Raw genomic sequence first — 144,179 nt, forward strand, 5'->3', positions numbered from 1 at the left:
GGCAAATGCTCCCAAAAAATCAAAATCATGAGTAAAAAATAGGAAACAGACATGTAGAACCGTGTGCCACTGATTTCACCCACACAACTCCACCATGGCAGTGCACGCAGTACCACAGGAATGAACTACTATTACTACGGCCTGATCTTTTAATGTGCATGAATAACCAGGTGCAAAGAAATAATTATTAAAAACACATTTGTTTCTCAGTTAAAATATTGGTAATCGCTTATAAAGGATTCTTTTAAGGATTAGACTTACATTTTTACTCTCTAAAAAATAATTTTGCTCCCAACTTTCAAAAATAGGGTGTAAAATACTTCCTCTTCCAAATATGTTCTGCAGCACTGAGTTCTGCATCGGATAACATGAAATATTCAAGATCTTCAGTGCACATGTGCATTTCACTGCATGCATGCATGGAGCCATCAGGAAGCTGTGCACCCTATAGAAACCATGATACGCTTTCCAACACACACACATACATTTCATGCACACCTGATACAGTTGTCACTGCCAAATGTCAATTGCTTAATTACATGCCATTAGAAATGACAGCAGTTTAAATGATTAAGGGCTCGCGAAAGCTGCAACTCAGGCTGCAGCTTTAATTTTATTTTGTGATGTAGGTTTAGGGTTTGACATTTTCTTGCACGGTAACCTTGTTTTGCACTTTTTTGAAGCACTGATATGCATAGTGACGTTGAGCTATATGCCTGAAGAATTGAGAGCTGGTACTCTGATAATAAATGTAGATTCAGCTTTGTTCCAGATATTGAAGAGGTTTCAGGCATGGCTTCTGGGTAAGAGTGTGTCAAAGGGATGCATTTGTGTGTATCTTTCTGAGGCCTGAATAATTGCATTCTTTGCTAGTAAATGGTGCCACCATCATGAAGGCGCGCTGCAAAAGAAATATGATCCGGATTTTTCTACAAAGAAAAGATCTGTTTACTGAGAAGGTAGCTGTTTATTTCCATGTTTACCTGGCTTTAAAGGGGAAGTTCACTTTTATTGGCTCAAAAGATGGGCCATGATCAAAAACATATATAAAAAATATTTTTAAACAAAGTTCCTATGTTCAATTTTGAGCAAATGAGGATCAAACTAAAAAATGTCAAGCACTAGGAGGCATCCATTTTGTGAAATAGATGAGCCTCCTGTGCTTGTGTCTGTAATAATGAAGCAAAAGCTGGCTGTAATAAACAAAAGCTACCAGCAGATGGCTTTTGCTTCATTATTGCCTGAGAGCAGAGAATGCAGTCAGGATCCTTCCTGCCGTCTGCTGCTGGTAAGTGCTTATTAAAAAACTTTTACTTAAGAAAGAAAACCACAGCAATTATAAATACACCTGTTGTTGTATTTATGATTGCAGTGGCTTTCGCTTTGAGTCTCCCGTGCTCCCCCGAACCGGGGGAGCCAGGGAGACTCAAACCAAAAGCACTGGCATTTGTAAATACAACGTTGTTGTATCTCTGATGTCCGTGGTTGTCTTTTTAAGCACGGGAAACTAGAAAAGAAAGTTGCAGCAATTATGAAAACTCTGCCGGCAGCCGAAGAAGCATTTATAATTGCTCTGCCTTTCAATTTAGGTTTTCTGTGCTTCCCTGGACTTGGGGAGCACATAAAACGTAAAATGAAAGTGAAGGTAGCCTCCTCTCCATGTTAAGCTCTGCTCTGGCTGCAGTAAGCAAAAGCTCCCAGTCGGGGGCTTTTGCTGCTTGATTATTGCCGTCAGAGCAGAGCTGAACATGAACAGAGGAAGCTGCTTCAAATCACAAAATGGATGCCCCCATGTAAAAACATTCTACATAGGAGCTTTCTTTAAAAATATGTATTATATATATTTTTTAGTATTGCCCATCTTTTGGAACGATAACATTTTTGACTGAACTTCCCTTTTAATTTCCCAATCTGTTAGGCTGCTCTGTTTCTAGCACAGTAGAGCTTGCTACCCCAAATACCGAGCACCAGTGTTAATGAAACAGAATCATCTGCAGCTGAGGAGCCTTGCTTTTAATTTCCTCTGTCAGACCACATTCCTCTGCAATACACACTGTATGTGGAGGCCCTGAGGAAGGGGCTCCAGGGCTGGATTCAGCCCGCAGGCCTTGACCTCGCTGACATAGAGGTTCCAATTTTTCGCACGATGACAACATGTCTAAAAACGTGTATCTTCCAAAGCACAAAGAACTTCGTCCTTAGAAATCCACGAAAACCTACAAGCAGGGCCGCCCAGGCGGCAGACCTGCCATTAGCCCCCAGCCACTTCAGCTTTGGGGGAGTCTTTCAAGGGCCCCCCCCCCCCGAGCTGGCACAGTGGGAGAAGGCACAGCAGGCGCCCTATTGAAAGCTGAGTGCATTTAATATGAACAGGGCGCCTGCAGTGCCTATTGAAAAATGTGCTGCTCCCCTACACCCTCCTGCATGACCAGGGGTGTCCGGCGGGGGGGTTTCTGGGGCGGGTTGCCTCATTTTTGTTTTGCTGCCTGGGGCGCTGCGGCTTCTTATAGCCCTACCTATAAGCACCCTAGCAGAGCGGCTCCACCATTCTGCTGGCTCAGAAAGCAGCCAATATTTACCAGTGTTGCGCTCACATCCAGAGTCTGCTGATTTATGACGCGTCGCCTGCTGCCATTTGCCACACACCTGCTCATGTCACGCCCTCCTTCTCCATCCCAGGTCATCCTCGCTTGCTCCACCCCTCTCCTCTCCTTACTAGCACTGCCAAAAGTGAGGAAGGGCTCCCACATGAGCACATGCAAACCTCTCCTCTCAATGTGCCAGCATGTTCTTTTGATAGTTCACCATACTTCCTCCTTGCTGGCACTGCAGACACTGCACTAAATGTGTGGCTCATGCATTTTATCTGCATTGTTTCTTCTTTAGCCATGTTTACTTTCCTCTATTAGGTAACACTCAAACAACATGCACGGGCCGAAACTACTGCATTGGAGTACAGCAAGGAATGAGACAACATATCTATTTATTTAGAGTGAACAATGCTCTTTTGATCACAAAATAATGTACAATAGATATGAAATCAGATTTGACAGGAAGTGGTGAGCTTCTTACAATGGGGTGAGTTTGAGAGACATTCTGACCAGTTTGTGGAGGGGAGTAAATGGAACAGTCACCGGGGACAATACATAAGTGGACATCCATAAATTAAGGACAACCAACACTGGACATTTTTAAGTGCAGGAAGTTGGTACGGCCTGCTGTGCTCAGGATGTGACGATGATGAGGTGGAGTGTTAGAGTGCAGGCAGAGGAAGCGAGGGACAGAGGCAGGTGAGAGGCGAGGGAAAAATGCTAGCTAGCAGGCAGATGAGAGGTAGGTTAAAAGGGCAACAAGGAGGCGAGGAGATAGGCGTTTAGTTTGGTTTTGAACAAATCCATGTGGACTGTTTCTCAGATGTCCCGGGGCAGAGAATTCTATGCAAGTGGAGCAAGAAGAGAGAAAGAACGGAAGCGAAAGCAAGAACATGTGAGGAGTGACACATGTTGTGGGTGTCGCTCGGTTATTTACCCGTCTTTTGATTGCCTGTGGCCATGCCATTCCCTATAGACATTCCCTCCCACTGCCTGCCTCTCCCTGCCCAAAATACACCCTTTTGTGATCTCTTGAGCTGGCTTTACCAAGCAGTAGCATTGAATTGCTGTCTGCCATTGTTTTTTATTTTTTATTTTTTTGGTTTATTTAAACCTTTACAAAAACATTTCATCAAAAGAAAAAATGTACAAACATTAATAAAACATCGAATATAAGAAAAACATAATCATAACATTCTAAAAATCCAAAATAAGAATATGAGAACATATCAGTAAATATTTGATTAGAGAAGCATATTGATTTAAAGTAAAATTAGAACATCAAAACCAAATCCCAACTTTACATACCTCTTCATTAGAAAGTGTATATCACTAATAAAGCTCACACCAAAATTAGAAGACATAGGTAAAAAAAAGTCAATTCAATAAATTCGTACAGTGTTCCCAAAATGTTTGTTAACATAGATCGCAAAAGTTTTTTAAAAAGGCAATAACACGTAGCCTTAGCGCAATCGAGTTACCATGCCTCATTTGATGTCACAATAACTCGCTATTCACACAGTATAAATGCTCAAAAGACTGACCAAAATATAAAATGCGTTGATTAACCAAGGCCGGGCAAATAAGTAGAATGTGCTGCAGAGTTTCCTCAGTTCCCTCATTTTTGCAGAATCTGCACCATCTCCATGTATCAAATTCCAATTTTTGAGTATAAAATTTGTCCTCAGCACATTTGTCCTAAATCTCATAAATACATTGCATACATTTCGACAGGGGTATTTATCCAAGTAAACCTCAATAACTGGAACAAATTTCCAAAATGAGCATGTCTGTTTGAAAATTTTTAACTGCATTACTGTTCTTATATTTTGTTGCCAGTCATCGCTTTTCAAAATCTTTTTTACTTTCAGAGGATTAGTCAATAACACATCCATAGAAACACCCAAATTAGCAAGAATCGCTTCTATATTGACCTTCAATTGATTTCAAAAAATATTAGTGTGGTCCATTCCCGCTACTGCATATAGATCATCTGCCGACTTTATTAAACATTTTCTCCATAACGATATTTTTTTTCACATGATGATTAAATTCAAGAATTGGAGGCCTAACTCGTATCTAATGACCTCTATCGGTACACATTTTGGTAGGAAATACAAAATTCCTTTCCACATTAGACTTTCCAGTGATTTTAAAAAAAGCTGTAGATTCCAGCCCATGAAACTCCATACCATACAATAACCTTGGAATTCCTTTCATAATATAGAAAGTTCTCAAGGGTACCAATGTGTATTTACAATATTTAATCTCCAATTTACGAATTTGTCGGAGGGCCATTTCGGCCTGTTCTCAAATGATTTTTATTGTAGTCGGTGAGCCAGATCGTATGACGTAATACCCCAAATATGTGAATGCATTCTGACATTTGATGCGTTTTCCCTCACAGTTCCATGTGTATCCAAGCCGGTTTTGTTTTGGGTTTACCCAAGCATACAATAGTTGTTTTTGATGCATTGATTTTTAAGTGTAGTTCTGTCACACATTTAACAAACGCATTTATCATTCTTTGCAGGCCGACTTTGGTGCAGTCCAGCAACAGGAATTCATCAGCGTGCGCCAACCATTCCAATGATTTGTTACCAGGTGTGGCCGCAACCAATCCTTTGTTCATTAATGCTTTATTGGCCCTACAAACATATAGATTGAACAAAGTAGGCGCTAACATGCACCCTTGTCGGAGCCCATTTGGGATATCTGCCATTGTTATTTCTAAGCAGTCTCGTGAGAGTTAATGGCTTAAATGAACCTGTGTATATGGTATCGTAGTTATAGAAATCAGGTAAAGTGGGCCTTCAGCCACTTGATTTATTTCAGTTCTTTTCACTGAAGTCCTGTTTAAAACAACCATTAGCAAAGTCAACTGTTCCGTTTTTGTATAAATGTAAGGCCTTTGCCAGGCACTGCTGTCATATGCCCAGGTATTCACACCATGTTCCACCTGTTGCCATCTTACAGCCAGGTAGCACCTTTTTGACAGTGCCTGGCAAAAGCCTATCCCATGCCTACACAAAAGCCAAACGGGTTGGCTTTGCCAATGCATGTTCATACTCTTTTTGCACCGACACTGTGTGATAATAGTGACAGATTGATATTTGGCAAAGGAGTGAAAGCCTTGGCTTTTTAAATTTGTATTCAATAATAAACTGCTACGGGTCATTATGTCACAGGAAGGGCATCTGATAATCAGATCTCGCTTTCTTAAAGCTCCATGCCAAAAGCATAGTGCATACATGTGCCCTGCTGAAGACGTCTCCTGACATCTCCAGCAACTACTTTTCAGTGGCAGAGGGCAGGTTCAATGGTCATCTGTGCATTCCTCACTGCTGCTGTGACCCAACATCACTGCAGAGGCTGCATTTAACTTCTGCACCTCAGATCCAAATTATCATAACTGTTGCCCTATCATTCTGTTGGCAGTGTAAACTCTAAGAAAAAGCAAACACCTGGATTTGGTATAGTGATAAGTGTGATCCCACAATTATTAAAGCCACATTAAATTGATTTCATACAATTAACAACCCTGTGAGCTCAGGTCAGCTATGTCAAGACTATGTGATTTATGGCTTCACAGGTAAGCCAATAGGCAAGATGTTGCTCTGCTTTGATTCTCTGGAAGGTAGTGTATACTTCTAAGTCAAAGCGCTCTAACCAGAATATCTCCTGTGAACCATACTTCAGAGGGGCACTCACATAACAAAGATCAGCCTCACACCAGGGTGTTACACACCAAAGGGCCTTTGACGCTGTGGGCTTGAGAAGGAGTCGAGTGAGAGTAGCCAGAGAGGAAAAAGTAGAACTGAGAAGGGTTTGGCCATCTTGCTGGTCTGTGTCTTTCCTTCCTGCCCCTTCTATTTGTACTGGAACAGGGTACTCTAGGCGTGATGCAAGAACGCAAACATCACATTTTACAACAACAGCAATTGGACCCCTTACAGCAGGCTTGCTTTTGTCCAAGCTCATATGATATTTCCCCATTATAAGGAAGGGGTTTCCCACTCCTTCCTTGATTCTTTCATTGACACCAAGAAGAAAACCTCTCTGGAGCCCTGTCAGGAGTGCGGTCCATTCCGAAGTCCTCTGCCATAGAGGTAAAAACAAGTTCATCTAAGGCAGAGGAGAGCTTGGTCCCCTAGCTATCCCCTTTGAACATTGGGGGTGACCTGCCATTAGCCAATGTCTGTCATTCTGCCGGATGCACTGGAACCAGGATCCTCACTGGAGGTGCAGAAACCCCTGCAGGTGCAAGTCTATTTCCCTGGATTTAGCAAACAGACTAAGAAGGACTCACCTTTCCTGGAGCACCAAGATTTGCCTCCCATCAACCCTTAAGTCAAGGAACCCCTGTAGGCACTGATTCCTCCATTAACCCACTTATAAACTGCACTTACCCACCCATCGTCTGTCTGTCTTAAGCTTCTTCATGACACGTGCCATTGCTGCTTGGGTTGCACCACCATGTGGACATAGTCAGCCAGCTTACTAACCCAACGCTGAATCACTGACTAAGGAAACCCCTAGAAGCCTGGCTCAACACTGTTGAGCCCCAAAAGGCAAGAATACGGTACTGTGACGAGACCATGACCCTCGGCTCCACAGTTGCCACTATTGTGACTTTTGAGCCCCAATCTCTGCACTTTCCTTGAAAGACAGATCTTTTGAACAGTGACATTGCTGCAATTTCATGCGTGATCACCCCTGCTCAGGTGTCCAGAATGCTAGTCTACAACGGTTATGCATGTTCTGTGTTCTTTCCAACAGAGGGGCAGGTTTATGTTAATGATTTTAGTTGTTTAATTACACCATCAGAAATGCAAAGTTTATATATTTTAGAGAACCTTGGTTGGACATTCTTTTATTTTGGCGTCTTTGCACTATTTCTGTTTGGGTTGCTACTGATTTCACTTCAAACCCCTCCTGAGAGTAAAACAAGGCATCGGGCCACATTAACATAAAAGGCGAAGGAGGTACACCAGTCCGGATGTGTCTGTTTTACCTTTAACATTGGGATCACTGCTGATTTAGTAGTAGTGTGGCACTGAGTAGGCGGTTTACACACGCCTCATCCCAGAACTCCTGCAGAGCAGTCATCGTTTTGTCCCACTGGTGGGCTGCAGTTGGTATTTGATATGGACTGTGCCTACAGCTTAGTCTTCCAAAATAAAAGCGTTCTGTTAACGCTAGAAATACTAATAGGCATTTTTGATTGCTACAATGGAAATAGATATGAGCTCTGTGCCGAGCTTTTTAACCAATGCCCTCTGTGAGCTCTATAAATAAAGGGGACTCCCCTTTGGCAGATAGGTTACCAAGGTCACACTGCTTAAGTGCTGCCAAGCTTTTGAGAAAGCTAGGGGTGGAGGAGGAGGCCCAGGGGGCCAGTAGTGATCTGGATCCCCAAACACAGATACCCATTCCATTGGGGGCATGGAAATGGATGTGGACAGCAATAGTGATAGCCGTTCTCACCTCTCCTCCCAAAGGGTTGGGAGTGTAGCATGACAAATCATAGGTCTTTGTCACTTCTCCCCAGTGGGGAGCCTTTCCTTGTGAGGCTATAGAGGGGAGCCAGCTACTCAACATTCCCCCTAGGGATGGCGGTAAGTGGGACCTCCAAGGGAGGGACTCCATTCTTGGGCATAAGGACTCCCATTCCGTTAAGCAACTCCCTGAAATCCTCTCGGTTGAGCCATCAATAACATCTATGTTCCTTAGACGTCCATCAGGACAAGCTACTGTTTGTTATTGTGATGTTAGTCCTAACATTCATCTGGAGGAAATGTCTGACAAAACCAATGAGACAAAGAAGAAATATGGGCGTGTAATACAGATTGCTCCATGGTCTAAAGTTAAACTGTGGCAAAGGAGCCCAGACGAGTATGAGAGAATACTTCTCAAAGAGAAAGAAAAGACTTTGATGTTTCGCTGGGGAGGACCTAGAACTTAAATAAAAAAATAGAAGAGGGACTGAAGATGGAGAGTGAAGCCTGTGAAGAGCTGGGAGTTGCTGAGAACCGAGAGAGCCTCGGTCGTGAGTACCTGGCCAGTGAGCTTACTGAAGAAGAACAGGGAAAACAGACGTCTGTGTCATGCAGGGGAACAGAAACCCATGGAAAGGAGAACTGGGTGAGCGGTGGCATGACCTGGGAAAGGTAGACTGTTCAGTCCAGAAACAGTGCAGAAGCTGTTGGAGCCGTAGCTACGCAGAGCCACACTGAAGAACCAAGAAAGGTCAGCGTGACGTCTGAAGTCGTTCTGATGCTGACAGTTATTCCGATCCCGAAGACAGCTCATGAGCAAAAGGGCAATGTAACAGGATGGAGACCCGAAGAGGGATACCGGGAGCAGCGACACAATCAGCCTACTCATCCCAGTAGCACAACTAACTACGGGACTCAGCATACTCGTCCCAGTGACCCAACCAGTGTTTATAAGAGTGAGAAAAACTGTGAGACGCAGCCTACTAGTCCCAGTGACACAGCCAGTGTTTATAAAGACCAAGAGAAGATCTGTGTAAAGCGCATTGTTTTGGGGGAAGAAGGAAGCAAAGGAGTACAGAGAGTCAAGATCAAGGGAAGGGACATTTGGGTTGCATTAAAATGTTGGGGAAAGGGAACCTTACAGAGACACTTTAAGGAGACATAGCCCAAAGGGGTGAACATGCAAATATTGCAAGCAGAAAAGGGTCATCTATAAAAGGAAAGGGATGCCAGAGGGGTGGAAAATTCCCAAAGGTTATTAAAAATAATGAATCCAAGAGATAGCCAAGAACTATTTAAAAATAATCTCTTTGAGCCAAACAGTCTACCCAGGAGAAGGGAGTCAGTCTCCTAGACTTTTGATGTTTATTTATTTAGTGCTAGGGCCAGAATAGATTCCTTTTGAGATGGAGGACAGACTGTTTACTTTTTGGCCCTCACTACTGACGATGAGCACACTAGTAGGGTTTTTTAAGGTGGGGAAACCCATAGAATGGGGATAGATCGGTCACCTTCTTATCATTTCAATAGATCACGTGTTGAATATGACAAAAAAGAGTCTGTCTCCTTCTTCTGACCTACCACCATAGTTTCTCACAGATCCTGGGGTTCAGCTTTGTCCTAGGTTTCTGGCAGGTCCTGAATCTCAGCCAGGTCCCAGAGTGGTCTCTCTGAGGTCAAAACTGTCTGAACGGAAGCTCCTTTTAGAGGAGAGGAGGGTGGCCGTAGAAAAGCAGAAACAGGGGGACTGGGAAATGCTGGAGCTGCGCAAGATAGAGCTGTGCGAGAAAAGCGGGGACACACACAAACAAACCTCTAGTGGGAAGGGGAGTATTTCCAGTGGGAGTCACAGGAAAAGCCTAGACACCACGCCCCAAGGACTTAGTCTAACCATATGAAGCGGGGAAGGATATCTTTGACTGGTTGATGCACTGGAGTTAGCTTTCCCAATCCAGAGGGTGGAAGAGGAATTATGGTGAGCCGCCATTTTGAGCTGCCTACTGACGGGTGGAACTGATGTGGTTATTCGGTTGGCCCATGAGGAGGGCCCCTTTACAGAGGTTGGAATACCATGTTACCAAGACGAACAAAGCAGATTGTTTCACTTTAAACAAAATAACGCAGATTTTTCAGAGTAGATATTTGTATACAATTACGTATAACAGTTATTCATTTTGTAACTCCGAAGATCCTGTGATCAGATATAAGTTATAACGTAAAACAATTTTCTGACACTGTAAACCACCAGTTGATTAGTGTAACCTTCTGTATATTTGGTGTTTGTTAGGAATGCACGTCACTCACTATTTAGGCCATGAGTAGCACTTAAGCCACGCCCCTTGTTAGAGTCTCTGCTCAACTTGTCCCACTTAAATCACTGCCCTTGCCCATTCGCCCCTATATACGGGGGTAGGTAGAGAACGCTGCACGCAGCATTTATGCCATTGTGACTGAAGACCATGCGGATCAGAACTACAACACAAAATACATCGGGCCTCAATACACGGTAGGCGGTAAGGGTTTACCGGTACCGGTAAGGGCACCGGTACCGGTAAACCCTTACCGCCTTACTACGAGTTCCCTTTGCGGGACCCGACCTTAACGGCTGGTAGTAGGGTGCCGCAAAGGGACCTTGAAGCTAATTACGGTACAGCAATTTGCGGTACCGTAATTAGCGCTTTCCCCATTCCCATTGAGCCCTATGGGGGCAAAAATGGGAATGGGGAAGTGCCTTGGTGAATGGGGAATTACCGCCCCCGCTCACCTTGGAGTAGGGCGGTAATTCCGCCATCCACCAAGGCGGACACGGTAAAATAGCGCCATGGTTACCGCCTACCGTTTAATGAGGCCCATCATCTTTGAGTAGGGATGAAAATAAAACAGAGACACATGGAAACGCAGTGCCCTGGCGCAGCCTCAGGGCCCCCCTTGCCCACAATATTTGTAGAGGTTTCCCTCTGGGTGTTCTGGGGATCTCGTGCAGGGGGGGGACTTTGACCGGAGAGCACCATGTACCTTAGTAGGGCCTGGGACCCCATGTTCAGAGTCCCAGCAGAAGCAGGCCACATCTCACTGCACCCCCAGGTTCAGTGGATGGGTTGGGGTGGGAGATGCTGTTGGAGGGGGCATTTGGAACCAACCAATTTGTTGACAGCCCAGAAAAACCTTATATCTGTTAGGCTTGGCGAGTAGAGACCTACTTTAAAACATTCTTAACTTTAGGTTTTGTCCAATATATACGCATTGTGCACTGTTTATGAACTTTCTTAATTTGGCACTAGAAAGTATTTTTACAAAATATTCTTTCTTTTCAGGTTGACCTAGTATGGGGAACACCTTGAACCCTCTGGAACAATGTGCATCTGCCATAGACACCTTCAAGCTCCTTTTATCGGTTATATGTGATTTTACTGACAGACATTACAAAGTGGTACATTTCATTGCAGGCAAAACACAGAAAAACACCAATTTCTTATTTAATTTTGGTGGTCCCCCTCAAGCCTTCTGATTTTCTACCCTTATAACGCCACCACAACCCCTCCTGACCCATTTGAACCCCTTACCCCAGTACCCTTTTATATCAAACCTTGTCTCTAACACCCCCTGTGTCCTCATCTTGCTTGATCTCTCTTCTGCCTTTGACACTGTCAACCATTCCATCCTGCTAAAGTGTCTCCGTGATAACCTAGGTATCACCGGTCAGGCCCTGGCGTGGCTGACTTCCTTCCTCTCTGACCAACTCTCCCAGGTCCAACTTGGGTCCTTCCTCTCTGCTATCTTTTTCTCTACCTGTGGTGTCCCCCAGGGGTCTAACCTCTTTCCCTGGCTGTTCAACCAATACCTGGCACTTCTTGGCCACCGCATTGCTGCCTTCTGCCCCAACTTTCAGTGCTACGCGGATGACACTGAGCTCTTTTTCAGGCTAGTTTCGGCCACCTCTTCCCCGTCCCTCATCCCTGACTGTCTGTCTGCTATCCAGGAGTAGTGTGCCGCCAATGACCTCTGCCGTAATGCCAGTAAGACTGAGATTCTCCTCATCGGCACACCCACTCCCTCCTTTCCTTTAGCTCTCTGTCTGCCCTCTCTTGGCCCTCTTCCTGCTCTCACCTGCAAGGCTGAGAACCTGGGGGTCATCTTCGACTCCATACTATCTTTCTCCCCTCACATCTCTGACGTCTCTAAGAAGTCACACTACCAGCTGCACCTCCTCAGAGGTATTCTTCCTTTCCTCTCCTTCCCCCAGAAGCTCACCATCTCCAGAGCTCTGGTTCTCTCCAGGCTGGACTATTGCAACAGCCTCTTTCTAAATCTGTCTGCTTCTACTCTACGCCCTCTGCAACTCATCTAGAACAGGACTGCGAGACTTGTCCTTGGCCTCAAGCCCAGGGATCGTATCTCTCTAGGACTAAAATCTCTGCACTGGCTCCCAGTGGCTGCAAGGATTTATTCAAAACCCTCTGCATCGTCCACAAGGCCGTCTGGGGACTGGGGCCTAAATACCTTCAACTCTCTTTTCCTAAATAACTTCCCTCTAGAGCTCTTCGCTCATCCGCCCCCAACTCCCTCAGGGTGAGTCGCTTCTCCAAGCAACGAGTTGGCTGTAGATCTCTCCCCTCGGCTAGGGCCTCCCTCTGGAACAGCCTCCCCGCCTCCCTGAAACTTGAGGAGAACCATCTTCGGTTCCAGAAGCACCTAAAAACCTTCCTCTTTGCTTCCGCTTTCTCTCCCCTGCTGAAGTCCTGGCTGATACTGAGACTGCACGGGTTACCTGTCCACCCATCTGATTTCGGGCCCAAGAGCTGCCAGTTGCACGCTTGCGCTGCCTTCCTGGCAACCCCTGCACCTGGGGACTGTTTTCTGTATCACTTCAGTCCCCAAACCAGCACTTATGTCTGCACTCACCCTGCACTTGCCACCAGCTTTCCGTTCTTTATTTATTTTATGTTATTATTTATTATACCATGTACTGCACTTTCCCCTCCCCCCACACTTTTCTTTTCCCCCTTCCCTTGCACTTGCGCGATTTGAATGACACCTGGCCTAGTAAGATCGTTGTCTGTCTTCCCTCTGTTCCACCTCCCTTGCCTTGTCACGCCTTGAAACACTTGTGTAGAGGCGCGTTATAAATGTCATATCATATAATATTTATTTAATCTTTTCAGTGTTTTTCAGTGTTATCGTCCGCTCTGTTATGTACCATTCTGTAATGTTTGCGATAAAATGACTGGGTACTCCTTTTATCCATATTTGCAGCATACATTCCATGATGGATCTATTGAGAATAACCTCATTGAAGCTCTCCAGGGTCTCGAAAGGTGGCAGGTAGCCAGGCTCCTCTCAACCCTTTGCCGAGCAGTGTTGGAGCGGGTAAGAACAAGGCACCAGAACTGGTGTGATATATACCTTCAACAGCACACAGAGCTGGCATATTTATCAAATGGCACCCAGCATTCACTTGAGCACACTGGTCAGGCTGAAGAGATCCCAGTCCCATGGCTGGTAGCTGGAGTTACTGGCACTTAGTAGTCTCCGCTCTGCCCTTCTTTCTATCTTATTCGGTGATCCTCAGGAGAGGAAAGTGGTTGGACACGGTGTGGTCTTTGGCCCAGTGGAAGAATCTAGAGGGGTAGGAGGTTCAGAAAACAAGCTCCCACCTTCAGAACACTTGGAATGATCGAAGCCAAAGCATGAGCAAGATAGTGGTACGGAGAATCCGGCAGGGCTGGCGCAACAGAGGCTGAAGCACAGAACCGCGCAGCACCGAGTTAATACTGTGAGTACATAGATTTCACAGAAGACTGAACAACGTCATTTGATAGCGATTTAGTAGTAGCTGATTAGTTGAAGGGAAGCAAGGGCACCCTTGAGTGGCACCGCGTAGCCGGGCACGGTGGCATTGGAGGAAGAGGTGAAAGTCCCACTAGCCAATTAGGAAAAAATGGGGTGACCATACCAGCTGATACTGAAGAAGCTACACACTTGCATGTATTCTATTTGGGGTATTTATGAAGTGAGGGCCGAGGTCTAGGAAAGAGTAGGGTGGTGTAAGCAGGGTAAGATAAGACATAAGCAATGCAGTGAGATCGGAGGGGAAACGATTCACATATTTTAAATGGCATTTCCTACATAACAATGGCCTTAGGAACTATACAAATGGCATATAGCATAACATAACATGTGGTGGGGTATACATTTGGAAGGGAGGACGTACTAGAGATCCTAGATGTGTGTATCCATAGTTGTATCCATATGGTAAGTCAAGAGTTTCTCGGTAGACACTTGAGTTCCGGGTCCAATGAGAGAGAGGTTATGCGTCTCTTTGGCCAATGGAAGAGCAGTGCCTTTTAGTTGGCTAGAATCACTCACAGAAAGTACATATAGAGACAGGTGCCATGTGCCGTTTACATGTGATGGCAGGGGCGGGATATCTTAAAAGATCCATCCGCCAAAGCAGCTGTGGCAGTTTGCGAGATATCACTGAAGGCAGCATTTCACTGTCCCCTCTGTGCTCAAGGGGAACTGGCAATCATCTGTGTCCATTGGGACTAGAACTCATGGGCTTACCATTGTTAAAGTGCGCTGGACAGCATATACCACTAAGATGGCAGCTCTCTCTGTGCCATGCTGTGATTGGAGCTCGATTCTAGTACCGCAAATGGTTGCGATGGTCTGTATGTGTCAATAGAAGGAAGTTAACTATCCTCTCAATAGTTTTACCAAGAAGGGGATGCGAGCAATGAGGCGATAGCCACTGACACCATCAGGTTAAAGATGTTGTAGTGATACCGCCTTCATGGTGGTATCACTAGAACTTTCCATGCAACTAGTTAAGCCCGATACATACCACAAGTTGTGACGAATCTAGAACACAATTCACGTCCTGATGAAGGCCGTCATATTGAAGCTATTCAAAATGCAATAGGCCGAAACACCATTGTGTCGACTCCTTTGTTTGTTGTAGTTCCCCAAGGTGGGAAAATAACCAGTTGTATCATTCTTCACTGTTGTTACTGTAACCGTTTCAGAATACAAGACCGTACAATCAATCACTAGACGTTTGAAAAATGTATCAAATGTGATAACTGTTTGTTTTTTGTTATGCATGTGTGAGGTTCAATATATGCTTTATGGTATGTTATGCTATCCATTTTGTATAAATACACAAGAATGACTTTCTGTATATAAAAATGACTTCTGAATTATCATTGTGTTTTTCATAGGGGTTCTGTTCGGGATCGCCCTGACCATTTGTGTTTATATATATCTTAAGATTGCCTGGAACGGTGATGGAAAAGCCAGGTCCCCTCTTTTTCTTACAAATGATCTGGGACCTTGCCTCCAAATCCTTTTTTGGGACATTTATTGTAAGACATAAACACAGTTTAAGCTTAAACCTATATTAGCACCTGGCTGGGTGCGGCAGCCAAACAGGTGGCTCGGAACATGTGCGGAACCTCATGGTATAAGCCTGCACTCTGAGAAAGCTCACAGCTGCCCGTGCTCACCCGCTATCTTCCCACTTCCTTCCATTCCTCTCCCCAGCATCCACCCAATTTCTGATCACCCGCAACCCCCTTCCCACTTACCTGTAAGACTTGCAGTGCTGCCCACCGCTCCTTTCATGCCCACCAGGCCACCATGGAAACGGAAGAGGGTCATCTCTCGAAGCCTCGCTCCCATTTCCAGAGCGGCCATGATGGTAGAGAATTTGTCTCAAACAACGGTTTGTGCGCTAGATGCGACCCATTGTTTGAAACAAATACATTGCTATCAGCTCCCTGAGACATTAACCAGTGGTTCCATGTTGTAATGTCCCGGGGACCCCACACACCCCAGGCCATTATTAATGGGGACAGCATTGGAAGCCGGCTATTATTGTGGCAATAAGCCCTGAGACAGCGGGCGAATACTGCCCCAGGCAATGCCCCCGGGGCCCCTAGTTACAGGCCTGAGCGTAGCGAGGGACTTAACAAGGCCCCAGGGCCATTACCGCGGGCGGTATTGGCCCGCTGTTGAGGGGCTTATAGCCTTTAGTACCCCGGCCCATTAGACCGCTAGACCGGGGTACTAATGGCATTTAGTAAACAAACAAAAAAATAAGTCTAATAAAATGGCCTCCGGGAAAGGGAAAACGTAGTCCGTTTTCCCTTTCCACGGCAGCCATCGGGAGCAGACGCACTGGGAACAGAAGTGTTCCCAGCGCGTTCACTCCCGTGTAAAGAAGAAAAAAGAATGTAAGTGGGGTTGGGAGGGAGAGGAGGGGATAGTTTGCAGGGGAGGGAGGTGGAGGAAAAAAAACGTACCTGAGTTCCCAGCGGGGGACAAAGGCAGCCTCCAGCCATGGGGAGGCTCGGAGCGGGGATTGCCCCGTTTCGAGCCTCCTCATTATCTAGGGGGCTGCCAGGCCCCCCGCTGGGAACTAACCCAGGCACGTACGTGCGTCCACGGGATTACACCGTGGTATGGCTCGAAAACGAGCCAAGCACGTCCGCCAGGTACTAATGTTGAATTCCATACACACTATCATTTTCAGAATATCCAAGGGAGAGACAATACCTGAAAGTTATCAGGAAGAGTTAAGATGGTCATCCCTTGCCACATCCATTGAATTTCAAGGGTTTTGTTTCATTAAAGATGATCACCTTAACTCTCTCTTAAATAAAAAAAAAAATCACAGAATAGATAGATTGATACAGTCATGGTTTGTGTTGAGGATTAAGGAATATGGTGGAGTCCCAACGTAGGGGTTCCATCAATAGATAAGAGCTGTGATATAAGGGCACTCTGAATCCCATCTTTGTGCGGGTGGACTCAAGGTCACATGGTAAGACATTCCAGCGGTAAAAAGGTGCGTGAAAGTGCAAAAGGAGGAGGCAACGAATGGTAAGTTTGAGGATGGGCGGGTATTCATACATGACAAGGGCTATACTTGTAGATAAGAATCTGCATGATAGGGAGTGGCTGCGACAGGCTAGCTGTTGAATAGACTTTGGGACCAGAAGACGACATTTGAAAAGGGAGGTAGTTTGCACAGAGAGCCAATCAGCGGCGTGGACATAGTGTGTGTGGTGGCAGATGACGATCATTTATCTTCCTTGATCTCCGTTCTCAGCGCCCCCACATTTCTCCTTTCAGGCTCCTTCCTACACTAGCCTCTCCCTGCCCGCAGAATCACCACTAATGCGCACCCCGAAAAAGCCAAACGCTAAATGCTGCGTAGAGTGGGGCAAAATATTTAAAACTTCAATGTTTAAAATAATAGCCAAATACAGACTACAAATGCTGATCATGCAGACTAAAAGGACAAAACTACCGGACAAATGAAAATAACTGTAATAACAAGGGCTACATGTGGAGGGTGCGACCCACGTTTCAACCTTATATTGGAATCACAAAATCCCTGATGTTTCCGCTGTAAGCGGGAAAGCTTAAATTTTGCGTCAATTCAGTCTCCGGTTTCATCTGAGAATCCGTATCAGTGGATTCCGTGCAATGTCTTCTTCTTCGTCAATGTCTTCCTTGCACGCGGCCATTTTTATATCTCGCTTTTTGCTTTTCCATTTTTATTTTCTTCTTCATCACATCCTGTTATACCTTTCATTGAGACTCTCAATTTTCTGCAAAATAAAAAGAAAATATTAGAGTTGGTATCCTGGCCAGTTAGCCCACAAGTCTCCCCGACACATCCCTTCTTGTGACATATGTTTCACAGAGGCTTTCTAGTTCTTCTCTGTAACTCTGCAACTCTGGGTGTCAATCCATCTGAAATGACATCTAAGCAACTAGGACAGGTGCTTGCCATCTGTAGCTCTCCAGAGGTTCTGTACTATGACCGCCATGCTCACTCATTATTGGCTATGCTGGCAGGGGCTGATGGCAGCGGTAGTCCAAAACATCTGCAGAACCAAAGGCTGCAGACCTCTGAACGAGGGGTTTCCGCGAGGCAAATGTGCAAGGGGCAAAGGTGTGAAGGGATAAAATAAGCAACTGCTCGCCTTCAACAGGAGATACCAATGCACTCTACTCCCTGAATGGCTTTAATATTATATAGAATACCAACTCCAAATCAAGTCACTTTGTGGCGCCAAGTTCATTGAATGCTTCAGTTAAGCGTCCTAAACTAGGGGCCAGGAAGCCAAAGACCCACACAGCTTGCACTTTGTTTAAAGTGCGACCTCCAGGTGCTGGGTCTCCTCTCTGATGAACTTTCTTCCCTCAATCACCTGTCCGAGGGGCTTCTTGTATACTTTGGGCCTAGATTCTGCTCTGCTTTGTGTTGTCCTCTCGCACTCGATGGCCTACCTAACTACTGTCCTCGTGTGTTGGAGAAATCAGCTGAGCACAGCCTACTGCGTCTTCTCTGCTACAAGGCTCACCTGGCCTAAATCTGGGTCCCCCTGCCCTGCCTCCATCAACCAACTGGAGCTGCTGGTCCATGGTCTCCCCTGCCCATCCCCTTTCGGCGCTCAAAATGGCCGCCACATTTTGTTTATTGTAGGTTGCTAGGCAACCAGTTACGAGTGTGCCCATAAGTCAGGAGGGAAGCCGGAAGGCATAAGCCAACCCCTTGCCTAAGGCCCCAAGCACAAGGTCATCCCTGTCTGTGCCTGTCTGGGCCTAAGGGCATCGGGCCACGTCCCCCTGTCCCACCACCTCCACCCGCCTGATCACGGCACCCTGCAGCATTACTGCGTCAGAACTTTGCAGATCTCCCTCAAGTGGACTTACTCTGCACTAAACTGCCTCCATTTACTTAGCAATGGTAAGCGCACATCGACTATGTATGTGTTCACTCGACCTGCAGAAACCTATTGTGCACTCATCTATCTGTCTGCCATAATACCACAATTTGCTGCATCCGCTGCTATTTTTTCCTTCGCTATGATGCCTGCCCACGATAAGCGTGCTCAGATAACTCGTCCTCTGCACGGCCTTCAATAGAGACACATTTGAACTTCACTGCACCTCCCACGGCTTCTTCCGCTGTATAGCCACCTACCCCCATATTGTTTAATGCCCATAAACGCAACCAAACTGTGCCCTTATGTTACTTTCTTGCCTGCCCCTGCTGCACACTTGTAGATTGCCACTCACTAGTTCTTGACCAAGTGGCTGCTTGTGTAAAGTATTGTCACGTGCGCCTCTTGTGCACACTGCAACCTATAGCAGATGGAATGATGCTGGAAGAGCAGGAAAAATTACAATTACAATGATACTTGTGTAGTAGATGGGATAATGCTGGGAAAGCAAGCAAAATTACAATTACAATGACACTTGTATAGTAGATGGGATAATGCTGGAAGAGCAAGCACAATTACAATTACAATGACACTTGTATAGCAGATGGAATGATGCTGGAAGAGCAGGAAAAATTACAATTACAATGATACTTGTATAGCAGATGGAACGATGCTGGAAGAGCAGGAAAAATTACAATTACAATGATACTTGTGTAGTAGATGGGATAATGCTGGAAAAGCAAGCAAAATTACAATTACAATGACACTTGTATAGTAGATGTGATAATGCTGGAAGAGCAAGCAAAATTACAATTACAATGACACTTGTATAGCAGATGGAATGATGCTGGAAGAGCAGGAAAAATTACAATTACAATGATACTTGTATAGCAGATGGAACGATGCTGGAAGAGCAGGAAAAATTACAATTACAATGATACTTGTGTAGTAGATGGGATAATGCTGGAAAAGCAAGCAAAATTACAATTACAATGACACTTGTATAGTAGATGTGATAATGCTGGAAGAGCAAGCAAAATTACAATTACAATGACACTTGTATAGCAGATGGAATGATGCTGGAAGAGCAGGAAAAATTACAATTACAATGATACTTGAATAGGCACAAGGTGATATACTGCAGAGGGGGGGGGGTGAATACAGAGGTTGTTTTATGAGGAGCAAATCGTAATATATTTTTCAGTTTTTCAGGGGTGGGATGCAGGGGCCACAGCTCTTCCATTGTTTAGAATCATACTTGGACTAATGGAATCTCCTGCAGCACTTTAGATTACATCTTTGTCTGCCCAAGATTGTATGAGACGGTGGATGACATACAAGTGATCCCTAACAAGTGGAGTGGCCATGCCACACTTATATGCAAATTGAAAACCAGGGTAATAGACCCCCCTGCCATTAACATGGGTAACATTAAGCTAAACAAAGCTGGCTCACGGATCAGTTGGTCGGATAAAAATGCGGCCCACACCATGGCAGCTTTGACGAGTGACAACTTACTACTTCTTCCGAATTTTGGGGAGATGTCGATTCATCGAAAATTGGATCTATTCCTTTGTTGAGACTCATGCAGTTTGTCGTATAGAGGCCATGACCAGCAGGTGGAAAAAAAGCCTCCTTTTGATAGAATGATCAGAGATGCCAAGAGAGAGTGTAGAGCAGAACTTCGGCTTGCTAAGAGACAAGCATGTGATCCAGACCAGTATTATATTAGGGTAAGGATTATCAAAAGTAGATACAGAGCAATTATCAAGGCCAAAAGGAAATCCGATAAAATCTTGTCTTGGCAAAGGCTATTAAATACGATCTGTTCAGGTAAAAACCGTAATATATGGTCTTTACTGGGTGAAGCGCGGAGCACTGTACAAGGCCCATTAGTTAATCCTATCAAGGCGGAAACATGGATAGCATTCCTTGAAAATCGAAATGCCAAGGAAGCTACGGAGGAATCTTGTTCATTGATCAATATGCCGTTAACTCCTCCTATTAATCCATTTTATGAAATGGTGATAAATATAATTACGGAATTAAAATCCTCACGTGCCCCAGGCCCCAATGGACTAGCAAACATTGTGATGAAGTCTCATCCTGAATTTTAGGCATCATTACTAATTACCATGTTCAAAAAGATCTTAAAAGAGGGAAGAATACCTCGGTCCTGGCAAACGGCGGTTCTTATACCGGTCTTTAAAAAGGGCAACCGAGCGGACCCCAGTAATTATAGACACCTTTCAATGTTAGATGCCACGGGAAGATATTTGCTTCACTCTTACTAAAGGAGCTACAGCTCTGGGTAGAGCAATCTGATATACTTTGCAAATTCCAGAGTGGATTTAGGCAGGGCTATTCCACGGCGCATAACATCATGGTTATGGACCTCCTAAGGACACAAGCAAGATCAGGGGGGCAGCCCCCATTATATGCCCTCTATATAGACTTCTCTGCAGCATTCGATTCTATTCCCAGAGATTGTCTTTGGCAGAAGTTAAAATCAATGGGCTGCCCTGAGGGCCTGATTTACCATCTCAGATTGCTCCATCAGAATAATTCTGTAAAATTAAAATTGGACCAGGAAGGTCATACCACCAGAAGCGTGCTCCAAAATAGGGGGGTCAAACAAGGCTGTGTCACGGCTCCTTTAATATATAATCTATACGTACATGACATCCCCGTGGCCATTACGGCTGCAACCAACTGCCCACTGAAAATAGGAGATTCCATCTGTCCTGTTCTTGCCTACGCAGACGACCTAGTAATACTTGACCACAGCATCAGTGGGCTGTGTAGGTCGGCCCTTGCCCTGTGGGAATATGCCGAGAGAAACGGCCTTAAAATTAACTTGGAAAAAACTAAGGCCATGAGATTCACCAAAAAGAATACCTCTCGTGTCCATCTTAGAGTGGGCCTCGATAACATCGCCTACACTCCTCATTATCGTTATTTAGGGGTCGAATTTGAGACCGTCGGTGACTATGGAACATGCAAACAGTCACGCATCTCAAGAGCGGCACAATTAACTGCCCTGTTCCATAGATTCACAGTAAATCAGGAAGGTTTCACTTTCTGGGGCACACGTCAACTTTATGTTCAAGTATTGTCCCCTATGATCATCTATGGTCTGGAAGCTCTCCTTAATACTGACTTGAAATGGTTACAGGTGATAGAAGGAACATTTTGGCGCTCTATCCTGGGTCTACCACCAGGAATTCCTATGGCAATAATAAGATTAGAATTGGGGTTGACCTCGTTGAAAGCTCTAGTCTTAAAAAAGCGAGCCCTACTCTATCTGAGAATGAGTGGTGAAACAAATAACGGGCTGCTAAAGGCTGTCCATCAAGAGATCTCTAAGGTTTATCCCCCGTGTCCCGTGAAGGAGCAAATGTCCAAATTGCTGACGCCCATTGGGTGGCAAACCCGGGTGGGTAGTATTACAGAGGAAGTACAGAGGGCCCTGGGTAAACATACAGATCTTTGGGACTGGCTTGAGAACTATGCTCATCTCCGGAAGCTGAAAAGCTATCAGTTTGTCCAGTACAGACTATACAACTTTAAAAAACATCAGAGCTACCTCAATCTGTGCCCTGATGTGAGACTCAGATCTTACTTTTAAGGTTTGAACAACTACCTACATTAATGATCACCGGGAGAAGAGACAGGATCGCTCCTGAACTGCGACTTTGCCGTTTATGCAAGGAAGGGAATCAGCCAGAGACGGCCAGACATTTGTTGACTGAATGCCACCAGATGCTAAGTGCCATAAACCTCGGTTTGGGCAATTTTGTGCACAATCACGGAAAGGCACACCTAAATAAATGGTTTACCTCTAACCTAAAAGCTCTTCGCAATATCAAAAGAACTACCAACGCCACCTGGAGCAAAACACCCTCTGTGCCTAACAAGGAGAAATTCCCTACGGCCGCAATCAATTACAAAGCAGCCATTCTCAACACCAAAAAAGAGACTTATAATGCTAGAATTCAAAACGCTAAATCAGGAACTAAAGAGCAGTTCACTATATTGAGGAAACTAGAATCACCCACTTAACCCATTGAAGTCTGCACTAAAGTCTCCACCTGGTGTGCTAACATCCAAAAGGCCTTATCAGACAAAATAGCCTTGCTACAAACCAAAATAGACACAAATAAAGAAGCCCATCATTGACCACCATCCCAAGTAAAAATCCTGACCGACAAACCTTTCCATGTGATCTTTTCTACTTCTCCCCAGTCACCACGGAAGGAGTAGAAAACATTATCGCAGGCCTAAAACCATCAAAATGTCAGGGAGACATCTGTCCAGCCCCAATCGTCAAGGAAGGAGCCAAAGAATTGGCGCCGTTCATTACATCCCTAATCATTTCCTCCTTTGAAAGTTGCTCAGTCCCTAACAATCTTAAAGAGGCTTGGGTCATGCCCCTCCTTAAAAAAACCAAACTTAGATCCAAAAATTCCACCAAATTACAGACCCATCACTACAGTCCCATTCCTCCTCAAAATTCTAGATAGATTGGCTTATCTCCAAATATAGAAACATTTGGAGGACAACAACCTCTTAGGCCTGCGCCAATCCGGTTTCAGACCAAGGCATGGCACTGAAACAGCCCTCCTCGATCTAAAAATCCAAATGGACGAAGCCAAAGACAAAGGAAACCTCTCCCTCCTCCTCCTGTTGGACCTCTCAGCGGCCTTTGATCTCGTGGATCACCAGATCCTAACCAAACATCTGACCTCTGCCGCGTCGCTCTCTCAGAACGCCGCCAGCTGAATTCATTCCTTCCTCTCAAACAGAACAACCGGGGTCTTTGCACCCACAGCATCTGCCGACCCAGTACCTATCACCGGTGGAGTCCCCCAGGGCTCTTGTGTGTCGTCAACTCGCTACATTATATTTACGAAGCTCCTCTTCAACCACCTTGACAGCTTGGGCGTCACCTACACTAATTATGCAGATGACACCCAAGTCCTGATCACTCTCACTGGCTCCTATGACCAAGACTCCAAAATGCTAAACAAAATATACCAGCACAGCCTTTGCTTAAACGACGATAAAACAGAGCTTCTTATTGTAGGCTCCCAGGTACGACTAAACAAACTAGACATTCAGTACAAAGCCTTCAACATTGATGGGAACATCATTCAAGTCGCTAGTGAAGTCAAAACACTTGGCGTTTATCTGGATTCCATGCTCTCACTCAAAAGACAAGTAAATTCTACAGCTTCGGCCACAGCTTACACCAATAAACTTATCAATTCTTGCAAACCTTACCTATCCACTAATAGTTGTCTCACGCCCGCCAGAGCATTGATCCTATCAAAGTTGGACTATTGCAACACTCTGCTCATAGGCTCTTCCTAATAAAATCTGAATAAACTACAAATCCTACAGAATAATGCTCTCAGGTCAGCCTTAAACATCCCACGGTCCACCCACATCTCTGCCATAAAACATGATACACACTGGCTCCCAGTGCGAGACAGAATCTCCCTACGCATGCTAGTAATCACACACAAATGCCTTTCTAAGAGTCAGCGCCGGACTATCTGACCGACAAGTTCTCCAGGACCCAATCCTCGAGACCCACCAGAGCCCTTTACGCTCACTGCCTCAACATTCCGAAGTTCAACCTGAAAACCACAGGTGGGTCCAGCTTCCCAGTCTTAGCCGCTAAGCTACGGAACTCCCTACCCACTGCCATCAGAGCTTAACCCTCTTTCTGGGCCTTTTGATCCAAAGTAAAATCATGGCTCTATGAACAGCACAACTAATACAGTTCAATCTGTCCCTAATTCTCTAATTCTGGAGTCCCTGAATTTTTTTGCCTGTTTTCCGTCGATCTATGTATGTAACAACTGTAACTGTATTTATGTCCTCTGGTTCTACGTACATACTTCCCTATGTATGCCCTCCTACTGACTGATATGTATGCCCTCCAGCTGACCGATATGTAACACGTGTTGGCAGCTTTTGGTCTTTTTGGCTAAACCAACCTGCAGAGGCGTTGCTAGGGAGGGGCTGAGGGGGGCTATAGCCCCGGGTCTTTTGGTTGTAGACCCGGATAGAAGCTCAGGGACTACAACCAAAGGGCTATAGCTAGCCCTGAATCCTGCCAGTCCCGACATTAGTTTAGCCCCTGATCTTTTGCAGACCTAGCAACACCCCTGCCAACCTGTACTTTATATCTGTAACAACTGTACTTAAGCTCAAGCACCCAGATACCTCAGGGTTAGGTGTGCTTTACAAATAAATAAAGTAAACTAAACTAAACTGCCTTTCCTTCTGTTAGCCAATGCCAAGAGATTCATTTATTCCCAAAATTGTAAGCATGTAAGTATTTTGGAATTTGGAAAAAGTGGCATTAGTTCCACATTTTAGACATTGAAACATGCGACTTTCAGTACCCAAAAATGTACCAAAGCTATACATTCCGAATAAACGGTGCCCTCGCGGTGTCAAATGTTTAACATGGGAAGGAACCTGCTAAGGGCGCCTCCATTGCTCTGTTGTTTTAATCATTGCAACACACACCTGACTGTCTACTCATCTTCTGAAGCAGAAACCAGAGCTGCTGATTCACCTCAGACATGAGGCCCGGCGTCCACTTCACAGGTTCGAATCCCGCCTCAGGCCTGACTAATTCCCTCCATCCTTCACATGTTCATAAATTGATTAGCATTAAATTATTGGAAAAACGACAGCTATTGAAGCGGGAGGAATCCTGCATGAAATGTTATTATAAAAACCTGATGATATTTTCATTGTTCACAGCTGAGAATGCTAAGCATCCAGATTCAAAAAGCAGATCAGAAAATGGACTCTCTAAAAATCTCTGACCCGAAACATTTGGAGAGTCATCTTTCCTCTAGTTTTTATGATTTCCTGCCCCTTGTATGCCTATTGGGGTTTCTCAGGACTCTAAAATGTTGTTCATCATTCTAATGATTATGATCAAAGAATCATTATTGGATTAGACACTGTGCAAAGTCACCTGGAGAGTGGTTTCTATTTTTAATATTGGAGCTAATTCAATCACTGCATCGCTGGCAAGCGTGCATGCAGCAGTGGTATCAGGCGTATTTTGGTGTCTTTTAGGCTATGACGCATATTACCAAATTGGCGGGGTGGGTAGCCACTGCTGAGCTTTAGGCGTCAGGAGGACCCCTAGGCTCCCAGTTAGTGTGTTTCTATTGTCAGCAAGAGGCTTGGTGGCAGCCTGGTCAACGCCCTACTGATCCCCTCACCTTCTAGGCAGATGGAGGGCAGCTTGACTCCACAGCATTCATCTTCCCAGGTGAAGTTCCTTCCAGGAGTTCTGGACACCATTCCACAGTGTTCAGAAAGGGGGTTGCTTGGTTTATTCTTCCCCCAGAAGCTGAAGTTGAACACGTCTCCGTTGACCCAGTACCAATTTCCCCAGAGGCGGTTCTTGTGGAGTCCAATCCAGACCCCCGGGGCGGCGTCCGAGTAAAGCAGCAGTTTGGAGACTGTCCACTGGACCTCAGCTTCAGGGATGCCGGCGAGGTCGGTGTGTGCCGACATGCAATAGTTGCGCGCTTCATTCCATGACATTCGTTCCAGGACCAGGTGGAGTGTGTACGAGAAGCACATTCCTGAATACAGAGATAAGCAAGGGGAGAACAGGACACTTTCATTACATGTAGGTCGGAATGGATATTAACTGTACACACTACACAGCGTCCCAATGAATTCCATCATACCCAATGGCCAATTGTCAAACCCGTAGTCATCCGTGATTGTCTTGGAAGCAAGACGACACGGAGTAACACAGGCTCGATCCCCAGGTCCGTGCTTAGAAACCTCAGGGTATTAAGCGCATTATAAATAGCCTATCATATCATATCATATATCAAATTTTAAAAAAGTGTCAATTAGAATGTAGGCTAAGAATTGTGCTTTTGTATTTTCCAATTGGTCAATCAGAAGTTTATTTCTGAATTAATTTCGGTATTTTTGGGTCTCTCAATACTATGGATGCTGAATATTCCCAACTATTTGCCTACCCTTCTGGACCCTCCTAGACAAGGTCATTGAATAGGACCAGGATAGTCCATTCTAATGAGTGATCTTTAAGGGTTTGACTCGTCGCCCCATAACAGGTCTGTCTGGAAATTTGTCAAATACATTGTTATGCAACATCGCCCCAAAATTCGGAGCTGCCCCAATTGTTCTCCCTTGGCTATCCAACAACTGGAACTATTTCACGTTTTCAACAATGATGCTCTACGATGGCTCCGGTGAATCAAATTTAATGATGAAGGGGAATCGCAGAGTCTGGCATCAGAAAACAGGAAACACACCTGCGTTCAAAGAGGATGTGTATGATTCTGAGGGACTGGCATCCAAGGGTCCATCCATGGCTCCGGAGATGCTACTTGTGTAAGCGGGCTCAAATGGCACGCTCACGGGCGATGCCATGCTGCTGCCTGCTGGCATTGAAGGTGCGGCCCCAGGGACAGGGTTCAATGTACAGTCTGAGCTGGGTGAACCTGCAAAGAAAATCAAAATCAGCCCACATCAGAGCAACGGGCCCTAAATGCCCACAATCATAACATTTCAAACTTACATCTGCTGCAATACAATATCACCCAATAAAGGGTGGCATCAACAGTTGGGTTTCATGCAATGCTGTACAATTGGGTTTCAGTACCAGCTCCATATTTGGTCTGCACTGTATGTCTTATAAATTGGAGAACCCACTTATTCATTCTGCCCACCTCTAGTGAGGACAGCGGGCACTGTGCCCTCAGCTAAGTGCCTTGGTTCATGTGAGGCATAGAGATCTTTAACCGGGATGGTTTACTGGTTTGCAGCTAGGCGATCCTAGTGCATGACCGACAATCGGGGCGGCAGTGACATAATGGCACCTCCCTTGAGAGAGCATAATGTGGTCCTTGGGTTTGAGGCTGAGTCGGGGATCCGGGGGATGTAGGAGGAACATTTTCTTAAATCAGTTTAGATCCCACTCATGACTTCTGACCCTGGTGCTGGCCCAGGGAAACATCTGTTCCAGCCAACAGAGAACAGAGAACAGAGGGGTGAAGATTTAATGCCAGGGTTCACCTGGGTAATACAATCAAAAGCAAAACAAAGAATCCATATAGTTTCTCCTGCAAGTTCCACCGTCTTTGCAAAGGATTTTCAGCATCAGAATATATGTTGCTTTTCTTTTCCTTTTCTATGCATCTGTGCTGATTCATAGCCAACCCTTAAGCACACATGAGGAAAAAGGACAGCCATAGACAATATAACACCAACTCCCTCCCCCCCCCATAAGAATTGATGACCCCCAAACGCCCTTCAGTACCATACAATACTACGCACGTTAGTCTAATCTTGAAAAAGCTTTGAGGAACTACTCGGGGGGGATACCAACTTCACGACCCGCGCGCCCGTTTATTGCTCAAAGTCTTGCGATGTCACTGTGAAAAGCCATTGGCGACATTATATATGGTGACATTATGTATGAGGATGGGCTGCGGGGATGTCCCCTGCTCACCTTGTAAAAATAAAATAATAATTTGGGGTTTGCAGGGGTGGCCTTCGCATGTTCATGTCAGCGACTTTTTTGTCTGGAGACATTTTTGCGGGGACATTATTACATGGAACCACATACAGCCGATACCGTAAAGCATAAACAGAAGAACTTTACATTCTCAAATGTCTCTCATATCAACAAAGAATTCATGAACTCAGGGGCACCTATGCAAGTAGCTCACCATGGTGGCATTCAATCGGATGGGCAATGGGCAGAAAGAAAGATTGCATCCTAAACAACACAAAAGGGGTCGTCGTCATCGTTCAGCAGGCATCGGCTCTGCCAATGTCCTTACCAGCTGTAGTCCGCTTAAATAATTCTTTCACCCGTACATTAAAATGAGGAGCGCCTGAATGCCGCTTCATGTTGCACTACAAGTTGTTTTGATATTATGAGAGCCAAGGCTAAGAATTTAGCAGTGAAATGGTCCATTTTAGGTGTAGGTATTAGACCCAATAAACACACCTCAAGTGGTAGTTCAATGGCCCACCAAAAAGGTCCTTATATTACTCCATATCAGCGGCAGATTCCCAAACCATGCGCAAGAAATCAGTGCTAGGAGGAGGGTACCTGGGGCAATGCCCACCTCTGGCAGGCGTACACTCTTGCACTGAGCCAAACATTAAAATGGGCCTCATTACGCGGTAGGTGGTAAGGGATTACCGGCACCGGTAAGGGTACCAGTGCCGGTAATCCCTTACCACCCTATTTCGAGGTCCCTTAGCGGGTCCCTTCCTTAACGCCTGGTTTTACCAGGCGTTATGGAAGGGACCCGTTAAGGGACTTCAGAGCTAATAACGGTACCGAAAATTGCAGTACCGTTATTAGCTCCATCCCCATTCCCATTGAGCCCTATGGGGGCTCTAATGGGAATGGGGAATGGTTCCCAGAATGGGGACTTACCGGGTCCTCCAAGGTTGGAATGACCCGGTAAGTCCCTATTTCGGGAACCCAGACCCGGAATGCGGTAAGGGGGTAGCCATGGCGCTAATAGCGCCATGGCTACCTCCTACCGCGTAATGAGGCCCAATGTCTTAGTTGGAACCTAGCCTTCATCAGGACCTCTTTCATAGAAGCCTGAACGGGTCTTGGGCACGGCAGCCAAAGTTGTGGCATAAGTCACAAATTGACCTCTGTGAGCTACCTTTCCAACACAAAAGCCCTGAAAAGACAACACTTTGCCACCCCCCATATATTAAGGACCCAACCCCACTCTTGCTTATGCCCTACTTTGCCATGATAGTCTCCCAAATGCAGATACGGAACCTCAAAAAGGAATATCTAAAGCGACTATGGAGTCCTTCTCCATGCACAGAGCCAGAGTAGCCCAAACGTCATATGGGGTCCTTACTGGAGATGGCTCTATTAGTTGTCCATATTATATTAAGCAAAGTGTTTGGGTGCACTGGGTGATGAATAACCTTCAGGGGCAAATCGAGATGGCCAACATCCCACCACAAACCTGCACGTTGGAGTTGAGGTGCACAATAATAATTGACGAGGTCAGGGGGGCCCAAACCTTCACACTGAAGCTTTTGTGTCTTAAGCTCAATGTGGGAAGGCCGTCCCTTCCAAAACACAGGTGGAGCCACAATCCATCAAGTTCCTTGAAGAATGACCTGGGTACGATTGTGGGAATTACCTGAAAGAAATGTGATAGCCTAAGAAGAAGAACAATGTGGCCAGTGATATTTCCGGTTCTATTTCGTATTTCCGCATTTTAAAGACTGAACACAAAAAAGAACGATTTTTTTCAGCCGTTTTTGTGTCGGCTTTAATATGCTGAAATATGACTTACTGCGCCCCCCCATGCCTGACCACTGACCACTATTCTTACTGCGCCCCTGAACCCCCATTACCGCGCCCCTGAACCCCCATTACCACACCCCCTTCCAAGCACAAGTCAGTCGCACTATAGACACGCGCAAACACACACACACAAACGCACACACACAAACACTTACCTCTTCTCCCGCGACTGCGCTTCCTGGTCCCGACGTGCCAGTCAGCCCATGCGAGCACTCGTGTGCGGCAGGGGCATGACAGTTTGATTTAAAAAGACCGCTCTGTACTGTCATAGGGCAGTCTTTCTAAAGCAATCTTTTTTTAAAAAATTTTTTTTAAAAAGATCATTTAACTTAACACCATTGTCCTTCTATTCAAAACAATGGGAGCCAGACTGCCTTAGGGAATTTAGTCAATAAAGCCTCTACTACATTTGTGCAATAAACCCTATAAAAATCAATATGAACAAGCTCCCCCAAATACTTGTTGGCCAGTCACCCGTAATGGCAACGTGTTCAGCCCCGCAGTACACTAACCCTGCAGCGGATAAAGAATTGACGTCTGGCCTGATATGAACCCATAATCCTCAATCATTTCAATCCTTGTGAGCAATCAGCCCCTTGTAAACGGTATCATATCGTCCGCGTATAACTACAACGCATGCTGAAGTCCGGCAGCCATCAGGACCAATAATTGGGCCGTATCAGACAACTCTGACTAGTTCCCCTACTGATCGTAAAGGGGTTAGATATACAAACGTAGGTTCTGACTCAAGCCACCGAGTATTATTCAACAGCTTCCACCATTTCCGAAACCAAAACCAAATCTCTGGAGCGGAAAATTCATCAATTCATGATCAACAGAATCGGAACCCTACTCTGTATCTACTGGTCTCCGTTTCAACGTTTGCCCAACCCAGTGCCAGAAGAAGCCGTTTGCCCAACCCAGTGCCAGAAGAAGCCGTTTGCCCAACCCAATGCCAGAAGAAGCCGTTTGCCCAACCCAATGCCAGAAGAAGCCGTTTGCCCAACCCAGTGCCAGAAGAAGCCTTTGCAAATTCAATAAAGTATTTCTGCCTAAGACAAAGCCGTCCTGGTCCTCCAAAACGATCTTCGCACCTGTGTTTATGAGAGATATTGGCTGGCATTAGCTGCTTTTCGTGGCAGATTTAACAGGCTTCAAAAGCAATATACGAAGCGATTCTCTCAAAGGTGGTGGAAGTTTGTTCTTCAAAGGCGCCTTCTCCCGTTCTGTGTGAAGCTGGGCAACCAAAACATCAGCAAACGTTACAGAAATCCTAACATGGAACCCATTCGTTTAAATTAGGAATTTAAGATACTTTTCCTTCATGGCGCCCAATCGGCCGGGCATCCTGAGCAAAGAGCGGACAGAGCTATGGGTAGGAGTCAAAATATGTCTCTCTATCTTTCTGTACCCCATGTTAGGCCTTTTGTGCCACTGAGTACCACAATCATGGCACATACACAGCACACCAAAACAAACAACACACAGATCGGACTCCAGCACACGGCTCCACTCAGACAATTATTAACATAAACATACATTCTCCTCAACTGCCACTATGTCCCACCACACACAAGGGCAATCAACAACTTCCTCAACACACACCACAGACATGCTCTTGCTCACAGACACATGGCTTTAACCCCCTCCCCACACTCCTATCATCCGTGGCATGCTTTCCCCTACACTACGACATCCACCACAGAGACTGACCACACAAAACAGGTAGTGGCATTTCCATCTTATAAAAAGACTCACTCACTCATACCCAACAATCCCACAACACAACTTACACATCCTTTGAAGCCCCCTCTCTGCTGTTAAACCTCATCGCCCACACCCCAACCACTCCCTAAAACACAATTCATCACCCCTCCATCCTTAGTTCAGCACTTCCGCTGCCATCCCGTTCCTAGCTCATTCTGTCCCATCCTCGTCCCTGGGTTATGTTGCCACCTCTCCTGCAACACCTGGTCTTCAAGTCACATTCTCTCACCCCATTGTCATGTCCTCCGCTCTGGTATTTATGGTAAATTCTGTGCCAAACATTGGTTGGTTTCCCTGTGATTTTTATAAATGAATACTATAAATAAATTCCAGCTTCCACACTCGATGGTCTGACTTCACTACCAACAGCCACAGCTTCCCCTGCACCAACATCTACTTTGATGATTTCAACCCAGGTAACTCCCATCAAGACAGAAACCCTTTTTGCTCCACTCTCCCACTACGACCTCACCCAACACATCAGGTACCCCACACACATAGCTGGTAACACTCTTGACTTTCAGATTTCATAGGAAATGTCAGTTTCTCTGCTAAAGGGAATCTGGGTATCATGGTTAGAATACTGCTCCACCCCCTACATACTCACTCTCCCACCCAACGTCCCCCCAGCTGCTAGCCAGGGAAAACAAATGCATCGCAAACACAGCTCTCACATCACTCATGCCATCCCCTGTCTCAACACACACAGACCTCTCCTTACTCCCCAACAACTACAACACCTCAATCTCCCAGGCACTAAACCAAATAGATCCCTGGAAACAGAATGTTCCTGACGTGATCAGCACACCTCGATCTCTAATGCACTCCCCTTCAGTAGGTGAGCGTCATGCACACTGGTGAGAAACTCACAAAATAGCCTTCCTCACAACACAGAGACACTGCAACCACCATTGTAAGCTATGGCTCAACATTTCCCTCCTCACCATCAAACAGGAAAACCAGATGTCTAGAAAGAGCCTGGCAAATGAACCCATACCCTTCCACTAGGACACCCCTCAAAGACTGCTGCTCCAAATACAAGATGATCACACACAGCACTAAAACAGGTGTAACCTCCAAGAGTTTTAATATGTCCCACAATCGTGCGTAGAAACATTTTAACATCTTGAGTCTTATCCCCAAACCACCAGCCACCTTAGTATGTAACTCCCCCATGGACTATTTCAATTCCAAAATACCTAATATCATACAAGCCCTCCCCTCCACAGTCCCTCTTCACCCGCAATGCCAAATACTCCAATACATTGGAGACATTCCGTTCCATCCCATCGACCAAGATACCCCATCACCCTCAAAGGCAAAATAAAACCAGCAAACTACATAGACAAAGCATGCCCAGCTCAGGCACCACCAACTGACTCTACACTACATCAACATCATCAAATCCTGGGGATCAAATGGCAGAAACCCCTCTGCAATCAAGTCAAAACAAAACCCCCTCAAAAGACCATCCCGTGACCCCACACTCTCTTAAAACTACCATCCCATCACAATTCTGCCCTACTCGGGAGGATAGCTCAGCGGCAACATGCTCGCCTCGGAAGCAAGACAATACAGAGCAACACAGGTTCGATCCCCTGGTATGCGCTTAGAAACCTCTGGGTATTAAGCGTGTTATAAATAACCTATCATATCATATCTAACCAGAATCATGGAAAGCTTTGTCACAAGCCAACTCCAACAGCAAATCACCACAAACAACCTCCTCAACTCTTTCCAATCAGGTTTCTGCCCCGCCACAGTATGGAGACTGTAACAGCTCACCTCTTAGGATCTCCCATATCTCCTGTCCTTTTCAATCTGTATGTTGAATCCCTTAGACAGACTCTTAGTACCCACAGCATCCACTTTCACCAGCACACAAATATAATTACAATTCTCCTACCCCCCAGACCTCAAAACCCCCAGGAACTGTATCTACAAAACCACCATCTGAATGGCCAGCCACTTCCTAAGATTCACCCCATCAAAACAGATTTACTCCTCATTTTCCCCAGACACAAACCCAACCTTAACTTACCCAACCCAACCTTACCCCCTGGATCAATGAATTCACCACCACCAACCCCACATATCCCTAGCCACACCAGTCAAATCCCTAGCCATTAGAAGCACCCAGAGTCTGGCGGATTGTGGCAGGTATAAGTTGCCGTAAAACCGTGCGAACCTTCCTTGGGGATTTTGGAGAATTTATTGCAGAGTTGAAGATGAACTAGAGTAGAAACCTCCAGCTACCCCTGGACGTTTATGCTGGAGGTTTACTCTTCTACGTTACTTAAGAGATAAAAGTGATGGCAAAGGCGTTCCTCCAAAACAATTGCCCACTGACAAACTTGTAATGAGGCTATCTGGGCCCCTCTCCCTAAAGACTCAATTTTTGACTATTGGTAAATCCCAAAACATCCTTTTAAAATATATTTATTGTTTCCTAGTGGAAAACTATGCTCAACTTCGTCCCTTGGCATTTACTGCATTTTATTTTGATTATCATTCTAGGTTTCTGCCTCTTTAAAACATGGTCTGGTTTACATTATAATCCAGATTTTTCAAACTATCGTTCAGCAAAGTCATGATTCTATTTAAGGCATGGAAGCAAAGTATTATGCTTTCTCTTTACTACACAAACATTAACAATCACTTCAACTCTTAAGGAACTACAACCTACTAGAAAAATGTAATCTTTGCAGTTTGAACTCTAATGCTCTAAGGCATGTCATGTGACACAGTCCACCAATCACGACGCTACAGTCCTATCACATCACAAGTCTTCGTTCATACTTTTTTTTCTTTTGCTGTCTTTTTGCAGCTTCTTGAATAGAACAAAATAAGCTGTACTTATAACGACTAAACGATCTTCTGGGCACCCGTAGAGGCCATCCTTCTCCATCCACCCTCCTCCATGGGGACTGTCAGGAACCCACTGGCTAAGCATCCGCACCTGGAAGGATAGGCCATAAACCATGCTCATGTTACTTCTCTGGGTGGGCAATCGTCAACACTGACGTGCTGCGGTGCTCCCTGGCTGCGTTTCACACACTTGTTGCTGCACTCTTCCACTCTTGCCTCATTGTGCACTGTCTGCTTAAATCTGAGCAATTGCACTGGTCGGATAATACTTCACCTCCATTTCTTTAATAGAACTATGACTTTACTGAACCATAGTATGGAAAATCTGGATTCTATGTCAAGAGCGGAGACTCGTATTATGCTTCTTCAACGCTTACTTACCACCCTCGTATTATGCTTCTTCAAAGCTTACTTAACACCAATGAGACTACTTGGTCGATCAGTTTGAAATCAAAAGTCTTAAAAGTAGACTTGGTCAACCAGTCTGCGGCCTTGAGAATGCCTTGCAAGTGCGCTCTGCTGGCAAAAGCTTTGGAAGCCATAGCTCTTTGTGCAGAATGCGCCTCGAAGCAAGATGTATCTATGCCTTCACCCACCTTGCTAAAATGACGATGGACACCGCTTTAAAAGGTTTCCGAAATGCAATAAACACTTGACTTTCTCTCGTGGGTCCGAGATGTTTTTCCCTTCATGCGCTTTCAGGCTCCTGACTGGATAGATTTTAGGCTGATCCAGGAAGCCGGGAAGGTACCTGTCTTAATGAACTTTTTAGTTCTTCTCTTAATGTGGAACGTAACCCCTTCCGGAGGATAAGACTTGCTGCCTACCTCCAGCGCGCCACGTCTGACATCCTTTTGCAGGCTAGTAATATGGGGTTGCTAACTTAGCCGACAGAGCTTTCCTAGTCAGCTCGTCGTTGTCCGGCCACCTTAGGAAAAGCCAGAGTAGTTCATTCACTTCCCACAGACCCAAAGGTTTCGGTGTCGGTGGCCGGATAGCTCTCAAACCCTTGAGCAGCCTAACTACAAGGATGTGCTCACCGATTGGCACACTCCGGGCCTGATCATGGCCCACTGTAATGGCTGATCTGAACGCATTCAACGTTATGTAAGCTTTGCCTTGCACGGCCAAGCCCACTAGGAAATTCACTACATGGATTAAATTTGCAGTAGCGGAATGCACTTTCCTAGCCAGACACCAACTGTGCCATCTACTCTAAGCCGTCATGTAGGATTTGGCTATTTTAGGGGCCCAGGACTCCCTGGTAAGTGTTCAGCAACCCCCAAAAGTCCTGGCTTTCTCTAGACACTTCTGAATTCACAAAAGCTAGATTCAGCATACCTTGAAGGACCAGAGGTTCCAACAGGATGTCCATTCTGTCTGGAAGTAGAACTGGGGTGTCACAAGATGTTTCCAGCAGATCCGGGAACCAAGCCTGACTTTTCCAAGCTGGCATGAACCAGAATCATCCCCGCATGCTGGCGTCTTGCATACGCCAGCCTCCTCGCGATCACTGAGAAGGGGGGGAAATACATACCTCTTGCAAAATCCCCATTGTTGCAGGAAAGCGTCTGTGGCTGCTGCTTCCGGATACAGCCTCCAGCTGAAAACTCACTCCAGCTGACGGTTCAGTCTATATGCAAGAAGGTCTGTCTCGAAAGGACGTTTCAGCTGCATCAGCTCAAGGAAGACCAAGCTGTTCAACTTCCAGTCTCTGGAGTCTGTAAGATGTCTGGAATTCCAGTCCCCTACCTCGTTGATGGCCCGGGAAGATATTCAACAGTGACACTCAGGCCCTTCACCAGGCAGAAGCCCTTGGCCAGCTCCACTAACAACTTGGACTTCGTCCCCCCCAGCTAGCTGATGCAAGGCAGAGCCGTTGTCCATCTTCAGAAGAATGCAGAATTGTACCCTGTTCTGGGTAGGACACTTGATCGCAAAGGAGCCCACTATGAACTCCAGGCAGTTGATGTGGAGCTGGTTTCCTCCAGGGGCCAATGTCCTACAGTCGAGTGTCTTCTGCAGCAAGCTCCCCAGCCCCTGCGACTGGCATCTGACTCTATCACCAGATTCAGGGAAGACCCAAAGATGGCTCTCCGATTCCATGCTTCCATGTGCCTTAGCCATCCTGAAAACTCTGTCCTCGTTTCGTTGACATCGGCACTGTTTGTTTGTAAACCGCACCTCGCCTGAGATGTAGAAATTTCAGGAATTGGAGGGCACAGTAATCCAGTGATCATGGGAAGATCGCTTGGAAAGAGGAGGCCCAAACATCCCACTATCCTTGCCAGCTCCCTTTGGGATATCAGGTCCTTGGCCAGGGCCAACTTGATCTGCTTATTTATGTCATTGACCTTCTAGGTAGGCTAAGCGTTCCTTGCTCTGAGTCTATTACAAACGCCAGAAACTCCATTCTCTGCACTGGTCTGGTCTCGGACTTCTCCCAGTTTACGAGAAATATCAATCTTTCCAGGAGGACAGAACACTTGCTCCGGAAGATTACTTAAATCTTGCGCCATGAGGCATACGTCATAGAGATACATGACTAGCCTCACCCCCTGTCCGCGCAGCCTTGTCACTACCGGTTTAAGTAGCTTGGTGAAACAACAAGGCGCTGAGGCTAGACCAAACGGGAGACATGTAAACTCCCACTGCTGGCTTCGACACAGGAATTGAAGGAATTGCTGCTGTGAATTGAGTATGGGCACTGCCAGTTAGGGATCCTGTAAACTCTATATGGGCTAGTCTATCTAAACAAAGAAGGAGTTTAGGCTTCTGAGGTTGATCACCAGCCTGACTTTCTGCTTCCTCTTCACTAGAAACAGGTTGCTTAAAAAACAGGTGTGCCCTGAGCAACAGGCTTATCGTTCTTTTGCTTAGAAGCTCTGAGACTTCTCCGTCCATGAACCCATGCTCTTCTTCTAACATTAAACATGAGTTTGGCGGCTTCTCTTGAAAAACTCCCATCGTTCTGCTGTAATGCCTTGCCAAGTCTCTAAATGCGCCGCCATTCTGCCACCTATTGCAGGAACTGGGTCGCTCGCTTTTGCATTGGTTGTGTGTGGCATTATTCTCACCTGTGTTGGCGACTTGAGGTCTGCTGGCACCTCTCCAGCGTCTACCCCTGTGCCTCCATTTCGAGGGAAAGAAGGGGTTCCGTCTCCTATCCTCCTGCGTCCGGTAGCGGCTCCAGCCATAGGGTATTTTACCACAGCTGGCTGAGCGGCGCCTGCATCTGCCAGCTCTGCCAAAAACCCTGGAGGTGAAAACCTTCTTTAATGATGCCTGAAAGTGCAGAGAAATCTGGACATGTCCTTTACAAAGGTATTACCAAACAAAAATCCTTTTCCTTAAGCAAACGGCTCTCTGGGTCCATCCCGACAACACCAGCGGGTCTAGAGGAGCGCCGCTCTGTTTGGCTTCTTCTGCCATCTACAGGACTTTTGCTATGGGCTCCACTGAGTGTAGGAGTTTGCCCTGGAACACTCTTCTGAGCTGGAAGAAGTTAAGAAAGTGTGTACGTGTGTCTGATTTGTAAGAGTCAAGACGGCAGACGGAGCACCCCTGTGAGTGGCTTGTGAGGAGGAGAAGTACGGAGCCAGCACAACGTTGTGGGATTAAACCCCAGCGGCACATCTAGGGACCGCTATTGCTGATGACTAGATGCGAGTGGACACTGGTCCTGCTAAGCATTGGTAGACCTGAGCGGATACATCGAGTTGGGACGCGGTGGGGGATGTTGGTCCCAAGAGTGCACACTTCTGGCAGGGAGGAGCTGCGTGCCCAGGCATCCTAGCATCACAATGGCAAGCCTGTGAATCTGGAGCCCTGTGGCCAGCCGCTGCAGCCCGTAATACAGATCGGACGATACTACAAATACTGCAGAGGGACATTGTGGGACAGCGAGTGCTAAGTTACCCACAAATGATCCGATGAGTCTGAAGGAACTGTAAATACAAGACCGGGTAATAGGGGCAGGCAACAGGGCCTTATACAGAGGAGAAACTCCAGTTCCTTCTAGGACCCCTGTGAGTGACATATGCAAACTAGCAAAACCTGCTATGCAAATAGGGGAGGGGCTGACTTTGTGGCTTACTCACTATTGATTTTGCTACTTGCATTAGCTTCAATCTATACATGGAGCCCCTGGGAGCCCTCTTAGGCCACACAACATCCACATCCACCAATACGCTGACGACCCACTGCTATACCTCAAGATTGACTCCATCAAGGAGATCCATAGGCTGAAAACCTGCCTCTCATGCCAAGTACCTCGGGTTCCACATCTCAGTCTTGGATGTCCAGTGCACACTTGAAGCTCAACCCCTCCAAGACTGAATTCCTATTCCTCACAAACAACACAGAACCCCCAGACATAAAGGCCTGGCTATCAACCATGAACTCTGTGGGCTTCACACCTGAGCTCACCTCCTGTGCCAAGTCCCTCGGGTTGCACATCAATAAACACCTCTTCTTCAAGATACACAAAGCTAAGAAAAGTCAGACAGCTTGTTATCTGCTCTCCCTCCTGCAGAAAGTCAAACCCTTTCTCCCTCCGGACAGCTTTAGATCCACCGTTCAAACACTAGTCCTATCGCACCTGGATGGGGGCAATGCACTTCTGGAAAGACTCTCGTTGTCCTCCCTTGTGCCCCTGAGAAGTGTCCTACATGTGGCCACACACCTCATCAAGGGTCTACGCAGATACGACCACATCACCCTGGTCCGCATCGACCTTCACTGGCTCCCACTGCACGCACAAATCACTTTCAAGTCTTGCTGTATCATCTATAAGGCAGTCACCCTCAAGTCACCCAGCTACCTTGTGGAGAAATTCAGCATCTCTGGGAGACAGCGCACCACCAGAAGCCAGGACACGTGCAGACTTGAAATCCACCACTGCAAAAAGGAAAGGACCAGGAAACAAACCTCCTCTGCCCCAAGACTATGGAACCTCCTCCCCGTCAGCATTAGACTCTTCCCCATTCTCCTACAATTCAGAAAAGAACTCAAGACCCACCTCTTTAGGGAATCTCTCTGCCTCAACACCTAGCCCATCACATCACCCCTCATGCCACCTGACTTGCTAAACACCACCCGCCCTTCTCCTCCCCGCCACCCGGTACAGTTGTACCCCTTCTCAGTGCCACTCTGTATCCCACAGCTCCGCTGTTTATCTGTTCTGTTGTTACCTCTGTAACATGCTCCGTTATGCATCTGTACCGTTGCACGCCTCTGTAAAGCACTCTGTTATGTACCTGTATGGTTGTATACCTCTGTAAAGTGCTCTGTTACTTCTCAAAGCTAGGTTCGCGCTTAATAAATACAATAATAATAATAATATTAGTTGCCAACCCACAGATCCCCTACCTTGGAGGCCCATTGCCCTGGAGCTGATGCTTGCAGGCGTATGCTGGTGAGTCGCAGTGTGAGGCCTGGTGAGAGACTGCGACGCATTGATGTGCGTTGACAGCGCCAGTGTACAATGTACGAAGCAGATCTGAGGATAGCAGCCTGCCTATTACTGCCTAGTGGAGGTCACATATGCCAATAAGGTGCATATATCATATGTAATCGGCAGTGGTCTGGAATAGTGGTTGACATCCTTACCCTCTCTCTGATCATTGTTTTGGGAGATATGCACAATGCCAAAACGCAAAAATAAGAGAGGACAAAAGGGATCCATATTGGAGTCATTTGCAATCAAAGGAGTTCAGAACGATTCCACCCCCAAGACTTCCCTGACAAACCAAGTACCGGAGCAATTTCCACGCTGCGCAATTCACCTGAGGTGAAAATAGATGAAGTTAAAGTGAATGTGAATTTGTTACGCCATTTGTACGGTCGCTGTCGGACCGGGTGACGCCCACTGAGACATTACTGGCTGAGAACGTGTCTGCAACGAGCAACCTGGAGCCCATTGTGCTTGACCTGGAGTCCCGGACTGCTGCCCTGGAATCACGAGCAGAAGACACTTAGACACTTAGGGACAAACCAGATGCAACACCATCCGAGTGTTGTTGTTGGGCCTGCCAGAAGGTGAGGAAGCTAGTGATCCGGCCGGATTCTTGTGAAAATGTGCTCTTACAGGAAAATGGCCCAAGGAAACTGTCCCCTGGAGCACAATAGAGAGGGCACAGCGCTCCCTGCAGAGCAGGCCACCATCTGGAGCTAACCCGAGACCTATCATTTGCAGCCCGGGAAGTTATCCTTCAACACTCAAGAGAAGGGGGCTCCATAGATCGAGGCAACCTGAAGCTTGCAATTTTCCCAGAATGCACGTCAATGGTGCAAAAAAAAGGATAAGATATGATAGTTTATTTATATAGCGCCTATACACAATGTGTTTCAAAGCGCTTCAAGGCAAGGGAGGGAACAAGGCAAAATACAATTACATTCTTACAGGCCATGAACAGTAAGGATGTGAAATGAACTATCGCACTCAGCCTGACGACATTTCAGATAGTGCAAGAGCTAAGACAAAGATAAGGAAGGGAGGGGGAGAGTGGGAAGGAAATGGAAACAGACAGGCGACTACCGTAGTAGGCCTGACGACATTTCTGGTTGAGCCGGAGAAAAACAAAAGGTGAGGGAGAGGGGCGCAGAAAGGGAGGGGAGGAACAAAACAAGCGACTATCGTACTACGCTTGACGACATTTCAGATAGTGCTTGGGGGGGGGACAAGTAAGGGGAGGAGGAGGTGACAGACGAGGTTATCATTCTAGGTCCAGGGACACTTCTGATAGAGTAAGTGCATAGAAGAAAGTAAGGGGGGGGGGGAACAGAGAGTAAGCAGGCATAAAGAGTGGAGAAGCAAGAGGGGAGAGTGAATACAATTGCAGAAGTCAGTAGTAACACATACTGTTGCAAGACTGGATAGAAGATGAAGATGGGAACGGCATGATTCAGGGATGCAAAGGAAGTCCAGGGCCACCACAAGTACAAGATGCAAAGGAAGTCCAGCATGAGAGTTGAGAAAGGGTGACGCACCGTGAATCAATGAAGTCCATAAAAGTCAAATCCAGCATTGGCCACAAGACGGTGCTAGACCTGTACATGTAGGGAATGGATAGTGTGACAGTAATGCTCATCAACGCCCATTTTAGTCCTGACTTCAAGAAAGCATGTTTGTCCTGACAAAAGAGAGGCTGTGTCATCTAGGCCCAATAAACATGCGGATATGTCCTGCCAAACTGGAGGTACTGTATGAGGGGAAGGCCCTGATCTTTGTCAACTCTGAGGATGCAAACAGCTGCATGGATCAGAATGGAATGTTGGGCAAACACGCAGGAGGTAAGAAAGAACCGGCCAAGGTGTAAATCCTGAACTCCCGGGGAAAAGGTAACGGTTCTGACACACTCATGGATGCAAGCAGCAAGATGACTGGAATTACTAACCAATGCTAATGCAGCCTTTCTTGAGGAGGCTGTGCTGACCTTCATGGCAGAAGACTTATCTAGCACCCTTGCAGGTTGAGACATTAAGGAGGGATACGACTGGTGTTGGCATCCGCCGCCTGCCCGCTCTAGGGTGATACCTCACCTGGTGGCGGCAGGGTGGCTTGAACAGTCCCCTTTCACTTACTTGATATTGAGAGAGATGATGAAGGAAGGCTAGTCGTGAGGTATATATTGTGAACTCATATTCTCCTAACGAGTGGCGACTGACTGGTTCTGCTCCCTGTGTGGGAAACTGGCACGCTTGAGGGATATGCTTCTCATCTTGGGAGGAGACTTTCATTGTGTATTCGATCCCATAAAAGATAGATCTGACACCAAACATACGAGACCGTCGCCTGCCTCTGTAACTCCTAGGTCTATACTGGATGACTTGTCCCTTATACGTGTACTAGAGGGCCCTAAATGGGGAGAGTCGCTGTTACTCGTATTATCGACACCACATAAGGTTTACACCAGAATTGATCACATGTTTGTTGGGAAGGAACACCTGGGTGAATTTTCTGAGGCGAGATATACTGGCCGGTCATTATCAGACTACTCCCTGTTAATAGTACACTGGGCCTGAATTGGAGTCCCCTCACCGATAGCAATTTGAAAAATGTACGCGGAGACCATATCTGACAACATTTTCATAGACCACATGGAGAACGCTCTAACTGATTTTTTGGAACATAATGTGGAAAGGGTAGATAGATGGAGCACGGTGTGAGAAACACTTAAAGGGGTTATTAGAGGAGAGACGATTGACTAGGCTCGGGGTATTCATAAATCCATCAAAGTGGAGCTGGAGTCATTAGAAAACTGTATTCACACACTAGAGGGTTGCGGGACGCTGATTCCTCTAAAGAGTCAGAGCTGCTGCACCTTTGGGTGCAGGGTGCCGCGGCATTGGGAGAGACTTAGAACATTTGATTACAATACACACGTTGCCCAAATGCATGGTGCATGAGACACGTCTGGGAGATTATTAGTGTGGCTATGCAGCTAGGAGTCTTTGCAGCACTCAATTACGGTGATGAGGGTCGACTGTGGTACTAGCTGCCATTCTCAGGCGGTGATTAACGATATCCTCAGCACACATTATAGTACTTTAAATAGACATAGGAGGGTTATTGACACAGACAAGGTGGATTTCATGCTCTCTCAGATTAAATGGCCACGGCTCACCACTGAGATGGCTGCAGCTTTGGATGTGCCCTTGACTATAGAGGAATTGCAAGGAGTGATCTCATTTCTGATGACTGGGAAACCTCTGGGAGGGGATGGTCTCCCATCCAAATTTTATAATGAGTATGGGTATATCTTGGCCCCCATTATGCTTAGGGTTTTTGAAGAGGCATATTAACCTGGCTACCTACCAAATAGTATGCAGGAATCGACGGTAGTCCCTGTGCTTAAGCTGTTAAAGGACCAGGCCCTATGCGACTCATATGGGCCCATTTCCATGTTAAACCATGCCAGCAAGATACTCACGGCGCTGCTCGCTCGCTGACCAAGCGCGTTATTGGCTCCCTGCTACATGAAGACCAGACTGGTTTTGTACCTGGAAGAAATCCCTCAATGAACCACTGTTGACTGCAGTACTTTATTGAAAGGACAGCATCCCAAGAGGCCCTGTGTGCAGTTATGACACTGGACGCAATCAAAGCATTCGATTCGGTTTACTAGGAATGGATGTATGCAGCCTTATGGGGTTAGGGTATTGGCGACGGCGTTATTAGATCAGTGAGGTTAATGTATACTGCGCCGGTGGCCAGGGTCCGTACGGGCAGACATATATCCACGGGCTGGGATATACAGAGGGGCACCAGACAAGGATGCCCGCTTTCACCAATGTAGTATATACTGGAGCTAGAGCCCATGGCAGTATTTCTGCACAACAAATTTAATGGAGCTGGTATATGTGGCCCCAGACATTTGATTTCCCTTTACGCAGATGATGTCCATATGCACCTGTACGAACCTGAGCATAACTTGCCGCAGGTCCCTGAGGTGCTGGATGGCTTTGCCGAAATCTAAGGTATGCCATGCAACAGAGTGGAATCATGCATATTCCCCTTGGCGAAGATGCATAATGAAATCTAAGGTATCCCATGCAACAGAGTGGAATCATGCATATTCCCCTTGGCTAAAATGCATAATGATATCTCAGGTATCCCATGCAACAGAGTAGAATCATGCATATTCCCCTTGGCTAAGGTACATAATTAAATCTCAGGTATCCCATGCAGCAGAGTGAAATCATGCATATTCCAGTTGGCTAAGATGCATAATGAAATCTCCGGTATGCCATGCAACAGAGTGGAATCATGCATATTCCCCTTGGCTAAGGTACATAATTAAATCTCAGGTATCCCATGCAACAGAGTGGAATCATGCATATTCCCCTTGGCTAAAATGCATAATGAAATCTCAGGTATCCCATGCAACAGAGTGGAATCATGCATATTCCCCTTGGCTAAGGTACATAATTAAATCTCAGGTATCCCATGCAGCAGAGTGAAATCATGCATATTCCCCTTGGCTAAGATGCATAATGAAATCTCCGGTATCCCATGCAACAGAGTGGAATCATGCATATTCCCCTTGGCTAAGGTACATAATTAAATCTCAGGTATCCCATGCCACAGAGTGAAATCATGCATATTCCACTTGGCTTAGGTACATAATTAAATCCAAGGTATCGCAAGAAGCAGAGTGAAATCATGCATATTCTCCTTGGCTAAAATGCATAATGAAATCTCAGGTATCCCATGCAACAGAGTGAAATCATGCATATTCCCCTTGGCTAAAATGCATAATGAAATTTCAGGTATCCCATGCAACAGAGTGGAATCGTGCATATTCCCCTTGGCTAAGGTAAATAATTAAATCTCAGGTATCCCATGAAGCAGAGTGAAATCATGCATATTCTCCTTGGCTAAAATGCATAATGAAATCTCAGGTATCCCATGCCACAGAGTGAAATCATGCCTATTCCCCTTGGCTAAGGTACATAATTAAATCTCAGGTATGCCATAAAGCAGAGTGAAATCATGCATATTCCCCTTGGCTAAAATGCATAATGAAATCTCAGGTATCCCATGCAACAGAGTGGAATCATGCATATTCCCCTTGGCTAAGGTACATAATTAAATCTCAGGTATCCCATGAAGCAGAGTGAAATCATGCATATTCTCCTTGGCTAAAATGCATAATGAAATCTCAGGTATCCCATGCCACAGAGTGAAATCATGCATATTTCCCTTGGCTAAAATGCATAATGAAATCTCAGGTATCCCATGCCACAGAGTGAAATCATGCCTATTCCCCTTGGCTAAAATGCATAATGAAATCTCAGGTATCCCATGCCACAGAGTGAAATCATGCATATTCCTCTTGGCTAAAATGCATAATGAAATCTCAGGTATCCCATGCCACAGAGTGAAATCATGCATATTCCCCTTGGCTAAGGTACATAATTAAATCTCAGGTATCCCATGCCACAGAGTGAAATCATGCATATTCCCCTTGGCTAAGGTACATAATTAAATCTCAGGTATCCCATGCAGCAGAGTGAAATCATGCATATTCCCCTTGGCTAAAATGCATAATGAAATCTCCGGTATGCCATGCAACAGAGTGGAATCATGCATATTCCCCTTGGCTAAGGTACATAATTAAATCTCAGGTATCCCATGCAACAGAGTGGAATCATGCATATTCCCCTTGGCTAAAATGCATAATGAAATCTCAGGTATCCCATGCAACAGAGTGGAATCATGCATATTCCCCTTGGCTAAGGTACATAATTAAATCTCAGGTATCCCATGCAGCAGAGTGAAATCATGCATATTCCCCTTGGCTAAGATGCATAATGAAATCTCCGGTATCCCATGCAACAGAGTGGAATCATGCATATTCCCCTTGGCTAAGGTACATAATTAAATCTCAGGTATCCCATGCCACAGAGTGAAATCATGCATATTCCCCTTGGCTAAGGTACATAATTAAATCCAAGGTATCCCATGAAGCAGAGTGAAATCATGCATATTCTCCTTGGCTAAAATGCATAATGAAATCTCAGGTATCCCATGCAACAGAGTGAAATCATGCATATTCCCCTTGGCTAAAATGCATAATGAAATTTCAGGTATCCCATGCAACAGAGTGGAATCATGCATATTCTCCTTGGCTAAAATGCATAATGAAATCTCAGGTATCCCATGCCACAGAGTGAAATCATGCCTATTCCCCTTGGCTAAGGTACATAATTAAATCTCAGGTATCCCATGAAGCAGAGTGAAATCATGCATATTCCCCTTGGCTAAAATGCATAATGAAATCTCAGGTATCCCATGCAACAGAGTGGAATCATGCATATTCCCCTTGGCTAAGGTACATAATTAAATCTCAGGTATCCCATGAAGCAGAGTGAAATCATGCATATTCTCCTTGGCTAAAATGCATAATGAAATCTCAGGTATCCCATGCCACAGAGTGAAATCATGCATATTTCCCTTGGCTAAAATGCATAATGAAATCTCAGGTATCCCATGAAGCAGAGTGAAATCATGCATATTTCCCTTGGCTAAAATGCATAATGAAATCTCAGGTATCCCATGCAACAGAGTGGAATCATGCATATTCCCCTTGGCTAAGGTACATAATTAAATCTCAGGTATCCCATGAAGCAGAGTGAAATCATGCATATTCTCCTTGGCTAAAATGCATAATGAAATCTCAGGTATCCCATGCCACAGAGTGAAATCATGCCTATTCCCCTTGGCTAAGGTACATAATTAAATCTCAGGTATCCCATGAAGCAGAGTGAAATCATGCATATTCCCCTTGGCTAAAATGCATAATGAAATCTCAGGTATCCCATGCAACAGAGTGGAATCATGCATATTCCCCTTGGCTAAGGTACATAATTAAATCTCAGGTATCCCATGAAGCAGAGTGAAATCATGCATATTCTCCTTGGCTAAAATGCATAATGAAATCTCAGGTATCCCATGCCACAGAGTGAAATCATGCATATTTCCCTTGGCTAAAATGCATAATGAAATCTCAGGTATGCCATGCCACAGAGTGAAATCATGCCTATTCCCCTTGGCTAAAATGCATAATGAAATCTCAGGTATCCCATTCCACAGAGTGAAATCATGCCTATTCCCCTTGGCTAAAATGCATAATGAAATCTCAGGTATCCCATGCCACAGAGTGAAATCATGCATATTCCTCTTGGCTAAAATGCATAATGAAATCTCAGGTATCCCATGCCACAGAGTGAAATCATGCATATTCCCCTTGGCTAAGGTACATAATTAAATCTCAGGTATCCCATGCCACAGAGTGAAATCATGCATATTCCCCTTGGCTAAGGTACATAATTAAATCTCAGGTATCCCATGAAGCAGAGTGAAATCATGCATATTTCCCTTGGCTAAAATGCATAATGAAATCTCAGGTATCCGATGCCACAGAGTGAAATCATGCCTATTCCCCTTGGCTAAAATGCATAATGAAATCTCAGGTATCCCATGCCACAGAGTGAAATCATGCCTATTCCCCTTGGCTAAAATGCATAATGAAATCTCAGGTATCCCATGCCACAGAGTGAAATCATGCCTATTCCCCTTGGCTAAAATGCATAATGAAATCTCAGGTATCCCATGCCACAGAGTGAAATCATGCCTTTTCCCCTTGGCTAAAATGCATAATGAAATCTCAGGTATCCCATGCCACAGAGTGAAATCATGCATATTCATATTGGCTAAAATGCATAATGAAATCTCAGATATCCCATGCCACAGAGTGAAATCATGCATATTCCCCTTGGCTAAAATGCATAATGAAATCTCAGGTATCCCATGCCACAGAGTGAAATCATGCATATTCCCCTTGGCTAAGATGCATAATGAAATCTCAGGTATCCCATGCCACAGAGTGAAATCATGCATATTCCCCTTGGCTAAAATGCATAATGAAATCTCAGGTATCCCATGCCACAGAGTGAAATCATGCATATTCCCCTTGGCTAAAATGCATAATGAAATCTCAGGTATCCCATGCCACAGAGTGAAATCATGCATATTCCCCTTGGCTAAGGTACATAATTAAATCTCAGGTATCCCATGCCACAGAGTGAAATCATGCATATTCCCCTTGGCTAAGGTACATAATTAAATCTCAGGTATCCCATGAAGCAGAGTGAAATCATGCATATTCTCCTTGGCTAAAATGCATAATGAAATCTCAGGTATCCCATGCCACAGAGTGAAATCATGCATATTTCCCTTGGCTAAAATGCATAATGAAATCTCAGGTATCCCATGCCACAGAGTGAAATCATGCCTATTCCCCTTGGCTAAAATGCATAATGAAATCTCAGGTATCCCATGCCACAGAGTGAAATCATGCCTATTCCCCTTGGCTAAAATGCATAATGAAATCTCAGGTATCCCATGCCACAGAGTGAAATCATGCCTATTCCCCTTGGCTAAGATGCATAATGAAATCTCAGGTATCCCATGCCACAGAGTGAAATCATGCATATTCCCCTTGGCTAAGATGCATAATGAAATCTCAGGTATCCCATGCCACAGAGTGAAATCATGCATATTCCCCTTGGCTAAAATGCATAATGAAATCTCAGGTATCCCATGCCACAGAGTGAAATCATGCATATTCCCCTTGGCTAAAATGCATAATTAAATCTCAGGTATCCCATGCCACAGAGTGAAATCATGCATATTCCCCTTGGCTAAGGTACATAATTAAATCTCAGGTATACCATGCCACAGAGTGAAATCATGCCTATTCCCCTTGGCTAAAATGCATAATGAAATCTCAGGTATCCCATGCCACAGAGTGAAATCATGCCTTTTCCCCTTGGCTAAAATGCATAATGAAATCTCAGGTATCCCATGCCACAGAGTGAAATCATGCATATTCCTCTTGGCTAAAATGCATAATGAAATCTCAGGTATCCCATGCCACAGAGTGAAATCATGCATATTCCCCTTGGCTAAAATGCATAATGAAATCTCAGGTATCCCATGCAGCAGAGTGGAATCATGCATATTCCCCTTGGCTAAAATGCATAATGATGATCCCCGGGACTTACCAAACTTGCACACGTTTAGATATTTGGGCATACATATTTCCCCCTCAGTTAAGAACATGCCCATCTGCAACACAGTTAGGGCCGCAGATGGGGTGGTGCATTAGGTGAGCTTTTGGGCATAGTTGCCCTTACCGCTAATGGGACGAGTAGTGCAGTGAAAATAGTTGTCTTGCCGCGTCTGTCATCCTCCTTTGTTAATGTACAATTCCTTATACCAGCTGGTTTCTCTCGGAGTCTTGACTCCCTGATAAGGAGTTTTATCTGGGGGAAGGGGCAGACACACAATTGCATTTAACACTTCATGTAGGAAATGTGAAGGTGGTGGGATACAACTCCCATGGCTTGAACTTTACTACTTAGCAGCACAACTGCAATATGTAGTGAGATGGTTGACAGACGACCTGACCTTTCGACTCAGGGCGCTGATGGGGGTCGTGAAAGCAGCTGTGATGAAGGAGGCCCTATGGATTAAGGAGAATGGCTTGGGGGGGTTACTGTATAGGCTGCGTCTGGGAAGGCAAATATGGGCTGGAGCACTGAAAACTCTTCCACTACCACGGGCCTTCTCTCCACGTGGTCCACTGACATCAGACATAGGATAGGACAATAATGATATTATTGTTGCCAGGAAGTGGGGAGAGATGGGAATCTCCTTGTGGGGTCACATGTATAAACAGGGTGCAAAATGTCAAGTTGTAGGCCACTAGCCACACGCAAAAAGTCACTTGCCCCCATTTGTGAAAGAGGCGTGGTGGAGGACGCATCGCAAGCTCATGTGTGCCATCACATCAGCAGTAGTGTTGCGTTGGCAAAAACCATGGCAAATACTTATCACAGTATGGTGCTTGCAGGATAAATTCCCTGGTTGATGGCTTATAACAGTGCCAATGTGTGGGCAAATAGACAAACAACACCTACAGACAGTCATAGACCTGTTGGCCCGAGGACATACCTGTATCCTGGTTGGTGCAGTCAGAGAATGTAAATGGTTACTTTGCGGCACGCGTTCTACGCCTGCCTCATTTTATTAATTGGGTTACTGAAGTTGAAATTCAGCCAGGTAACTGCTCCCTTCTCCTTTCGATTCATATCATGTCTCTTAGGCAGTAAATCCCGAATACACTGTGGTCGCTGGTTTAAACTCTAGTTTCAAGTTAGAACGAACATTTAAATGCAGGCTGGTCCTTTGAAAATGTGCGGCTGGTCCTTTGAAAATGTGCCACGCCACCAGTTCAGGATGTGTTTAAGGTTCTATGCCATTTCATCGCCGTATATTTCAACGCCTGGCACTTAAACGTATACATTATAACGAAAAGGATCATTGATTTTTTTTTGGGAGGCGGAATTCTCCCACACCCCCCTTCCGCCACCTATTTTTACCTAGTCACTACCCACCCAAACACTTATCTGCCTTTTGTCACACCCTCCTCCCCTAAAAGAATTGTCGTATATTTTCGTTATAATGTGCACGTTTAAATGCCAGGCTTTTAAATATACAGCGATTAAAGGACGTTGTACCGTGTTTATTTACGGCGCACATGTATGTCAAGAATGGACAGCTTAAAGCAAAAGAAAAAAATGCTATTTGAGCACTGTTTGTTTAGGTTCCATGCTTCAGCATATTTACTGGGCAATGTATCATGAAAAAGGACTGGCTTTTGTGGCCGGCTTGTTTTCCTTTATAGGACAATAGTTCCCTCTACTGGTTACATATTGGTATTGCACCTGAGGGTTTATGACCTGTGGTTCCGGTGCTGTGATCCCAATGAAGTGGCAGAGAGTCTAGGAAATGGCTTATTTTTATACTCGCCCCAGTCCAATTTTCACTCTGCATTTGCGAGTGGCGATTGGAATTTCGCCAATTGATATAAAGACGATATGTTTCGACGAAATTAAAGATATGGTTGATGAAGAAGGGCTACATAAAGGCCAATATTTACGATATACGGGGATTGCTAGGAAGAAATGGGCCGAGAAGCCAGAACCCAATACATTATGACGTTAATGTATGAGCTGGAAGATGGCTGGAGACCTGTATCAGGATTCTACAGCGGGCTGCTCTCTGCTGCATGCAAAGGGGGGCTACAATCCAAGCTGGCTTGGGAATGGATTGTTGTCAGCAGTTTGAAGATACAAGCTGGACAAATGCACTGTTCTTTGTGAAGTGCGTATCCAGAAATGTGCAGTTTAGGTTGATACAGTTTAACGTGCTACATAGGACGCATATGACCCCCAGTAGAATCACTAAATTCAATAAACCGGCCCAACCAAACTGCCCTTGGTGTGGTAATATCCCTTCTCATGTTATACATATATCTTGGAGATGTATTTATTTTGATCGTATTTGTTTATATGGAGCCGAGGCCTGCAAGAATCAGGGCGTAATTTCTCGAGAGTACAGGCCTTCCGGCACCGGATTAAGCTGCTGTTTGACAAAGCAGATATTTTTAGATACCAATGTTCCCCGATGGAATACTTGCTGGGTGTGGCGGTGCCCGATGACGGGCGCGCACGCGACGGCGTGACGTTGCACGCCGTCGCGTGCAGTACAAATAAACGGGGCGTTTCCCGGCCGCGGCAGTGCGACCGGGAGGCCCGAACCCAGACAGACGTGTGGTCTCCGTTCTTGGTGCCTGGGGCTTACGGCGATACGCGCGGAGGACGCCAGTCACCTCCAACAGTGGCGACGAGTGGGGGGAAACAATGCCCGGGCCCGGCGGTGATCACAGGAACAATTTTTCACCGAAACGAGGTCGGAACACGAACTTCGTTTCACGCCGCGGGTAGTGCGATGCCCACGCAGCTGGCGGCCATTTTGTGCAACAGGCTGTGGGACTTCGGGAGGCTCCGGTTTGAGCCCTGAAGCGACCCCAGGCCCAATTTTTGGACATCCTGGTAGCTGATGGCTACACATACACGAGGTTATGCCTAAATAAGGCATAGACTCAATTTTGGGTTTTCTACGTCGAGTGGAAGCAAGGAGAAGGCCCATCTTGGCTGGGCCTACATAGCCTATTTGTCCTTGGCACAATTTTTGGAATAACGAAAGGCAGGGTGCCTTTTTCATCCCCTTCATCATCATCCTGGTGGCCTCACCAACCTTCATCCTCTTCATCATCACAGAGGTGTGCTGCAAGTGACTGTACCCAGGGGTGGTTCATGCTGAAAGTCACTTTGGACTGGGTGTTTGAGTTGCGGCTCCTAGTCAACAGTATAGGAGTGCCTGTGCACTCAAACTCATGAGTGACACAGAGGACCAGGACGGTGCACACGGCGCGGCGGCGCAGCTACTTCCTCGTGCCCCAGCGGCCCCGCAGGGCCGACAGCTTCCAATGCAGCAACCTGCAGGTGGTCAGGCAGCGGTTCCAGCTCTTCAACCCCAAATACAACCAGCGGCACCAGCTGGCATTCAACAAGCAGCACCTGTCATGGCCCAGGTACGTGCCCATGCTGCTCTGCAGCCCATCCCCGAATTTGATGTGTCAGGCCCGCCCTCCAGCTTGGGGCCCAGATGGAGAAGGTGGGTGGACCGCCTGGACATGTACTTCAGGGCCGCCCAGGTGGTTGATGACGACACCAGGCTGGCTACGATGCTATACTCGGCTGGGCCCTCTGTCCAGGAGACTTTTGAATCTCTGCCACAAGGGAATGGAACTTATGATCAAGCAAAAGCCGCCCTACAAGCGTACTTTCTTCCCCTTGCCAACGCGGACTATGAGCGGTTCGTGATGCTCTCTGCCAAACAAAAAGAGGACGAGACCTTGGACACATTCTATGGCCGCCTGAGGCGTCTGTCGCTCGCCTGTGCCTGGGGTGACGCAGAGGATATGATCAGGACCATGCTTATCCAGGCGTGCTCATCAGGCAAGCTCAGGCGCCAGGTGCTGAGGGAGCCCGGGATAACGCTCCAATGCATCCTTGAGCTAGGAAGGTGCCACGAGGTGTCGAAAGCGAGAGCCGCAAGAATGGAGGCTGGGTCGCGGCCTATCGAGACTGAAGAGGTCTGCGTGATGTGGCGAGGAGGAAGAGGTACTAGGAGGTTTTGTGGCGGCACCCGAGACAGAGCTGGGAGGGCAGGCGAAATTTGCCAAAAATGCGGGTATGACCTGCCCCACCAATCAGAATGCCCGGCAGCTGGCAAGACCTGTGGATGGTGCGGGTTGCCGGACCACTTCCCAAGGGTGTGTAGGGCGACTATGCCCGTATTGGTGCCAAGGGGCCAAGGCCGGGCTAGCTCCACTCGCCAAGGTCGGCCGTCCAACGTCGCTCAAGTGTGGGGATTCTGAGAAGCAGGAACCGACGACAGCCAAGGTGCATGGTGGAGGTGAACCAGTCTCCAGTCCCGGTCCTAGTGACACAGGGGCGTCGGTAAACGTCATGGCCCGTGAACATTACAATGCCATGGATCAGCCGCCCAGGCTGGTCACACCCAGGGCCCGCATCTTTGCGTTCGGTGGCATGGAGCCCATCCCCCTCGATGGAGCATTCGTAGCTAAAGTGGAACACGATGGCTCTCACATCACAGCACACTTCTACGTGACCCCAGTGAGCAAGAACACTTTGCTAAGTTGTGCAGCGGCAGAAGCTCTCGGCATCGTCAGCTTTGCGTACTCCATATACCTGGAGGACATCAGTGACTTACTGGAGAAGCATGAGGCTCTGTTCAAGGGGATTGGGCGGATGGCCGGGGAGCCGGTGCGGCTGCATATTGATGAGTCGGTACAGCCGGTGGCCCTGAAACATCGCAGGGTACCATTCCACCTCCGTGAAAAGGTCGACAAAGAACTGGACAGCCTCGTCGATCTAGACATCATAGAAAAGGTGGAGGGCCCATCCCCCTGGGTATCCCCTATAGTGGTGGCAAGGAAACTTAAACAGCAGGGCGCAGTCAGAATCTGTGTAGACATGAGAATCCCCAACAAGGCCATCAAAAGGGAGAGACACCTCACCCCGACGTTGGATGACATCATTGCGGAGGTGCAGGGCGCCCGCTTCTTCTCGAAACTCGACCTCCGGGCTGGATATCACCAGGTCGTCCTCCACCCCGAGTCAAGGTACATTACCACATTCACTACACACTGTATCGCTATAAGAGGCTGAGTTTTGGGGTGTCCTCGGCGGCTGAAGTATTTCAGAACATCATTCGGGGTGCCCTAGCTGACCTCGAGGGCGTCTTGAACATAAGCGATGACATTCTGGTGTTTGCGAGGACAGAGGTGGACCATCTGAGGCGTTTGGCGAAGACATTCGAGAGGCTGCGGTCGCTGGGGCTCACCCTCCATAAGGAGAAGTGCGAATTTCTGCGCCCCTCCCTGGAGTTCTTTGGGTTTGTGTTCAAGGAGGGGGGGTCTCCTGACCCCAAGAAGGTACTGGACATTCAGAAGGCACAACCACCGGAGTCAGTATCGGAAGTGCGAAGCTTCTTGGGCATGGTTACTTACTGTGGGCGGTTCATCAAGAACTTGGCATCCAGGTCTGAGCCTCTCAGGGCCCTGACAAGAAAAGACACTGTCTGGAATTGGGGCCCACTGGAACAAGCGGTGTTTGATGACATTAGACGTGCCCTCACGGCCAAGGACACCATGTCGTTCTTCGATCCTGCATTACAGTCGGAGATCATCGTGGACGCCAGCCCTTTTGGCCTGGGTGCTGTGTTGACACAAATTGACCGTGATGGTGGTGTCCGGCCAGTTGCGTATGCCAGCAAAGCACTGTCGGACGCCGAACAACGGTACTCGCAGATTAAGCGCGAGGTGCTGGCCGTGCTGTGGGGATGCCGCCACTTCCGACTCTATGTACTCGGACGCCCAGTGATGGTGATAACTGACCACAAGCCACTGCTGCCCATCATGGCAGGGTCATCATCCAAGCCGCCAGCACGTATCGAAAGGTGGATGCTGGCTCTTTTGGAGTATGGGGTGACTCTGGTATACCGACCGGGGGCAAATAACGCAGCTGACTACCTCTCCAGACACCCCGGGGCGCCTGGAGGAGGAGACCGAGACGCCTGTGAAGAAGAAGCCGAGGAGCATGTCCGAGTCGTGGTAGAAGCAGTCACGCCGAATGCCATGTTTCTTCAAGAGCTGGAGGCTGCGGCGGCACAGGATGAGTGTTTCAAGGTGCTGAGGCAGTCCATGCAGCAGGGGTCCTGGAAGTCAGCACTCGAGGCCCTGGCTGGGCGCACTCAGGAAGCCCGGACTGGGTTGGAGCAACTATGGAAGGTCCATGAAGAACTGTCCTTCTCCACGTCGGGCCTGTTGCTTCGGGGTGATCGGATTGTAGTTCCCCAGTCAAAGGTGGGCGACGTGATTGCACTGGCGCACCGGGGTCATCAAGGGGCCGCCAAGACCAAGGACCATCTCCGGATGAAGGTGTGGTTCCCTGAGCTGGAACGCAAGGTGGATGACTTTGTGGCGGCTTGTGTCTGGTGCCAGGCAGCATCGCCGGTGCAGCGGGAGCCAGTCATCGAGGCAATGCCAAGGGGGACCCATCCATGGGAGGTGGTTCATGCCGACTTCGGGTCCACCACCATGGGCACCCACTTCCTGGTCTTGGTTGACGAGTACTCCAGGTACCCCGAGGTGGAGTTCGTGGAGTACGTGGCGTTTGAACACGTGGTTGTGGCGGTGGAGAAGTTGTTTGCGGCTCATGGGTTTCCGCACACGCTGTGTTCGGACGATGGTGCGCCATTCCAGGGTGAACGGTTTGCAGAACTAATGGTGAGCTGTGGGGTGGTGCATCGGAAGATCACGCCTCTCTGGCCTCGAGCAAATGGGGAGGCAGAGCGTTTGATGAGGACTCTCAATAAGACCTTTAGAATTGCCCAAGGACAGGGGCAGTCCCTACAGAGAGCCCTTTACCAATTCTTGAGGGTGTACCGCACCACGCCCCAGGCGTCCACGGGGGTGGCCCCCGCAGAGGCGATGTTCAGGAGGTGTCCTCAAGGGTTGTTGCCAGAGGTCGGAGAACGTGAGCCTGCAGTAATTGATGACCAACGAGTCGAAATGGACCGGCGAGTGAGAATTGAGCAAGAGAACGTGCGGAGGGGGCTCCGCCCACAACAGCTGGAGCCGAGCGATGAGGTCCTCATTCGCAATCGACATCCGCATGGGAAGCTCTCCCTGCCGTACGAGCCTGAGCCACTAGACGTGGTGGCTGTCAGGGGCTCCATGGTAACTGCATCAGATGGCCGGTCGGAAGTGAATCGCAATGTAAGCTTCTTCAAGAAGCTTAGGGATCCCAGAACTGACCCTCCTCCTGATCCGGACCTTGGAGGAGCCCCGGAGGACGAGGGAGACCAACCCTGCATGCCGGAGTCCCCAGCCCTGGACCCGTCGATGGACAGATCACCCGTGCCGGAGGCGAGCCGGAGGTACCCCCAGAGGGCTGGGCGAGGGAAACCTGCTCGCCTCACCGATTACGTGCTGGGACACTTGGCTGATGATCAGAGAGGTGACAACTGTTGACTAAGGGGACCCAGGTGGATGCGAATAAAGGGGTGTTCATGGCATCGGGTTTGTGAGGTATTCTATTTGCAGTTTTGTTTGGTTTGCGGTGTATAGTTAAATTACAATCGTTTGGTTCTCCCCGAAAAAGGAGGAGTGTGGCGCTGCCCGATGACGGGCGCGCACGCGATGGCGTGACGTTGCACGCCGTCGCGTGCAGTACAAATAAACGGGGCGTTTCCCGGCCGCACCCAGACAGACGTGTGGTCTCCGTTCTTGGTGCCTGGGGCTTACGGCGATACACCTCCAACACTGGGTATATATATCCCAGACCTGACAACATTAGACATGTGGCTACGTTTATAGACCTGGCATGCGTTCTTGCAAAACAAAGAATTGCCATGGCGTGGAAGCAGACGGGTGGCCTGAGTTACGCACTATGGTGGAGGGACTTGAAACAATGGAGTACGGCTGAGACTGTAATTTGGCATAGAGCCCTGAAGAAGGGCCTTAGTGAATCCACTACCAACATTGCGGCATGGCGTGCACTCCTCCTGGCGGTGTCCTGCACTTCTGATGACAAGCCTCCATGAGTAATCATGGCGCTCTTTTTAACTGCCTTGGAAGAACAGTAGTGATGTTGTGAGGTCGGTGCTTCTTTGACAGCGTTCTGGGGTCATGTAGGATGGATTACCCCTGGTGGGCCAGAATGACCCCCTTACTGCTACTTTCTCCAGTCATTAATGTATATGTGTACTGAATTGTCTCTCATTTGATGATGTATCATAATATTAAGAAACTGATGCCCAGTTTTCTTTGTTACTCACCCTGGAATTGGTACTTTTGACATGCTTTTGATATCTTCTAATATGTTATTTTCAACTGCCAATCAACAGATTTCAAAATAAATTAAGTAGCCACTGTGTATGTGTTTGCCATGTTTGACATTATGCTCTCCTGAAACTCGTCATTTTTTAAAAATGTTTGTGTATAAGGAGAAGCCTCATGTTGGCAGGAAGTGGTTGCCGGCTGAACCTGTCACAGATCCTTACCAGTATAACACAGAAAGTAGTACTTGCTGCCGCAGGATTGACTGTACCAGAGCCGATTCCTGATCGTGCCACAAGCGTAGAACTTCATCCACTCTCCTTTCGCCCAGCGTGTGTAATAATAGCTACTCCCATCCACCCACTGCCAACTGAGGAGGCCTCTCGACAAACCGATCCAGGCCTCGTTTCCCTCCAGCTTGCTGGATGCTGTGGTGAGTTGGGGATCGCTGGTAATGGTCATCAGGGTGCCGCCGCCGCAGTGGTCACTGCAATGGTGGTTAGCTTCTGTCCATGTTTTCCTCTGTTTCACGAGAACAACTTGTCTTGCGGCAATCAGGGTCAGACAGAGAACTAAAGGCAGGAAGCAAACACAAAACACATTACACAGGTTAGTCCTGCTGTCAATCAGATGAAGGAGGAGGTCTGATAGCGGTCAATGGACAGAGAAAGAGGCCTAACCGCTGTCACAGAAAGAGAAGAGCTGGCAATTCTATGTCAGGATCACAGGCTCGGATTATGCTCACCTCTACCCTTTACTTCTCGAGCAGCTTCTTTTATAAAACACTGTTAACATGCAAAACAAGAAATAAATACAATGTCCAGGAACAAACACTCATAGTTTGAACTTGGTAGGGTGATGAAAGTCCATGTGACCCTGCCAGCCAATCCCAGTCCATATTCAGGCACAACACTGATTAGCCAACTCTCTTGTCCTTTCTTTGCTGCTCGAGCAGCAGATAAATGACTTTTATTTTCTCTCATAGTTGTATGTGTGAGATCTTAAGAGCGTGCTACTTTTAAAGTTATTTCTTTGTCAGAGCCTGAGTGCACTAGGATTGCAGAGCATAGCTGCGACGCGCAGCGATCGTGAAACAGAACCTTTCCGCACAAAGTCAACTCGGATAAACAATGGGGCCTCGGGCTCCGGTGCTCCTTTCCTAGGCACAGTAGATGGCAGGCTACGCGAAAGCCCGCGGGCAAGCGCAACGGGACCTCGGGTTCCGGCGATTGCCTTCACACTTCGACGCGCCCCTAGTGATTCAAGACCAGCTTTGCAACGCGGCACCAGTGGCCTCACTATCACGGCGTCAAAAGTATTAAGGGATTGGTGGTGATCCTCAGCACTACCTGGCGGCAAGCCCATTCATAAATTATCCTCATTACACAAGCATGGCCTCAGCCCCATTCAGTCACACGGCGTGGCACATACGGGCACAGTCCCAGGTCAATACTGTTCCATATATGCCCAGACCTTCTTTCTCCTGCTTAACCAAGTACATTTCTAGATAGTTTCACCTGTGACACAACCCCAGTGCCGGTAGCAGCACAATGAGTCGAAGAGAGCACAGCTCTGCAGAGGAGTCAGATGAGCCGCACTGTAGCCAGCGGCTGCACCCTTCCATGGGAAGAGTGACACAGAAGGCTGTCTGCGCAGACTTAGGGCCAATCAGCAAACAGCTAAGTATCATGGATGATTTTATAGCCTTCTTGCAAGGCATGTAGGAGCTCAGAGAATTTCAGAGAGATGGGGAAAACCCAAGGCCGGCAGGGCCAGGAGTGCCCGGACCCACCTGGCCTCCCCGCTTCAGAAGCATCACAAGCGCGTAAAGTCATGGGCTGAGCCCGGGGTGAATATACCTTCCCCTTGGACAGCCAGGATGAGGACAGCTGGGCAGACCCCTCTGATGAAAGCCTGGATGAGAGGGAAGATCAGTCCTCAGATACGGGAAGGCTGCCTAAAGCCGTGAAGAAGCAAGAGATCAGGGGAGGATGACAACCTGTTTGACCCAGATAGCCTCGTCCACCCCAGGTCAGCAGAGTGGGAGCCGCCAGAGGGATAGCAGCCTATCTGGGGAAGAGGCTGTGCATGCCTCTGTACAAAGATGCCCACAACAAACTCAAGGGCGAGAGCCCCCAACCTCGTTTGTCAAACTGGCTGAGACCCTGGAGATCAACAAGCGGTTGCTCTCGTTTATGGGGTGCTTCGGGAGAGATATCAAAAAGGGCATCGATCGGTCTTGAAGGGTGTGCCAGGATAAAGTGTTAGACTTAGCCGGTCCCTTGGCGAAGGTGTGGCAACTGGCAGAGGAGGCCAAGCTGCAGCAGCAAGCAATCGATTCCGAGGTTCTAGCGGGATGGGCGCAACGTGCTATTTGCCTCCTTAGAAACACCAACTGCACCCTGGCTAGTAAATGCAGGAGGTTGATCCTAGTGAAAATTGACTCTAAACTGGGGTACCTTGCATCATCTGAAGCAGCTCGGGGAAGCTGTTTTGGTGACTCCTTCATCAAGCCAACCCCAGCACTGCCACCCACCTTCTCGTTCATCCAGCTCATTAAGCATGTGTCAGTGGAGGCATTCGCTGCTACTTTCTCTCCTCCTACACCTCTGGCTGACTCATACTCTCACACAGCCCTATCCACCTTTGGCTGACTCACTCTCTGACACAGCCCTCTCCAACCTTCATCTTTCTATTTCTTACACTCTGGATATCCTTGCCCCTGTCATGAGGATCAGTTTGAAGACTTCATTCAAGTGTAACTCTTGGTATGATTCAGACCGCATCACCCTTAAGTGCAAGTGTAGGGTGGCTGAGAGGAAGTGGGGGGCATCAGGTGCACCCTCTGACAGACTGGCCTGCTGCCTGCTCCAAAGGCAATACAGACTCTCTGTCCTCTCTAAAAAGAGAGCTCACATCCAAGCCCACATCTATGCAGCATCTAACAACTCCGCCAAATCTTTCCAAATCTGCAAGGAGCTGGCCAATCCTGCTGCAGTCTCTACCTCACCTGTTCCCCCCCCCCCAGGCCCTCTGCACAGCTTTGGCATTTATTTATTTATTTTTGTATTGTCACTTATATAGCGCAGCCACTGACCCGGAGGTTTAAGGGCGCTAAACATACAAAGGCACATGTGAAGAAAAACAACATAGCACATGGACAAATCCTCCTGGCAGCCGATTCTAAAATCCAGACAGCTACTAGTTAAACAGATGGGTCTTCAGTCCCTTTCTGAATATTCTGATGGAGGATTCTTTTCTGAGTTTAGTGGGAAGTCCATTACAAAGGGATGGTGCTGCTGAGAAGAAAGCTGCATTTTTCACCTGTGTTAGCCGACAAGTGGGCAACTTGAAAAGAGAACAATTATTGGATTTCTGATTGTAATTACAGGCTTTGGGGATCAGATCATCCCTAAAATAGGACGGGCCAGAATTTTTCAGAGTTGAAAGTAATCGTCATTAACCAAAAATGGATTCTTCCCTTGACAGGAAGCCAATGTAGCTCCTTTCTAGCGTCTGAGATATGATCCCTTCTGTTTCGGTCGACCACGACTCGGACTGCAATATTCTGCATCACTTGAAGTCTGTTAATCTGGCAGTTAGGTAGACCGATCAGAAGGCTGCTACAATAGTCCATTCCTGAACCAATTAACACACGTGCAAGCACTTCCCTGCTTAACTTAGAGAGGAAGGGACGGCCATGAGATAAGAGTTTAATATAGTATGCAGTGGAGGCAACTAAGCTACTGACCTGTGCCTTCATGTTCAAACTGCTGTCCAGATAGACCCCTAATGTCTAAGCCTTTTTTTTGTTTCAATAGTACAACCCCCAATCAAAAATTGGGAATGCTGTGCTCCCATCTTACAGACTTTCCTTTCAGTTCCTACAAACATCAATTCAGTCTTCTTCTCATTAAGCGAAAGACCATTGGTGTCCATCCAATTTTGGATGAGGCCGTAGATCCTGTTAATTTCTGCTTCATCCACAGAGAATATGCCATTGAGAGGGATGATACATTGGGTATCATCGGCATAGTTAGTAAACTCAACACCATTGAGATCTAGGAAGTCCAAGAAAGGCACAGTAACAATGTTATAGAAGATGGGGGATAAGCAGGCTCCCTGTGGAACTCCCTGTGTCAATTCTAATGAGTCAGCATCAGCCAGATCACTGCTCACTCTCCAGTACCGACCCCAAAGAAAATAATTGACCCATCGAGCTGCAGAGAGAGAAAAACCTGCTACCGCCTCCAACCTGGAGACCATCTAATTTCACCACTAAAACTCTAGACATCCTGTCCACTCTCTCTGGCTCTACCTCCTCTTCCTCTCCCTCTACAATTCCTGGCCCCTCTCTGGCAGTTTCTCCTCTGTCTTACTCACTCTTTCCACCCCCGTTCGCTACAGACAATGTTTCTAGACAAGTCTGATCTATGAAAGTCTCGTCAAATCAGGAGCTCCTCTGTTCCTCCAAAACCAATTAGCACCACATCGACACCCTTGCTCCAGCCATGGCCGATTTCTGCAATCCCTCTTTTGCCACTGGAACCTTCACTACCCCCCTCATGCACTGTCTTGTGCACCCCCTTCTTAAGAAGCCCTCTGCCGATCCTTCCTCTCTGGCAATCTATCACCAGATCTCCATCACTCCTTTCCAGGGCAAACTCCTGGAAAAGCTGCACATCTCCCAGCTTCACCTACATACTGAATCTGTTGGTTGTCTCTATGATCATCAGTCTGGCTTCAGAGCAGCCAGAAGCACGGAAACTGCTCTCATGAACACCTGTGAAGACTTGCTCTCCAATCTTGACTCTAACTTTCCTTCTGTCCTCATTCTCCTTAATCTAACCTCTGCTTTTGACACAGTCAACGACTCCATCCTGATCAATGATCTCCATCACAACCTGGTCGTCTCTGTTCAGGCCCTTGCCTGGGTGACCTTTCTCACAGAGCAATCCTCCCAGGTCCAACTTGTGTCTTTCCTCTCTTCTATCTCTCTCTCTCTCTACTTGTGGTGTTACCAAGGGGTCTAACCTCTCTCCCAACTACTACCTGGCACCTCTGGTCCACCACATCTCTACTTTCTGCTCTAACTTTCAGTGTTATGCAGGTGACACCCAGCTCTCCTTCAGGATCACTACAGCCTCTTCTGCTTCTTCTCTCATACCAGACTGTCTGTTCGCAATTCAGGAATGGTGTTCCTCCAACGATCTGTGCCTTAATGCCAGCAGGACTGACAGCCTCCTCATTGGGACACCTGCTCTCGCCTTCCCTCTCCCACTCTGGCTGCCCATCCTGGGGCCTCTACCTGCTCCTTCCTGTGAGGCTACGAACCTTGGGGTCATCTTCGATTTCACCCTCTCCTTCTCTCCTCACATCTCTGATGTCTCTAAGAAGTCACGCTATCAGCTGCACCTCCTCAGAGGTATTCTTCCTTTCCTCTCCTTCCACCAGAAGCTCGCTGTCTCCAGAGCCCTGTTCCTCATTAGGCTGGACTACTGGAACAGCCTCTTTCTAAATCCGCCTGCCTCTACACTTCACCCTTTACAACTTATCCAGAAAAGGACTGTGAGGCTTGTCCTTGGCCTCAAGCCCAGGGATTGTATCTCTCCAGCTTTGATATCTCTCCACCTGCTCCCTGTGATTGCAAGGATCAATTGAATTTAATTGAATTGATATTTTATTTCTATCACGCTCATACACAAGTGTTTCAGAGTGCGACAAGGCCAGGGAAGGGAAACAGGGGAGAACAAAACAACGAACTTACTAGGCCAAGTGAGATTGAGAACGCGCAAGTGCATGGGAGAGGGGGAAGGGAAGAGGTGCATGGAAGGGTGGAGAAAAGGAGAGTGCGGAGCAAGGAGAAAACAGATAAATAATAATAAATCAAATTAATAAACAATAAAGGCAACAACAGCGGTAGTGCAGCCAGCAAGTGGAAAGTACTGGGTATAAGGCAGCAGACTAGGTATGTCTGATAAGTGCAGGAAGAAAAAGGGGGGGGGGCTGTTTGGTACAGATACAGACCTCAGTGCAATGGGTGGCCCGGAGGCAGTGCGGGGGTGGGGGGGTGGCAGGGTGAGTAGGTACCTGGGCCCGGAGGACAGAAGGTAGCCAGCTGCTCGGTGCAGAGGGAGAACGGAATCAGCAGGGAGAGGGGGGGTGAAGGCAGATGCAAAGAGGAAGGTCTAGAGGTGCTTCCAGAACTGGAGATGGTTCTCCTCAAGTTTTAGAGTGGCAGGGAGGCTGTTCCAGAGGGAGGCCCCAGCTGAAGACAGAGATTTACCCCAGGCTCGTTTCTTTGAAAAACGACTTACCCTGAGGGAGTTAGAGGTAGAGGAGCGGAGAGCTCAAGAGGGGAGGTATTTGCTGAGGGATAGCTGAAGGTATGTTGGACCCCGGCCCCAGAAAGCCTTGTGGACAATGCAGAGGGTTTTGAATATAATCCTTGCATCCACTGGAGCCAATGGAGAGATTTCAGAGCTGGAGAGATACAATCCCAGGGCTTGAGACCAAGGACAAGTCTTGCAGTTCTGTTCTGGATAAATTGCAAAGGGCGAAGAGTAGAGACAGGTAGATTTAGAAAGAGGCTGTTGCAACAGTCCAACCTAGAGAGAACCAGAGCTTGGGAGACAGTGAGCTTCTGGGGGAAGGAGAGGAAAGGCGGAGTACCTCTGAGGAGGTGCAGTAGGAAGTTTGACTTTTTTGAGACATCAGCGATGTGGGCGGAGAAGGAAAGTGTGGAATCAAAAGTGACCTCATGGTTCTTGGCCTCGCAGGTGGGGATAAGAGGAGGGCCAAGGGAGGCCGGCCAGAGAGTGAGGGGGGAAGGATGGTGATGGTGTGCCGATGAGGAGGATCTCAGTCTAACTGGCATTCAGACAAAGATAGTTGGTGGCACACCAATTCTGAATGTCAGTTGGGCAATCGGAGATCAGAGAGGTAGAGGAGGTGCCCGATGGTAGCATGAAAATGAGGTGAGTTTCATCCGCATAGCACTGAAGGTTTGAGCAGAAAATGGCAATGCAGTGGGCGAGAGTTGCCAGGTATTGGTTGAAAAGCCAGGGCGAGAGGTTTGACCCCTGGGGAACGCCACATGTGGTGAGGAAGATAGATGATAGGAAAGACCCAAGGTAGACCTGGGAGGGTCGATCAGAGAGAAAAGAGGTCAGCCAGGCCAGGGCCTGACCGGTGATACCCAGGTTCTCACAGAGTCGGTTGAGCAGGATGGTAATGTTGACTGTGTTGAAGGCAGAGGAGAGATAAGTAGGATGATGACAGAGGGAATGATAGAGTCAAGGTTGGAGAGCAGATCCTCACAGATGTTCAGGAGAGCAGTTTCTGTGCTTCTGCCAGCTCTGAAGCCAGACTGATGGTCATGGAGACAGCCAACAGAATCAGAATGAAGGTTAAGCTGAGAGATGGCCAGCTTTTCTAAGTTCAAGATCCTCTGCATTGTAAACAAGGGTTTCTGGGGCGGGGAGCACACTACATCCAACGTTCTCTTCCTAAGCATCTTCCTTCTTGAGCCCTCCGCTCATCCACTTAAAACTCTCTGAGGGCCAGGTGCTTCTCCAGGCAGAGAGTGGTGGGTAGATCTCTCTCTTCAGCTGGGGCCTCCCACTGGAACAGCCTCCCTGCCTCTTTCAAACTTGAGCAGGACCATATAAGATTCCGGAAGCAACTGAAGACCTTCCTTTTCGCTTCTGCTTTCTCTATCCTGCTCCCTTCCTGATGTCCCTGTCTGCTGCGCACTCTGGTTATCTGGCCACCCACTGAATTTACGGGACCAAGCTCCTGCACAACCAGTTGCCCTTGCAATGCCTCCGGGCCTCCCAACCACTTAAGGGACTGTGAGCCTCATTACACGGTAGGCGGTGGACCAAGGTGCTATTACCACCTTGGTCCATGCCGGTAAAATACCGGCACCGCCTTGGAGGAAAGGGGAATTACCGCCCTATTCCAAGGTTGGCGGGACGGTAATTCCCCCTTCCCCCATTGCCCTTCCCCATTCCCATATTTGCCCCATAGGGTATAATGGGAATGGGGAATGTGCTAATTACGGTACCGCAAATTGCAGTAATGTAATTAGCACCCTGGTCCCTTTGCGGGTTGGTTTTTAACGCCTGCTAAAAAGCAGGCGCTAAAGTACCAACCCGCAAAGGGACCTCGTAGTAAGGCGGTAAGGGTTAACGGTCACCGGTACCATTACCAGTGACCATTAACCCTTACCGCCTTCCGTGTAATGAGGCCCTGTATCTGCAACCCTTCAGTCCCCTGACTCTCTGCACTTATGAACCACCATGTGAAGCACTTATGAACTACTTTCACTCGCCTCCCCACTGCACCCCTGAAAATGTTCCCCCTGCCCCCTCCCTTGCACGATCTGAATGACACAAGGCCTAGTAAGATTGTTTTTTTGTCCTTGTCTGTCTCACCTTCCTTGTCTTGTCGTGCCTAGAAACACTTCTGTACCGGCGTCTTATAAATTACCTAATTCTCAAGTCTGCTAGAGCTCTTGTGTCAGGCCCCCATCTCGCTTCCTCAAGACTTGACAATCTTGCGGGGCCCAGCAGGCGAGAGGCACCAGCTGGTTCTGGCGGGCAGCCTGAACTTGATAGGCTGGTCGAATTCCAGAGAGCCAGGTCCCTGCAAGTCATTTCGGGGAGGCTGAACAATTCATCGGGGTGTCCTGAGCCCCAGGGAGGCAGAAAGCTTACAAAGTCGCCTGGGGGAGATGGTTTAGTTGTTTCTGGCTAGGGACATCCATCCTGCTAGAGCAGATATAGTACACATGCTGAATTTTTTGGCCGTACTGGCAGCCCAGTGGGCAGGCTGCTCGAGGGAGTCAGGCTCTTGATGCCTCCAGCACCTAAGCACTCCAAGGTGTGGGGCATAGACAGAGTTCTTGGACTCTTTTCAGTCCTGGGCAGCAAACAAGGATTTGTCACGTAAGACCCTCTCGGCCAAACTTATGACCTTGCTCTGCCTCATTTTGTGCAAAAGGACATCGGATTTTACAGCTTTGGAGATTGCCAACAAGTCCTTCTCGCCATCGGGGGTGACCTTTCATGTCACCAAGAGAACCAAAACAGGTCTTAAAGCAGTGACATATCCAGATTTCCCAGATCAACTGAAGCTGCGTTCAGTGAAGTGTTTGGTAGTTTACGAGGGTATGCGGCACAGTTCAGGCTGCAAGATCAGTCCTGCTTACTGTTAACTAAATGGAAGCCTTTTAAAGCTGTCTCAGCAGCCACTCTTGTAGGCAGGCATCGATTTACAGATTTACGGAGCCCACTTAACGCAATGGACCATGGCCTCCAAAGCATTCAGCATAGGAGCGCGCTTAGAGGACATCATGAAGGGGGCTGATTGGTCCAACGAGTCAGTCTTTAAGACCTTCTACTTTAGACCAATTCATCAAGTTTTAGTGTTGGTGGTAAGTAAGCTTTAAATCAGCATAATCCGAGCCTTTTGGTCTTGAGAAAATCAGATTTTCCCTACTCGCGTAAGAGAAAGTCATAATTCTACTAAAGACACAGAGGCGGAGGATTATCCCACCCAAGCAATCGCATAGAGTGTGCATGGGGGCAGTATGACTGGTGTAGGGTGACAGATCTTATTTTGCAATTGTCCGCCCAAGGCTTAACATCCAGTCAATGTCGTATGTTCTGGTTTTTCCTTGCAGGTGCATAGGACAAGCCAGCGTCTTCGTTGCATAGGAGGATAGGTTCTTGGTTTGAAGCGTTTACCGGTTAGCATGCCTGTTTGAAAGAGGAAGAGAGTTGGCCAGTCAGGGGTGTTGTACCTGCATATGGACTGGGATTGGTTGGCAGGGTCACATGGACTTTTATCACCCACAACGTTCAAACTACAGAATTACTGTTGTTTCATGGATATTGTATGTTGTCCTTGTTTTGCGTCTTAACAGTGTTTTATAAAAGAAGCTGCAGTGTAGATATGAGCATAATCCTTCACCTCTGTGTCTTTAATAAAATTATGACTATATGTTGCGATAGAAGAGAAAATCTGAACTGTCAACCAGAAAACAAAAAGAGTCACAAAAGCTATTAATCAAAACAAAAAAAGGACTGACAGCTCTGCGTCCAGAAGAAGAAAGCGTGACACTCCAGTTGCTAATCTGAACTGAAAAAACTTCTGGAAGCTGTCAATCAGAAGGTGTAGGTCAAATGCTGTCAATCAATAGAATAAAATAGGTAACACCTGGTAATCATACGAAAACAAGGGTGAGCTGTCATAAGGAAGGAAAAAGAGATCTGAAAACTGCCAATCAAATGAAAATAAGGTCCTGTAGTTGCCAACTTTATTCATTCCAATCTGTAGGTGCTTAACCAGTCCCACATTCTAAGACTTGTATTTTTAAATTTCTTTTATTTTTATTTTTGTGATATATTTTGTTCAACTTTTCACAACTTAGAGAATCATATCCCATCTCCAACCAGTTAATTCCCTCACAAAATAAAATCCACATTAATATCAACATTGATGTAATTCTCCCTCCCACTCCCCTCATGATATGTCCCCCAAAAGGTTTACGATTTTCCTCCAAAACAAACTAAAAAAATAAATACACGCATGATTGTTTCCCTTCATAAATTCTTCCCACACCCCGTCCCCACATGCATTACCTCCCCATCCTACCTGTGTGCATACCACAGCCCTGAGTTCCACCTAGACCGCACAATAGCACAGGAGATGTCTTACAGATTCTAATACTCTAGGATTCTGATGCCAGCCCCCCTAAAATTCCCTTGTTCTTGCCGTATTAAATTTCAACTTTAAGTAGTCCCATATCAAGTAGTTACCCTGGAATTGTTGGATGTAAGAGGGCAAACTGGTCCTTCCCTGAATATAGGACACAAATTCTGCGGCATGATTTTTGGTACCGAGTGTCACTAGTACTTGCTCTGTACCATGTCCAGCTACTATAGACTTCCGAGTTTGTGTAAAGCTCCGTAGAGACAGGCCCATGGTGGTCTCAGGCACAAAGGTTAACCATTTCTTTGCCCGTTGAAATATATTGGCAAGACTACTGCCCGACATCATAGCTGCTCTAGGCCTATGTGCCTCCTAGATTAAGTTTTGTAATGAACCTTTCAGAGCGTTGGTCAATTTCCAAAATAGACATAGGCAGCCAAGATCGATTTTGATGTGGGTGGGCATAATATTAAACTCCAGGAAGACCATCTAAATTGCTGTGCGGCAGGGAGGTGAGCCTCAGAAGGCTCTTCAATGGGGCACTTTCGAGTTTGCCTGTTCCATCCACTCCCAAAAGTGCTCATGATTCTGTGCCATATAACAACAATGGCACAACTTTCGCTTGATACAGCTGCAGTAGTGAACCAGTTGAAAACCCACCCCCTTCTGTACAAAAGAGCGGATGCCCCCCAACGTTGCATTGGACTTCAATCTGAAGTAGTCCAAGTGAACAATGCCACTCAGTCTAGCATCTAAATGAATGCCCAAGTATTTGTAGGAAGTCACCACCTGCACTCTAATGCCCGCCATCTCCCAGCTTCTGCTGTTATTTACCCTCTTACTGGAGGGTTAAAGACCATTATTTTAGATTTTGCTATATTGATGGCAAGAGAATTATCATCCATATATTGTTTGCTTTTCTTTTTAAGGATTTCTATTTTATTTAGTATAGAAGTAAACAATTACAGTCTTAGCCTATATGAACTCTCGATTATATAACATGGCTTTAAACTCATTAAAAACATTTTATAGTATAATACGTAGGAAAAAATACAACATGAGATTTGTTTGAAGCCATCTTACAATATAGTAGCTAGGATATATACAGTATGGAATTCGTTAGCATATGATCGAGTTGCTCAGAACTGAGTGATAAAGCAAAAAGAGGGTTGATAGGGGGAGAAAATAAATGTAAACAACCACCAGATTATTCTACAGGATAAAGGAAAATATCAATGCAGTCGTAAACAGGACTAACAATATATCAGTCAGATAAATTAAGCACTTTAAGTAATCAACAAACAAATGTCATTTTCTATCATGTCTGAGTGACAGTGAGGGTGAATTAGCCATACATTTCTCCATTCTATGAACATGGCATATATTATTCCACCAACCTTTTAAAGAGATTTGGTGAAATCCTTCCAATTTGATGTAATTAAGCTTATTGACAGAAGTATAAACAAGACAAATTTAAACAGCAATTACCTAGTCTTGCCATCATTAAAGGCTCGTCTCCCCAGTAGGATATTCGTTAAATTTAACGGAATAGAGATCTTAAAGATCTATTGCAGGGAAATCCAAACATGGTTCCAAAATATATTTACCAGAGGACAGTCTACAAACATATGGCTCAAGGTTCCAGAAGCAAGGTGGCATGACCAACATAGATCATTATCCGCCTAGTTAGATAGGAATAGTTTCCTGGTAGTGATAAATTCTCTATGCATAAAGAAGCAAAGGGTTTGGGTTAAATTTGCGGAGGTAGATATACCTTTAGTTTTTAACCAAATCTTTGACCACAACTCATCGGCAAAATGTATTACACAATCTTCTTCCCATTGCAATTCAGAGGACCATACATTATTAGGAGTTTTAAAAGACCTTATGGGCCTCATTACGGCCATGGCGCTCCAGTAAAGAAGGATGCCGGTACGGGACCGGCACCCTTCATTACGGGATGCCCTATTACGAGGTTCCCTTTGCAGGACCCGGATCAGACATCTGGTAAAACCAGACGTCTTTTCCGGGTCCTGCAAGGGGAAGAGGGAGGTAACAACAGGACACTTGTAATGTGCCCGTTGTTACCTCCCTCCCCATTCCCATTGAGCCCTATGGAGGTTCAAATGGGAATGGGGAATGGTTCCTGCAAAGAGGAATTACCGGGTCCTCCTATTTCGGAATGACCCGGTAAGTCCCCATTGCAGGAACCCGGTAATGGAGCCCTGTTTGGAGGCAGCCATGGTGCTAATAGCACCATGGCTGCCTCAAAACTCGTAATGAGGCCCATATTGTATCTTTAATATCAAATGGTGAAACAAGATATCTTACAATAGTTAGCCAAGTGGGCGGGTTAATATCATTATTATTGGAGAACCAGTTTCTGGCTTGTTTGAGAACAAAGGCTCTATGATAATTTTTAAAAAATTAGGGAAATTAGCACCACCATTTACATAAGGATATCTCAATTTGTTGGCAGCAAATATTTTCTTTTTCTTAGAATCCTATAGAAAGTTTATACGTATCTTGTTGATAGACTTGAAAAAAGAGGATGGCCAAGGACTGTGAAGCATTTGTAAATAATACAGAATCACAGGTGTAAACAACATTTTGATGACCTCTAATCTTCCATACCAGGACAGGTATGAAGAAGACCACGTAGTTACAAACTCATTTAGTTTTGATTGGAGTTTTTGCAGGTTGATTTTAACTATTTGAGGCCGAGAGGAGGCAATTGAGATACCAAGGTAATCAATAGAAACAGGATTCCATCCTAGAACAAAGAGGGCAAAGTCTTCTTTAATACAGTAGATGTTAAGGGGAAGCATTTCTGATTTGTCCTTGTTCAACCTATATCCTGAAAACTGAGAGAAAATATCAATTGTGTCTAGTAAGTGTGGAAGTGTTGTGGTTGGGTTGTCAACAAAGATCAATATGTCATCCGCATAGGCAGCTAATTTAAATTCAGAACTCCCACATCTAATCCCAATAATCTCTCTATTCGTACGTATCAAATCCAAAAGTGGTTCAAGGGCAAGTCCTTGTCTGGTACCCCTATGGAGGGGAAATGTAGGAGAAAATTGATTATTAATAAACATTGAAGTTTTTGGCTCTTAGTATAACAGCTTAACTAATGTAATATAACCATCCCCAATCAATGCCAATTAAGGGCTTGAAATATAAAGTACAGTCAATGCAGTTGAAGGCTTTTTCCGCATCTAGTGCAATTGCCACATAAGGTTTTCTAGGATGAATTTCTTTATGTATATAATGTAAGTGGTTCGTGAAAAGTCTGATATAATTCTACCCTTGAGAAATCTTACTTGGTCTGGATTAATTCATTTGTACATATAAGATTCTATTCTATTGGCTAAGATCTTTGCAAACATTTACAGTCTGTGTTTATTAATGATATTGGCCTGTAATTCTTGGGTAGTTAATTATCTTTGTTTTGTTTATGAAATAAGATCAACAGAGCCTCTGTAAAGGAGCCTTTTGATTTGTCAATTTTAGAAAAGAAATTGTAGAGTGATTCAATTTTAGGGGAGAGAGTAGAAGAAAAATGTGCAAAGAAAATCCATGGAAAACCCATCAGGTCCCGGGACTTTACCTTTTTTAAGATCTTAGATAGTCCTATTGATCTCATTAAAATGAATAGGAGCATCTAGACTACTTAAGTCAAGATTAATAGGATGGTTATGTTTCAAGCAATCAAAAAATGAATAAAAGTTAGTGTTAGTGTCAGTATGATCAGAAGAGTATAGATTTTCCTAAACATTTGTACAAATAGTCTAGGGAAGAGTAATAATAGTAATAGTAATGAAAGATAAACATTTAAAACCTATCATAGTCAAAGTGTTTTCCCCTTATCCAGAGATTTACAAATTCCAGAGCAAAGATATGGTTCCGAAAGTAGTTATAAAATGGCAAAAATGGGTATAAAAAACAAAAAGAAAATAAAAATAAAAAAACAACATTGCAACATCTGTCAATAGGGTGTTATCAAGTAGGAACTTATAGCTTGATGGTATTCAAGATATTCCGACCCAATACAAATGATGAAATGAAATAGAGAAAAAATAAAAAGTTCAAAGATCAGAGTCGTAATGCCAAGAGCCATAAGGGGGTGTAAGCACATCCCATACAGGGAAAAAAGTGAGCAAAAACCAGAGAAAAAGTCAGCCCCAGAAAGGCCTTAGGTTGACAGTCCCAGATGGATGATTATTTTAAGGAAGTTCCTTTTGAAGAGACACATGGCAGAAGCCGGTGAGGAAGGAAAAATAAATCAAGTGTAACTGGCGTTGCCTGTATCCATCGCTTCCATCTTTTGCATTCTTATGTAGTACTTTAAATCGTCTGGGTCCTCGAATGACGATGTTTTACTATTAATGGTGACTTTGAAAGTGCCTGGGTGGATAAAATTGTATCTACCATTTAATTGCTTAAGCACAGGACGGTATGAGAGTAGATCTTTCCTCTGTCGAGCTGTAATTTTGGACACATCTTGTGAGATGAAGATTCTGTGGCCATTCCATATTAGGTGCTCGATTCCTTTAGCTTTCTGCAGATTCAATTAGAGTTGAGTATATTCGAGTAGCAAGAAAATGACCATTCTTGGTGCAGTTTTCTTATATGACTCTGCCCTTTTAGGTCCAAGTCTATGTGCCCTTTGAATGTTAAGGACAATGGGTGGCTGTAGATTCAAAATGTTTTGAAGGGTTTTCTTAAGAAAGAGAGCTACATCATCCCCTTACACTCCTTCTGGAAAGCCAAAGACATGCAGATTGTTTCTACGTTTTCTATTTTCCAAGTCTTCATTTTGTTTCTGAAGGGTAAGTATGGATTGTTCCATGTGAGAGACTTACGTGGCAATATCTTCCGCCACACTAACCCTCCTCTCAATCTCCCTGATTCTATTCTCACAGCTGATCCATCCTTTGTCTAAGTGTTGGAGCTTGGTGTTAGCGGTCTCCATAAAAGGCTTGAGTTCTCTTATTTCCATTTGAATAGTCTCCATATTTGATTCCAAAATTGTTTGATTAGGAGGAGGGGATTCACTTTTTGGGCTTTTTAAGGTGGCCGTTGATGTTTCCTTATTCGTAGAGCCCTTTGTTTGACTTTTTTGTGAGGCCATCTCGGGAAGTGGATTAAGGCCCCACAAGGATGGGGGAATGCACCAAAAGCATCCAAGATCTTTCGTCTCAAGTTGTAGCTTCATATTAAAGGTATTGCTTATGCTTCATAAGGTTCATGAAGATATTAGTTATTTGTAAAAGACAGTCGTTAGTACAGCTTTAATGAGATGACAGAGATGGTCACAATATGTACAGTTCGGCCAAAGACATAAACTGTCACCTCTTTTATATGAGCTTACTGGCAAAGGTCTTACACATTATTTATCTGCTCATGTAACAATTGTGAGAGAGCACACTATCTAATTGACACCAGCCTTAAAACAGATACTGCAAGCTGTGTCATTAATTTACTTCACTTAATGTCAGTTTTTAGGAAGTCCTTTCTTTAAGTAAAGCACAATAGGTTGACAGTGCCTTAATTGCCGAGTTTATAGTGAAGAAAGCAGTTATTGGTGTATGCAGTCATTCAATATAAATGAATTTCTTCATGAAAAGACTTCTAACATGGTGAAAGTCGTTAGCATTCTGTAGAAATTCATATTTTGCAGCTGCCTGTTGTGGAATTAAATGTTGTACCTCAGTGGAAATATGCTCTGTGTCAAACCTCTAACGCAACCCGGGGTGGCTGACAGGAATTGCAGCGTTCCTCCAACTTGATGCCGCTGCGTCTGGGCCTCCTGTCAGTTCGGGTAGAGAATCTGACTGGAATGCAGAAGAAACTCGCAGTGCTTACCCAAAACAAAAGGTAGTAGGTAAGTAAGGTTGATTTGTGGGAACAAATGTGAATTAGTGCCCCACTGGTAATATAAAGATGATAGCAGAGCGGGAGCTATGGATTAAGCTGCTATCTCATCCACATATTGTTTTAATTTGTTCAAAAAGGCTTGTAACCCTCCGGGAGTCAGGTCCAGCATCGCCAGGTCATCTGCGTAGCCCAGCCACTGGAGTGACTAAGAGCCCAATTTTGGAGGAATAGCAGCTGGATTTTTAATGGCCGCCTCCAGATCAGCCAAATAAAGGTTGACTAACATGGGGGCTAGAGGGCAGCCTTGTTTTAGGCCCTTTGAGGTAGAAATCCACTAAATTGAGCCCCCATGTTGATCTAGTCTGATCTTGACCCTAGTCTGGGAGTACAATACAACAATCATCCTAAGCAAGCCGGGCGGGAATTCCAGCCTCTGTAATTTTGCCCACAGCCTATTGCGGTCCACGGTGTCAAAGGCAGAACTTAGGTCGATATAGGCCACATACACCGGGAGTTTCCTCACCATCGAAGCTTGTTGGATGGTCTAAAATATTAATCCCAGTGCTAGATTTTCTTTTATGCGAAATCCCGTCAGGCACTGCAGGATGATGTTAACAAATTCCTCCCACAACTCTAACTCCTTCAGTAGGGTTCTAGCAAAGACTTTGGCGGGTACATCCAGCATGGCAAGCAGAAGATAGTTCTTTGGGTCATCATGCCTGCCCTTCTTCAGTACTGGGATGATGATACTGTCCTGCCAGGAGGCAGGAATATTCTGCAACGTTGATATGCTGCAAAAGAGGTGGTGCAGCACATGGGCCCAAAGGGATGATGGTGCTGAAAATTTTTATCGGGCCGGGGGCAATAGATGATAGAATAATCCCCTGAATATCATTTGGTCCCAGATCATAAACCCAGGTTTTCGTCGAGGGGCTTCCGGCTCTGGACATTCTCCAAGCTACCTCCCAGGGCCTGCTCTATGCAATTTACCCAACCTTCCTCAGGTAGCCCATTAATATCTCTAGCCATCGACTCCCTTCCATTAACAATCTTCCAGAAGTCAATAGGGTTCTTGTTCACTGCTGCCCATACCAGCTTCCACCATCTCTGGCACTCAGTGACATACCTGTGTTTCTTCAGTCATTTATTGTAATTTAGTTTGCCCGTTCGACCTTCTCACTGTGTGCTACAGCTAGGGACTCAGTCTGTGCTATTGCACGTAACTCGCCCGTTGGACACCTTTTCCTGTCCCTGATTTCCCTGCGATAATGTTAGTGATGGGGGTATTTAAGCCCCATAACGAGCCTGCTTGTGGAGCAAGGGGATCTCATTGCACAGTCCTATGACCAACTTAGATTCAAACAGAGACATCACCTGCTGAGCTTGCACCAATGTTGGCAACTCAACGTCTGGTACGAACGGCCCAAGATAGTTCTCGCAACCATTGATGCTTTATCTAAATTTTGGTTGTTCCATGAGATACAGTTCAAGCCGGCAACGATGCTTAAAACACTGGACAATCTTAGGCCAGGATTGAAGGTCTGCAGCCTCAAGTTTGCATGGATGGGAAAGTGATCACTCTCCGGGCACTGGTAGATGCACATGTCTTCCACTAAGGTGGGACATTTGGCAGTAAATATATAATCTAATATGCTACTGCCCCATTTAACCGCTCTTGTTAAGTTAGGGGGATTGTCAAATTGAAGGGCACCACTGATAGCAGAAAAGCCATTTGAGGCCAATAGACAGGCCCAACTCATCCCCACTGTTGTGCTATGTGCAAGCCTCCTTTTTGCACCAGAGGCTCCAGCCTCATCTCTTTATTTACTTCCTCCCCCAACGGTAACGGGATTCTAGCATTTAAATCTCCACAGAGCAGAGCTGGTCCATCGAACTGCATGTAGGAGCTCCTTCTCCCTTAATGTAGTTATACTATCCCCTGCATAGCGTGGTACTGTTGTGCTTATGGCCTAAGGATTTGGCATATAGGACACTGTCTTGACTCAAAGCTTTACTTTATTATATGACTGCCGCCTCTTCCTCCCTAAGGATCCTCCTCTTCCTCCTCCCACAGTCTTGCCTCTTAACTGTTACGGGTGCAGGCACTTCCCTCGCAAAATCTCCCCCTCACTTATCTCCTTACGTTCATGTTACGCTTTTTCGATGAGTCTGCAGGGCCTTTTGATAATCCATTGAGGCCGTCCTTCTGGGTCAGCCTCTTCACGCCTCTCAGCTGGTACGTGGGTATCACCCACACCTTCTCCTTCATTTCCATCTGGCGCCCTCGATTCTTGGTCTGGGTTGTTCTCCCTGTATGGGTGGGTGGCTGTCACCATCGTTCCCTTCATGTCAGTCACTCAGAGGGGTGTGCTGTCATACCTTCCATCCGTCTTCCTCTGTATTCATTGCTTCACAAGCACTTCTTCTCGTTCTTTGAACTCCTTGACTCTCGCCTTTCGGGCCCAGTCAGGTCTTTCTTTGGCAGCTTCCTTTGCCCTCACATCTCTCTCTCTTAGCTCGTCCTCCAGGATGTCTTGGTCTTCGGGCTGTCTCTGGGGTCCTTGACTCTCCTGGGGAAGGCGTGTCTTAGCTTGGTACGCTCTCATGCGGTCACCCGGTGGTACCCCTGGCACCAAGTGCAGTACGTTCCTGTGGTGACAATGACCATAGTGGTGTTATCTTCTGATGCGCGAATCCCATGTGCCTTGCACATCGATGGAACTCCTGGCTGTTGAATGGCGGCCCATTGTCTGTTTTGACTGTGGTGGGAATGCCCCACTCGCTGAAGACTACGTCTATTACTCCAACTACCTGGGTGAATGCCGTGGACGTTGTGTGCTTGATGATGGGAAATCTGGAGAATTTCTCTGCTGTTACCAGGAGTGGATCCCCTGACTCTAGTATCCAGTAGAAGTCCTTGCCATACCTTCTCAGATATGTTCCTTGGTTGCATCGGGAGGGGCGAGTCATGCTTCCAGCTGCGCACTGGCATGATAGGAAGCTCCTGATTACTTCCTCCACCATGGCGTCCATGAGCCAGAACTATGCCATCTGTTGAAGCAGTTTCTTAGTTGCTTCCACTCCCCGGTGTACTTCATGTACCTGCGTCACCAGCCCCCTCCGTAGGGATGACGGGATAACAATCCGGCAGCCTCTCAACAGTACTCCTTGTTCTGACACTGCAAATTCCGTGCTGATCTTCGCCATGCATTCGAGTTCCTGCCTGTTTACTACCTCCCGACAGTGTAGCATTCTCTTGTGGTCTCTCCACTTGTTTGAGGCTGTGAGATCCTTGGCCCATCTAGTGGATGGTTTGGCCTGTGTTGCTCTAGCCAGGTCCTGGATGGTGAGAGCAGGTGGTAGGGCCTATTCTCTGACATAGTACAGGTATTCTGCATCCCCTTCCCTCAGTGGCAGGTCGTTTGTCGCCGGGTGGCGTGAGATGTAGACCGCAGGGTTTCTGTCTCCTCCTAGTCTGTGTGTGATTTCAGTGTCTTATTCTTGTAGGCGGATGCACCATCTTTCTATCCTTGGTGGCATCTTGCTTCTTGGGTTGACAAATAGTGATAGCACCACTGATAGCAGGCCTGGTGGTCCGTTATCAGGGTTAATCTCTTCCCTATCATGAAGTGGTGGAAGTATTCACAGGCCCACACTGCTGCCAAACTTCCCTTCTCCGCCTGCAAGTATGCATTCTCTGTCTGGGACAAGGATCTCATTGCGTACGCTACCACACTGCTTGCAGGCGCATCCGGTCTCTCTTGTTGCACCAGGGTGGCTTCTAGTCCAACCCCACTGGCGCAGACCACCAGTTCTGTCTGCAAGTGTGGATTTAAGTAAACGAGATCGGTTGCATTTGCCAGTTTGGATTTGATGGTGCCAAATGCCTTCTGGCACTCTTGGGGTCTGATGAATGGCTCGTCTTTCCATAGCAGGTGTTTTAGCGGTTCAGTGGTAACAACGTACCGCTGTCGGTATTGAGCACAGTACCCAGCCATTCCGAGGAATGGTCTAACTTCACCTAGATGTGTGGATATCTGCGGTTCGTTGATGGTACGTACTTTCTCTGGATCAGGCTGAAGCCCTTTCCCCGAGAAGATGTGACCATAGAAAATGAGCCTGTCTTTGCAGATGTTGCATTTTTCGTAGTTTAGTGTGAGCCCAGCTACTTTCAGGATGTTGCATACGTCGATGAGGGCTTGGTCATGCTCTTCCTGGGAGGTGCCGTATACGAGCATGTCATCGGAATAGTTAAAAGCCTACTTAACTGCGAGAAGCAGGTTCTAATGTTCTCCTGGAAGATCTCTGCGGTTGGAGGAGATTCCGAAGGTGAGGCCCTTACAACGAAATAAGCCATCATGGGTAGAAAAGGTGGTGATTATCCTGGAGTCGTGGTGCAGTTCCAGCTGGTGGTACCCCTGATTGAGCTCAGCTTGGAGAATTTAGTTGCACAGTTCAACTGCACGATCATATCCTCCATCTTTGGGACTGGATGTCGTTCACTCTCAATCGTGGTGTTTGCCACCCTCATGTCTCATGTTTCCCTCTTTTGGTACCACCACCAGCGGTGAAATCCACGGTGTGGGCCCTGTTGCGGTATCTATGATGTCATTCTCCAGGAGTTGCTGCAACTCTGGTGAGATAGCTTTCTGCAGGTGAAATCCCACCCTTCTGCGGTGTTGTGGGATGGGCTTTATGTTATTGTTGATGTGCAGGTTGATCACCTTTCCTTTCAGCTTTCTTACGTCCTTAAAGAGTTTGGGAAACGTGGTTCTGATCATCTCTTTGTTCACTTGGGTTCCCACATGTGGCATATGGTTTCATTTCTGCTCTGATCTCCTCTGCATATCACCACATCATTGTCTTAAAAGTTAAAGTCTATGAGGCCAAGGTCTTTGGCAGTGAGATAGCTCAGCAGGCACTTCCCATTGACTTGGCTCCTGAGTACATGAATGACGTTGTCAGTCATCTTTCCCTTGAAGCAGAGTGTCTTCCTGAATTGCCTTAGCGATGGTCATGGCGTGCTGGCTCCCTGTTGGAAGATTTTTGCTCTCAATGGTACCAGATCCTGTCTACTCCTGGATAGCAGTAATTCTTGTTCCCCCTGGATACTGACGGTGGGTCCCGTGTCTATAAGGAAGAGGTGAGTGACTTCATCCATTCTCACCATTACCTTCAGTGTTTTGCTGCCTTCTTGCTCCCTGTGTACCAGGTTGACAAACTCATCAGGAAATTCTGGATCCTGGCCATATGCAAATTTGACTCAGTTTGCGTACGGGTCGCCTAGGTAGCCGTAGTAACCCGTTAAGTAGTCTGTTTGTAGCAGCTGAATGTCGCCAGGTGTCTCCCCGCTGTCCAGGCCCTGTTCCATTGCTCCCATCATTCTTCTTGGTTGCTGTGAGTATAACTATGGCTATCTGAGCTGTGTGGTTGTCGGGCTCGGCCTATATGGCTGTCTCCAATTGGTTTGTGCAGCTTAAAACTGTCGAGCTGGCAGGTACGGTCTCCCTTCTCGGCAGACAGTCTGGAATTTGCCTTCTCTTCCACACCTGGAACATTGTTGGGTCCTTACCGGACATGGGACCACGTGGGGAAATATCTGGCCACACAGGTAACGTAATCTCTGTGGGCGCAAACCTGGTCTTGCCTGTGCGTATCCTTCCCTTGGTGGTCCCCTCAGCGATGTCTGGTAATCGAGTGCTCCTCTTCCTGCGTCTCTTGTGCTGGTGATGGCCACCACCGAGTCATCTGTATCAGTTTTTCTCTTGGGCGTCTCCATGGCAGATGCTTGGATCTCCACCCTCTCGTGTACTCTTGCAGTTTCGATGAACTCATTGATGGTCAGGGTCTTCTTCAGGAGTTTATTTTATTTTATTTATTTTTACATTTATAAAGCGCTCACACAGCCCGCAGGCATCGAGGCGCTGTTACAGGAATTGTTTGTTTTTCTTAGTTGCGTAATTGTGTTTTTTTTTTTTGTCTTAGTTACATATTTATAACGCGCTTAAACACCCGGAGGTTTCTAAGCGCGGACCCGGGGATCGAACCTGTTGCTGCTTCGTGTCGTCTTGCTTCCAAGACACGCACGCTGCCGCTGAGCTATCCTCCCGGGAGTTGTTTTCACAGTACTCCTTACCGGTGCCTGGTATCCCCTACCACCTGACTCGTAATGACCCCCAGTGTTTTATCCTTGTCGCTAGTTGTTGTGCTTATGGCCTAAGGATTTGGAACAGAGGACACAGGACACTTTACTTTATTATCTGACTGCTGCCCCATCCTCCCTAAGGCTTCTTCTTTTCCTCCTCCCACAGTCTTGCTTATTAACCCTTACGGGTGCAGACGCTTCCCTCACAACAGGTACATGCACATTTATACACAACTATAATACTATAATTGGGGACTAAGTGCATACTTCTGCTCGAGTAAAGATACCTTCGCTATAAGGAAGTTGCCATTGGAAGTTTAACACCTATTGCGAGACCCCCTTTGGGCCCGACCTCTGGCTCGCCGGTCGAGTGATGAAATTCCTTCCATCCACCACCAGCGGCTCAATAAACCAGGTCTTCTGGAGCAAAATGATGCTAAACCCATCTATATAGTTGAAGAGCCCATCCCCATGAAATAAATGAGTATGCCCTGTGTGTACCAACTCAACATCAAATGGAATAGATTACTGTTGTGGTTAGGAACGAGGCCCCCCCCCTCCTCTCCACCAGCGTCACCCCGGGCTCCAGATCCCACATCAGCTCATGGTGTCCCCACTATCCAAGTTAGCTTGAGTCATAAAACTAGTCCTCTTGGGATTCAAGCTTCCACCCTGAGAGAGAGAGAGAGAGAGAGAGAGAGAGAAGAGAGAGAGAGACAGAGAGAGAGAAGAGAGAGAGAGAGAGAGAGAGAGAGAGAGAGAGAGAGAGAGAGAGAGAGAGAGAGAGAGAGAGAGAGAGAGAGAGAGAGAGAGAGAGAGAAAGAATATGTGTATATCCACTTCCCTTTTCAGCTGATCCAATTTCGGGTTGCCGCCGGATTCGTAACATATTACGGGCGCCTGACTTCCCAGTGTCACCGGGACATTACAAGAACGCCGACCCTGGAAGTCAGGCGCCGGTTAAATGTTGTTCCCGATTCCCGTGGAGTCCCACGGGAATGGATTCACGGAAGTACCGGCACCAATACTAATGGTACTTCCATGATCAGTCTGCCTACCGTGACCGCTGTGCCCGGCAGGGTCAGACCCGTCAGACGCAGCATCCCCAGCAGGCAAACTTGTAATTTGCCGGTATGGAAACAATGGTGCCGGTGAGCTTACCGGTACCCTTGTTTCCAGCCCGGCAAGGTCCTAATGAGGTCTAATGATCCTGTAGGTCGCTGTTCCGAGTCGCTGATCGCTTGATGTGCTTTGTACTCTGAAGTAAACAGCACTGAGAATGGGTTTATGCGGCTGGCTGGCATATTCCAGAGCAGATGTGGAGGGGCTCATGTCAAAACGATTAAAATTAGATTTGTCCGGTCCTTCTACGACCCCATTGATGTTTTGTAGATTTTAGGCAAATGTATCATTTGTGAAGGGGCTAGAATCGGGGATGGGGTGAGGTGTCATAATGTCATGTAGCCAGTAATGTGCAGAGGGTCCTAACAGATAACTATGAAACGTTTGGTGAAGATTGGTGGAACGGTGTGGAATTGTATAAGAAACAAACTAACATATTTGTGCTTTAAAAGAGATGATGTTATTTGAAACAGGGCTGATGGCGACATCTACTGGAGAATAGCAGTATTGCCACTCATCATCTCATTTAGTTTAGCATGGTTGCAAATCAGGTCGGGAAGTCAGTTCTCTCCAGGTCAATTTGTGGAGACTGCCTGGCTGGTTCCAGGTAGGCCCACCCACTTAAAGCTCTATTAAAGATCAACTCTGGCACCAAAAATACACTTATCATGATATGATATGATATGATATATGATATAATATGATATTTCATTTATATTGCGCTCATATACAAGTGTTTCAGGGTGCAACCAGACAAAGGGAGGTGCACAAGGGAGAACAAAAACAATGATCTTACTAGGGCCAGTGACATTGAGAATGCTCAAGTGCATGGAAAAGGGAAAACGTGGAAAGTGCATGGAAGAGGGGGAGAAGTGGAAATTGCGGAACAGAGGAGAGAACAGAACAAATAATGAGTAAAATAAATAAAGGCGTTAAGCAGTGGTAGTGCAGCCAACAAGTGGCAAGTGCTAGATTAGTCAGATAGGGTGTATCTGATAAGTGCAGAAGAAAAGTAGGAGGTGGGACTGTATGGGTACAGATACAGACCCCAGTGCAAGGGGTGGCCCGGAGGCAGTGCAGGAGGGTGGCAGGGTGAGCAGGTACCTGGGCCCGAATGACAGAGGGTGGCCAGGTGCACAGCACCGAGAGAGAAAACAGATCAGCAGGGGAAAAGAGAGGCAAAGGCGGAAGCGAAGAGGAAGGTCTTGAGGTGCTTCCAGAACTGGAGATGGTTCTCCTCAAGTATCAAGTATCACAGATCAAAAACGGCAAACTCTGTTCCTGATCTACCACAGAAAAACAATTATGTCCAGCACGATATCGTCATTTCATCATAGTAGGATGGGTGGGGGGGTGCAGCTATTCTTTGTGCAAAATAAACAAACTATCCCGCCTCAAAGATACTCATGTATATAATTATAATTGGCTATTTACAATGCACTTAGCGCAGAGTCAGGGATTGAACCTGTTTTGCTCCAGTCGTCTTGCTTCAAAGGCGAACGCATTGCCCCTGAGCTATCCTCCCGAGCCCGCAAATAAACACTGAAAATGGCTGCAGTCCAAAACTCTGTATTTGAATGCCCTAGTATGTGTGTGCTGAAAGCTGCTTCTTTATTGCTTTAAGTAAGCGAGATGGATTGCCTGAAGCATTCCGTGCCGGATAAGCAATGATTTCATCTCTGTATCTGTGGTATCTCAAGCAGGGAGGGAGGCGCACAGGAGATGCAGTGCAGGCCGCCGACACAAACACAACTACGCACCATTGAGGTTCAACTATGTCTGCTTTATTATAGCTCTGTGCGCGCTCACATTAGATTGGGTCAGCTGACCCTTGTCCACGCATTGCTGTGTCCCAATCAGGTGACTACGTGCAATGCTATATCTCCCCCCAAAATAACATCGTCCTACCCCATTTGCTCGATCCATCATCGGGTCTTCGAACGATGCGTCAGGTTTGGTGTGTGTCTGGAATATGGTGTTGTTCTCCTCTGGGACATCTTCGATGAGGCTCTGCTCTTGCTTTTCTGATGCATCTTTGTCCGCTGAGTATCCAGACGTCTCTCTTGCATTGTCCTCTTCTTCACTGCATGCTTGACTGACCAGTGGGTTGCCATCGCCTGCCTTTCTGAAAAACAAGCTGTTCCTCGTCACTACCCATCCTTCTCTTTCCGCCGTTATCATGTATCCTTTGACATGGGTGTTGGTCTTGGGCCGTGACTCTGTGAGTCAAAAGGTGGCATGTCCTTGTGGGCTTGGACCTGTCGTACTAGAACCTGTTCTCCGACTGCCAAGTCTGCAGCCCACGCCCTCCTTCTTTTGTCTGCATATGTCTTCATTCTTTCCTTTGCTCTGTCGTCCCTCCTCCTTACTTTGTTCGTGCCCTCATTCTCCTCTGTTACTTGATCATCCTGAGGCACTTTCAAATGGACAGGGCGGCCAAACATCAATTCAGCCAGCATTTCCCTGTGGAGTCGTGCGGATTGTGGGGATAGTCCCTTAGGAGTTGGCATAGGGCTTGTTTGATTGGCATGTGTGTGATGGTTGCAATGCGTATGGCCTCTTGACATTCGCCATGAAACGCTTCACAACCCCTTTCGCCTGGGGCCAGAGAGGAGTGACCTTGCAGTGTTGGAAGCCCAAATATTTGGTGAAATGCTGAAAGTCTACACTGGTGAATGGGGGACCGTTGTCCGACTTGACCACATTAGGTATTACAAATGCCGAGAATATTCGATCTAGTGCTGGTATCATGGCCGTGGCAGCTCTGTAGGGCACTACTTCAGCTTCAAGGTATCTCAAGTGTTCATCCAGCACTGCCAGGACATACTCCCCTGACCGTAACAGGCCGAAAATGTTTATTGCGACTTCCTTCCATACTCCTTTCGTGAGTTCTGTCATGTGCAGTGGTTCTCGGAACGCGGGGGGTTGCCGACTGAAGCAGATATGGCAAGACTTTAGTGTCATCTCAATCATCTTGTTCATGCCTGGGAACCATACTTTCCTCCAGAGCATGCATTTTGTGGACACTATACCACGGTGACCTTCATGTGCCATGCCCACTATGCGTTGATGTAGTGTTACTGGTAATACAATCCGGTCCGGATAGCTCTTCCTCTGACATGGCAAGCGTTTTGAACAAATGCCCGTACATGGCCCGGTTTGCTCGGATAGAATTTTGAGCGGAATTCCATCGCCCATTTCTGATGCACGGCGTCGCGAGTGAGAGTGTTGTTTCTTCCGCCATGCATTTCGTCAACTACGCTATATAGATGGCAGGTGGGGCTGGAAGGTGGACGATGCTGCCTGATGATGGAGACCCGGCACGCAGATGGCAGAAAAAAAGATCTGCCCGATTTTCATCCTTCCCTGGTTTGTGTACGATCTACGATGGTGTACTTGTATCCTTTTAGACACAGTCCCCATATCGCTATCCTGGGTGGCATTTGTGAAGTCGGCTTCCCATAGATAGTCACAAGAGCCTGGTGGTCTGTAACGATCATGAAGTGTTTTCCATAGAGGAACAGGTGGAAATGTTCACATGCCAACACAACCACTAATGCCTCCTTCTCTGCCTGTGAATACCTCTGCTCAGCTTCCGTGAGACTCTTGCTGGCGTAGGAGACTATCTTCCTTTGTGCGTGTTCACTCCCTGAGTGCTCTGCCAGGATTGCTCCGAGTCCCACTGGGCTGGCGTCCACTGTAATTTCAATGTGCAGGTTGGGGACAAAATATGACATAAACACAGCCGCGGCCATGTCATTTCTTATTTTGTCGAATGCCTCCCGCTGGGATTAACCCCATTCGAAAATTCTGTCTTGTTTCGTGAGTGCCCGGAGGGGCACGCTCGTGATGGTGAAATCAGGCAGGTACCTGGTGCAGTAGCTCGCTAATCCCAAGAATGACCTCACTTGTGCTATGTTAACAAGGTGGGGTGCCTCTGTCAGTCCTCAGATTTTGTCTGGATCAGGTTGAATTCCCTTCTGAGAAAAAATGTGCCTGAAAAACTTGTGTGCTTTTATTAAAATCAAATTTTTCGAATGACCAAATATCAGGATGTCGTTGCTAAAATGTAAGCAGTGCGACATCTAATGGATGATCCTACGTATCTTCTCCTGAAAGATTTCAGCCGCCGATGAGATTCCAAAACTCAAACGTTTGTAATGAAAGGGGCCTAAATGGGTGGTGAATTTCGTGATGTATTGCAACTCTTCACTGAGTTCGATTTGATGGTATCCTTTGTTTAAGCCCAGACCGGAAAAAACGGTGGCCCCGTTGAGTAGATGCATCATGTCAGTGATGCGCGGTGACTGATGGTGTTCTCTGAGGATTGCCTGATGACCCACGTAGACCGCAGAGTGGTCGTTATCCGTATTCAATGATAACAATGAGTTGGAAGGTGACATTGCTGGGGGCTTGTGCTGGCCACACCCACACACTGCTTCAATCCTCCTGCATAAGGTTGGAGCTTCTCCACGCTGCAATACACAGCAACACTACAACATTAGTGTGGGTTGGCAACAAGAGGACAGTTACCAGCCAGCAACACCAACACAGGGTAAATGACAAGGTAAAGGACAGGCAAAAAGCCACTGCCTAAGAGGAGTGCCTTTTTCATGAATGTCAATGTATACACAAAGGTAGCCGTTCAGTAATCATTTTTCCTGCATTTGTCAATTAAGCTTAGAAGGAAAGCAGGTTTGCTCGTTTTTCTGTGGATAGATGCACAACATGTACTAATTGCCACCTATCCAATCCTAGCAAAATGTTAACAATGATGATGTTTTTAAAGAAGCACTTAAACATTTGTCTTAAACTAGTGTGTTATGTTATGTTGTTTGGCATCTGTAAATTGCACATCTGACATGGCCAGTGCATCCATCACCCAAAATAGCCAGTGGGAGTTGCAGCGTCATCCCTTAATATGCAGGCACTGCGGGGGAACAATCATGGGTGTTGGCAGCCGTGGGCTGGAAGTTGCCCGCCCAATATGTCCCAGGTGCGCTAGAAAATATTTCAGCTCTGGTACTTCTTTGTTTTCATATTAAGCATTGGAAGTGTTGATACTATAGTGAGTATGTCCAAGGTAGGTTGACATAAAGAATCCATGAGTTGGTGATGCTTTAAAGAAAAGGCTTTGAATGTATGCAGAAGGAACCCCATTTTGGTCCAAAGTCAGCCTCCATGTTTTCAACGCAAATTAATTGGGTGCGATCATCAGGGTTTAAATAATGATAATGTTGTAGGTATGAAAGTCTATTATGGAAAAATTCCAGTGTTAGAACCCCCCCACCCCCGATCCCTCCATTCAGTGTACCGCTGTACAGACTTACTGGGGAACACGCTGCCCACACTGGGAAAATAAGGACCGAACCTGTTTATAGCATCACCGACCCGCAGATCCTTATTGACCACCAACCTTGGAAGTTCTCGCTATAGTATAAATAATTGCCTTTTTAAAAACCATGGTAACAGCCAAAGGTCAAAGTGGGTGGGAACTAAAGGGTATGACGTTCCCTTCCTTTTTTGGGAAATCAGTGAGTATTCCCTTACTTTAACTTTGAGCACTGTTCCAGGATGGCAGTGATGGACACCTTTATGTACTTATTTAGTAACTTCTTCCTTACTAGGGATTTGAAACTAGGTCATGCGGGTAACTCTCCAGCTACACACCATGCTGAGCCAGGATACAGCCGCTGGGCTGCTGTTGTTCCTTGGCATAGACTGCCTGGGACATAACACTCGTTGTCAAGCCGTCGCAAAGTCCCATTCTCCACACTGGCATGTGCCTTCTGCCATTACTCATGGATTGCTGCTGACATAGTGTCTGTACAGGTAATGGGCATGGGCCTGTGTCTATAGCCCAAGGCGAGTCCCTTAAGAGTGGGAATGGCGGGTGATTGGAAGGGGGAGGCTGCTTAAAGCTGCATGCTGTGGGGGCCAATGGTCAACTAATGGTGGTTATTTAAGTGCTGCATTTTCTTTCGTTATGTTCTCATCTGTCTTAATAGTACTGTAAACACAGCGGGTTGCCATCGCCTGCCTTTCTGAAAAACGAGCTGTTCCTCGTCACAACCCATCCTTCTCTTTCCGCCGTTATCATGTATCCTTTGACATGGGTGTTGGTCTTGGGCCGTGACTCTGTGAGTCAAAAGGTGGCATGTCCTTGTGGGCTTGGACCTGTCGTACTAGAACCTGTTCTCTGACTGCCAAGTCTGCCGCCCGCGCCCTCCTTCTTTTGTCTGCATATGTCTTAATTCTTTCCTTTGCTCTGTCGTCCCTCCTCCTTACTTTGTTCGTGCCCTCATTCTCCTCTGTTACTTGATCATCCTGAGGCACTTTCAAACGGACAGGGCGGCCAAACATCAATTCAGCCAGCATTTCCCTGTGGAGTCGTGCGGATTGTGGGGATAGTCCCTTAGCAGTTGGCATAGGGCTTGTTTGATTGGCATGTGTGTGATGGTTACAATGTGTATGGCCTCTTCACATTCGCCATGAAACGCTCCACAACTCCTTTTGCCTGGGGCCAGAGAGGAGTGACCATGCAGTGTTGGAAGCCCAAATATTTGGTGAAATCCTGAAAGTCTACACTGGTGAACGGGGGAACGTTGTTCGACTTGACCACATTAGGTATTACGAATGCCGAGAATATTCGATCTAGTGCTGGTATCATGGCCGTGGCAGCTCTGTAGGGCACTACTTCGGCTTCAAGGTATCTCAAGTGTTCATCCAGCACTGCCAGGACATACTCCCCTGACCGTCACAGGCCGAAAATGTTTATTGCGACTTCCTTCCATACTCCTTTCGTGAGTTCGGTCATGTGCAGTGGTTCTCGTAATGCAGGGGGTTGTAGGCTGAAGCAGATATGGCAAGACTTTAGTGTCATCTCAATCATCTTGTTCATGCCTGGGAACCATACTTTCCTCCAGAGCATGCATTTTGTGGACACTATACCACGGTGACCTTCATGTGCCATGCCCACTATGCGTTGATGTAGTGTTACTGGTAATACAATCCGGTCCGGATAGCTCTTCCTCTGACATGGCAAGCGTTTTGAACAAATGCCCGCACATGGCCCGGTTTGCTCGGATAGAATTTTGAGCGGAATTCCATCGCCCATTTCTGATGCACGGCGTCGCGAGTGAGAGTGTTGTTTCTTCCGCCATGCATTTCGTCAACTACGCTATATAGATGGCAGGTGGGGCTGGAAGGTGGACGATGCTGCCTGATGATGGAGACCCGGCACGCAGATGGCAGAAAAAAAGATCTGCCCGATTTTCATCCTTCCCTGGTTTGTGTACGATCTACGATGGTGTACTTGTATCCTTTTAGACACAGTCCCCATATCGCTATCCTGGGTGGCATTTGTGAAGTCGGCTTCCCATAGATAGTCACAAGAGCCTGGTGGTCTGTAACGATCATGAAGTGTTTTCCATAGAGGAACAGGTGGAAATGTTCACATGCCAACACAACCACTAATGCCTCCTTCTCTGCCTGTGAATACCTCTGCTCAGCTTCCGTGAGACTCTTGCTGGCGTAGGAGACTATCTTCCTTTGTGCGTGTTCACTCCCTGAGTGCTCTGCCAGGATTGCTCCGAGTCCCACTGGGCTGGCGTCCACTGTAATTTCAATGTGCAGGTTGGGGACAAAATATGACATAAACACAGCCGCGGCCATGTCATTTCTTATTTTGTCGAATGCCTCCCGCTGGGATTAACCCCATTCGAAAATTCTGTCTTGTTTCGTGAGTGCCCGGAGGGGCACGCTCGTGATGGTGAAATCAGGCAGGTACCTGGTGCAGTAGCTCGCTAATCCCAAGAATGACCTCACTTGTGCTATGTTAACAAGGTGGGGTGCCTCTGTCAGTCCTCAGATTTTGTCTGGATCAGGTTGAATTCCCTTCTGAGAAAAAATGTGCCTGAAAAACTTGTGTGCTTTTATTAAAATCAAATTTTTCGAATGACCAAATATCAGGATGTCGTTGCTAAAATGTAAGCAGTGCGACATCTAATGATGGATGATCCTACGTATCTTCTCCTGAAAGATTTCAGCCGCCGATGAGATTCCAAAACTCAAACGTTTGTAATGAAAGGGGCCTAAATGGGTGGTGAATTTCGTGATGTATTGCAACTCTTCACTGAGTTCGATTTGATGGTATCCTTTGTTTAAGCCCAGACCGGAAAAAACGGTGGCCCCGTTGAGTAGATGCATCATGTCAGTGATGCGCGGTGACTGATGGTGTTCTCTGAGGATTGCCTGATGACCCACGTAGACCGCAGAGTGGTCGTTATCCGTATTCAATGATAACAATGAGTTGGAAGGTGACATTGCTGGGGGCTTGTGCTGGCCACACCCACACACTGCTTCAATCCTCCTGCATAAGGTTGGAGCTTCTCCACGCTGCAATACACAGCAACACTACAACATTAGTGTGGGTTGGCAACAAGAGGACAGTTACCAGCCAGCAACACCAACACAGGGTAAATGACAAGGTAAAGGACAGGCAAAAAGCCACTGCCTAAGAGGAGTGCCTTTTTCATGAATGTCAATGTATACACAAAGGTAGCCGTTCAGTAATCATTTTTCCTGCATTTGTCAATTAAGCTTAGAAGGAAAGCAGGTTTGCTCGTTTTTCTGTGGATAGATGCACAACATGTACTAATTGCCACCTATCCAATCCTAGCAAAATGTTAACAATGATGATGTTTTTAAAGAAGCACTTAAACATTTGTCTTAAACTAGTGTGTTATGTTATGTTGTTTGGCATCTGTAAATTGCACATCTGACATGGCCAGTGCATCCATCACCCAAAATAGCCAGTGGGAGTTGCAGCGTCATCCCTTAATATGCAGGCACTGCGGGGGAACAATCATGGGTGTTGGCAGCCGTGGGCTGGAAGTTGCCCGCCCAATATGTCCCAGGCGCGCTAGAAAATATTTCAGCTCTGGTACTTCTTTGTTTTCATATTAAGCATTGGAAGTGTTGATACTATAGTGAGTATGTCCAAGGTAGGTTGACATAAAGAATCCATGAGTTGGTGATGCTTTAAAGAAAAGGCTTTGAATGTATGCAGAAGGAACCCCATTTTGGTCCAAAGTCAGCCTCCATGTTTTCAACGCAAATTAATTGGGTGCGATCATCAGGGTTTAAATAATGATAATGTTGTAGGTATGAAAGTCTATTATGGAAAAATTCCAGTGTTAGAACCCCCCCACCCCCGATCCCTCCATTCAGTGTACCGCTGTACAGACTTACTGGGGAACACGCTGCCCACACTGGGAAAATAAGGACCGAACCTGTTTATAGCATCACCGACCCGCAGATCCTTATTGACCACCAACCTTGGAAGTTCTCGCTATAGTATAAATAATTGCCTTTTTAAAAACCATGGTAACAGCCAAAGGTCAAAGTGGGTGGGAACTAAAGGGTATGACGTTCCCTTCCTTTTTTGGGAAATCAGTGAGTATTCCCTTACTTTAACTTTGAGCACTGTTCCAGGATGGCAGTGATGGACACCTTTATGTACTTATTTAGTAACTTCTTCCTTACTAGGGATTTGAAACTAGGTCATGCGGGTAACTCTCCAGCTACACACCATGCTGAGCCAGGATACAGCCGCTGGGCTGCTGTTGTTCCTTGGCATAGACTGCCTGGGACATAACACTCGTTGTCAAGCCGTCGCAAAGTCCCATTCTCCACACTGGCATGTGCCTTCTGCCATTACTCATGGATTGCTGCTGACATAGTGTCTGTACAGGTAATGGGCATGGGCCTGTGTCTATAGCCCAAGGCGAGTCCCTTAAGAGTGGGAATGGCGGGTGATTGGAAGGGGGAGGCTGCTTAAAGCTGCATGCTGTGGGGGCCAATGGTCAACTAATGGTGGTTATTTAAGTGCTGCATTTTCTTTCGTTATGTTCTCATCTGTCTTAATAGTACTGTAAACACAGCAGGGTGGGGATCAGTGGAGAAAAGGAGGGAATGGTGTTTGCATTGGGGGGTTGAGTGTGGGGTTGTTGGGGGCAGAGGCGGCTGGTGAGGGGGTGAAGGGGTAGGGCAGGGGAGCATAGTTCCACTACATTTTCTTTACTCTTCTACCACTGGTAACAGCACAAATTGATAGCTCTCCACTAACTCCAGACAGAGACCTCGCACAAATTACCAGACTAGAGAAAGTCCCTTCCATTGCTCGCATCCCATAAGGAGAGCGATTTTGGAAATGCTGGGCTTACCTAGAGACGTGCAGCGGAGTAGATCCCAAAATGCCATCCTCCAATCACAGGAAGCTCCACAAACAGGAGGACAACTCCAATCGCCTGGAACAGAGAACAGCAGGAAGGGTTATCTTGCAGTTATACCCCCACTGTCCCTGCTTTTCCCCAAGAGTCACAGGGATCCCCTTAGTAAAGGCCAGCATTGAGGATCCATGGAGCCTCTGCTCAGAATATGTCTTTCCCCATCACCTGCAACCACAGCAGAGTCTCAATCACGGGGCAGCCGAGAGCGCCCTAATGTAGGTCAATCCACACACAGCCCTTCAAAACATTTCCAAAAGCCCTCTCAATGACAATCATCCCACAGCCCCTCAAAACATGTCCAAAAGCCCGCTCAATGACAATCATCCACCAACCCCTCAAAACACGTCCAAAAGCCAGTTCAATCCCAATCATCCCACAGCCCCTCAAAACACAACCAAAAACCCACTCAATAAAAATTATCCCACTGCCCCTCAAAACATGGACAAAACGAGCTCAATGACAATCACCCCACAGCCCCTCAAAACACATCCAAAAGCCAGCTCAATGACAATCATCCCACAGTCCCTCAAAACACGTCCAAAAGCCAGCTCAATGACAATCATCCCACAGCCCCTCAAAACACAACCAAAATCCCACTCAATAACAATTATCCCACTGCCCCTCAAAACATGGACAAAACCAGCTCAATGACAATCATCCCACAGTCCCTCAAAACACGTCCAAAAGCCAGCTCAATGACAATCATCCCACAGCTCCTCAAAATACAACCAAAAGCCCACTCAATAACAATTATCCCACTGCCCCTCAAAACATGGACAAAACCAGCTCAATGACAATCATCCCACAGCCCCTCAAAACATGTCCAAAAGCCCGCTCAATGACAATCATCCACCAACCCCTCAAAACACGTCCAAAAGCCAGTTCAATCCCAATCATCCCACAGCCCCTCAAAACACAACCAAAAACCCACTCAATAAAAATTATCCCACTGCCCCTCAAAACATGGACAAAACGAGCTCAATGACAATCACCCCACAGCCCCTCAAAACACATCCAAAAGCCAGCTCAATGACAATCATCCCACAGTCCCTCAAAACACGTCCAAAAGCCAGCTCAATGACAATCATCCCACAGCCCCTCAAAACACAACCAAAATCCCACTCAATAACAATTATCCCACTGCCCCTCAAAACATGGACAAAACCAGCTCAATGACAATCATCCCACAGTCCCTCAAAACACGTCCAAAAGCCAGCTCAATGACAATCATCCCACAGCTCCTCAAAATACAACCAAAAGCCCACTCAATAACAATTATCCCACTGCCCCTCAAAACATGGACAAAACCAGCTCAATGACAATTATCCCCCAACCCCTCAAAACACAACCAAAAGCCCACTCAATTACAATTATCCGACAGCCCCTCAAAACCTGACCGAAAGCCCGCTCAATGACAATCATCCCACAGCCCCTCAAAACACATCCAAAAGCCAACTCAATGACAATCATCCCACAGTCCCTCAAAACACGTCCAAAAGCCAGCTCAATGACAATCATCCCACAGCCCCTCAAAACACAACCAAAAGCCCACTCAATAACAATTATCCCACTGCCCCTCAAAACATGGACAAAACCAGCTCAATGACAATCATCCCACAGTCCCTCAAAACACGTCCAAAAGCCAGCTCAATGACAATCATCCCACAGCCCCTCAAAACACAACCAAAAGCCCACTCAATAACAATTATCCCACTGCCCCTCAAAACATGGACAAAACCAGCTCAATGACAATCATCCCCCAACTCCTCAAAACACAACCAAAAGCCCACTCAATTACAATTATCCGACAGCCCCTCAAAACCTGACCGAAAGCCCACTCAATGACAATCATCCCACAGCCCCTAAAAACACAACCAAAAGCCCACTCATTGACAATTATCCGACAGCCCGTCAAAACACGACTGAAAGCCCGCTCAATGACAATCATCCCATAGCCCCTCTAAGAGCAGCTCAGAACCTCCTCAATAACAATCATCCCCCAATCCCCTCAAAGAGCAGCTCAGAGCCTACTCAATGGCAATCACCCCACAGACCCTCAAAGAGCAGCTCAAAACCTCCTCAATTACAATCATCACACTACCCATCAAAGAACACGTCAGAACCCCCTCAGTAATCACACAGCCTCTGAAAGAGCAGCTCAAAACCTCCTCAATTCCAACCATCACACTACCCGTCAAAGAACAGCTCAGAATCCCCTCAATAATCGCACAGCCTCTCAAAGAGCAGCTGAAAGTCCCATCAATGGCATTCATCCCACAGCCCCTCAAAGAGAAGCTCAGACCCCCACAATGGCATTCATGTCACAGCATTCAAAGAGAACCTCAGAGCCCCCTCAATGAAAATCAATTCACAATCCCTCAAACAATACTGGGAACAGCACCCCTCAAAGATAAGCTCAGAGTTCCCTCAATGTCAATCCCACAAAAGCCCCACTAAGAGCACCTTCAAGCCCCCTCAATGGCAAGTGCCCCACAATCCCTCAAAAATTGCTCTGACCCCCAAATTACAATTGCCCAATAGTCCCATAAAAGTAGCTCACAATCCCCTCCATGAAAATCACTGTTCATCCCTTCAAAGAGCAACTCAGAGGCCCTAATGACAATTATCCGACAACCCCTCAAAGAACAGTTTGCAGACCCATCAATGACAATCACCCCATAAACCCTCAAATCGTAGTGTAATTATAGTTATTGGGCTGCGAATTTTAAATGTGTTTTTAGAATATTATTTGATAAAAACATTGCTAATTTATAGGGACTTGTTTTTAGCTTCTTTGTTTTTAAGCAAGGATTATGGTGTAACACAGGGGGCTTGTTTATCCCCCGCCCTTTATAATATTTGTACAGTCTCCTTCTTTGATCTCCTTGAAGAAAACTACATTGGCTTCACTCACTATGCTGATGACACGCCGTGTGCCATCCCATTGTCTGGCAATCGCCTAGAGGATGAATAGTCCATTAATGCAATATATAAGCTTATTCAAACCTGGATGCTAAGTATTGGCTTGCCTCTAAATAAAGAGAAGACAGACATAATGATGATAGGCATAGAAGCCAAACTAAGGAAGATGGGCAAGGAATATTCCAGCTTTATAATAGCAGGATGTGAGATTAAACTTAAAGATAAAGTGATGACGTTGGGAGTCTATTTGGACAAGAACTTGAATATGCAGGCCCATGTGGGCAGCTTAGTCTCCTCGACCGCCTATCACATCAAATTGTTAGCGCAGATTTGTCCCTTTATCTCCCAAATCAGTTGGAAGACACTAGCCAGAGCCATCATAGTGTCAAAAATGTACTATTGCAGTAGTCTGCTTGTGGGCATTGCGATGTCAGACAGCGCCAGATTGCAAACTGTGCACATTAGTGCTGTTAGAGTGATGATGGGCCTTAGGAGGAGGGACCATGTGTCCGAAGCCAGATGTAGTCTGCATTGGATTCCAATCGAGGCCAGAATTCAATTTCGCCTCCTCCTGATCACACACAAATGCCTGACTGGGGCTAGTCCCGTACACTTGAGTGAAGTTCCGGTCAATAATGATTGTTCCAGGACCCTCAGATCCAACACCTTGAAACAACTCCAGATACCTGCATGTAAACGTACGCAGGTGCAGGAATGTGCTTTCCTACTTGCAGTCCCGAGAGCTTGGAATTCCATTCCCCCGATCTTAGGTCAATCAGTACTACTCTGTTATTCAGGAAAAAACTAACGGCCTGGCTGTTTAGAAGATGCTGATGGGAGTGTCCTCTCCTTGCTCGATGCTCTTTATTTTCGCCTCTGGTAGGCACACTGTGTTATCACATGTTACGTGTTGTCTGAGCCCGTAAGCCTCTGGGTCATTTGTTGCACTATACAAATATTTTAAAGTAAAAGTAAAGTGAAGCCCAGAGCCCCCTCAGTGCCATCACCCCACAGACCCTCAAAGGACAGCTCAGAACCTCCTCAATGACAATCACCTCACCACCCCCTCAAAGATAGGTTCAGAGACCCTTAATGACAATCAACCCATAGACCCTCATAGACTAGCCCGTCCCTTAATGATATTCATCCCACAACCCCAGAAAGAGCAGCTCAGAACGCCCTCAATGACAATCACCTAAAAGCAAAGCCCCCTCAGTGATATTCATCTCACAGCCCCTCACAGTAGGGTTGCCATCTTCCCCGAAACTCTCCAGAAAGATTGCAATTTTAACACTGATTCTGGTTGCCCAGGTTCCAACACTTGTCCTCGAAGTTTGGGACGATAGGCTATCATCTCTGAGCTGTTCAGTGAAAGGAAAGGGAGAGGGCAAGAAAAGTGAAGGGAGTGCAGGCTCTGTCCTGTTGTTGTTGTTCATCGGAATGCAGAGGTCTTAGTGGGCCAGGTCCCATTTTAGGATGATTGTAGGGTGGTTTGGGATTTATATGGCTGATGAGCGAGAGCAGAAGGGACTGAACTAATAGTCAAATTTCCCTAATTGAACTGGATGAAGCATTGTGTGCAAATCCTCTCCTTTTGAAGGCAGTGCAGGTAGTACCCCAACACCCCGCTCCATGCAGTGTTCAGATGCAAACTGCATTGCTCTCTGCAGGAACGTGCAAGCCTCCCTGAGAGACTGGGCATCCAATGGGGGTCCGGGGCCTCTGGTGGCGAATGGGCTACAGGACTCCAATAAAAATACATTTACTATTTATAACGCGCTTAATACCCAGAGGTTTCTAAGCACGGACCCGGGGATCGAGCCTGAGTTGCACTGCGTCATCTTTCTTCCAAGGCGAGCACATTGCCCCTGAGCTATCCTCCCGAGGACTCCATGGAGGAATGAGACGGACATGACTAGCCTTTACATTATCCTGGCCCTCAATGAGAGTTGTCAGTAGTGTGTAGTAGCACCTTTGAGCGTTCTTATGGGCAGAATGGGATTACCATAATAAATTATCTCAGGCCCAAATAACCAGACAGACTCAAGGAATATGGCAAGATATGACTTAATTATCAACTCAATAAAGTAGGGATACTTGGCGAACAATAAGTCATAGTCCACACACTGCCAATTACATTTCAAGCACTCATAGGCTTTATACCTCGATGTGTGTCAGCTATGACGTCATTCTACGTGGCAAATAATAAAACCTATCGGACGGAGGGATTGGTTAGGGGATCATATCTACTTCTAGTCCCTATAAGTGTTAGTAGTATCATTGGCTGCCCCTCATCTGGAAGACATGTCTTGAACTTCATCCTAACTACGTATAATGCAGAATAACAGCAACGGAGTGGCCCCTGCAACATTCTAGGGTCACCACTGCATAGGCCCCTATGATTGGTTGGCATTCTCTCCCAACCTTGGGCACTCAGCTCGTTAGCAGCATGTGAGCAAATGCAAAACCCAGGTGAAGAGAAAATTGTCAAGCTACTGCCCACTTTCCCAATTTGTCTACCATATCTCATCAGCCAAGCCTTTTGCCAAGACTTCTTCTTTGTACTTGACCTTGCTAAATGTTCTCTTCTCTGGAACTTTAAGCAGAGTTAAGGTACATCGTTATCTTGGTCAGAGGTTTATGAATAGGCCTTGTTTTCTGGTCTTGCACCACGTGTGAGGAGACCATGAGTCTGTCCCTCTCGCCTTTCTATTTAGTGTTATTTGATTCAATTAAATCAGGTGTCATTACCCTCCTCGGCCTCGGGAAACTTGGCTGCTTTGTCTCACATATGCTTTCTGCATCTTTAATTGTCAATACTTGGCATTCACAAATGTTCGCTCATTTATTTAATCTAAGAGAAATATGTCCTTTGTACATTGCTTATCCTCATTGACTCCCTTTGTAGTTTGCAGTTTGCTTTTTATTATGGCATCCTTGATCTCTGGCCAGCAACTATACCTTGTTCATGTACACATTTGTATTTCAGTGTCTGTCAGCTCTGCAGCCCTGGTCTCTCTCCTCCGAGCTTTTCACTTACTAGTATTCAGAGCCAACTTCCATCTTTTCAACATGGCCACTTGGCCCATGTTATATTTTCTTATGTATTTATTTTTTTATTTTTTTACATTTATAAAGCACCTAAAACCCTCGGGCATCAGCTTGCTGTTACAAACCAGTTACATGCAAATGCTTCAACAGGGTGAGGACGGGCACAAGGAGAGACTGTGCGTTGGTTGTATCACGAGGGGGGGAGTCAGCAAATACACATGTTTTCAGGGTTTTGCGGAAGGCTCCTGTGGTAGGGCGTTCCAGTGCCTTGCCATGACAAATGGGAAGCCTGCACCCCCTCCTTTGGCTTTACTGACTTTGGGCAGATTAAGTCTGTGGGCGTAGAAAGGTCTGGCTGGTCTGACGGACTTGGGTTTTTCTATTTTCTGTGGGAGGTATTGAGGGGCAGTTTTGCTCAGGCATTTGTGCGTAATAGAGAGGATGTTGAAGATAAACCTTTCCCGGATAGGGAGCCAGTGCGTCCTTTTTCTGGTTGAGGTGATGTAGTCTCTTTTGGGAATGTTTTGTGCCACTGGAAGTGCATTGTTTGGATAGTCTGAAGTTTATTTAGGTTTTGTTTGGCGGTTGCAGCGAATAACGTGTTACAATAGGCCCGTTTGGCACCCGTTATAGCTCTGGCGATGGTCATGCAGCTTTCTGTGGTGAGGAATTGTCTAGCGGCATTGATAAGCTTGGCTGTGTAGACAGCTGAGGAGGCTATTGAGTGGACTTGTTTGTTGAGGGAGAGGGAGGAACCCAAGGGAGAGGGAAAGCACCCAATGCTTTTACTGACGCAGAAGTCTTGATTTGGATACTATCTATCCAGAATGAAGTGAATTGTGGGCTATGTTTTTTTAGCATCAATGGAGTACCCACAAGCAGGATCTCTTCTCATCGTTGAGGCAGAGGTAGTTGGTCGCCATCCAGGACTGTATGGTGGTGTAGATCTTGTTGATCATACGGGAGTCTTCTTTGTACACGCCGGAGCGGGGAAGGAGTATGTGGGTGTCATTGGCGTAGTTTGTATAAGATACACCGAGATTGTCCAGGAGGTCAAATAGTGGCTATATGAAAGTGTTATATAGGGAGGAGGAGACACAAGAGCCTTGTGGGAACCCACAGGGTATGGGGCTGGTGGGGCTGTTGTTGTGTCAGAGAAGACTCTCATGTAGCAGTCTTCTAGGAAGGAAGCTATCCATCGTACAGCTTCCTGTGAGACGTTGGCGGCCGTTGTGAGGTGGTGGCAGAGGGTGTTGTGATTAACTAAATCAAAGGCTGCGGAGAGGTCAAGCAACAGGAGGAGTGCTAGTGTGCCTTCATCCTTGAAGGCGTCCATTTGGATTTTCAAGTCTTATGGTGCAGACTCAGTGCCGTGGCCTGGTGGCAAACCTGATAGTTGCATGCTTAGGTTGTGGTTAGATTCTAGGTATTGTTGGATCTGGTTGTAGCCAGCTCTCTCTAAGATGTTGAGCAGGAATGGGACTGTGGTAATTGGCCGGTAGTTGTTGGGTCAATCTTCTATGTGACTCATCTACCTTCCGTTTCTGCATATATACATTTACGATTCATCTAGTTACTTATCTCCTTTATATACATGGTTTCTTCTTACTCGTATACATGTTTATTTTACTTCTTCAGTTACATCTTCATTCTTTAAGTATTCTCATATCGCTTCAGTGCGTCATTGTATCTTCTCATTATGACATCACTTTGCACCTGTCAGTTTCCCTTTACAGCCATTCGATATTCAGTGGTGTCTGCAAAACTCCTGCTACCACTTCAGTTTGAAGCTAAATTCGGTACGGTTGTCTGAGTGCATAACGTCTCTCATATACTCAATGAAGTATTGGAATGATACCTGGTGTCATGCACAGTGTCTTCTTCTTCTTCATCCAATATGTTGAAGGTGAGGGGGCAGGCTCTATCAATGACGTACATGTCTGCTTCTCTATAGTAGTGGTAACAGCAAATAGTTTGGAGTAGCAGATGTTTTACTGCTCTGCCAAATCACGAGTTTCAGAACTGGAACTCATGAAAACCATTTGCTTTAGTAGAAGACATTACCTCCACACAGAGTGCTATCATATGTAGGATCATTGCTCCAGGAGGAGACATTACCTCCACACAGAAGCATTACCGCATGTAGGATCAGTGCTCCAGAAAGAGGCATTACCTCCACACAGAAGTGCTATCACATGCAGTATCAGTGCTCCAGGAGGGGACATTACCTCCACACAGAAGAGCTACCGCATAGAGTATCAATGCTCGAGGAGGGATATTACCTCCACACAGAATCAGCTACCAGATGCAGGTACCTCCACACAGAAGTGCTACCACATGCAGGATCAGTGCTCTAGGAGGAGACATTACCTCCACTCAGAAGCGCTAACACATGCAGGTACCTCCACACAGAGGTGCTACCACATGCAGGATCAGTGCTCCAGGAGGATACATTACTTCCACACAGAAGCGCTACCACATGTGGGATCAGTGCTCCAGGAGGGGACATAACCGCCACAAAGAAGCCCTACCACATGTAGGCTCGGTACTCCAGGAGGAGACATAACCTACACAAAGAAGCGCTACCACAGGCAGGATCAGTGCTCCAGGAGAAGACATTACTTACACACAGAAGCGCTACCACATGTAGGATCAGAGCACCAGAAGGAGACATTACTTACACACAGAAGCCCTACCACATTACCTCCACAGAGAAGCACTGCCACATGTAGGCTCAGTGTTCCAGTAGGAGACATAACTTGCACACAGAAGCGCTACCATATGTAGGATCAGTGCACCAGGAGGAGACATTACCTACCTACAGAAGCACTACCACATGCAGGAGGAGCCATTACCTCCACACAGAAGCGCTACCACATGTGAGATCAGAGCTCCAGGAGGAGATATAACCTCCACAGAGAAGCGCTACCAGGTGTAGGCTCAGTGTTCCAGGAGGAGACATAACCTGCACACAGAAGCGCTACCACATGTGGGATCAGTGCTCCAGAAGGAGGCATTACCTGCACAGAGAAGCGCTACCACATGTAGGATCAGTGCTCCTGGAGGAGACGTAATCTGCACACATAAGCGCTACCACATGTAGAATATGTGCTCCAGGAGGAGACATTACCCACACACAGAAGCGCTACCACATGCATGATCAGTGCTCCAGGAAGAGGCATTACCTACACACAGAAGCGCTACCACGTGCAGGATCAGTGCTGCAGATGGAGACATTACCTTCACACAGAAATGCTATCATGTGCAGGATCAGTGCTCCAGGAGGAGATATTATCTGCTCACAGAAGCGCTTCGGCATGTAGGATCAGTGCTGCAGGATGTGACATTACCTACACACAGAAGGCGCTACCAGTGTTACGCTGGGAATTATCGAAGTAGAGGTTGGTCTCACAGATGCAGCAGATGCTTTAGCAGCCAGCACTGTATGCAGCCCAGGTGAAATGTTTGTGTTTTGAACCACTGACCATTTTGTAGTATTTTTTATAAGTCGAAAGCTAAGTCAGCTCTGTTACAATTGAATGTTACCTGCATCTTAAACACACACCTCTGATGCAGATGCATTAACTCACCTGTCAACAGGATTGGAACTAACAGGTTACACACGGATCTCTGCAGCAGGGCTATTGACAAACTGAGCCAACCTTCCCAACAGGCTGGTTGCTCTGTATGGCACATAGGGTTAGGGTGCTGGCAGTTCCATGTGAGACTTCCCTGACATAACTGGCTCATCAAAAGCTTGAAGCCTGTTTGGACTAACCTACATGCGTGCCAGAAGATTCATAACGAGACTTTGAAAGGTGTTGGATTTTTGACAGTGAGACTCAGTAATCCGACATGGGAAAGGCACAGGTTTTCCAAAGAAAAGACTGAGTAGGAGGGACTGAAGTCTATGACAGCAATGCCGTCTACTCACATTGGGCCTCATTACGACCCAGGCGGTAAGGGGTTTACGCCAGCGTTAACAGCGCCGACCCTTACCGCCTGAGTACGAGGTCCCTTAGCGCCATGGCGGATTTAACACCTGCTTTTAGCAGGTGTTAAAATCCATGGCGCTAAGGGACCATGGAGTTAATTACGCCACCGTAATTTACGGTGGCGTAATTAACGCCTTCCCCACTCCCATTATGCCCTATGGGGCAAAAATGGGAATGGGGAAGGGTAAATGGGGATTGGGGACTTACCGCCCCGCCAAGGTCGGAATGGGGCGGTAAGTCCGCCAACCACCATGGCGGAATTGCAACCTTAGCGGCATGGACCATGGTGCTAATAGCACCATGGTTCTCCGCCAGGGTCGTAATGAGGGCCATTGTCCGGTAGGGTGTAACAGACCAGCTCAGGAGAATGGCGGAGCGAGCTCAGACACTGTTCCTGCTCAGTACTTACGTTCTCAGCAGAAAATGCCAACACATGTTGGTGCTGTGTCATTACAACAGCTCTGCTGAAAAATGCAGTTATTGCCCCAAAACATAGCAGTCATGCTAAGAAATGCGGGCATGATGCCATCAGCCCTGTTATGAACAGTTGGACCTGTGCCATGAAATGCTTAGAGCAGATCCACTTATAAATTAGGGTACTTTGCCTAAATATACAGCAGACCTGTTGAGAAGTACCAGTACAATCTATGCCATTGCTTCTACCTGTATGTAGTACACCTGCTCGGGGTGGGTAGGTGGTCAGAATTCGAGGTAAAGTTCAGACCACATGCCCAGCTATTCCTTGCTCTCTAAGAAAACAAACCATGCACCATGCTCTTTCATGCACGCACATGCACACAAACACATGCAACCTGACGACTATAAAAACCACATCTTCATATTAAACACTAAAAGCTTTTCCTTATCACAAATGCCAAAGACAACTGCTTGCTGGGAGGCTCTCCTAAACCTTCAAGACATCGAGAACCCCAAGCCATTCAATGCCATTGATGTGCTTTTGTGATGAAAAGAAAACCAAGTATGAAATACCCGGGCTGCCTCTATTAAAGTCAATTAAAACAGAGAACAATTACACAGAAATGCAGCACGTGTTTAAGACACAATAGGAATTGCATGCAATGCTACGTGTGTCCTAAAGCGATGTGAAAAGCATGGCGATGATGCGAAAGGCTTTAATAACACTGTAACCCACCAAATGCAAGCAACTGAACGGAGTGAAAAAAACACACGTCCTTCAAAGTGCCCACAGAGTCTGTCTTGTACGTTACTCGTAAAGTATTATCTTTATAGAATTATTAACAGAGGGCAGTGTAAAAAAGATCATGACTCCTCCCATTTGCTTCTTTCAAGGAACTGTGTGCATGGCTAAAGTAAAGAGTGGATTTGCAAGCTGCTGCTATAAATAGTCTCTATATTGACAAGACTTCAGTGCAAAAATGCCTGATAGCACCTTATCTGGAGGGCTGTATAGGATTACCCATGCAGTATTATTTACCCCATGTGGTAATACCACATGTCTACAATGGAACCCTAAGGGACTCTGAAATGAGGAATAACTCAAGGGTACGCATGAATGTGAATCATGTAGACCCCTCCCGTTACCGCATTTTTACTACCTGCGGTAAAAGTATTTCAGTTTGGCGGTATTCCTGGGGGTGATAGTGCCCAAATATGAATGAGGGTCCCTTGCCTCAAACGATACAGGAATTACGGTCCGAAGGCCCCAAGCTCATGATCTCAGATCCGAACTCAGAGTGGTGCTACCACCAGCGGTACTGCCTGCCCTGCAGTGAGGGTCTTCGGCTGCCCCCTTCATCCTTTGAAAGGAGGCTCTTAACAATCGTTCTGCTCAATAAGCAGGACCCTGCACCAGAGGCCCGGCTGTGCTGTATGGCAGGTGTCTCAGGAGATCATTACTCCCAGGCCTGCACATATGGTAAATATTGCTCTGCTTCCAAATAGATTTCCTCAAAGACGTCTCAACAGCTTTTTAATGTATTTTACACGATCTAAAGGCGATATCCAAAATGTGAACAGAAATACCAGAAGTGTCTTTACCAGGGGATTGAAGGTGTCTATTAGGTGCCCATTATGCTGCCTGCATATGCCACGACTTGGCAGATCGAGAGGAGGGTGTGAGAGAACAAGACTGTATAAATATGAAAATAAGTTCTTCTGTTGGGCCAAGCCTTTGCTGAGATCACCCATGTTAGGCAGGAAGCTATAAACAACCCACGGCAATAAAAAGAATACCAAGGGGAGTGGGGGAGGGGTGAAAGAGAGAAAGGACAAGAGAGAAGGAGAAAGAAATGGGGGGAGAGAGAGAGAGTGAAAGAGTGTGTGAGAGAGAGGAATAGAGGGTGAGAGAGAGTGAGAAAGGACAAGAGAGACGGAGGAAAGAGAGAAAGAAAGAGAGAGAGAGGAATAGAGTGAGAGAAAAAGAGAAATATCGAAAGTGTGAGAGAGAAAGAGAGGGAGATAGAGAGAAATAGAGTGGCACTTTGTAGAATCATTTAAATAAGGACACCATCACACGCACCCTTTTGTCTGTATGTCTGTTTCTGCGAATATGTACCGGATTATATATAAAATGGGGTGGAGGAGTTGCACTTACCATAAAAACATAATGCTTTGGGGCCCCAGTTCCACCAAGGAACAGCGTTCCGGCAAGACAATGGGCCTCATACCGAGTAGAGCGGTAAGGGATCCAGTAAGGAGACCGGTGCCGGTAATCCCTTACCGCCCTACTACGTGGTCCGTTAGTGGGTCCCTCCTTTAACGCCTGGTCTGACCAGGCGTTATGGACGGGACCCGCTAAGGGACTTCAGAGCTAATAACTGTACCGCAATTTGCAGTACCGTTATTAGCGCCTTCCCCATTCCCATTGAGCCCTATGGGGGCTCAAATGGGAATGCGGAATAGCTTTTTCAATGGGGACTTCCCGATCCAGCAAAGGTCGGACTACACCCGTAAGTCCCCATTGAACCACATCGGTGCCAGTACCATCATTGGAGGCAGTCATGGCGCAAATAGCACCATGACTAGCTCCAATCTCGGAATGAGGACCAATGTTTGAAGGAGCACAGCACCGTCTTGTTCCGGCCCAATTCCTTCCCTGAATCCGCACAGAAGCATCGCGGATGGGACTCCAAAATGGGGAAGAACTGCTGAGTCTGCATGACTCTGAATCATCTGGACCGTGCAGGTCACTGCACAGCAACTGCATGTGATAATGGCAATAGGGTATCAAAGAACTACCAGTAAAAATACCGGCACACTTCTACACAGGCCCTTACAAATGCTGTAGATGTGGGCAGCTTTGGTTGACTTCAGCAACCAGCAGGCGTTTGAGGGTGGTGGAGAGCTACAATCAGCAGAAAAGGGGAGACTGTGTGCATCGCGATCAGAATGGGGGCGATGCTTCCACACACCACGGCTGAACGAGGCAAGGAGAGCTTCACAAACTGAATACTGGTAACGCCAAGGGCAGCTTGGGGGTTGGCAATGCCAGAGGCAGGAGGGTGCAATCAACATTGTGCAGGGAGAAAGCATCTCCCTCCCAAGAAGTGGAACAACCTCAGTATTTTGAAAATGGGTTTTGAGAAACCTGTCGTCCAGAGACATTTCTCTAAAGGTTCTTTTTCATGAACAGGAACACTGCAACTGAAACTTCAAACAAGTATTAGCAAAAGCAACAGTTGCATCCTGTAAGTAGGCATGGGATAGGCACTTGCCAGGCACTGCCATAATGATACCCTCTCGACATAAGATGGCAACAGCTGGTAAATGGTGTTAGTACCTGTGCATATGACAGCAGTGCCATGCAGATTCCTACCCAATACTTATGCAGAAACCAAAGCCATTCGCTTTGCCAGTGATTGTTGTAAAGACCGCTAGGGGGTGTCTGTACTTCTGCTCTCTATATGGTAGAGGAGAGGCACAGAAGACCCCAGCCAAGATTCTCTATAAGGTAGCAATGGACGAGCAATCAAGGCCTAGCTTCTCTGGAGGTGATGCAGGCTGGTTCTTAAATACAGTGTAGCCCCCAAACCCCCACAAAGGAATGTCCACACACTGTATTACTGAAAACACAGTCTTTATATAACTAATATTCAAAGGTATGTACACGATCACAATAACGCACTTTGTACTTGGAAGTCACTAATGATAAATATATACACGTCTAGAGTGGTACCACTAATGTTATCAAATCTCATTAAAGTGCATCAACTGTACGGTTAAAATGTCACACAGATCAATAACGAGTAAACCAGCAATAGAGATAGGCAGGAACGTAAGATGGTTGAAACAATAGGCAGAATGCTGACCCCTACCGCTAGGCACAGTTCTGTGTGGAGATCCCCCCACCTGGGCAACCTGTAAATAAAGATATATAGCACAAGCCCAGTCCATATATTGTCCGATAGTCTTACATCTTCCTATTAAGGTTTTACCCCCCCCAATGTACCTGGTGGAGTGGAGTTCTCCGACGATGCACCGACCAATCCTTCTTGAGTGCCTCCCTTTCAGGCGGGAGCCACGGATCGTCGAGAGGTGTCGGGGAACTTGGCGTTCGGTGTCGGGGAATCGACGGCCCTTCTTGAGTGCCCTCCCTTTAAGGCAGGAGTCACGGGTCGTCGAACGTCCGACGGTGAACAGGGTGAACTACGGCAGTGAAGTGGCAGCTGCGTTCCTAGCGGTGCTCGTCGATGACAGAGCGTTGGCGTCCTGCAAGGAAAAGGCGTGCGGGGCACCTCGGTGACGATAGTTCTGGACCACAAAGAGATGATGAAGAACTGTGGCCCAGCAAGGGCGTCGAGTCGTCAGCGTCTCTGCGGCCTTTAGGTGGCGGGAAACCCACCGGTGGATGCTCCTCGGCGCGTCGACGGTCGGGCCTTCTCCAGCGGGAGACAAGCGGGTGACGATGCAGACGAGAGCGTCCGATGATCAATTGAAGTTCTTAGGCAAATGGGAGCACGGTGGCTCCGGTCGGCGACGGCGGTCGTCGACAGTGGCGGACAACAGTCCGGGTTCTTCTCCTTGGAGTTCCGCAGCAGTCCCCGTATCGGGTCGGCAGCCTGTCGTAGGTCTGTCTACCAGGGAACGTTGGAAAAGATCAGCTGTGCACGATGGTCCCTCGTAGCTCGGGAAGAGGGCGCCTTACCAGGTCCTCTCTGGGTCAGTCCTTGGAGGCACAGCAGCTTTCAGATTGTGAAGGAGAGCAACAGCAATTCTTCTCGTCCAGCAGGGCTTCAAAGTCCAGCGTCAGTTAATCCAGTTACTCGTCGTAGTGGACTTCAGCTTCTGGACACGATTCCTAGCAGTGAGAGGTCCCCAGATATACTGTTGATCTCCCATTCATTCCGCTGGGTCACACACAAGCATCCAATCACGACTACAGGCATTCATGCAGGCAGGCAGCCAATCAGGCACACAAGGTATTCAGGCCATTCACTTCTCTCCAGACACTCACAACAAGGTATGTGTATTGGGACAAGTACCGAGCCATTCAACACTCCAAGCTGCATTCATACCGGTTTCGGGCAGGGTTGTCTCAGTCATTGTGTCAACCACCAGATACTAGACACCCACAACACAGAATGCATATTCGTCACACACTCTATTCACCCAGGTCCCACCCACAGGAGGTACCCACAACATACATCACCGGGAAGGCTCCAGCTAGTCTGACTGGGCCTTCACAACAACACCATATATGGCACTTCCATCCAACAGCCAGTCAGGGGGAAGGGACAGAGTCAGGGCTTCCCAGGACTTTGGGAAAACAAGGTAATGGTTAATAGAAAGCAAGAGGCCACCGGGGCCATCTTGTTTTCCATCAGGGATCAACTGATCCCAATGGCAGGGCCGGGGTATCCCAAAATGGAGGATACTCCGCGCACCTGTCAAATTCAGCATGGAGCTGCCACCAGCCCATACCCTGCTCTGTGGGCCACCCACAGGTGCCCAAAAACATACACTAGGGGCACAGGGTTGTACCCCCACCCATGGGTGCCATAAGGGTATTCCACGGGTCCGTTCACCAAACCAAAAGAAAGAGAGCTGCACCGCCAGGAGTCCCACATGAACTCCTGCGCGGAAAACACGACAGAACACATGATAAAAAGCAGTAAAGGACAAGGATACGGAGGCCCTGTCCCTCCGATGCATTTCCAGCATCACAATTGTGTTCAACAGGACTTCAGTGCAAGAAACAGATGCAAGGAGACACTTGACTGTAAATGAAGTCGCTGAAATAAAACTTGCCTAAGAAATTTATATTGCACAAGGAGCGCATTTACAGCTGCAATTGAGCCATTAACTCTCAGAAGAATATTGGCAAGTACCAGTGGCGGGCATTACCCAGCACACATTGGGATGGTATTGGTTGATAGAGCTAGACTAACAGAGATGCCAAGATGATGTGTTTAGCAGCTAGGGTCATGTAATGGGTCGGAATGGCCACAGGGATTAGCATGGCCATGGGTAGGTAAAAGGTGGGTAAATAACTAAATGGTGCGCAGTGATTAAAACTACTTGAAATAGGTCATTGGACATATGGTCGAGTGTGTGTGTGTGTGTATATATATATATATATATATATATATATATATATATATACATATATATATCCAAAGCAAAAACCGAACTGTAAAACAGCAGTTCACAGCGGCACTCCTCCATCTCGCTTTTCAAGAAAGGTACGCCACGCAGTCCTTCATTTGAAAAAACATCCTTTATTCTTTTGGTGTGGACATTCAAGCACACCCGTGAAAAAACACAATAACGCGTTTCACCCCAAACTGGGCTTCGTCGGATTGTAACTGACACCATGTTTGCAATGTATTTTATTTCATTTCCTGTTTAGCTTCAACCTCTTTCCTGTGTTTTTTTAAAACACTAGACTTGTGCTTTTACCAATGTTGTTTGCCTTCTAATGGCAGCCATATTTGGTGAATATATACTCACTACCTATTTCCTAAACATGATGGGAGATTATATATTTTTTTTTAAAACAAAAATTGATTATTTTTTTTTATATATTTGTTTATTTGCAAAAAGTACATGTGCTTAGGAAAGAGAGTGAAGAAAGGAGGCAACAGAGAAAGGCAATTGATTTATTATGTGCAAAAATTGCTTAAATATAAAGTGCTAACATTTATCAATAAAACACACAATGGATGTGTATTCCCTTGCTTGAATTTTCATATATTGGATCTGATGGTAATAAAGATCAAGTGATCTTAGATATTTGGCAAAGTGTGCTGTTTGATGGATATTTTAATTATGACCTATACTAAGCCAGCTAAATTCATATGCAATTCAATATCAATACATCAAGAAATAAAGTGCCTGGTTCCATTGTGCAATATCAGCTTTACGGCGCAGTGCCTTCTTTTTTGATAAAGTGCCTAGTGCCTTTAAAATATATATATATTGGCGAAAGGGGAACAGGGAAGACCCCCCCCCCTAACATAAAAGAGGGAGATTGGCCAAAGATGCTCAAAACCTCATTGGGTTGTTCTAATGCTGGTGACAATGCATCAAGTTGCTAGTTGAGTACAATAATTTAGGTTCCATGTAACGTAGCCACGCCTTCCTTCTCCTGTGACTGATAGAAGGCATGAGGGTGCTTGTTATGATAGCTTTTTAGATATTAAAACGAGCCCAGGCCAGACTACAACTCCCAGAATGCAGTGGTTGGATTGGCACAATGCGGAAACAGAGCATCCAAATTTATCCCAGCTATATCCGCTTGTGTTGCTTGAAAAAAGGTTCAGCAATGACTGCAAGTGCCGCAGTGAACAGGACTATGCCGAGGCTATGCTGTCTGCTTTTCATAGCAACAGACCCTTCGCAACCCGGGGATGCAGAGTGCTCCAGGGACGCCTGGGTATTATGCCTGGTCCCCGGCAAGAATCCTTAAAACACGTGTAAGAATTTACACCAAGGTCCCCGGCAAGAATCCTTAAAACAAGTGTAAGAATTTACACCAATCAGCTAAGGCAGCCTGAAACAGCATGTCCACATATTACACGCTACATCAAACATACAATATTGCATAATGAGCAAAGAGCAGCACGCAACAGCCCGGCCTAGCAATGTCTATGCCATAGCGCTCAATTTAGAAAGCCCTTCACGTTGCAGTGTAATATAATAAGGTACACAATCAAACATTATAGGCGTATCATGAGATAACAATTAAGGAAGCCAGCAACAGTGCAGCTGAAACATTATAGGTGTATCATGAGGCAAGAATTAAGGAAGCCCGCAACAGTGCGGCTGAAACATTATAGCCTGCAACAGTGCTGCTGAAACATTATAGGTGTATTATGAGGCAACAATTAGGTAAGCCCACAACAGTGCGGCTGAAACATTATAGCCTGCAACAGTGCTGCTGAAACATTCTAGGCATATCATGAGGCAACAATTAGGGAAGCCCGCAACAGTGTGGCAGAAATGTTACAGCCGGCAACAGTTCTGCTGAAACATTATAGGCGTACTATGAAGCAACAATTAGGGAAGCTCGCAACAGTGTGGCTGAAACATTATGCCCACAGCAGTGCTGCTGAAACATTATTGGTGTATCATGAGGCATCAATTAAGGAAGCCTGCACAGTGCAGCTGAAACATTATAGCCGGCAACAGTGCTGCTGAAACATTATAGGCGTATCATGAGGCAACAATTAAGGAAGCACGCAACAGTGCGGCTGAAACATTATAGGCGTATCATGAGGCATCAATTAAGGAAGCCTGCAACCGGGGCGGTTGAAACATTATAGCCCGCAACTGTGTGGCTGAAACATTATAGGTGTATCATGAGGCATCAATTAAGGAAGCCCGCAACAGTGCGGCTGAAACATTATAGCCCGCAACAGTGCAGCAGAAATATTATATCCTGCAACAGTGCGGCTGAAACATTATAGGCGTATCATGAGGCAACAATTAGGGAAGCCCGCAACAGTGCGGCAGAAATATTATAGCCCACAACAGTGCGGCTGAAACATTATAGGCATATCATGAGGCAACAATTAGGGTAGCCCGCAACAGTGTGGCAGAAATGTTACAGCCGGCAACAGTTCTGCCGAAACATTATAGGCGTACTATGAAGCAACAATTAGGGAAGCTCGCAACAGTGTGGCTGAAACATTATAGGCGTATCATGAGGCATCAATTAAGGAAGCCCGCAACAGTGCAGCTGAAATATTATAGGCGTATCATGAGGCATCAATTAGGGAAGCCCGCAACAGTGCGGCTGAAACATTATAGCCCGCAACAGTGCAGCAGAAATATTATATCCTGCAACAGTGCCGCTGAAACATTATAGGCGAATCATGAGGCATCAATTAAGGCAGCCACAACAGCACAGTGTAAGCGTTATATGTATATCATGAGAAACGGTTTAGGAAGCCTACCACAGCATGGCTTAACACACAGCGCAGCTGAATGCTTTATATGCACATTGTGAGAGCAGATTCATATCTGCTATGTCCTGCTTAAATGTTAGAGAAAATTGTGACTAGTCAATTTTAGAAATATGTGGACGAACATGGGATTCTCGACCATTTTCAATCGGGCTTTAGAACGGGCCACGGCACTGAGACAGCCCTTGTGACAGTGTGGTGTAACTTGCTGGGGGCCACCGACGAAGGTGATGTTAGCATGCTTGTCATGCTGGACCTGTCGGCGGCCTTTGACACAATTGATTTTTAAATTTCTCTTACAAGGCTGTCTTCAATGGCGCAGGTCTCAGATGAAACTCTGAAATGGTTTGTGTCTTTTTTGACCGACCGTACTCAGCAGGTCAAAATGGGGGCCTATCTTTCCAATGCTATACCTGTGGAATGCAGGGTACCTCAGGGGTCCTCACTTTCAACGCTGCTGTTCAACATGTACATACGTACATTGTTGAACATCTTTTCCGAGTTTGGTCTGTCGTACCATTCATATGCTGATGACACCCACATTTATATACGACTCAAGCAACCATGGGAAGCAATAGATCTAGTTCTATCCTGCGGCAATAATATCAAAAGCTTGGTGCTGGAGAACAAGCTCCAGTTGAAACCATCGAAGACGGAGGTTACTGTGCTTGGCCCCAAGAGATGGGTAAGAAATATTGTCCAGAGCACATCTTGTCCCTCACTATTTGGTGTTCCCGCTAAATACTCAGACGCAGTGAAGAACTTGGGCTGCATCCGGCAATCAAATATGGACTGTTACTCTCAGGTTAGTCAAACTGTCAAATCGGTATATTATCAACTGAGACTTAATAGCCTGTCGTGTCATTCATTGCAGAGAAGGACCGTTCACTAGTACCAGGCATACTTGCCAATGCTAGACTGGTCTACTGTAATGGCCTTCTTATAAGGGCTCAAAAATGTCAACTAAAAAGATTACAGGTTGCCCAGAATTCTGCCATTAGGCTAATGTTTTCGTTACCCAGAAGGCCAGCTATCTCTCAATACCAGAGGAATCGCCACTGGCTCCCAGTTAAGCAAAGAATTATGTTGAAAGTGCTTTTTTTTTGGTATTCAAATGTATTCATGGGCTGGCGCCAGCCTATCGGACTCCAAATATCCAGATGTACTGTCCACAGCGACATCTCCGTTCAAAGGACCAGCACCTTTTGCAAGTCCCATCATCAGTGAGAACCTGGGGTCATAGGCGGTTCTCCTCTTTTGGGCCCTGGAACTCTGAGGTATCAGTTCTTTGACTGTTTTTATGAATCAGTGAAAAACCTATCTTTTTCTGTAAATGTCCCTAACCACTCTGACGGGCCTATGAGCTAGTCCTGTGCAATATGGACAGAATCAGGTGTTCACATCAGCGCTGAGATGCAGTTAATCCCTGTTCCCCGCGAGGTATGTGCTCTAATCAAATCAATAAAAAAAATTAATCAATATATTCCATGCAAACCAGGAGAAATGAATAAAGGAAGCCTGAAACAGCATGGCTGCTCACTACATTAATTTACATATCCAGCAAAGGGCGGCCCGCAACAGCACAGCCTATTTTGGTGTGAATCTGTACCTGGTTCTATGTCCCCTACACCAACATGAGTTTTTTTAAATCATTTTTTTCGATTACATTATTTCGAAAAAAAACTCATTGATATTTGTTTTATATTTGTGGGGAGTTCCCTCACAAACTCCCCCTTCCCTATTTATTTTTATTTTATTTTATTGTGCATTTGTAAGGTGCCCATACATCAATACATTGTGTTTCAAAGCACCCACTGGGCAAAGGAGAGGGAACAAGGAGGCAAAACAAGATACTGGAATAAAGTAATAATGATGAGAAAAAGGCAGAGGCAATCCTACTAGGCCTTGTGCAAAGAGAGAGAAAGGACAGGGGTTGGGGGGTAAGTGCTAGACGTTCCACAGAGGGGCAATTGCCAGAGAGCCAGCTGCAGGGCAACTGATAAGTGCAGGGCGATGAACACTTGGTAGGAGAGTGGTCACCTGCAAATACAATATATGCTGGCCTGTGAAACAACACAGGCCAGTGGGTGCCAAGGCAAGTGTGTAAGGGGGTGGGCGGCAGAGGCTCTAGGCGATTGGAGAGAAGGCTAGGGCCCAGAAGGACACATAAGGGCCCAGGCCACCAACCTCAGCAACTGGGGGTTAGCACAGGAGGGAGAAGGGGAAGAAGAAAGAGAAGAGGGAAGTCTTGAGGAGCTTGCAGAATTTGAGGAGATCCGGCTCAAGATGGAGAGGAAGGGGGAGGCTGTTCCAGAGGAGGGAGCCAACCGGGGAAAGTGATCAGCCACTCACTCGCTGCTTAGAAAAGCACTTGACAAGCAGAAAGTTGGAGCCGGAAGTTCGGAGAGATCTGGAGAGAGAGAGTATTTGGTGAGAACAAGTTGTAGATAGCATGGTGCCAGGCCCCAGACAGCCTTATGGATGATGCAGAGGGATTTGAATTTGATCCGTGCAGCAACCGGTAGCCAGTGGAGAGATTTTAGGGCTAGAGAGATATACGGTTCCTGGGCTTGCGGCCAAGGATAAGTCTTGCAGCCCTATTCTGGATAAGCTGGAGGGGGCAGAGAGAAGAAGAGGGTAGATTGAGGAAGAGGCTGTTGCAGTAGTCCAGCCTAGAGAGTACCAGAGGTCTAGAGACATTGAGTTTCTGGGGAAAAGTAAGGAAAGGCAGCCTATCTCTGAGGAGGTGGAGTTGGAAATGGGCCTTCTTGGCAAGGTCCAACATGTGAGGAAGGAAGGAGAGCGAGGTGTCGAAGATGACTCCAAAGTTTCTGACTTCAGATGAAGGAGAGTGGGGAGAGCCCATAGAGGGGGCCACAGTGAAGGGAGGAAAGAAGGAACAGCAGTTCCAATAGGAAGAATCTCAGTCTTGCTGGCATTGAGACAGAGATCATTAGAGGCGCACCAAGACTGAATAGCAGACAAACAGTCAGGAATGGTAGAGGAAGTGGGAAGAGGTTTCAGAGGGAAGTATGAAGAAGAGCTGGGTGTCATCTGCAGAACACTGAAAGTGAGGGAAAAAAGTGGAGATAAGGTGAGCAAGTGGGGTGAGATAGATGTTAAAGAACCAGGGCGAGAGCATAGTGCCCTGGCAAACACACGTGGTGATAGAGGTGGGGGAGAGGAAAGAACCCAGGATAACCCGGGATGGAAGGTCAGTGAGTAAGAAGGTCAGCCAGTCTAGTGCCCGCTCCGAGATACCTAGGGTATCATAGAGCAGCTTTATGAGGATAGAATGGGTGACCGTTTCGAAAGCAGAAGAGAGATCAAGTAGAATGCGAACAGCGGTTGAGTTACAGCCAGGAAATGCAAGAAGCTCTTCACGAGTGTTCAGGAGAGCAGTTTCCTTGCCTCTGGATATTTGGAATCCAGATTGATGGTCGTGTAGGCAACCAACAAGCTCAGTGTGCTGGGTCAGTTTGGGGAAGATCAACGTCTCCAGAAGTTTCCCAAGGAAGGGAGTGATAGAGATGGGGCGGTAGTTAGCTGGACATGAGGGGGTCAGTGGGAGGCATTTTCAGGAGGGGGTGCACAAAGGAGTGCTTGAGGGAAGAGGGGAAATTACCGATAGCAATAGAGTTATTACAGAAATCAGTGCATGCAGGGGCAAGGAAGCCGATTGTGTCCTTAATAGTTCTTGAAGAGCAGTGAGAGACCTGTTTGGTGGAGACCTTCATAGAGTGGACAACTCTAGTGACCTCTTCCGATGTGATAGGAGAGAAGGAGGAGAGAGAGGATGAGAGAGGATGAGAGGCCAGGGATGGCCGGGAGATGGGAGGAGGTGACGGGGAGAGGGAAGAAGAAAGAGTACTTATGATGTCCTGAGTTTCTGTAGTGAAGTGGGTGCCAGTGAAGTGCAGAGGGCCTGGGAGGTAAGAGGCAAGGTGGAGACTGCAGAAGGATTGGCTGGTTCCTTGCAGATTCTAAAGAGTTCAGCCGTGTTGTTGGATGCTCTAGAGATGCAAATGGATGTGGGTCCTCTTTTTGGAGCGAGTGTGGAGACGACATTGCCTTTGGAAAAGGCGACAGACCAGTTTGCCAGAGGATGAGCCTGAGTTCTGCCACTTCCGTTCAGCAGCTCTGCATTTGCATTTCAGGGCTGTTAGATCAGAGTCGTACCAACTGTTACGCTTGGTGGCAGGTTTCAGGCAGAGCTTCATGACAAGGGCAAGGAGGTCGAGAGTGTTAGTAATGCTGAGATTGAGGTTGTCGAGGGCAGAGTCAGAGGTAGAGTCAGAAGTGGGAGGTGGGACGGAGGATGAAGGTGGAGGCGAAGGCAACAACTGACACTTGTTTCATCAAACGGATGTCCATGAGCGAGGTTGGCAGAGCTGGGAGAAATGCGGTCAGAGGGCCGAGATGACCCTGGTGGGAGGAGAGGAGAGAGTCGTCCGACCGACCAGGAGAGTGGGGTGGAGAGAGGAGCAGAGAGCAAGATATCAGTGTGGATGAAGGCATCAAGAGTGTGTCCAGCCGAGGGGGTAGGACCAGAGGGGAGAATAGAGCGGGAGAGAGAGGTGCAGAGGTCGCGGAAGAGAGTGGAAGCTATGACTGAGGAGGAAAGGTGGATGCTGAAGTCACTCAGGAGGAGGAGTTTAGAGCTAGATGACCGGACTGCGGAGGAGAAATCAGCCCATTCTGAGAGGACCGGGAAAATAGGGCCAGGCGGCCTTTAGATAGTGGCAATGGTCAGACAGGAAGTAGGAGAGGTGCCAAGCTTTATATTAGAAACCCTACCCCGATCCCCTCCCCACCCCTTATAACTACTTACCTCACCCCCCATATATTTCGATTCGTTTTTTCAAAATAATTCTGCCGGAAAAAATAGTTTCCCCAAAACTCCTGGGGATGAAAAAACAGGATACCCTGTGCCTACCCAGTAAGGTGGCCTGCTGCTACGTGTCCTATTTCGATATGTATATGTACCTACCCAGTAAGGCGGAATGCAACAGCGCTGCCAATTTGGGGTGAAAGACAAACTGCAACAGCAAGACCATGGCAATGCCAGTGAATGTTGAGGGTGAATCGTAGTCCAAAAAACGCGACCCCCTGTTTCTCTTGATTTCCTTAGTCACATTTTGCTGCAACTGGCAAAAGCCTTGTAACATTTTCTCATTGGTCTCAGTTTGGGGAAGAAAAAAGACAAGCAGAGCAAGGAAGGTGTGGCTTTATACTCCCATAAAGGGAGTAGGTGGAAGTCAGGGATCATTTATCAGTAAGGACTGTGACGAGGCATGTGTGGACAGAAGGTAATGAGCACTGGAGTGCGTCTCTATAATAAGTAATGATGCTTTCTTTGGGATGTATGATGTGTTCTATAAGAAGCTCACGGCTCTACTCCTTATTAATGGTGCTCTGTCCAATCTGCATACTCGTGCAGCATAGTGAGTGATGATGCTTTCTCGTGCATGCATAATGGATTGTATAATAAGCACTAGTGTTCTACTCTAGCTGCATCAAATATTCTGGTGTTCCATCCCATCTGCATAACAAACAATACACTTCTACTCATGCAGCATAGGGAGTAGTGATGCTTTCTTCTGCATTCACAATGGATTGTATAATAAGCACTAGTGTTCTACTCTAGCTGCATCAAATATTCTGGTGCTCCATCCCATCTGCATAACACACAATACCCTTCTACTCATGCAGCATAGGGAGTAGTGATGCTTTCTTCTGCATTCACAATGGATTGTATAATAAGCACTAGTGTTCTACTCTAGCTGCATCAAATATTCTGGTGTTCCATCCCATCTGCATAACACACAATACCCTTCTACTCATGCAGCACAGTGAGTAGTGATGCTTTCTTCTGCATGCATAATGGAATGTATAATAAGCACTAGTGTTCTACTCTAGCTGCATTAAATATTCTGGTGCTCCATCCCATCTGCATAACACACAATACCCTTCTACTCATGCAGCACAGTGAGTAGTGATGCTTTCTTCTGCATGTATAATGGAATGTATAATAAGCACTAGTGTTCTACTCTAGCTGCATCAAATATTCTGGTGCTCCGTCCCATCTGCATAACAAACAATACCCTTCTACTCATGCAGCACAGTGAGTAGTGATGCTTTCTTCTGCATGTATAATGGAATGTATAATAAGCACTAGTGTTCTACTCTAGCTGCATCAAATATTCTGGTGCTCCGTCCCATCTGCATAACAAACAATACCCTTCTACTCATGCAGCACAGTGAGTAGTGATGCTTTCTTCTGCATGTATAATGGAATGTATAACAAGCACTGGTGCTCCACTCTAGCTGCATTAAATATTCTGGTGCTCCATCCCATCTGCATAACACACAATACCCTTCTACTCATGCAGCACAGTGAGTAGTGATGCTTTCTTCTGCATGTATAATGGAATGTATAATAAGCACTAGTGTTCTACTCTAGCTGCATCAAATATTCTGGTGCTCCGTCCCATCTGCATAACAAACAATACCCTTCTACTCATGCAGCACAGTGAGTAGTGATGCTTTCTTCTGCATGTATAATGGAATGTATAACAAGCACTGGTGCTCCACTCTAGCTGCATTAAATATTCTGGTGCTCCATCCCATCTGCATAACACACAATACCCTTCTACTCATGCAGCACAGTGAGTAGTGATGCTTTCTTCTGCATGTATAATGGAATGTATAATAAGCACTAGTGTTCTACTCTAGCTGCATCAAATATTCTGGTGCTCCGTCCCATCTGCATAACAAACAATACCCTTCTACTCATGCAGCACAGTGAGTAGTGATGCTTTCTTCTGCATGTATAATGGAATGTATAACAAGCACTGGTGCTCCACTCTAGCTGCATTAAATATTCTGGTGCTCCATCCCATCTGCATAACACACAATACCCTTCTACTCATGCAGCACAGTGAGTAGTGATGCTTTCTTCTGCATGTATAATGGAATGTATAATAAGCACTAGTGTTCTACTCTAGCTGCATCAAATATTCTGGTGCTCCGTCCCATCTGCATAACAAACAATACACTTCTACTCATGCAGCACAGTGAGTAGTGATGCTTTCTTCTGCATGCATAATGGAATGTATAATAAGCACTAGTGTTCTACTCTAGCTGCATCAAATATTCTGGTGCTCCATCCCATCTGCATAACAAACAATACACTTCTACTCATGCAGCATAGGGAGTAGTGATGCTTTCTTCTGCATTCACAATGGATTGTATAATAAGCACTAGTGTTCTACTCTAGCTGCATCAAATATTCTGGTGTTCCATCCCATCTGCATAACAAACAATACACTTCTACTCATGCAGCACAGTGAGTAGTGATGCTTTCTTCTGCATGTATAATGGATTGTATAACAAGCACTGGTGCTCCACTCTAGCTGCATTAAATATTCTGGTGCTCCGTCCCATCTGCATAACACACAATACCCTTCTACTCATGCAGCACAGTGAGTAGTGATGCTTTCTTCTGCATGTATAATGGAATGTATAATAAGCACTAGTGTTCTACTCTAGCTGCATCAAATATTCTGGTGTTCCATCCCATCTGCATAACAAACAATACACTTCTACTCATGCAGCATAGGGAGTAGTGATGCTTTCTTCTGCATTCACAATGGATTGTATAATAAGCACTAGTGTTCTACTCTAGCTGCATCAAATATTCTGGTGTTCCATCCCATCTGCATAACAAACAATACACTTCTACTCATGCAGCACAGTGAGTAGTGATGCTTTCTTCTGCATGTATAATGGAATGTATAATAAGCACTAGTGTTCTACTCTAGCTGCATCAAATATTCTGGTATTCCATCCCATCTGCATAACAAACAATACCCTTTTACTCATGCAGCATAGTGAGTGATGATGCTTTCTCGTGCATGCACAATGGATTGTATAACAAGCACTGGTGCTCCACTCTAGCTGCATTAAATATTCTGGTGTTCCGTCCCATCTGCATAACAAACAATACACTTCTACTCATGCAGCACAGTGAGTAGTGATGCTTTCTTCTGCATGTATAATGGAATGTATAATAAGCACTAGTGTTCTACTCTAGCTGCATCAAATATGCTGGTGCTCCATCCCATCTGCATAACAAACAATACACTTCTACTCGTGCAGCATAGTGAGTGATGATGCTTTCTCGTGCATGCACAATGGATTGTATAACAAGCACTGGTGTTCCACTCTAGCTGCATTAAATATTCTGGTGCTCCATCCCATCTGCATAACACACAATACCCTTCTACTCATGCAGCACAGTGAGTAGTGATGCTTTCTTCTGCATGCATAATGGAATGTATAATAAGCACTAGTGTTCTACTCTAGCTGCATCAAATATTCTGGTGTTCCGTCCCATCTGCATAACAAACAATACCCTTTTACTCATGCAGCACAGTGAGTAGTGATGCTTTCTTCTGCATGCACAATGGATTGTATAATAAGCACTTGTGCTCTACCCTCCCTGCATGAAATATTATGATGCTCCATCGCATCTGCATAACACACATTGGGGTTCTACTCGTGCAGTCTAATCAGTCCTGGCGACCAGATGGATAGTAAGTGGCAGTGCCCTCCTCAGGGCGTTCTGATGGGTTGTACAATAAACAATGGGACAAATACTCCTGCGGTAAAATAAGTCTGGGGGCTCTAACCCAGTGGTGCAATAAACAGCAGGTTCCTATTCACGCTGTAGGATGTGTAACAGTGCCCTCTTCTGCATGCATAATGGGTTGCATAAGGAGCACCCTCTCTACAATAAATGCACAGCCTCGGCCCCTGCTGCATACATCAGGGGGCTCTGCTCTTGCAGTTTAGGGCGCGCCAGGGCTGTATAGGGTCCCCATTCCCTAGAGATGGAGGCAATCACATACCCCTGGACTCACCTCCAGCTAAGCTTCCCAGCAGCAGCCCATGCAGCCCCACTGGCTCCCCTAAACGACTTGACAGCCTTTCAGGGTCTCTGCAAGGGAATTCTTTCCATCACTGCCCGAAATTTCATTAGCAAATTTGCAGACACCTACTATTCAAATTCTGAGCACTGTGGATTTGCTTCTGCCGTCAGTGCGTTTGCCTGGCATGGTGCAGCTGTGCCTGCTGCCGCCCCACCCCCTGTGTCTGCATTATATCCCTCTTTGGCGGCGGGCTAGTAGACGGCAGGTAGACAGCACGGTCTTGGGGCAAAGAAACCGTGTTAGGATGTACTTATCCTTGGTTTAGTTTAGTGTTACAAAAGGTGTTGGACTTAAATTAACAATTAAATGAGCCCAGGGACAAAACAGACATGGGGTCCATCCTAAGCAAGAACAACATTTAATGCAGGGACACAATAGGGTTTGTCTTGCAGCACACATTGTATTGCGCCGAGTATATGTATGGTGTTTTATTTGTACAGTGCCTCGTGCAGAGATAACCGCTTCAGGGCGCTAGGGAGACAGTATGAATGGTTAGCACCAGTGCTTCATTTGTGCAAGAGCTGCCCCATGCTCGGCCCTGGGACTTAATTTGAAACAGGGGGATGTGTTATTAATTGACTTCTGCCCTGCAGTAGTACAAGGAGCAGCAGAGACTAAAAGGCCCACTCAGCCCTCACACTTGTACAAACCAAGAGCCAACACAATCATAAAGGTAAAACAGGCACAGTTAAGAGCTCTACCCCCCCCTCGCATTTTGTGGTAACGTGGGCTGAAGGAAGGCTATACTCTCAAGCAGGGTGCGAGTGTGTGTCAGTAGCAACCTAAACAGCGAAGTGTAACAGTCCAAAATAAAGGCAAGCACAATCAAGGTTCTATACAAATACATATTTTAATCAAACACACCAATAATAACTAAATAGATAACACTGTAAAAACGCACCCCTGTAGGAAGACCCCAGATTATGCAAAGAAAGAATACATGCAGAACTCTGGCTAATGAGACAGGGGAGACATGTCGCTTGCCACAACGTTCAAAAGGAGATGTCTTGAGCTTGCAAAATGGGTTAAAATGACCTAGACAGCCTCTAGGGCCCAAAGATGGACCAATGGGGCAGCTATTAGTCAATAATACCTTTGTAGGCATTTTGGCGGCTCGACGATGTCGAGCTTGACTTCTGGGTGCAGCCAGACTTCTGGGTTCGAGGAGGCAGTAAGCAGGTATCTAGCCGCGGTCGAACGGGAAGGTAGCTGTGATTTGATATGATATGATAGGTTATTTATAACGCGCTTAATACCCAGAGGTTTCTAAGCGCGGACCCGGGGATCAAACCTGTGTTGCTCTGTGTCCTCTTGCTTCCGAGGCAATCACGTTGCCACTGAGCTATCCTCACGAGGATATCGTTACTCCAGCAATGCGGATCGGGCTGTCACCAGTTTTCGGTTCGACAGTTGACATTCGACAGTAGCGAGCTGGTACCAGGATACGTAGGTGAGTTGGTTTAATGCTGAAACTTGAAGGTTGCGGTTCAAGGGACACCAGGTTCAATCGACTTACAGTGGTGGCAGCGATGAAGCAGGTGGCGGTTAGAAAGCGGTTCAAGCAAAAGCCTTGGCAGCAGTGCTTCTTGCTTCAAGCCAAAGCAAAGATGTGCTCCAGCTGGTACTGTGCAGCAGCGTACTGAACGGTTGAACTTGCGGTTCGTAGAACAAAGAATGCCAAATTCAGCATTGGATGGTCCTTTTTATTTTTTATTTTATTTATTTCTAATACGCCGGTAACTTGTAAGTCTCACGGCGTAGAAACAATTACACAGAGTACAAACAGAAGAAAAACCCGGTACATGACGAACAATGTGGGAGCTGAAGGAAACCTTTGGTGTGGGAGTTACTTGAATATGTGGGTCTTCACCAGTTTGCGGAAAGGCAGATAGTTGGCTTCCTTTCTTATATTGGCGGGCAGATTGTTCCATAGCCCTGCCGTAATGGTGGGGAAGGATTTCCCCCTTGCCCAATTTACACTTGTGGGTAGCTACTGAGATCATACCTTGGTCTGATGATCTCAGCAAGCGATTGGGTGCATATGGGTGTATTTTGGTTTTTAAGTACTCAAGTGCTTTCCCGTGAATGCATCTGTGCGCCAGGGTCAGGGCCTTAAACTGAATTCTATTTTCAATTTTGAGCCAGTGTAGCTCTTTCCTGGAGTCATTGATGTGGTCAAACTTGGTTTTGTTCTTAATGATCCTTACAGCGTTGTTTTGTATGATCTGGTATACTTGGAGGCATTTTTTATTGGATCCTAACATCAATGCATTGCCATAGTCTAGGCGCGATAGTATGGTTGCTCTGCCCACAGTGGCACAGTTGCCCTCCGAGAGGTAGGGCCTGATAGCTTTGAGAAGTCTGAGAAAGTATGTACAGATTTTCTTTATATATTGAGCCTGCGCCTCGGCACCCAAGGATGCCTCTAGCATCATGCCTAAGGTTTTGACTTTGTCCAATACCAGAATTTTGGTGTTTTCTATCTGGAATGCACGGTATCAGGGGGAAGGATGGCTCTGGCTTGATGGGATCCGAATACCATTAACTCGGTCTTCTTGCCGTTTAAGCACATCCAGTTTGTGTCCATCCACAGTTCTATAATGGAGTAGACCTTAAGCAGTTGCTCGTTATCTTTGTGGGATCCACTGAGTTCTATCACCAGCTGAGTATCACCAGCATAGTTGGTGAAAACTTTTTTTAAGTGGTCTAATACGTGACAGAGGAATCTCAGATACAAGTTGAATAGTAACGGGGACATACTGGCCCCATGTGTAACACCACAGAGAATTTCCTTTTCTATGCAGAATTTGTCTCCCCAGTGTACCCGCGAGATTCTGTTTTTTAGGAAAGACATTATCCAACCTGTCGCTTCTACAGAGCAGTTGGCTGTTTTTTCCAGCACAGTTTTAAGCAGATTATGGTCCAGCAGATCGAATGCTGCACTAAGGTCAAGTAACATGAGGAGTCCGGTTTTCCCCTTATCCATGATACTTAGCATTTTAGTTTGGAGGTCTATCATAGCAGTCTCCGTACTATGTGCTGGTCTAAATCCCGACTGTTGGAGATGAAGGGATACAGATGCTTCTACATGAGCTTGGAGTTGTGATGTAGCTATCCTATCCATAATCTTCAGGATGAAGTTACAGGTTGTGATTGGCCTGAGATTGCTGGGGTCGCTTGGTTTTTTGACCAGGGGGGTTACTGTGACCATTTTCATGTCCTGAGGGACTATCTGATCCCTAAATGACGTATTGATAATTTTCACTAGTATTGGGAGGAAGATGTCAGGGTGCTCCAGTATCATTTTTGGGGGTATTGTTAGACCATATATAGAATAAAGGCACACTAACCATATACTAAATGACACGCCAGTCGTGAGGTTCGAATTCCAAACAAGACTGGTTTGTCTATAAAGTATCTCAGTTGGCCGACCGGGTCTCAACGCCTCACGACGTGTGTTCCCAGACACTGTGAGATGAGAGGGAGCGAACAGCACCAAAGCAGTCATGTATATACATAATACATCATCCTTTACAATATCATTCAGCCCGCCCTTATACATGACGAAAAAGCTAGGGTTCGGTAATTGACAGCTATGCATGTAATTTCAGTCAGTCTAAACATTAGTATTCTAGCAAAGGCTGCAGAGACAGTTTTCTGTTATGGGAAACACGGGGCAACGGCGCAGGGGAAGATATCATGTTCTAACAGGGAGACATTCCAATCAACGTTATCTGTTCTCTGCGGCTCATGAGCTAAGGGTCAGACAGTTCTGAGGCAGAGAAAATACCATCCTTTGTGATGGAGCACCGTTGCATATAATTCACATTTAACTGCCTTTTACAACAGCGCTTGCAAGACAAACCGGCACCTGGGCTACTGATTAGGCGCGGCTCTTGAACAGCTTCAAGGCCTCAGTGAGAGGAAAACAATGTATTTCTGCACAGCTCTACATTCCTGTCTATGTTAGCATTCAGAGTTCAAGCTGTGGCCTCGCACCATGTGTGGATCTGAAGCATAGAATATGTATTGCAAAGCGTTACAAAAAAAGAAAATGGCAGGCATCTACAAAATGGACTCCCAATGGTCACATTCAGGTTTCACAGGTTGCAATGTTTGTCACATGATGCGATTTGCTTCTGGCCAACATACTATTCATCTCATTCGGGCTATGCAATTTCATTTACAGTATAACAAACCCTCCTTTTGGCCATAAGCCAATGTCATCATCATTCAAACATTGCGTCCTCATCAGACCAAGTGTCACTTTCCGAACTACCCATGTCGCTATCACCATCATCAGAAATATTGATTGACATAAACTCTTTGATTATCTCATTTTCATGTTTGAGCCCATCATGTATCATATGAGGTGTGGGTTTCACCATCTTTGTACTAATTGTCTGTACGCATTCACTTGTAATTGTAGAGCAAATGGCTGACAAACATTGTATGCAGCAACATCAGAATATGAGAAAAATTGCAATTAGCTTCCATCCCCAGGATCGTAACAGTTACCAGAACCACAAACTTAAGTTTAGATTCCAGCCAACTGTGGGAATATGAATTTCAGAACTTAGGACGTGTAATTTCTTAATTGCTCCAAATATTGTAGGGGAGGAGTCACTTACACCTACACAACACGCTGATCCCACTAATTTGCATACACCTCCACGGTCAGCCAAAATAATGTCAAGAACCATTCTATTTTGAAGTCCAACTAACCTGATTGCATTTTGTTCCAGTGTCATATTATGGCAATAAGACCTGAGGCGGCGGTATTCCATGAGTTTATTGCTTGTCCCCAGAAAGGTATAAAGGATTTTGCTATGTCTCCAAAAACATGCCCAGCAGTATCATCTTGCCGTGGCCGAGATCTAGATATCTTTGCTATTTCAGAAGTTTTGGTGAGGAATAGAACAGGTAACAGTATCCCTAAATAACAGGTACCTTCCCAGTTTCTAGTTAACCATGGCTATGCTTGGACTCCACAAACAAAATAGACAGAAATTCCTATATGTAATGGTTTCTCTTCGTGTTCAAGTACAGCAGTATTCATGCATCTAGTACATGTTCCCACTGGGTGGGAACCCTTTTCCCGTAAGGAAAATGGAACAGAATGTGGACTATGATTAATAGTATAGGAGTGGGGCATGGCATCTTTGTTACCAACTGGAGCCATTTTAAAAGTAATTAGGGACTGGTAAGGCCTAGAGGGTCTATCAATGGGACTGGTCGATACAGTGTTCATTTTGCTCTTATTTGTAAACACAGAACAACCCAGCGGTGTTAATAACAAACTTTCGGATTAATTTATGTTCGTTCAGTCAAAGTTTCCAGTGGCACTATCATTCCATCTTCCAAAAAATAGAACTCTTAATGATGCATAACAGGCAGTACTAAGGGTTAGAGGATGTATATATCAACCCATTCCTCTTTCCCCATGCTGGGGTAAATGTGAACACACCCAGCAGTTGGATCTATTCAAGATAGCATAGGTCATATTCATAATCAACAATAAAGTATTGTTATCATAACCTTTTCTGTGTTTCACATCTCGTGACCGAAGAGTGTAAGAAAGTACACGAGCTGGGGTATTCATAGTGGGAGCATTGACAGTTGGCAATAGAGTGTTCATGGGATGCATAGTTTCCAAGTACCAAAACATTGGGATTAGTCTAGATACGATACAGATATATATATAACGATCAGGAGCAGGCTAGTCTTTGTAGACCAAGTCTTTCTCGGAGCAGATTCAATGTCAGTGTCTATGGTTCTATCAACAGCAGCATCAGTACAGGCGGGAGCAGGAGCGAATACAGGCATGATCTATAAAGCTTATTTCAAGAATAGTTTCTCAGCGTTGGTCAGAAAAGTTCTGCTTAAGATGGCAGCAAGCTGGTGTTTACCTCAACAGCTCCAAAAAGTCAAGAACAAGTATCAATATCAATTTTTCATAGTGTCGGTACCTTTTGCCCCTGCTTGTTCACGCTATGTTGCAAAGCCCTTCACTTTCAATGATAGCACCGGGAAAACGCGTGTCAGAACTCTCATCCGATACAACTCATATGCTCCCTTTCCCTAGGCCTCTGTTTCCAGCTCCGTCCGTGAGCTAGAAACAAAGGCTGCTGAATGCTTCCAATTTCGTGAACGCAGATTGTACCTTAAAGCTCCAGGTACAGCGTGATTGATGAACAATGCACTGTCGGTGTTTGCCGCAGATACAGAAACAGTGCCAACCGGCGATGCAATCAGTGATGATGATTCAGCAGACGAGCTAAGTTGAAGTAAACCTGATGTTTAAATTTTTGTTGCAATCTCCCCAGACTCCTTCTCAGGCTTAGGAAGTAATTCCAGCTGAATTTCGGCGATGTCGTTATGATCGATCACAGCTGGTTTACTCTTGACGTCAGGATTATCGGTCTCTTTCTCATCTGGCAAAGGAAACTGGATTATTTTTGTGTGCGTTGCGTGGATCCAATTCTTTCGACCGTTCACTCGAACTGCAGTCTGCGTGGCCAGAAGCACTTGGTACGGTCCCTTCCAATGCGGTGCAAGCAAAGATTTTCTTTCAAAGTTTTTCACAAGGGCCCAATCTCCCGGTTGCAGACAATGTCCTGGGTCGGTATATCTGACAGGAAGAGCCTCCTGCACCTGCTGATTAATCAAATGCAAGTTTTGAGTCAACTGTCTACAATAGCCAGTGAGTAAGGGGTATTCAACATCTTTCAATTTTCTCAGAAGTGGTACATTCCAGACATTGGCTGGTCTCCCCATAACTATTTCGTATGGGGAGAGACCAGTCCTTGCCTTCATAGACGTGCGCATACACACCAAAGCTAGTGGTAATGCATCGGGCCATTTCAAATTCCTTTTGGCACTTATCTTGGCCAGCTTATTTTTCAAGATACCGTTTTGGTGTTCTACCCAACCGGCACTCATCGGGTGTCTTGCTGAATGGAATTGTTTATTGATTTGGAGGCCTGCACAAATCTGTAATATCACGGCCGCAATAAAATGTGGGCCATTGTCTGACCAAATGGCACAGGTAGCCCAAACCTGGAAAAATATTCCTTTAACATGGATTTCGCTGTTGACATAGCTGAACAATCTTTCAAGGGGTAGGCCTCCACCCTTACTAAATGCACAGACCACTACAAGGACATATTTATAGTTGTGGCATCACTCCATTTCTATGAAGTCAAAATGGATGACCTCAAATGGCATAGAGGGATGTTATGTTGTAAGCAAGTCATGCAATTCTGAACCAATCTCTTGGCAGTTTTCTTAATGTTGCCATTATAACATACAGAATCACGCTGCTGAGACATTTTTTTCACACATATATGTGTTGAACTATGGGCCATGGTAACCATTGCCATAACATATGTATTTGGCAACAACCATCAATTATTTTCTTTGTCTACCCAACAACCCTCGGGATCTAATTCTGCTGGACCCTCGGACCATTCTTTTATTTCCTCAGGAGTGGCTTCTGATTTTATCTCTTTAACTGTCTCAATTCCATCCTCTATCATGCAGGACATCCTCTCTGTTGTTTCAACATACATTTTTGTGTGCAAATCAGTGGCTGTTTGTTTCGCGATTTGGTCTGCAAATGCGTTTCCCTTTCCTACGTTACACATTATCTTTTTATGTGCGTTGAATTTCATTATTGCTAACCGCATGGGAAGCGCAAGTGCTGACAACAGTCTCACTATCAAAGGGCCATGTTGAATCTTAGTTCCATGTGACATCAGAAAGCCCCTTTCAGCCCATAATCGGCCAAAATTGTGGACCACCCCAAAAGCGTTTTGGCTATCAGTGTATATATTCACACTACGGTTTTCAGAATTTTCACATGCTCTGGCTAACGCTATTATTTCCGCAGCTTGTACTGAGTTATATGGGATTTGTTTGCTCTCTACAATAGTTTTCAGTGTAGTAATGGCATAAGCAGCAGTTGATATGCCATTTGGCAATTTAAAACAAGAGCCGTTACAAAACAGTGCTCCATCTGGCTCTTTCAGGGGTGTATCGGTTAAATCAATTCTTCCTTTTGTCTCTTGCTCAGTAATAACTAAGCAATAATGTGATAATCATTTCTCACTCTCTTTTTCACTGGGAGGAAACAATAACTCAGCTGGATTTAAGGCATAACATCTCTTAATTTAAATAGGCAGTGCAAATAGGATGATTTTGTACCTCGTTAGTCGGGCGGATATGAAATGTTGCATCTGCGTTCTATTTAGAAGAACGTCTACTGAATGGGGTACCATCACGGTTAAGGAGTGACCTAAAACCATCCCCTCGGTTTGTTTTATTGACACGGCAGCTGCAGCAACAGATCACAGGCAATGTGGCAAAGCACATACAACAGGATCCAACGTGGAAGACGAATAACCGCATGGTCTATTTCAGCCCCCGTGTTCCTGAGTCAAAACAGCCAAAGCACCACCATCAGTTTCATGTACAAATAACATAAAACACTTCTCATAATTTGGCATGCCCAAAACTGAGGCTGAGCATAACGCAGCTCTGAGCAGGTCAAGCTTTTTGACACTCCATGTTCCATGACAAAGGTAAGGTCAGTCCACTGCCTACAATATGAAGCCATGCCAATTAAAGCCCTGACTTCCTTTTGTGTGTTTGGAGTAGGCATATCAGAGATGCTTTCTATGCGTTTTGGTCTCAGTGTTCTTCCCTCCTTCGATAGGAGGTACCCCAAATAGGCCACCTCCTCACGACAATATTGGAATTTCTTCAATGATACCTTGTAACTGTGTGCCACTAAATGTGCCAATAGTGCGACAGTGCTTTGTTTGCAAATGTCCTGCAAATCTGCTGCTAGAAGCAGATCATCAATATACTGCAATAATATGCACCCTGTCCATAATTCTGCGATGTCTAGCTGTTCCTTCAATGCTCTACTGTAAATACTTGGAGTCTCAGTGTAACCTTGTGGAACACGTGTGAAAGTGAATGAGTGCCCTCCTAATGTAAATGCAAACAAATATCTGCTGTCTGGATGAACGGGAATACTAAAGAACGCGTTTTTCAAGTCAATGACGCTGAAGTGTGATGCAGAAGCTGGAATCATAGTCCAAATCGTGGTCACATTGGGGACTAATGGAAATTGTGGATCTACTACTTTGTTCATCACACTTAAATCAATTATAAAATGGTACGGGATTTCATTCCCACCTTTCTTGTAAACTGGAAAAATCGGGCTGTTACAAATACTACCAGAAATCTCTTCAACTACATTTCTAGCAATTATCTCTGACATAATGTATTTCAATGCTCTTTCACCTTCACTCGAACGTTTGTATTGCGGAATACGCCCTAATGTAAATCCTTCCTTCAAAATATTTTTTACTGGTTCTACTTTCAAACATCCTACGTCATTATCATTCACTGCGCATATACAAGTTGGCACTCAATTCAGTCGGTAATGCCAGAGATACAAATTGCGATACGGGAGTTTGTTGTGGCGAAATCGTCAAGTATACTCCATCAGGAGAACAATAAATGACCGCAGTCAATTTCTTCAATGAATTTAATCCCATCAAATTTTCAACGCAATTTGTCGTCAAAAGAAATGGACAAGATTCAGTAAATGGACCCAGTGTGATTGGCACTGATTGTGAAACTGGACTAATTACTGGCGTACCTGAGAACCGTACTGAGACATTTCTATGCCCTGACAGTGGTGTATTTGGAACCCGCTGGTGGTCGATCGAACATTTCTATGCACCTGTGTCCATTAGAAAAATGTGCTCCCTGTTCCCTACCTTCATTTCTACGTAGGGCCCTTTCTGGTCAACGGGAATAGGCACTGGTTCCAAACCCTGTTTCGGGCTGTCCTAGGGGAACAGTACATCATCAGATGTAAAGTCTCCAGAGTAATATGCATTGGAGGGATTATCGAAAACATTTCCACCATTCATGGCGTTCTGTTGTTGATTCTGATTAACCCGATTATCCTGGCATTGTGGCTGCATCTGATTTCAGTTCTGGCTCGCTATTCCCGGATGACCTCTAAACGGTCTTCTCGAAATAGTCCCATTTTTATTCTTTAATTGCGGCCAACAAAAATCTGCAAATACATCTATAAACCGGTAAAACAAATCTGTCGCTCCTTGCGATTTGCCTTGTAGACAGTCAATTTATCCCAAACTATTCTCTTCTCAGGCACTAAAGTTTTCAATTTCTCTACTATTCGCGAAGGCAAAGTTAAAATTACTTGCAGAGGTTTCTCCCCAGTCTTTCTGTCACTATCAACAAGTTTCCCATGTATCGCCTAACATCGGCGCATCATTTATACTTCTAATCTGCTTCCATATGTCTGCAGGAAGAATCACAGGGAACAATAAATCAATGTCACTCAGTGTAAAAACAGATGAATTTAAAACAGATTCAATTTCCTTATAGAAACCTGCATGATTTTTCCTAATGTCAGGGACCGTCTGCTTTATAGTGTTCACTTATTGCCTAGAAAAAGGAACATGTACAAACTGTGTGATATAATGGGCTTCTATCGTTTGCGTTGGAATCACTCCATCAGCAGCAACCTCTACTTTCGGGACAAATGTTGGTGGCACCTCCCTCATAGGTAATTGCAAAGTAGGGGATTCTACATCTGTTTGTCTATTAAGCAACAAAGTCAAATCAAGAGAAAAAGCAGCCGTTCCGGTGCCAGGTGAAAATGCTCTTTTATAAATCGTCATGAAATCAGCAGGACAACAAGCCTCCTTCTTCATGCATTCATCCTGTAAATACTCAACCATAACCTGTAACACCTTTCTCTGCATTTCTGGTGTATATTGACTAAATGCATCATGCACTTCTATCGGGGAAATGGCATCCATAATCCATCTAAGCGCATCTCGCGTACAAATTCGCATCTCTTCACTAACAGGTTTCAACGGCGGAAGAAATCGTTTCTGGACATATGGCATTTGCAGCTCATGCTTACTCATCATCTCTTTATGCAACCGATCAAGTTCTCGCTTAAACACAAATATTCACCCTACATGTTCTCGTATTTTCGCTGCATTATCTTGCAAATTGGAAAGGAAAATCACGCAACTCTTGCGGTACCACTGTCCTAGTCAAATCACTCCATATTTTAACAAGGTAATCTCCCATATATTCTAGCAATACCTGCTGTTCACCCAGGTCTCTATGATCATATATGGAATTTTGCAAAGCCACTTCATTGCCATCACCAATATACGTCTCAGCCCACTATTTCAGTTCGTCTTTCCGTTCCTTGCTAATCATACTGCGAGTCAGTCTAATACTTCCTCTTTCAGGCACCATTGATGCAGAACTGCCAGCTAAAGCATACAACTCATGCTCTGAAGGAGGTGGAGGGAATAATGTCATGGGCGCAAATGGTACGGCTACTGTAGGTGCAGATGGAATCGTGGGAATAACAACAGGAGGGAGGCGGTGCAACTGGGTCAGTGCTTGGATGATCATTTCTTCACTCATTTAGTATCTTATTTATCAGTTTGTCTGATGTATGCAAATCTTTTGAAGGATATATTTTCTGTATGTCTGATTGGAAGGCCCTATCCATGTTCCCAATGGCTTCTGTCTGCTTCTGCTGATCATGCTCTAGCGCTTTCTCTATGGTTGATTTATATCTACGTGCACGTTTCTCTCTACTTTTCAAGCATTGATTTGCTTCCTTCCTCCTGTCCCTTACAACCTCGAACGCTGCAGGTCTGGCCTTTTTTTGTAGCAAAACTGATTCTAAATGTTCTATACGCGCTAGTTCGAGCTCCCATTATTCGGCCACTGAAGGACTGATACACGTCCGGTCTGCCTATGCCAAATCGCATAAAACACTATTGCCCCTCTTCTGTATTTAATGTACATATCATGGAAGCAAGGGTTTTTATCATGACCTCGGGGGTGATGTCTGAAAACTTAAAAACCTCAATGTTGTCAATATCCTCATCTGTGGGGAGGGCTGTAGCTCTTGGCTTGTTTGTTTCGGATTTCGTGATTAGGTCTCTGGCTTTGACGATTTTCAGAAAAAAAGCTTTTCGAGTGTTGTCACACTCTTGTTGAGTGAGGGTGAAGGGAGGGGAGATTGCCTTAGGTTTTTCAATGGATTTCAAAATATTAAAGAGTTTGCTGGTGGCATTGTCTGCAGAGGTGATTTGGTTATTATAGTAGTTCTTTTTCGCCTCCATTATAGCTTCCTTTCAGCTTTTCTGACTGATCTTCCATTTCTCCTTATTCTCTGTAGTGTTTATTTTTTTCCATTTGTTTTCTAATTTTCTCTTTGCCTTTTTCTGTTGCAACAGCTCACTAGCGAACCACAGGTGTTGTTTGACGTTAGGTCTAAGGGTTTTAGATTTAAGGGGGACGTTCTGGTCTACCAGTTCTTTAAGGTGATCAAGTAGGTTGGTCATTAGGGTGTCACAGGAGTTTGTTTCTTTGGTGTTTTCCTTAATGTCTTTTAAGCAGGATTCAAGCAGTCCTCTGTTTATGAATTACAAGTTCCGTTGTGTAACTTTGATCAGAAGATTGGGGATTTTGTCTCTGGGAGATGGTGGAATGATTGAGAAGGTTACACAAAAATGATCATACCATATGCAGGGCTCTGTCCTGTATTTGTGTGATTCTAGGTTATTGGTCACAACCCAGTCTCGTTGATGTCCGTTCTCCATTGTGGGTTCATGATTGGTGACTTTGAAATCTATATTTTTTAGTAAGTTTTCTAGATTGATGGTGTCTTTGTCTTTAGGGTTGCCGCACCATCGGTTAAGGTCGCCAGCCACCAGTGTGGCCGAGTGTGGGCCTTTGAGAAGATTAAGGAGGTGTGTGAAATCTTCGTTGAAGTCAGGGGTGTTAGTAGGTGGTCTATAAGCTACTATCAGGTTCAGGCAACTGTTCGCTGCTGGAAAATATTTTAGATGAAGAATTTCACTGCCACTACAGGTTGATTTGCCTGGGGAGAGAGGTATGGATCTTCTTATGATGGCTGCCACACCACCTCCTTGGCCGAATTCTATTTGTGTAGTGTATAACATAGCCTTCAGGAACTGCAATGTTGTATGTCAGGCCTATCGGCTCCTTGAGCCAGGTTTCAGTAATGCAAAAGGTGTCAATACCTTCATCAATGATCCTGACGTGGATGCATTGAGCGTGTTTATTTAGGGAATGGGTTTTAAGTAAAAAAAAACTTTTAGCTCTTGTTTATGTGTAATTGCACAGGCTGTATTAGACTTCTGGTCTAACAGTGGCCTGTCTTGTTTTTTTGGTGTCTTTTTATGGCAAGACCTGTAAGAGGATTCAATTCAATACTACAGCTAAGTCAATGCCTAGTCTGGGATACTGAATGGAAACCCTTATTGATATATCTTTATGTCCAGTTCATGAGTTCTGGATGACTACCCCTATATAACACCCCTCTCTTGGAATCCCCCTGACCCCACTGAGCCAAGAAGTAGTTCTGTTTTGCAAGTTAAAAGGTTTATTTGAGAATTTAAACAATATATATATATATATATCACACTTTATAATAAATTAATAATTGAATATCACACTTAATCTGAGCAGTAATCAATAATGGATAGTCTGGCACTAGCACACTTCTTTATAATCAATGATGAGTGGTTATAGGATGGATACGATAGCAACAATACTTTTATGGTTTCAAATGGATGCAATGTGGAATGAAATGCAGTACAGAAAATAACTTGATAGGATTTCAGCAAAAGACAATGTAATCACTTTCTTGGACAATTCACCCCCCCCCTTAATGCAATGTAAGGAGATGAATAGAATGGGACTCAGTTCTTAGGAATGCAATCAAATAGAATTCAGTTCAATTCCCCCTCAGCAGCTTATACAACAATAGGAGTTTTGAAACACAGACCCAAGTGCTTTGAATATGGTGACAATGCAGTGAGAAATATGCTGAAAATGCTTTTAATTCCCTTCAGGAGGTTCAGGGTGAGTGGTATCTAGTTAATATTAGTCCAGGCTCACTCTAGCAATGATTCAAGGATGGTTCTTAAGAGGCAAACAAATTTTTAGCAAGGAAAGAGATGACTGCTGATGGTTACACGTGGCTGGATTTTTAACCAAATCGCAAATTGTGGTAAAATTCGCGAGTGCGGGAATCGTGATTATGGCAGAAGTATACAAGTCGGTTCTAAGCTTGTTGAAAAGCTGGGATTCTAAGCTTTCAGAGGAAAGTTAAACCAAGTTCCTAGCCCAAACGGTTCCAGAGATACGGACAATTAAATAAAGGTAGTTTTTCGGATTTGAAATTTTAAAAGTTCATAGCGACAGGTTACAGCTTGCAGATAGAAAATGACAGGTGACAGCTTTGCAAATGACAGGTGACAGTTAGGAGGCAGTTCTGGTTAGATTAAAATAGATTGAATTATATTATTTGAACTAAGAGATTGGTTCTGCACAGTTCTGCTAGGTACTCACAATATATTTAGAAATAGGCCTCGCCACGGTCAAATGGTCAGGTTTTGGACTGGACTCCGGTCTGGTCTCGGCACTTCAGAGTGATCTGGGTCAGCTCTCTGGTTCTGCTAACAGCGGTCTGGGTCAGCTCTGCTCTGCTGGTCTAGCCTCTCTGGATTCTGGATACTGCTCTGCTTTCCAGGTACTGCTACAGGTTCTGGAGATTGATGGATTTGAAGTCTGGATCTCTGGATGTGAAGTCGTCGATCAGCATGCTCCGCAGCAAATGGAATTGAATGTCCTCTCTAGCTTCTAGTGGCTCTTTTTATGTCTTTTGAAAGTAGGTGTGTGTGCAGCATCACTAGCCAGCCCCTCTCTTAACTGCCCATTGGTCAAGCTTTCCTTTCTCTTTTGATTGGGGAAAAGAAGTGGAGTGTCAGAGCGATGTCATTATATGGCCTGTAGAAAGGACACTCCCCTGTCAAATTGCACACAAATCTATATTTGATCAAAAAGACATATTTCATAGATACACAGTGGTTTGAAATTACATGCACCCATCACATATCACATGAGGTATACCCTGTTCAAACTCTGCTCTTCCTGGGGGCTTGCATTCAGAAATGGAAACCTTTGGTGCTTTTTAGTGGTTTTTGCAACATGGGATTTTTCTCCAGATTTATACACATGTACACGGCCTGTCCATACATACTCCAGTAAATTACCATGTCTCTAGCTTAAACACAGAGTCTGTAGTATACATAAATAGCAGGGTTTTGCCCCCATAACATCACACAAATTGGAGTTTGGGCTTGAATCGAAGGTACATTTTTTAAATGAAGGCTCTCAAAGTTATACATTCCTGTCATTTGATTACAAAGAGTTATCAGTGTTTCTGTAAAATATATATTTTGCTTTCAATTCAGTTCTCAGAGTGTTGGAGTCCGCCTCCAAGACTTGGGTGGGTCAGTGATCACATGTGTCTTCTGGCAGGCAGGCCTTTGTTGACAGGAAACAGTCAAAATCAACATATTCTATTCAAGTGCAATAGCCTATTGTGTGGTCTCCAGGAGGTTGAGGTCAGCAGACCAGGGGGTCACTTTGCATTTGGTTATTATGACCATGTGATATCCTGGGCTGTGGTGTGAATCTCTTGAGGTGAGAGGGTTTCCCAGGCTTCTGGCCTCTGGGAACAGCAGGTGGCTAATTTTTAATTAAAATGCAGCCTTTGAAGTCAGCTGAGTCAAATCCCTTTGTCAGCAACTGCACTTAGTTCTCCTGTCAGAGTTTAGACCGCTAGCGCCGCCTTGAGGATTTTGTTGGTACTGCATCCATTTTTGGGATCTTTCTTGGATTAATGCATTCCAAACAGGAATGGTTCTTACATGGTAGTAAATAATCCTTGCTTAACATTGTTTTGATGGGGCTCCTTACAGTAAAATGGTTATGTGGAACCCCACAAAAGGGTTGAATCTTTAAAGTGGTCCGGTGAGCCACGATTTCAGCAACTTTTTGACATCAGTAACAGTGGATTTTGTTAACAAAGATCTTTCTTTACACTGGTGGGTGGCAAGTGAGGTAACCATTTTGGTGTGCGCACAAACTGCGTGGTTCTCCTGGATTCTGGCGCACTTGTGGGCTTTTTGGCCATCTTGGATTTTCTAAGCCCACAGCACCAAATGTTGCAGCATGATAGCTCAAACGTGGGTCAGGACACCCAACAAATCCCCCCACATGACTGCCCTTTGAATTTGAGTCGATGGGGAGTCGGGTGCACAAGGGTTTTGACCCACGCACTGGTCTGTCCGCATAATCTTCTTCCAATTCTGCAAATGGCACAGTTCAGCATCTTTTCCTCCATCCGGTACTGATCGATCAGTTCTCCTCGCCGGTCCTGATGGGAATATTGGGCGGTACCCTGGGCCCCTCGCGTCTCTGCTCCCGGTCTCCGGATCGTCCTCCCTGGCCAGTCTCAAGGTTTTCTTTCTCCTAGGACGACAAAGGAAGAGCGGCAATACCTATTCATAGACATTTTTCCCCCACCATTGATATAGTGGGGTGGCATATAAATTTATAGTCAAAACATATGAACATGCACATTTCTTTTTGCATTCAAAAACGAAAACACCCACATTGAGAAACTCAGAATTTGATAGGCGATATGTAGGATATTTTAAGTTAGAACTGAATTAATCTGAGACAGTACCCTCTAGGATTCCAGAGGATTCCTCCAGTTGTTGCAGAGTGTGCCTGGGATGGCAACACTTTAGCTGATTTATATGTACCCACTTGTCTTCCCCCTCTGCCAAACCGCCTTTGGGGATGCGGATCTTGTAGGCCACAGGGGAGATCTTGTCTATAATCTCAAAGGGTCCCTTCCATGTAGGCAAACATTTTCGCTGTTTGGCCTGGTTCCTTTGGAAATTGTATAGATAGACCCGGTCCCCCACCTGATATTCCTTCCTGGATGTTTTCAGGTCATAGTGCTGATCTTTCTAGATTCCGCTGAGCATAGGCAAAAGCATGTTGAAGGTGTTTCCTTAAATTCTCCACATACTCATGAGTTGTGGAGGCATTTATTAGTGTCTGCTCTTGGGTCCTGTAGAGCAAATGCTGCGGAAGCACCATCTTGCGTCCAGTCATCAACTCAAATGGTGACATTTTGGTTGCAGATGAAGGGGTAGATCTGATGGCCATTAGGACCAGAGGTAATCGGATATCCCAACTTGGCCCAGAATCTGCCACAAACGTTTTTAAGATGCTCACAACTGTCCGGTTGTAGCGTTCTACTGCTCCAGAAGAAGCTGGCCTGTAAGCAATGTGTAGCTTTCTCTTGACCCCCAGTATCTCCCACATCTTTGTCATCACTTCACTGGTGAAGTGGCTACCCCTGTCTGACTCAATCCTTTGAGGTAGACCAAAACGGGAAAAGATGTGGTTAATCATCAGGGCAGCTGCTGTTTCTGCCTTGCAGTTTGGGGCTGGGAGACATTCCACCCACTTGGTAAACAAGCATGTAACGGTCAACATGTACTTGTTTCCTCTAGTCGAGCGAATCACAGGGCCTACAAAGTCGATTTGCAAATTTGACCATGGCAGTGTCATCCCCCTCTTTTGGAGGGGTGCACGGTGCGTGAGGGATGATGGCTGAAATTGTGCACACACAAGACACCCCTTCAAGTATTGGTCAAGGTCCTGCCCCGTGTGTCCAGTATGCAACCTCTCTTAAGATTTCCAATGTTGTGTGAAACCCCCTATGACCGGCGGTGGCCGCATCATGGGCGTGACTTAACATCAGGCTTCGGAATGAGGTAGGAACCACCCACTGATCGTGGCCAGCTTTGGATTTCCTTACCAGCAAACCGTCTTGGATTGGGAAAATTTTTGGACATTTCATCAACACTCTTAGGTCCTCTTTCCCAATGTAATCGGTATCCGTCAGGGGAAAGTTCTCAGGGTCCTCAAGGTGTTGGTAAAATTGACCAATTATTGGATCCCCCTTCTGAGCGGTAATCAAATCAGCATCAGGGGTCTCCTTACTCCATTGTGCAATTGAAAGATCATTGTGAGCATTTGTCTGGGACCTAGTGATAGCAGTGACCTGGATTTCCCCCAACAGGGACTCAATCTCGATTAGATCCCCTTGGATGGCCCCGGTTTTGGCCAGCTGATCAGCTAAGTCATTTCCAGTTTTGTCTGGTCCCTCTATTTTGGAATGACCCTTGATCTTTTTCCAACAGATGGTTATCTCATTCGAGGTGACCAGATCATCAATGTTTTCGATCAACTTCCCATGTTTTAGGGGTTTGTTATTAGCACATAACATGCCTCTGGTTTTCCAATTAACCAGGTGCTCCACGAACCCGTTCCGTACATAATCCGAATCTGTGATTATGACCAGTTTGTGGAGTTGATGCTGGACAGCAGTGAGGATGGCCTGATGCACAGCCATCAATTCTGCCACCTGACTACTTCGGGGACCAATTTTGTATCCAGCGGAGGGTTCTGGGGACTAATTCACCCATGCATTCCCTACGCCGGCCACCAGTTCTTTCTCCCCGTTGTTGTCAACATGGTAAGAGCATCCATCCACATAGACAGTGGGCATTCCCTCACACTTGTCCTCTTCAAAGACTTTGTGTGGGGAATTAAGGTATGCCTCCATGTTGTCCTTGATTTTTAGACTTTCGTCCTCGAGACAGTTTTTTCTGGCACAATCATGCAAGTCAGCCAGAGCTTGCGCGAGGGGACTCTTCTTGTTTTGGCCATATCGGACCTCCACAGGAAAGCCTTGCATTGACAGAATCCAGGAACTAATTCGGAAATTACTCACATTTCCGGCCCGGATTCTGTCACTTTGGAGATATTGCAGAGGCTGGTGTGGAGTCTCCACTATGATGTGTTCCCCCTGGATAAACGGGCGGTAATTCTTCAATGCCCACACCGTTGCCAGGAGTGCCTTCTCACAATCGTTGAATTTTTCCTCCACAGGGGATAAAGTTTTGCTCGCATAGGAGATTACTTTATTGACCTTGTCATGCTTTTGGTATAATACTGCCGTCAAGCACGTATTAGAGAACCCCGTCTCCAGGAAGAACTCCTTGTTTCTGACAGGGTAAGCTAGGCAGGGCGCTTGTGAGAGGCTTCTTTTGAGTTGTCTTACTGCCTCGGCTTGTTCTGGACCCCATTCCCACTTGACCCCCCCTTTCAGGAGATGAATCAGGGGTCTGGTGATCTCTGCGTAGCCCTCAATGAACTTTCTGCTGTAATTAGTCAGTCCAAGGAGGCTCCTTAGTTCCCGCAGAGATGTGGGGTCTTTCAGTTTCTGAAGTGCTTCCACTTTCTTTTCCTGGGGACAGAGACCCTCAGGAGTAATCTCATGCCCCAAGAAATTAACACAGGTTCTACACCACTGTGCTTTCTAAAAGGAAAGTTTTGCTCCGGCGGCCCTCAACTGCGTCAGAACATAACGGATCTCCGCTATGTGTTCCTCCACAGATGAACTTTTGATGAGGACATCATTTACATAAGCCAGGTTACCCCTTGCACCCAGGTCGGGCATGGCCTTGTGTAGGAAAATGTTGAATTCATTGCCGGAGTTGAGGTATCCGAAGGGAGTCCGGGTCCATGTGTACTGCTGGCCCCCAAAGGTAAAAGCCAGTTTGTATTGGTCCTCCCTACTGACAGGCACAGTCCAGTATCCATTGGTCAGGTCTATTTCAGTGAATACCTGTGACCCCTGGATCTGGGCCAGCCCTTGGTCAATGTAGGGCAGAGGCCATCGGGAAGTATGGACCCGTTTGTTGAGCTCCCTAAGGTCGGCGCAGAGTCTCCACTGGCCGTTTGGCTTCAATATTCCCAGCACCGGATTATTGAAGGTGCTGTGTACTGGACAGATTATTCCCCGGGACTCAAGGTTCTTAATTATTTCAGTAAGGGACTCCATGGATGCGAGAGGCAAACGATATTGCTTCACAAACACTGGAGTCATGCCAGGGTCCGTGGGGATTGTTGTTGTGTGGATGTCAGTGCGACCACAGTCATATGAGTCTACCGCAAAGAGATCTTGGAAATCCAAGAAAACTTGTTTCAACTTTTGCTTTTGTTCCAGAGTCACACAGGCATCAGCTAGGTTGACTCTCTCTTCCACCATCTGCATGAAGCCTGGAAAGACTTCTGGTTTGGCTATCTCAGCGGCCTCCTCCAGCTGGGTGGAGAAGTCCCTGGTCAGAGTGCTGATTTGGATTGGAGGCCTCAGGTGGGAAAGGCAACCCTCATGGACCTGGAAAATCACCTCATCCCTCCTGAAGTCACAAGTCACATCTTCCTTACCATAGGGGCAGGAAGTGTACACCAGGAAGTTCCCCCCATGCCGGGTAAAAATCCTGTCTGGTGTTGTTTTGTCATCACTGTCACTGTCAAAACAGTCCTTGTGGATTGGTCCTAACAGTTCATTTCCTAAATCGATGGAAAAATGTCGGTCATCAACCGCCATTCCAATAATGGTGCCTGCGGCTAGAGTAATACTCATTAAGTCGCTGTTATCCACCTATATTAGAATGGTGTCATGTTCTATGCTGACTAATGGAGTTGGGTTTACCCCCAACCCTTGCTGTTGGAGAGAAGCGTTTAGATGTATGTAAGCATCAGGGTTTTTGAAATGTTGTCCTCTTTTAGCTTTCACTTCCAGGGAGAATTGTCGGGTCCTTTCTGGGATGGTGACTTCCTCTTTGATCTGAATTTCAACTGCATAAGGTAGCAATTGAGCTGACCTAAATGCTTTTTCTGGATCATCAAAGCCCATGGTATTATCCGCTAATCGGGACCAAGCTTTGAAGTTTATTAGGTCCAAACTAATGGCAAAGCGATTGAGAATGTCACTGCCTAAGTAAAAAGTGGCAGTGACGTCTCGCACGACCCAACAATTGTGGACTATGCTCTTGTTGCCAATGGAGATTTTGAGCATACACCTGCTTGGCAGGAGATGTTTGGAATTGGATACTTCTACGGGCCATTTCCCATTTGTCTATCAGTTTGAATGTGGGAATGGCTGGATCTTTTGAGAGTTGGCGGAACATGGCTTCGCTGATGAAGCTCTTACCATTGTTCACGCACACTCGAGCGAGAACAGAGTCCTTCCCATCATTTAACTGAACAGGGATGAACAACTGCTCTCCAATTTGCTGAATATCAGCCAGGCTCTGATCTGATTTCACATCTTTCTGGACTATAGGAGTGGGAGTTTCTGATTGTGGATTAGTAAAGAATTTCAGGGTGTTTCCTTCCAGTGTGGAATACCACTTTAAACTGGAAGGAAGGTTGATTTTCAGAAATAGAGAGGACCCCCCATCACCAGTCTGTTGTCCTACTGCTATTACTGTTACATCTGGAATTTGGTTGTTCTGGAAGTGAAATTCTACTTGGTCAGATTTTTGTTCAACCATGTGGCAGGTGCTGTTTAAACTAACATGGTTGACACTCTGTTTTAATTTTATTGGTCGGCTAGTCTGGGTCCAGAGGACCTTGTTTACACAATCTATTAGGGGTGACAACCTTCTCAGGAGGTCATTCCCTAGTAAACAAGGGGTGCCCTCTGGAGTCACAACTATGACTGGGTGTTTCAACTTGTGTCGCCCAATTTTAATGTCCAAATCTGCCGTCCCCTCGACGGGAATTTCCTTCCCGTCAAAGTTCTGGAGTTGTCCAGGAAGTGAGGTGAGAGGAATTTGGCAATTCCCTCCCCTTCCTGCATTCAGTTCATCAAAGGCCCTTCTGGACAGAAGGGTAGCTTGAGATCCCGTGTCCACCAGCGCTGAAATCGTACCCTGCCCCTGTACTTGTACCGGGGCATAATATCTTCCCTCCTTCTCCTCAAGGGGGCACAGATAATGCACATTTTTGGACAACTGGTGGGCTAACTTTCTGGTTTTGAACATTGCAAGAGAAGAAATTTGGGCAGAATTCTGTGGAGAGCCTTGGGAATCTGAAAGAAAAAGTTGGCAACTGGAGATCAGAGCCATTGTGGGTTCCCCTGGTTCCGGTTCTGGGCCGCCCCGCCCTTTTTGGAGGCAGTCATCAGGACGGGTTGGAACCAGGGGATTTCGGTATTGTGGGTTCTGGGATGAGATGATGGGCGGCGGTAGCTCAGTCTCCATATCTCCCCAGTCTGAATTGACATCCCTTGGGACCCATTTTTCTTTGGGAGGAGTTCCCCCATCTCTGAAGGAGAAGATCCTTTTCCCAGGATCTTCTGAGGATCCCTCTCCCTCAAATTGGAAGACCTGTACTTCCTCCACAAAGTGGGTCTGTTTGGGTCCTTTGTTTCTCCTACCCCCCCTCTGCTCCTTGGGAGGCAGGCTTTCAGGGGCAGGAGATTTTGTTTCCGGTTCCTGGTTTTCCAGGGGCTGTTTACAAGTTGGAACGGAAGCTTCCTCCAAGGTTTTACACCCCCCTTCCTCTTGGGCTGGAGGAGTCCACACATAACCCAGGATTGGTCGGTTTCCCTTATAGCGGGGACTTACATAGTCAGGGGAGAGGGGGACCCCATTTGTGGGACTACCTCCTCGACTCCCTGTCTGTGACTGGCCCGAGGGATTTCTGGGCTGTGAATTATTAGGTGCAGGTAGGTTTTTAGGCCCCCCATCTCCAAATCCAAAACAGGGGTGACCTTTACCTCTGCCACCTTGGCAGCAGCAGGGGTGCTGTTGGTTTTGGGATTTTTCTGGGTATTGCTTTTATTTTCTATGGGCTTCTGCACCTCATAGATCCGGGTAGCCTGTTCAATGACCCAGTCTAAAGATCTTTTCTCATGAAAATCTCTCACGAGCTGGGTCATTATATATTTGGGCAAGGCATGGAAAAATGTATTGACAAATTCTCTGCTGTCTGTGCGCACCCTTCTGGTGGTCTGCGCAAAGGCACGTTTCAGTTCTTGCACGAATTCTTGTGGGACCTGATCCTCCCCACATTGCAAATTGTAGGCTGCCTCGCGAGCCTCTTGAGGATTTCTGTGAACAGAAAAATGTTTCAATATGGCCGCCTTATAGGTGGACCATCTTAAATGATTTTGGTCCTCCAGCCCCGCAAAGAAACTGGAGTATTCTGGGGAGAATGTCCATTTGACGTACTGGATGCAGCTACTGCTGTCCTTCAAATGGAAAGTCTCCATCATTTGCTCATAGAGCTCCAAGTGTTCCCATACGGAATACTTGGCGTTCTTATGATAAGGCGTGATAACACTCCTTATTTCCTTTATTTGCTTCAATGGGTCCTTAAGCAAGGCCCTTTTTGCCTTATTGGCCTTTTTGGTTCGGGTAACCCTGGTCCATTCATCCTCTGACTCAGAGGCACTGCTCCCAGAGGTTCCTGTCTGATCGTCCAGGTTTTCCCGGATTCTGCGAGCCTGGGAATGGTTGGCAGAATGTGGGGACCTGGTCTCCTGTGTCCTGCGCCGTTCAGAGGAGTCTTCAGATTCCTCCTTGCTGCCAGGATTTGATGGGTACCCCCCCCCACTGACCTAACTGGGCAGAAGTTTTCAGGATGCCCTTAATGGGCCTATTCTCCTGGGGTTCCCCACTTAATTGCACTGTGCTTGGGTGCCCATACCCGGATGCCCGCCCATCCATTCCTGGGAGGTACTGGCCTATGAGCCCCATGCTTCTGGCTGGATAGTAATCTGCCATCCCTGTGGCCCGGTGCTCATGTGCGCCCGGGGACATGGGGGTGGCAGAGTCCATGGACTGAGAGAGATAAAGGCCTCTGGTTCTAGGGCTCCTGAGGTTATGCTCAGGAGTTTCCCTTTCCCAGCGAACCTGGTTTCTATCCGCCCCTGCTCCCTGTTGCAACGCAAGAGCCTGCGCCTTCAGTTCCTCAGTTAAGGCCTTACTAGACTCTATCAGTCTCTCCTGCATCGCTACCTGTTGTTGGAGCCTATCATTGTGCTGGCAGAGAGCCTCATTCTCTCTCTGCGTTTCCTGATTGGTCCCGGAGCACTGGGCCAGTCTTTGCTGCAGGAGGGTTACCTCCTGAGCTGTGTCCCTATT

At 46.2% G+C, this 144,179-nt stretch overlaps 1 protein-coding gene across 1 annotated transcript; it reads right to left on the bottom strand.

The window, feature by feature from the left end:
• Nucleotides 1-17,404: 17,404 nt before the first annotated feature.
• On the bottom strand, nucleotides 17,405-120,174 carry LOC138480445 (C-type mannose receptor 2-like). Its single transcript, XM_069612299.1, has 6 exons — nucleotides 120,124-120,174; nucleotides 91,780-91,863; nucleotides 57,912-58,259; nucleotides 27,162-27,350; nucleotides 26,085-26,453; nucleotides 17,405-17,706 (listed from the first exon to the last, which is right to left on the bottom strand). The coding sequence occupies exons 2-6, from the start codon at nucleotides 91,814-91,816 to the stop codon at nucleotides 17,699-17,701; spliced, it is 951 nt and encodes a 316-aa protein (XP_069468400.1). The 5' UTR covers nucleotides 91,817-91,863; nucleotides 120,124-120,174; the 3' UTR covers nucleotides 17,405-17,698.
• Nucleotides 120,175-144,179: the final 24,005 nt, after the last annotated feature.

This window comes from Ambystoma mexicanum, chromosome 1p (assembly GCF_040938575.1).
Source record: "Ambystoma mexicanum isolate Mex_15411 chromosome 1p, UKY_AmexF1_1, whole genome shotgun sequence".
NCBI lineage: Eukaryota > Metazoa > Chordata > Amphibia > Caudata > Ambystomatidae > Ambystoma > Ambystoma mexicanum.

Excerpts from the sequence above, each read along its gene's own strand:
- LOC138480445 (XM_069612299.1), bottom strand. The coding sequence starts at position 91,816 with ATGGCATTTTGGGATCTACTCCGCTGCACGTCTCTAG. Across the intron at positions 27,351-57,911 it reads CTACTTTCTGTGTTATACTG|GTTCACCCAGCTCAGACTGT; the intron begins GTAAGGATCTGT and ends TTTTCTTTGCAG. Across the intron at positions 26,454-27,161 it reads CACATCCTCTTTGAACGCAG|GAATGTGCTTCTCGTACACA; the intron begins GTGTGTTTCCTG and ends CTCTGTATTCAG.